The sequence below is a fragment of the Colossoma macropomum genome, unplaced genomic scaffold (assembly GCF_904425465.1).
Source record: "Colossoma macropomum unplaced genomic scaffold, Colossoma_macropomum, whole genome shotgun sequence".
NCBI lineage: Eukaryota > Metazoa > Chordata > Actinopteri > Characiformes > Serrasalmidae > Colossoma > Colossoma macropomum.
In genome coordinates this window covers 16,883,377-16,994,325 of record NW_023494792.1, presented here as the reverse complement: position 1 = coordinate 16,994,325, position 110,949 = coordinate 16,883,377, and the positions used below count along the sequence as shown (strand labels likewise).

The following is a 110,949-nucleotide window of genomic DNA, read 5'->3' as shown; positions in this document are numbered from 1 at the left end:
AAAACCTTATCTGGCTCTTATATGGCAACGTCTTAAATTAGGCTCTCATCCACTTGCTGGATGTTCATCCAAGGAATACTGGTAGACTGGTTAAATGACTGAGCAAATGATTCATGGACAGGCGGACGAAAGAATGAGTGGACAGGCAACAGGCAGACAGATAAGCTAGTTTGATAGCTCAGTTATGCTTGCCAGGATAGCTTTTGCTTGGTCATTAGCTTTCTCATGGTTTCTCTGACTCAAACTAATTTTACTAGACTACTAATCATTCAAAAAAGCAGTTGACAAGTCATTATTACCACATTAAAAAACTGAATGTGTTCTGAACGTCAGTGAAAAGTATTTAATTAGTAGTTTGCTAATAGATGCTGGTTCTAGCAGTAGATGCTTTTAAGATGTGAGATGTGCACTGTATAAGAGTATTTGTTGAATTTCAGTACATTTCAGCCTCAAGCACTCTGCCTACAGAAGTACACAGACTGTCTGATATGAACTGCATGCTGAAATTACTGCAGCTTTCACAGAGAATTTAAACTGGCTCTGGTCTATGCACCATTGTTTATCAAGTTAAATATTAGCAGCAAGCAGTAGCATATACTCACCAACGAGGCCCTTAGAGCAAGCTTTAGGCCTAGTTGCTGAAACATTCACCATATCCCATTTTAAAACTTTACCTAAATTGTGTTTGAAACTGTAGTTAGCACGTATACGAGATATCGTCATGCCAACTGGTATTGGTATTTGTTTTCGTTGCTCATGGTCACTAAACAATCTGTGATTGAATGTTTTGCAAGTCAGTTAAATGACCTTTTACTGTTAAGGTTCTCTAAGCCTACTCAGTTTGACTTACAAGCTTGCAGTGGAATTTGCTTCATTTTGTGTAGTATCCACACTAATAAAGTACCTTGAGCAGTTTTCACCAAGAGGCATCCACAATTCCAAAAGAATTTCAAATTTTGATTCTTCAGACCACAGAACACTTTTCCACTTTGCCGTAGTCCATAGTAATTGAGCTTGGGCCCATAGAAGGCTGCAGCATTTCTGGATCCTGCTTATATGTGGTTTCTTCTTTGCATCATAGCATTTTAACTTGCATTTGTGGATGTAGCGACGAACTGTGTTCACAGACAGTGGTTTTCGGAAGTGTTCCTGAGCCCAAGCAGTGATTTACACTACAGAATCGGGTCTGTCTTTAATGCAATGCCACATGAGGGCCTGAAGATCACAGCCAACCAATATTGGTTTTCAGCCTTGTCCATTACATACAGAGATTTCTCCAGATTTTCTGAATCTGTAATGACATTATGTACTGTAGATGATGAAATCCCCAAGTTCTTTGCTATTTTATGTTGAGAAACATTTTCTCGAATTGCTGCACTATTTGCCTGCGCAGTCTTTCACAGAGTACTGAACCCCTCCTCATCTTTACTTCTAAAAGACTTTTATATCCAATCATGTTACTGCCCTGTAGCCAATTAACCTAATTAGTTGTGAGATGTTCCACCAGATTTTTTTTAGCATTATACAACTTTACCAGTCTTTTGTTCCCCCTTTCCCAACTTTTTTTAAATAAGCAGTTGGCATCAAATTCTAAATGGGCATATATTTTTCAAAAAACAATAACATTTCTTATTTTCAACATCTGATATGTTGTCTTTGTACTATTTTCAAATAAATATAGGGTTTAAATTATTTGCACATCATTGCATTTTGTTTTTATTTACATTTTGTACAGCATCCCAACTTTTTTGGAAATGTGGTTGTAGGGAAAAAAAGTTAGGAACACTGTAGAATAGGGTGTGTAAGCCTATCTGAGAAAGGGAAAGTGTAAGAAAGAGCTGATAACAAGAGCATTGGTTATCACTCTGCAAACAAGCTTAATACATGAACTGGCAATTCAGTTGTTTTGTCAACATTACAGACTAAAGGAACTGCATTCATACTGAAAAGCAGTTCCTATGTGGCTTAAATAGATATAATTCTTGTTTTTTTCTTTTCACCCTTTACTTGTCAGTGCTAGTGTTTACTTTCAGAGCATTTGTTGAATGGGCAAAAGAAAAGGCTAAAAAAGCTTCTTGTTTGCCATTGTCTTGGTCTGAAAGTGCATTGACAGGCAATGGCTTGTTGGAAAAGCAATCTGGATTAGATCCTTTTACAGGATATTTGTGCCTCTCAGGGACAATGACAAAGTAATTAACCTACTACCTATTAATGCTCCCTATTACCTATTAACCTTCATGCACACTGGAGAAACTAGAAGAACTTCCACATATATGCTTGGGTAGTTTCACAGTCATTAACCTCATTGACAGACAATAGGCTGACACCCCTTTGCTTAACAGCCTTGAAAATGATCTTGGCCATGCATTGTCTTTCCCCACATTTCTGAAGTTTTATGTCCTTCAGTATTTTTCATTCCTTGTATTTGCTATTTAGATGTGGAGAAAAGTCCAAATTGCCAATGTGGAATGAACCATGCTTTTAAAAACTGCCTTTCCCTGCCAATCTTTCTAAATCCAATTTAGATTTCTTCCATATGTGTCTGCAACTTAAAGAGGGCTTGACCTGGAAAGAAAAGCTCCAGTAAATGAAGGTTTTCGTCTCTAAATGTGCAGCAAAGTCCCAGGGCTATAATCCTCATACTGTTCTGGTCTGCATGTATATTTGCACTGCATAGACTTTCACCTGGACCAGCAATGTTTATCAGAACAGACAGGAAAGTGGTTCTTTTCCTGTAAAAGGTCCATTTTTATAGTCATAGCTGCATTTGCAGGGCCAGAGGTTTTATCTGAAATGTCAGCAAATCTCCAACCACCTTCATTTCAACATCATGTTGATGTTCTGTTGCTTTTGGCTTCTGTGGATACTTTTCACACACCACATTCTTCTTTCTCAAGCATTCAGAAGACCAAAATGTGGTTTGCATAATAATTCTGAGAGCTGCACAGAATTAGAGCTGATGACATCATGATATACTGAGACTACTATATCTAAACTGTTTCAATAAACCATGACATCACCATTCACATGGTAGCATTAAGGCAGGCCTGTCTGTATATTTCGGGAGGAGCCAGGCAGTGAGAGTAATGGACATACTGAACAAGTCTCTGGCCGGCATGCCTCCTGCTATACCAGCCACGTGAACGTGTCTGCCTTATCAGGTTTCACTGAGAAACAGAGTGGTCTGTGCGGCAGCTGCCTCACTCTCGGTCAATCAGTCCACCATCTTCAAACACAAGGCTGTAGGAGAGCTTGGCTTTGAAAGGTGCTTGGTGCTTTAATGCTGATCTGAGATACCTTGGTACTCCACCCCTCACCATCATGCTAACCTGAGCCACAAAAAAGGGGAAAAGCAAACAATCGACTTCAGATCTGCTGCTGCATGGTTTTACCTGGAAGTGCATGCTAATAATCACCTGTTACAATCTCTTTTTGTTATATCAAGGCTGCATTTTTTCCAGGTTTTTGTTTTTTCACACCTTTTGAAAGTGCCAGCTGTGATTCTACCTTCTGTTAGCATTTCATGATGAATGGATCAATAGAAATTGACCAAAGTTAAATTAATATATATTAAATTTAAGAATGTGTTTTTGTTGATGTTGTTGTTGTTGTCCTCTTAAAACAAATGTGCTAAAATGGTTCTTTCTTTGCACAGTCCCACAGAAGAACCACTTGGTTCCCTAAAAAAAACAACTTTCAATGGACGGTTTCTTAGCGAACCCTTTTTAAATGAGATGTGAGAGTAATGTGAAGGTTTAAAGAACCTATATAAAGTTCTAGGAAGAAACTTTAAATTAGCATACAGCATTTACATTGCCTTTAAAAGGTTGGTTAAACCTGTGAAAGGTTCTTCATATTCATAAGTCTTTTTCCTTAAGGAATCAAAGGTGGTTCTTATATGGCACTGCAAGGAAAACCCTTTATGGCACCTTTTTGAAGATTGTATAGTTGCCTTTTGTTGCATTTTGTTACAACACCACTGAGCAGATGTAGCTTTTCTATTCAGGCTATAGTTTAGACGGGCAGAGATGATGAGATTTGTAATAGGCTGTCACTGAAATTCATCACCTTACTTAAGGAAGAGCTGTGAAAAAGACAGATGATTTCATTTTAGATATTGTACATTTTCCTGTGTTATTCAGACAGTACTGTAATCTTTCATTCTAAGTGCCCTCTTTGCCGCTGAGACAGCTGTCCACTTTTTCTGTTATTACCAGCTGTGAGCTTTTAGCTGCTCTGACTCATGGGGTCTGATGACAGTTCAGTAGGGGGTCCTCCGTTTCACCAGTCCTCTGCAGCGTATCTCAGAAATGGCGTTGTTGGAATGACCTCATCACTACAAACAGCCTTGATCTAAGCCACCCCCCCACTGTCATCAGAGCCCGGATTGGCCAGCCATTAACAATCATCCCCATGCTGAAGACATAATGACCATGTCTGGTTTTCTGCTGGGTTATTTCAAAGGATGGAGGAACTCTCATCATCTTTTTCTTTGTCTCGCTCTCTCTGGCAGTAGGTTAATGTCAACAGGTGACATTTCGCTGTCTGATATCATGGGGGAATTCTAATTAATTACAGTTTTTCCTTTTTTTAATAGTTACTGCCTCATAAAAAGAGTCCTATTGAACACCTCAGGCTTCAATTCTAAACAATTTGTAAATGATTTTTCTGGTAGACACTACAAAATTGTTTGCAAATCATCATTAGTTGCAGTTTGTCTTTCAGGATTAGCCAATTGCAAACCAAAATGTTTAAGGACAGGCTACAAAACCTGGTTTAAATGCTCCATAAAAAAGCTCTGGGAGATTATCCAACATCAACATGCCCATGATGAAATGTTAGAAACTGAATTAAAAGGCATTGTCCCAGATTGAAGTTTGAGAATACAACATCAGCACCAATATCAACAACAGTCATTTTTATGTTGGGCTTACTTAGTTTTTTCTACAAGGTAGAAGTTGACTTTAGACTTATTTCTCCTGCCTGTTTATTGCTATGTTAATATATTGTTAACAGGTTTATGAATAACATATACATTCACAACCCAATATAATTATAATACAGACAGGGTTAGAACAGTGGTCTAAGCCATAGTGATTCTCCTGATGAAGTTTTGGTCAGGGGAGTAGTGGGGAAAGGCAGCATGGAGTAATGCTAGTTAATGCCCTGAAGCCCACTGGCCAGACAACTGCCGTACTATTTATGAACTGCAACAAAAATAGCAAGATAGGGAGTTGGGTGCATTTGGATTAGAAAGGCCAATGAGAGACCAGCGTGAGAGACCCTTACAAACCCCTATGTCACTAGTTTATCCAAGGAGAATACCCCAAGGCCTTTAGCTCAAATAACAAGCCTTTACTAATTGGCACCTTTTACTGAAAAGGGGCCAGTTAAGACAGCAAACCAAGGCTTAGCGAGTAGCCAATTTTTCTGAATACATATTCACAGCCAAAATCAAAAAAGTACACCAGAGCCCAAATGAGTTTACGATCACTACAAGGCAACTGTATGTGCTAAGAGTGAAAGATTTTTGTGACTGAACAGTTTTAAATACATTTATACAACAAACCCAACAAACTGTAGTGTAGAGTACTAATCATTATTAATTTTAGAGCTGATTTTATTTTAGAGCTGATAATAACCCTTTCACTGTTTGTAGTAGTTTAAGGAATGACGACAAACAGATGCAGGTGAAACGCCATCTGACAAAAAACCCCTCATGAATACACATCTATCGTTTCTCATTAGTCAGATGTGAAACACACTCCACCTGAAGGTAAACTGCAAAGCACCTGATGGAATTTAGAGCAACTTGAGAGGTGGGGAGTATAACAAGTTTGCATTGTACACAGGAACATACATACAATGTAAAAAACCAACACGTAGACACTTTAAGTACAGTGTTGTAAAAAAATAAGCAAATGGTGCTTTAATATAAATTTTAAGCTCATACACTGTTAGAAATAAATGTTCTGTGCCTGTACATTTTGGTTCATCAAGGTACAAACAATGAAATGTTCCCTCAAAGGTACAACAGTGGTTTTCAGGTCCAATTGTGTGCATTAAATAAGTTTATCCCAGTGGAAAAGTACATATTTGTACCTTTTCATAACCGAATGTTTTAAAACAAAACAAAAAAATAAAAAGCCTGGAGACGAAACGGGGTGTGTGGAGTCAATACAACCTAGAAAATACCATAATTGTACCATTATGGTACAATTATGTTCCCTGACTAAAGGTACTGAGATGCACCCTTTGAGGGTACCACCCCAGTGACAAGAGGGGTTCAGCGTCAGTTTTGTACCTTTTTTTCTGAGAGTGTAGTTATATTTGAAACTTGATACCATTCATTCATGTAATATTGGTTGGACTGATAATCGGGTCAATTGATGACACACTTTTAACCAAATCTGTGCTTATAGATAAATCGCACATTACTGGCTGTTTTTTTTTTAAGGCAAATTCAAATTCCAACATAACTTCCATATAACAAAGAAACTGCCCATCGATTTTCATTTCTGTACCTGGTACAGCAAAATCTTCCAGCAATCTCTATATAACAGATGTGTTTTTGAGAAAGTCTTGTTCAAATTATGTACTTGGACACTTCTTGGAGTTTTAAGTCAGTTGAACTTGAATCTGTGATGAAATCTGTGGTGACTTAAGTAGTACTTTTCTTTGTATGAGAAGTAGGAATGTGTGGTAGTCTTGTATCTTTAAACCATGCTCTAGTCATAACTGTAGATCTGCACTTTGTCAAGAACTCTAAACATTGCTTGTTTATGGGGACAATTACATATTTAGATACTTGTGGTCCCTTTATAGGTCCTTACATGACGTTTCAAAGGCTATGGAATGAGTGATGAAATCAATATTTACATTTCTATTGTATATGTGCATATACATCAGTAATTCATATATTTGAGGTGTTGAAAGCAGGGTTCAAATTTTGTTCTTTGGAGTAGCTACTGGCCCTCCTCACATGAATCTCTTTGTAGCAGCTTTAATTGTTTCTTTTTCTGCAGGCACTGATATTTGAAGAGTTTACCAAATAGTGCAATATAAAGTCCATAAGTTATGTAAGTCTGTACCCAGGATTATGAACACCATTTACTCAGAAGTTAATTTGGTTTTCCCAACCAAAGGACTAAAACCTCGCCAATGTACAACTTTATGTCATTCAACTTTCAATATTCTAATTAAAGTAGGATGTGTTTCTTGGCTAAACTCAGATCAAGGAATGTGGATGACATATCAGGCATATGATATTAAGATATGATGAAATAGTATGGTGTGGTAATACATAGTGAATCTGTGTCATGACTTGATATTTAGACCAAAATCTGCACAAAATGTCACAGTGTTAAAAAAAATCTAATTAATTGCATAGAGAAGTAACTGAGACTGCTTTTCTGTAAGTTTATTGATTTACGTTAAAATATTTATGAAAAAATCAACATGCAATCATTTTGAGTAAATCATGTTATATGAATTTCTGCTCAGTGTCCATTTTCCTTTCCTTTTCACATTGTCATACCAAAGCTGGAGGAAGCAGGAATCAGTTCAGAGCCCAGCAGTGATTTAATGATGTGATTAGCAAGCTGAGAGGTGTCGGGTATTCCTCAACCTCCCTCTCTCCCTCTCTCTCCCTCTCTCTGTTCCCATGTTCTGTCTCCTGTCTCTGGCCTGCACTGACAGGGTGTCTCTTGACATAGGCCTGAATCCTGTAAAAAACATGACAGTTCTCACAGCCCTGAAGTGATAAACTCGGCTGAGCTGATAAAACCGCTCTGAGTTTAGATGCCTCAGTGCTTTGTGTTTACTGCGTATTCCTCCATTAAAGGCCTGAGAGCTGAGTGTGTGATGTTCTACATTAATGGAGTCCGAATTCAAATCAACTGCCTACATGCTTTAATTGATTTACAACGGAAATCAGACACTGCAATTAAGTTGTATATGAACGGAATTTCCTCAGTTTCCCTACTTGAACTGAAGGAAAGCTGGTAGTTGGTCTTTTATTTTTCACCCTCAATTTTCCACAGCATCTGCAAAAATACAGTGTCGACAACCAGTGTTTGATCACATTATCTATGTGTGTGTGTGTGTGTGTGTGTGTGTGTGAACATCAGACATATGTGATTTAGAGCACAGTGAAATAAAGCCAAGAGAAAAGTTGATATTGTCATTGTTATAGCTGACTTGACTCAGTGTTTCCAAGGACAGCTTCAAAGATGCAGTGTCAGCAAAGCTTATCTGTATTGAATTATGCTTCTGCATAGAAGTAACAATACACAACCATAACTGTAGCTGTGCCAGTGAGAACTTTTTTGGCATGAAAACTACAGCAAAACAGTTTTTTTATTTTATTTTTTTTAAGTAGCATTCCCTCAGTTCCCAATAGAATTACAGCTGAGAACCAGTTTCTTTTCTACACTGAAAATGTGTTTATAAAACAGTGCTTTAGCCAAAAAGATGAACTTTCCACAGTTTTCCCATTATCACAAAGGTAAATTCTTTAGATTTATACTGGAACAACTAATGGAAACATCTAGCAAAGATGTTCCCTTTAAAAGAAACAGCTTAGACCAGCATGAATTCTGTGTCAGTTTAAGTAGTTTGTGTTGATCTGTGCTGGTCTGGTGCTGGTTTAGCTGGTCAACCAGTATGGTCAGGCAGGTTGACCAGCATACCAGCTTTCAAAACATAACATTCGCTGGTTTTGCTGGTGACCAGCTATGCTGGTCTATGCTGGTCTTTCTAGCATGGTTCACAAGTCACTTCACATGAGTCCAAATCAAGTCTCAAATCCGAGTCAAGGGCTGAGTCTGTAGGGTGTTAGTCTGAGTCGAGTGTCAAGCCTTAAGTAGAGTTTTGGTTTAGCCTCATTAGTTGCTGCCAGCATTGCATTGTACAAAGATAATTCCCTATTAAAACCTGTCAGGCTTGACACAAAATAGTGAGGCCTTCATTATATAAAACAGAACTGAAGCACTTCATGTCGTGTTCAAAGGAAAGAGGCAAGACAGCTTGAAATGGTTGATTTGTATGTGGCTTGTATAGCTGACATGCTAACTACTCTGTTGAAAAACAGCATAGACCAGTAGAAATTCCATGCTGGATTATGCTGGTCTAGTGATGTTCTGGTGCTGGTTTAGCTGGTCACCCACTATTGTCATGCTGGTTGACCAACATACCAGCATCTAAACAACAAATGCCAGTTTTGCTGGTGACCAGCCATGCAGGCCTATGCTGTTTTTTTCCAGCAGGGTAGCTAGCGCAATAGCTAATCCAGACGTTTTTGTTAAGTTTTAAAGGTATTTGCTAACTTCAGCTAACCATACTGAAAAAAAACAGCTCAGACCAGCATGAAGCAGCTATACCGGTATATGCTGGTTTATGCAGGTCTGATGCTGATTTAACTGGTCAACCTGCATGACAAACATACCAGCATCCAAATCACAACATATTCTGGTTTTGTTGGTGTTCATCATATCAGCTTCCATTGCTGGTGACCAGCATACCAGCATCCAAAACACAACATATGCTGGTTTTGCTGATGACAAGCCATCTTGGTTTTTCTAGAAGGGAAATTACCTGACAACTTCAGCTAAATTAGTCATTGTGCTAGCTAGCATACTTGTTATACAAACTACAAACTATCCAGCTGTTTCAAGATGTTTTGCTTCTTTCCTTTAAGCAGCACATTTACTCTGTGTAGCACTTTAGTTCTCTGTTCATGCAGACATTTATCTATAGAGACAGGCTCATTACTTACTGCATTAAGGTTGCTGGTCCTAACTTAACTCTTTGTATGGCCAGGGCCTGAAAGCAGGCCTAAAGTTTTATCACACACTTCTGTGATCTAAGAATAGCTCAGACAGTTTGCACTGAAGTCCCCGTAGATATTGCATAATAATCCATAGCAAGTAATAAGCCCGGAATTTTAAGGGGTTAATCAGTGAGACTCAAGTCTGATCGCTAACTCAAGTCCCCATCTCTGGTCAATAGCCACAAGGTTAGCATCATTCAAACTGTATGGCTTGAAGTCCCAGTATAAAATGGCTGAAATGTTAAATGATTACTGAGACCAGATACAGAGGAGCAGAAGTGTTTTCAGTGAACTGGTTTAGTTTATTATCTGCCCTCCTATAAAAAGAGAAACAAAAGGAAGACCAGCATGCCTTCTTCAAGTCTCAGCCTATGCAAATCCAAAGCTTCATAAATCCACAATGACCTGTTAAAAAAAAAGAAGGGGAGATTATCTTCAGTCCAGGTGGTCTTCATTTTCATACTCATCTGGAGGATACGTGCTTCTGCGTGCAACATCCCCCTTTCATTCTCCCCATCATCACTCTTCCCACTTTCCTGTCCTCCTCAGTGTCTCTGTGTCTCTCGCAGCGTCTCAGAGCTCAGCACCTTGGCTTGATTTGCCTATGCACTCCTCACCTGAGCTCCCGGCTCATAAAACCCTGTTGAATCTCTATTACACTGCCTGTAGTCTGGGATGGATTAACAGCCCATCACCAGAGGATTACATAGCCCTACAGCTGGGAATCACTGTCTCCTTCACAGAAAGAAAGAGAGAGAGAGAGAGAGAGAGAGAGAGAGAGTTGGAGGAGCAGTAAAGATTAATGTGGCTGTATTTTCCATGCTGACTTGATCCATAACGGTTATCTGTGAACTTTTACCTCAACGAGTCGAGGCACATCAGTTTGTGTTTGCCTTTGTTTCGCTGACAGCCAATTTTTCATGTTCAAGCGTACGACTTACTCACTGCATGATTTAAATATGATGTGATCCGTCTCATCATAAATATACTCAACCCTCAGCCTGAAGAATGTACCAATCACTTCTCTCCTCTTATTCCTGCATGCTTCCTTTTTAGCTGTTCACTCTGTTCTTTTGTTTTATGACTCCACATGATTTATAAGCTTCTAAATGCATTCGACTTACCAGCAACATTTATTAACCAGTTTCCTAGACACAGATTAAGCCTAAACACAGACTAAAGGATTTTCTGTGATGAATCACGACTGGAATTGCAGTAATCCAAGACTAGGCTTAGTCCATGTCTGGGAAACTCAAAAATATTTGTGAGCACCAAGAACATGAGTTTGCTCATGACACAAAGGACAACTGCACTGAAGTTTCTGCATAGTGGAATATATATAATATAAAATCATTGAGTAGTTTGATGTGAAATGTGCCTTTCTGGAGAAATTTAGCTGTTGTTCACAGTGGTGGTGATAGGAACTGGACATACAAAGCATTTAATGCTTCTAAAAGCTCCCTCACAGACAGCTATTATATGAAATGAATACAAATGCATTTCCTGATGGGTGAGACATTGTGTTATGATAGTTTTATATAGTTTTGAGAAAAGATTTTGGCCTGAAATAGTTTTTTTGTCATGGTAGAGAGATGCATGCAAGGTTGTTGTAAGCAGGGGTGGAAAGAGTACTGAAAATCCCCACTTAAATAAGAGTACTGTTACTGTAGTGATAATATATGTACAAGTAAATGTATTAATACAGGAAATAACTCAAGTAAAAGTAAATGAGTTATGTATTGGAAAACTACTTGAGTAAGTGAGTTTTTTTTTACATATCTGCACTCATACTTTCAGAATATTTCTGATTTACACTTGATCACAATTACACTAGATTTCCTGTATCACAGCATAATACGGCTGGATTCCTCCAAAACTGCAACAAAACCCTATTTTTTGTGGAAAAACCATATGGGTTGATTCCAACATTAACTAAAGTAGCTATAGCTAACAGACATTTGCAGTCAGTTGACGGCTACTCTCTCAGGATGGAGGTAGAATTGTGAAAAGCAGAGATTTTGTCATGTTTCAGGAGGTGTGCTTAGCAGCTGATAATAACATTGTTTTCTTTAGCACATTTGTAAACAATGAAGATGAATAAAGTTTGGATAAAGTATGTTCCTTGTGTATACTGGTAACATCCTCTTCTTTCCTTCTCCACTAAACTACACATCTCTGAACTCATCAGGGCTGCAGTGTTTCTGGGAGCTGCTCTGTTTTGATTGGTTTTCAGAACTGAATGTGTTACATTTACATTACAAATGAACTCAAGTAAAAGTGAAAGTACTATAATTTAATTCTACTCAAAAAAATTCCATCACAGGGAAAAATGTAGGCAAGTACAGTAAAGAGAGAAAATGTGATTTGTTTCTTTCCACCTCTAGTTGTAAAGCAAAATAGTCCCCAAATAAATGTTTTTTTCAAATCCAAATTTCTCTTCAACGCCGCATTACACATCAAACCACTTTGAATGACTTTGTCTATATATCAGTGATTGAATTATGCCAAAATTGTGAAAAATCTGTGGAATCCTCCATGCATACTCACAAACACATGCAAGCAAACACAGACACACACACACACATGCACGCCGCCTTGTGAATATGCTCTGAAACATTAGATTGTATCTGACAAATGTGTAAAAAAACTGGCATCAGAGCTCAGGAAACATTTTTTAGTTTTGAATTTCTTGGGGAAAAAACTTAGCCAAGGTGTCCCACTAAAAAGAGGTTCCGATATGCAGTATACATACAAATGTGAGCAGTAATTTCCTGGAACAAAATGCACTAGGGATTATATTACACTGCAGAACAAAGACCATATTCCAGAAACTTGGTGATGACTTGTGTCATTCTGACAGATACAACCACAGTAGTCTCATTTTATGTCTTTTTCATCTAACTTTAATGGGAAATCATTAGCAGACGTCTTAGAGTCACTTTGGATCAGGAGATTTATATGATCTGTTAGCCGTGTCTTTTGATGTACAGAATATGTAGTTTTAGAATGAGCTTCTGCCAAAAGAGTCTGGTGACAGTCTGGGCAAAGGAGCGATTACTGTTCCTGAAGTTTCAGCATAACACCTTTAACAAATCATGGTGTGGAGGGCAGGCAGCAACATGAACTGAAGAAACGGTAGAGCTTTATTTCTGAAAAACATCATAGCACACAATCACTGCAGGTATCACTCTACACACTATCAAGCATTTAATGATTCAACTTCAGGGAAACACAGCCAGGATGGCATTGTTTTACAGCCAGCTTGTGTAACCTATAGCAGGAAGAGAAGAGTTTCAGAGAGAAGGTGAGGTGCAGATTTACCAAGACAGTTTCCGGGCTAAGGGGAAAAAACACAGGCTAACTCTCAGAGTCTCAGTTACATAGTTTCCGCTGTCTGCCTCTCCGTTAACTCTATACAGATTTATTAGAGTTTGCTGAGGTGGGTTCCTAAGGTTACAGAATACATAATACTGCTGTGTATGTGATAATGGCAGTGGGCTAATGCTAATCCACAAATCCTGACAAAAATCCAAATGTATGTGGTGGCACAGCTTTGAACTCGAAATTGAAATATGGGTTTTTCTCTAATTCTGAAGAAGAGAGCAAAGAACAGCCTGACCGCATGTAATAAGAAACATTTTGCGTAATTATGACTGAGGAAGTGCTTATCCTGACCTGACATTCATGACGGCAACAGCGAAAGACTGTGGGAGCTTAGAAGCTGCCAAACTTGAGTTTGAGAATCTTGAGAACTAAAGTCAAATCCATATGTCCATCCACAGGCGTAAACAGGCGTGGACGCGGCCAGAGAAAAGAGCCACAGGGACTCTCACAGAAACACGTTGGAGATGTGAAGAGTGTGCAGGAAGGCAGTGCGGGGGGTCTTTCTCCACACTCCTCCACAGGTTATTGTTCACACTGACAGCTCCATGAGTTCTGCCTTCAGCTGCAATCAGTCCGTGCAGTTTGACTCCGACACACAGCCGACCACCAACAGCATATTCAGCTCTCAGGCCTATTTACTGACCAGCGGTCTCCCCCCGAGAGGGTCAGGGGGTTTTTGTGTGAGTGTGAGGTTTGAGGCCATATGTGTATATAGAAGCACATGTTGGGGACCGAGTGTGTTTCTGTGTGTACTGGCAATTTAGGATTGCGGTTTAGGATGCCTGTTTTCTGCCATAGCAGAAACATGAAATACACTGTATGTTCAAAAGTATTTAGACACCCCTTCAGTGGATTCAGCTATTTTAAGGTGCACCTATTGCTGACTTAGATTTTCAATTGTGCAAACACAGCTTGCATAATATTCATAGAAAAGTTTGCTAATAGAGTGGGACACTCTGGAGCATCCACACATGAGCCTGAGTGATGGGGGCAGAATGAAACGGCATTGACTAACATCTTGAGTAGCATCACTTATATATATGATATTACTTCAACAATGGTTTTTAATCATGTTCTGCATATATTTCTCTGTAACAGCAGTAATGCTCTTAGTAAACTAGCTCCACTGTATCAGCACAAGCGCTAATCGTCCTTGACACCTCCACAGAGGGACTGAATGAGGCTTGGGGGGCTCATATGTGCCTAAAGAGCACTGCAACTGGGGGGGACTACTAGAGCTCCATGCCCTAAGCCCTCACAGTTTTGCAGATGTACGTCTTTGGCCCACCTGAGAAGGACTTCAAATGTCTGCTTTGAATTATGGCCATGGATGTCAGGGCTCAATGTGGCTTGTATTAGGGGGAGGCATGGTGGAACACTGAGTGATCGGAAATTGATTCAGATAGTGTGCACTGAGCAGGATGACCTAATTACTTCACTATTCCTATATTCCAGAACCACCAACAACTCCATCTTTCCTGACCAAGAATCAACAGTGTTTAATAGAATCCAGCGCATGCTCATCAACAAGTCCATCTTTCCTGACTAAAAACTCAGCGATGATTAGTATACTCCTGTTTATTTTAGAATGTTTCATAGCATGTCCTCTAAAAACACACACAGGACATGTTTAAAGAGACCCTTCAGATGAAACCAGATTCATGCATTTTAAATGAAACCAGATTGAAAAGAAATTTCAATGTATATTTTATTATATAATTTATTGAATTTCTTTCCAAGGTGAAACAGATTCAATTTTATGATCATATGCCAACATATTTCCAAAGTCATAATAGTATTAATGAAAGAGTGGCCTGAAATCAACACAAATCAAGGGTACAATAAGCACAAACTGTACAATCAACTACTATTACTGTGATCACATGTTCCCATATACAAAGCAAATATATTTACATGTAAATTTTTCAAAATGTGTATTAAAGTTTGTAATATATTTACATATATTTTTTACATGTATGTAAATTAAAAAAAATCACCTCAACTCTCAGCATATTTCAATATACTGACATATGTGTAAGATTGGCATATATTAATATTTTCAAAACGGCACACTAAAGAATATTTAGCACATATTGTATATTTTAAAACATTACATATATTACACATACATTGCAATTTTTTATTATATGACCAAATAAATGTACATATATTTTTCTAACATATGGTTTAGAAACAACATGTCCTTTGATCCAAATCATATGATTTGAGGAAAAAAAATATTTTTTCATAGCACATAACTAATGTTATTTAATATAAGCCATCATATATCAGTTTCAATGAAACAAAAACAATCCAAACCCCTCTTCCAGTAACTCCTGCTAATGTGCACCCATTGCTGACACAAGCACACACAGCTTGAATAATCACTGTAGAAAAGCACTGCCAATTGAACAGGGTGCTCTGGAGCAGGCACATATGAGTCTAAGGTCATCATGCCCAAAGCCAAGCTAGAGTTTTAAAGCTGGAATTTTGTTCTCTGGAGTGATTGAGCACCATCCAATACCTCTGGGATGAGATAGAGTGGGGTTTATGATCCAAAACTAGAGCTTGGCAATTTAATAATATTAATTGTTATCATGATAAATGACACCACAGTAGGTCACAGTATGCACTGATAAGTTCTGATCATATCGTCAGTACTTAATAAACACTTCCCAACTGCATGTTTGATTACAAATAGAGAATAATTAGACCTGGCTAATTTGAATTACTTCATAGTTTTTGATAGCCTTTTTAAAATGTGGCACCTCTTTGTATGTTCTAATTATTCATATTCAACAATTATTCAACCTCACTAATGCTCTTGTGACTGAATGCAGTCAAATCCTTAGAGCAATGTTCCAACATATAATGTGAAGTCTTTCTAGAAGAGTAGAGGCTGTTACTGATTTTACATGAAACATTGGATGAGCAGATGATCAGCCTCTGATCTACAAGCTTCTGAGTATAAGGTATATGTGTTTCAGTGGAATCTTTGACGGCCCAAAAATAAACAAAAAAATGGTAACTTTATAGGAGAAGGCAAAACCATTCTTAGCTTTTGACATAAGTCAATGTAAAGAGATTTTTGAAGTATTTTTTCATTTTGGAGCATTTCTATATGCTTTTTTTTGGACGGGACACAATGCCATCTACAAAAAGCAAAGAGGATATTGCTTCCATAAAATCTGCATAAAATTGCTCCATGATGAATGCACAACCACATACATCACATCAATCTTCGAAAGGCTATTACTATTTGAATGAAATCCAATGTAATTAGTGTAATTTGCCGGTTTAATTAGAGTGGGATGAATGTTGAATTTTGTGGTGAACTCAGTGTGGGTCGGAATTCCCCAAACGAGCCTTAATCCTGCTTTATCGGACAAGTTTAATGAAACAATCTAGCACTGTATCCTGTCCCTGAGGAAAGACTTTGTGAAGACGGCCCCCCTCCTTCCCCCCCCCATGCAATGGGTGACCACGATCTTATCTAAATAATAACCCACAGGAAGGAAAAAAGACTAGTCCTGAGACTGGCTTCAACACATATACACACAAATGTGCACACATACACACACTTTTCTCATTCTGTGACTGACAGACCCCCCTTTTGTAGCAAGTCTGCCAATTTTATGACACAGTCAGGGATTTTCTCCTCAGACTTGGACCCTGCTCGCAGGTTTGGAGCTCTCCACATCGTTTGTCCATTTAGCTCAGGTTTCAGACGCTAAGAGCCACTGGCTGGACTGCAGAGCTTCTCTTAAAGCCTTTGCCCAAAGCCACAATACCCCCTCATCCACAGCAGGAACACGTCCCCCAACAGCACCTTCCCTCCTGGGAGCTCTCTCTGACCCCTCAGCCAGCCTCCAGAGCACAGCGGGCCCACCAGCCAGCCTCAGAATGCTGATAAGCTAGCCATTCACCTCCCCCTCTTCTCCCCACTCCTTCCCTTCAGTTCATATTTTCGAGGAGCTCCATTGACTTCCTCCTCTTCTCGGGCCACCTCTAATCCGGGGGGCTCAGTATCCAGGGAGGCTCTCCACAGTGCAGGCTTTTATTCAGCCCTTATTATGCTAGCGCTAGCAGGCTTATCTCCTGCCTGGTGACAGTCTTTTCAAGCCTGCCCTTAATGACTTGGGGAAACTCACATGCTCGACTTCCCAGGGCTACGAGAACCTGATGATGTCAGCAAAGAGAGGAGAAGGAGAGTAGCAGAAAGATGCTATGGGTGAAAGTCTTACAATGTATGTCTGGGTGTGAATGTCAAAGGAGGAAAGTGTTCCACAGTGACATTTGGAGAAGGGTGAAAGAAGCAGGGTGTTACAGACTCTTTAGGTGAAAACAAAGCAGTTTCCAAATCCCCCTTACAATGTCAGTGCAATTGGGGCTGGGTACAGTAGTGGTGGAGTGTCAGCTGAATTGTTGCATAATGTGCTCAAGAAATGACGTACTGTGCAGTGCTTAGCTACTAGGAAGAGATATTCATGGAAGCCGAGACCATGATGGAACAAACCCTAAAAAAAACATCCTTAATTTGTTATTTAAGTCAATGTAACAACATTTTTTCATTTTTTCCATCATTCATGAAATTTAACACAAGGCAAAGAGTAACTGGACTTTTCCAATAATGCAAAAAATGAAAAAACAACAAAAATGGAGACAAAGTTTTTGCACAACATCGGCAATACGTATGTTTTGGTCGTCTCCTTGCCAGTATTTTACACAATTTACACAATCTCAAATATAGTGAGGATATTATGTAGTGATATAATCTGAGTCCAGAGGTGGGTAATCCAGGTCCAGAAAGTTAAAAATCCTCCACAGGATTTTGTTCCAACTGCCTGAACACCTTCGCTGCTGGTTTGAGCAAATTAGAGAAGTCAAGCAGTTGGAACAAAATCCTGGGGAGGGTTTTTACTTTTTGGACCTGGATTACCCACCTCTATCTGAGTCTGAGGTTTGCTTCTTTAGTCTTGCGCTGGGGCTACAGGGCTAATGTAGCTAACTTGCAACGGAAGCTTTTAGCCACCAGGTTAGCATCATGCAAACCGCATACCTGAATCATCACATGCTTTCCTCAAGCCACATTAAATAGTTAAGTAACCACAAATAGACTTATGTATGTGGTTTTAAAGTCATACCATTATCTATCCAAGTGGACAAAAGTACTGACAAAATTCAGGCCTCAAAATAGCTGCTATGAAGTTTTTAGCCATGCAATGTACTTTTATCTATTTTTATAGGTAACAGTATGTCATACAGTGTCAGAAACCACATAAGCAAAGCTTTTTGAGATTACTTAATAACTCAGAATGGTGTGAGGAGAGTGTGTGATGATTTTAAAAAAGTGGTTAGAAAAGTCCATTACTTGTTAGCTACATTAGCTTCATAGCTCCAGTCCAAAACTAAATAAGTAAATAAACAGGACACCGAACATTTCTTAGCTGAACAGCTACATTAAGAGAAAGAGGAAAATTGTGCAATGTTTTACAGAACCTAATTTACCTGTAGTGCAGCCTGTAGCTCTGAAAACCTTGTCTTTTGTAGACAATCACTAGTTACAACAAAGACAACAGCTGATGAGTTTAATCAAGGTCACCTACCATTCTCTCTGCCCTCTGAGCATGATTTCCAGACAGAAACCTAGCTCAGTCCTAAGGAATCCTGGCACTGCACTGTTGAGGCTTTTCCCTGCTCAAACACACCTAATTCAATTCACCAAGTAATTGTACTTTTACAAGCACTTTGAGAGCTAAATCATGGGAAAAGGCAAAAGGGGGCAAGGCTGCCAGAGCTAATACCGGCAAATACTCTTTAGGCTTCAGCCAGATACTCCATTACAGATGATGCAAACTGTTTATTTTAATTTTACTGATGCAGTGCAGTTGTGTTTTTAGCATGTAGGAGGGATTAAAACTATTTACTTTGCTTCATTTTGTGATATTAGTTCAGTGAAACACTGAAACACTGAGCATACAATGAATGCAGAAAATATATTTTTGCACAAAAGCCTAAATCTTAAAGGGGCATTTTGACCTAAAACTAGTATTTAGTATGTTATTTGTCCTCTTATGTTATATTCTGCAGCACAGCATTGCATCTCTCAGCCTCATTGGTTTGGCAGAATTCACTGTATAGTTTTCATGCTTTCATTCATCAATGTTTTCTCATGATAATACCCAGAATACAATGCGCAAATGTTCCAAACATAAATACAAACATTGGGATTTCCCCAGTGTTGATAAAGAAATCCTGACTGCTGGCATGGCCAATGACGTAGAGGCTAATGAATAAAGAGCTTCATTTCAAAATGCTTAGCAATTTTGGATATGATAGGTTTTAGAAAAGATTAATGGCTGACACATTTTTATTTATCTAATAAAGGTTGTATTAACCAAAATATAGCACTGATATTTCTTATATGTGTAAAGCACACTCCTAACATTTTATATCGCAAAAAAAAAAAAAATCTTTAAAGTGGTCTATAATGCGTTTTACATCAAAACCCTTTAAACTGTGTGGTATTCGGATTCCAAGCAGTGAGATTAGCAATCTGGCTTCTTTCTGCTTTAGCCGGCTAGCAACATTTCATTTAGCACACCTCCCTGTATTCACCCCATTGTAGTTTTTCAAATGTTCCTCCCACCTTCAAGATGCATCATCAGAAGGGGGTTTTCCTGGTCTTTAAACAGGAAAATCTCACTAATTTTTTGATTTTGACTGAAATGCCCCTTTATGTCCATATGAAATCACACTCAAAATTCTGCTATGTTGACAGTATTGCACTGTTTGTTGGGAAACACAGATATTAGAGTTCATTGATATTCTCTGTCTTGCCAGACAATCCATTCTAAACCCAAAGACCTTCACCAAACAAGCCTTGTGGCCTTTTTCCCAAACATAGGTTGTTGACACTCCTCATAAAGGAATACATTGAAGGACAAGCACCATTCACACCCATTCACTACACACCCATTCATACCCACCACCCACAAATACACTCAGACACAGACACACACACACACACACACACACACACACACACACACACACATACAAATCCAGCATCCCTAAAGCAAACACGTGTCTGCCACATATAAACCCCAGCAAGTAAACTGCAGTTTGTAATCTTGGGAACTGGCTAGAAGATGGTAGGCATTCAGTCGTGAATCTGCGAGGATCCACTTCAGCCCTGCTCTGTAACGCTTTTAGTAGTTGAACCCTTGGGGGAAGTTAATGAGTCCATGCCTCTGTACGCATGGATGGGTTGCAGGTGGCTGTCTCTCCCTCACATGGCGTCCAGACACTGTCCCTTCAGGATGGGGAGGGAAGTTTATGTCCACGGTTTGCGTCCTCACTACCATAAAGTGCTTTAGAAGCCCAGGAAAACATGGCCAATCCACCCAATTAAGCAAATAATGACTTTAGTGAAGCCAATTACAGCAGGGGAGACTGGAGACATCCACGCCCTAAAGCAGAGGAGCAGAGAGAGGGCCAGAACTCACTGTGTGTGTCTGCACATTAGAACAATGGAGTGTGTGTGTGTGTGTGTGTGTCTGTGCGTGTATGCGCATGTATATTTCCAGGATAAAAATGTCCTGACTTTGTAAGAAAACCAGAAAATGATTAAGGTAAAGTGCTTTTTACATAAGCTACATGTTTTACTGTTTAAACTGGAAGCAGAAAATTATTTCTTTTTTGGTTACTGTAATTAAGGTTTGAATTAAGTTTAGGATTAGTCTTAGACATTTCATAATATTTATACCTTAAGCAAATATATTCAGCACTGTGCAGACAACACTTCAGGAATTTCCAATAAAAAAGTATATATATAGATATATACTTAACATATTCACATGTTAAATATATATGTTGACAACATTACAAAGAAGCCTCAAAAACTAAATATGTAATTTTTTTAGTATTCAGTGTGTTCATGTTTTGCCTTTATTTATTCAACACCTCCAAAGTTCAGTCTCAGATGTTGGTTGCATTTACTGCTTCTCACAATACAAATAAACCCAAACACATTCAGTGATGTTATGGTCTGGACTTTGAGGTGGTCAGTCCACTGTTCTGGGAACGCCAACAGTTTCTTTGTTTGATTTGCAGATGTTTCCTTTTCTCAGTAACAGCTTCTTGACAGCTACACATCCTTTCAGACTCACAGTGTTGAGTTGTTCTTCTCACAGTGGAAGGATTGACAGAAACACCTGTGGATGTTTTCAGATCTGAAGGAAGAGTGAAGCTTGATTTTCTCCTCTCTCTCAGAGATGAAAGCTTTAAGTTCTGTTAATATGATGGTCAGTTTTGTTGGTGTACCAGGACTTGCATGGTTGTTAGGAGTCTCATCTTCTCTTTATCCTCTAATAATTTTTTGAATTCCAGTTTTGAAAAATGGATTCAATATCTAATCTCCTCAGAAAATATCTCCTGAAAAATGAACAATTTTTTGACTGGAAAAGAGTGGTCTCTGACTTTTGCACAATACTGTATACAGTTACATACATATAATACATACGAGGCTTATGTATGACCCCACATCCTGATACAGTATAAAAACAGGTGTAGGTGTATGTGTGCGCATGCATGTTGAAAGTGCAGCTAAACCCAACTAACCTCCTGTGCTTTCTCTATTCTGAGAGAAAATGGTGCTTCTTAGTAGATGTAAGTGGACATATTCACTGTTGCACGGGAAGTATGATGAAATATTAAAGGTCTGTGTTTGATTATGAGGCTCAGTCAGTCTTTGATCAGGGTTGATGATGGGGAGAGTATCTGGACCATCTGATTGCCAACACCTACTTTAATAAAAACTCTCTAGTAAATGACAACTCTTAATATTAATTCCAAGAAACAATTAAAGCAAACAATACATCAGGCTCTTCAACACGTTTAATCATACCAAGAGAGAATAACCAAGCTTGAAGCATCTGTGATGCCTTTTTCTTCAGATTCTCTCACTCACCTAACTTCCTTAGAAGGTAGAAAAGCTTTGAAACAAGTTGCATAATAAACACAACACCCTTAATTTGTACATAAAGAAATATTTGTGGGGGAAAAAATCTATTCCACCGAAATTTCGCCTTTGGACCATTGGAAAACTTTCATTGCTGGTTATCTATGTTAGCCTTGTAGGCCCTGTGGAAAAATAAGTAAGCAAACCTCAGACTCCAAACATTTGGAGTAAGGGAAAAACTGTAAACTGGATTTTTCAAACTAATCTTGTAAGTTTTTGCTTGTCCTTTTGTCCAAAGTCAAATCATAGTTTAATCATCCTACTACCCCGCTGATGCTTTGTGCACATTCTTCACTACGCTGTAAAAGAAAAAGAAGAAGCAATGGAAAAAGGGAACTAAATATTCAAAGCAGTCCAGTCCTTGGGTCCAGGAGCTCACTGTGGTTCTCCAGAGAATGAACTATTCTAAACAGGGGCCCGGAGTGCAGAGAACAGTCCACACACCTCCCCCTCCTCTCCACCACTTTCATTCTTCAGCCTTACTGCGCTGAAAGGACTGGGGGATTATGGCAAGGTACTAATTGGACATCAAATTTGCTGGGAGTCCATTGATAGAGAGCTTTAGAGCCTTTGTCAAACTGCACAAACTATCTCACTCTTTCTAGGATGTGTAAGTGCCACATTTTAGGGTTGTTAGGCCAGTTATCTGCATCAGTGCTTTCATTTACTCTGGGTTAAGGATAAATAGAGGCAGACAGCAAATGAGCTTTGGGATTTTTTCCCATAATCTAGTCTACACAGTGCCATAATGTAAGGAAATAAACTACAATAATACACTTCAGTTTCATTCAAACTAATCTGAAAAACAGGCTACAAATAAAGCATCTCTGCTGATCATAGAGTCGCTTTGTTCTTTAGTTAAAACATGTCAGTGTGTATAACAGTTACAAGACACTGTGCTCAGTACGTCTCACGCAGCTGATGAAGTTGAATCTTTGACAGCAAAAATGTGTGTTTGTGGAGGAAAAAACATTTCAATAGCTTCCATGTTTACACAGACTGTTAAAAAGGTTTACAAGTCTTAGAGAGAAACTGTATTACTGCTGTTGTGAGTTTTGACAAGACGGATATACAGAAACAAATCTGCAGCACATGTTTACAGTATTTATTCAATCAAAGGAGAAAGATTACAAATAGAGAGTGAGAGAGAGAGAGAAGTAGAAACTGTTTTCACATCATGGGAAATATAATTATTGGATTTAGATAAGGGGGAATTCCATCTACGCTGGAAATAAAAAAGAAAGGATGGAAAAAAGGTAGAAAGAAAAAGACAAAGACGCAGGGACATTCCCCTCTGTAGAATAACGGTTTAAATTACATCATTTATTCTACTAAAAAACAGAAAAAACACATTAAAAACTTTAATGATCTTGTTCTGTTTGCAGAACAATAAAAAGAAAATCTGGAAGCGTGTGCATCAAAGGAGCCCATATGATTAGTGTTCTCGGGGTGGATATGGCTCAGTGGCCGGGAGAAATGTCTTCCGGTTCTACAAAGCTGCATCCCAGCCTGGCTGTGCTTAACACTTGATGAAGATGAGACACCGGACTAACCCTTTTCCATATGAACACTATTAATGTCAGCAGGGAATTTAGAACGAGACAGAAATAAGATGTTTTGAATAAACTAATATTTTATAATAAAAAAGGAGGGAGGGGTTAGATGAAAGCACATTCACTTCCTAGAGCTCATCAGTGTTTCCTTTGTGGTTTCGCTGAACACAAGCTTTGCAGTGTTGCACAGAATGAAAGCCACCCATATGACAAATGCCATAGTTATATGTGGTACTATGTGTATTTTACTGAGGCATGATGCCTTGTGATGTTACAGTGGATCTACAGTCTGTCATCAAGTGGATTCAGAAACATTATATGTCCTTTGTGGCCTTTAAGACATAAAATGCTCTGCTGTAATTCAGAATGCAAACATCAGCATTCAGCATTCAGGACTGTCAACCAGAAATGCTTGTGCTAGCTCAGCTATGTCTTCAGTTGGAAGGTAGAAAGACAAGATCACAGCTGACCTTAAAAATCTAAAGGCCATACAGTACATCTGAAGGATCGTTTGCCTGATTAATACCCTACATTGTGTCTTAGGTCTCCTGTTTCTGGCAGCAGCTTGTCAAAACTTTGACATAGTATCTCACAATAAGTTATTTTCTCAAATTTTTAATTTAGCATTTCAAAATAATGACTTATTTTCTCAAAATGTTGACTTCATATCCCACAATAATGTATGATGAAATAATGACTTATTAAATTTTAAGAAAGTCAGTAATTATCGGCCAATTGTAAGTCGAACTTTTGAGAAGATAAGCCATGGTATCAACATAGTAACTAAGGGTGTAAATCACAAGTTTCATTACAATCCGATCCTGCATTGATTCTTTTAGCCAAAGATCAGATGATTTTCGATACCTCAAAATTCGCTATGATGCGATTTGGTTCAATATTAGGGTCTGGAGTCGATATGAAATGATATTGTAGCATCATAGCACACCTGAGTTAATTCAGTTAGTTATTTTGCTCAGTAGCAGTTATTTAGACTTTTGTTGTGAGGACTCTTATTTTGATGGGCAGGGCTGCGTGCTGAGATATGCAGTGTGAGCCTAGCAGTAAACAGTGCTAGCCTAGCTAACAGTGGGGTTTGTTACCAATGGGAGAGTGTAAAAAGTGTTTGCTACTGTTTGTATGACTGGTAGATTTATGCATCGATACAGATCAATGGATTGTTACATCCCTATTAGTAACACTAGTCTATTACCTAGTGACTGGCACAGTTTAGGTAGATTTGGGCATTTGTGTTCAGAGGGCAGACTATATGTATATGACACCTTCAACTGTTGAACCATTTTTTACAGTGTATCATAATATGATAAAAAAGGTTTTCCTTTGAATTAAAATCACAAGTGTGAAATTTGGTTGCTTTGCAGCTACATAAACACTAAATGTGTTCATATACAGAACGGTGTTTGACTGAGAATGAGTGATTAGAGTGGACTTTACTCTGGTATGCTGGAGTCTAAATGTGTCTCTGTTGTTGTCTAGTCAACACAGAGAGAACAAAGACTAGTTTGACCTCTGACTTTTCCCTGTGAGGTTAAGAGAGGTCGTGGAGTAATGACACCTTTTAGAACATCAGTAGAAATGACCCTTTTACCTAAAGCATGCATGAATGCTTTTACACATGCACACAGATGTAACCTTTTAAACTCTTATAAACTGTTTTACATGGTCAATTCTCAATTAAATTCAAAGTAGCTAGAACTTTCTCTTATTAACTGCCCAAATCCAATAAAATAGTTTGTAACTGCTTTTGTGGAATTATAATCAATTTCCAGGTCCTAATTGAAGATTATAAAGTATTGAGTTGAGGACTACTTGGGTAGGATACATTATCTGGACAGTAATGTCACCATAAGACGTCTGTAATAACACATTTTATACATAGATATAGCACATGATATTGTATAACAGTTATTGCAACAAATATTGACCAATTGGTACAGAATAAGCGATTTATGTATAAATTACAGTGACAGGAGTCAACTCAGTTCTCACTGCCATCACACCAAAAAATTCCATGAATAATACCTGGCTTCAGCTGCACACAACTAAAACATGTTTATCCCCATATTCATCATAGTTTCTCTTATTCTAACAATCTGTCTGGCCCGCTGTCTTTAGTGAATGCAATGTGTCAGTAGCACTGTTAATCAGTAGGGAGTTTACAGAACAACATCGCAACTCAAAATCAAACTACAGGGGTTGTTCTTTTCTGTAGCTAGTATTTCAGGCTTTAATGTTCGGAGCTGTACATTTGATAGAGATCAACACTTAACTTGATTTGGACTACAGAGGATGCAAGTAAATACTTTTAAATGCTTGTAGTGCTTCCACACTTAAGGAAATCAGTGAAGACTCCTTTCTCACATTATGGAATATTTACCAACACGTCAGTTATTAACCTGGGCTTATTTCTATGGTTCATTTTATATTAGATAAAAGTCTCTGCAATCTTTACAGACGGACAGTCTAAAAAGTTACTGACGTAGCAGAATCAGACAGGTCTAAACTCACAGAGATACTGTGGTAATAAATGCATCATCTCACCTTCCCATGTTAAGCTGCCTGAATAGCACTTTGTAAAAGAAAGCATGACGTGTTCGATTTACGAGTCAAGCCCTTATTTACACGAGCTCAGGTAGTACTCAGGTCACGAGCAAGGGCCTCAGACACCCCTTCCTGTCTGTTTCCTGATTTGCTGATCACCATTAGGCCATTTGTCTAATGGCCAGGGGAGACAACCGTGCGACAGACAGCAAATAAGCCCCCCCGAGGCCTGCCACCACCGCACCAGACCGATAACATCTCCATACTCCTGCAGGACCAATGAGAGGCCAGGCCTCAGCCTTAGGGCCACAGCCATAGAGAGGTCATCTGTTGGAGAACTGCTTTATCTGCTTCCTGATAAAAATGGCTGGTCTTCCTCTTCATGTCTGTGTTGGCTTTGGGAGATCTGGGAGAACCTGCCTGCGCATTTTCTCTTTCGAAGCCACCCTTCAGGCGCTTTGGTAAATTGTCTGCTCCAGCTAACGAGGACTAGGACAAAGTGGAGCAATAAAGTTTACTAGCTACCAGCTTCATCTGTCCAAAGCAGGTTGTTTGGAAAGCTCCACCTCTAACAAATCCATAAATTATGAGTTTTGAGTTTCGCTTGCAGTTGAAGTCTCAATGGTTGTATCTCGATGTTAGACATACTGATTCTGGCAAAACTACTGAACTTGTTCAAACAGTTAGCTTTACCACATTAAGCAATCAGCTTACTAGATGCCTTATTGAAACTGTGGTACACAGTCTCTCCTCTAACTGTGTGTACACTACCAAAAACGTTTTCAATAATATAAAACAAAAGGTTTTCAGTAATATAAAACCAATTTGGTAGCAGAGAAGTGTATGAAATGATTGTTATTTACTCATCCTGCACAACTTCACAACAGGCATTAAAAATCTGTAAATTACCATGTAGAAGTGTTAGATATGCCCAGAATGATGAATGAAGTCATAGAAGATTCTAAAATAATAAATGTGTAACATTAAACACAGTAACTTCTTGTTAATAGAATTCCATATAAAAATGATTTGATATACCTTATTTTACACCCACCCGCACACACACACACACACAGATAGATAGATAGATAGATAGATAGATAGATAGATAGATAGATCATTTGCCGATTTTGACTTATTAAGGGGAAAAATTAATCCTAAAGTGTGGCCTATGATATAGCACATTTTATATTATATAGTATAAAAGTTATGGGAACAGTACAGTCTTAAAAATAAAGGTGCCAAAAAGGAGAAACATCATAACATTTAAAGAACATCCACATTATGTAAAGGTTCTAGAAATAACTCTTTAGGAAACTGAAAAAAATTGTTCTTCCACAGCATCACTCAGAGCACCCGTTGTGGCACTTTTAGGAGTGTAGTATGTATCGGGTAATAGATAACTGCCTGCAACAATTCACTGATGCTAGGTTTACAGTGCGCTGGAAAGTAGTATCTATTTCAAAAGTATTTAGCAACTCATATTTTCCACGCGAGATGACTGGTGTTGCTGATGCGCCTAGATTATTAGGCTGAATACTTTTAACTTCAAAAGCCCCGTGTTTGGAACAGGAAGTTTGCTGCGCTTAGTAATTGAAGAGTAGATCAAAAGGAACTTCTGCCCTGGACCCAGAACCGGTGTTGGTGCGGCACTCCTAAAAAGGGCCTCAAGAAGTCTCTACAGATCACTGGGACATTTGACAAGGCCTTGAACACATTGTCTTCTACATTATTTGTAGGCTAATCAGTCAGAGGCACTTTAACCATTTAAAGGAGCTAGTCTTGTGGAATAAGCTTTAAGTGGTGGTGTACTATACTAGGTGGGGGGGGTTTGAGAACCTATCCCACCCAACTTCAGTCTCCAGTGTTAGTGGATGTATGGTATGGAGATCGTCTATGTAGGCCATGTTTATCCCCATTCACAGCGGGGAGGCTGCTCACATCACTGCCCTTAGCTTTCCGCTCCGTTTTCTCCACTTCCTAAAAGAATTTCCTGCTAAACAGATTTAGACAAATTCAAACAGGACGGACTGTCATATTTTGGTGACTCAGTGATCAAAGTTCTCAAAATATTCCCAAACTGTATGTGCCCCAAATGGCATGAAGCAATTCTGGTGAATCCAACACAGATTTACTTGCCTCACCTATAAGGGGTCTCATTCCATTTACATACGTAAGTGACATGAAGCATTAACGACCTCCCACGAGGTGACTGCTTATCTGGGGGATCAGGAGGAGGCAGTGGAGAACAGTGGATGGAGGGTGAAGTGCTGGGTCGTACTGTGAAGCAAACACAGAGGGGATTTGAGAACCACACACTGAGCAAGGCCCCTTAGGTCTCTCAGAGGTGGGCAGCAGACATATACTGCAGAATTAGAGCCAGTCAATCACGGTGAAACGATTTAAAGCTGGGCTAAGAATAGCAATGTAGGATCATGGCACTTTCTTTGGGCATTTTGCCAGGAATTTCCCCAATTATGTTACTTGAATCACAAGCAAAATCGTTAGAAATAAGGATGAAGAAAGCGGAAAGGGGGAATCATCTCATTCATTTTAGTTAATTTAAGCCTTTTAGATGTAATAAACTGAGATAATGCTTTAAACTGATGATGCAAAAAGGATAATGTATAATAAGCATTGCATCTCTTGCACAGTTTATGCTCCTTAAGCAGCACTATGTAATATTTTTTGTCAAAACTGAAAGAAGTAGCATTACTGACCATGGAGAAAAAAGAACCCACTAAAATGTAGTGTATGTGAGCTGCTGTGAGTTGACCTGTAAAGCCTGAAATAATTATTTAAAAGTCAGAGGTGCTGGGATGGATTTGGTGGGAGTTTTTTGACATCATACATTCTTTTGTATTACCTTCACACACACAGGATGAAAAAGAATGCCTGACTCAATGTTTAGGTCTCAAGTCCAAAATCAACATTATCTTAATAACCTGAAGACATGATGACAATAGTAGATAAGTTACTCACATCCTCAGCAGACACACATCCTTCACCAGGTTTTGACTGAGTTCTCTTTGAATACTTTTTCAATAAACTCAGTCATCAGATTCATCTGCTTGTGAGGGCGTGAAGCACAATTGACATGACTTCTTCCACGCAGTGTGTGCAATTATTACCACCAGAGACGTCTCAAAATCCCTAAAGCTTACACAGTGTAGCTTTAAAAATCTGTTTCTAAATGAATTTTGACTCAGATGTAGTTAGTAATAAGAAAAAGCCAGTGCAGGCCCACCATATAGTAAGCCCACCCCCAAATCCAATGACAGAACAAACATGTTTTTTACACTATATGTAACTTATTTATTTCCTTTTAAAATTATATTTTGAAGTTTCTATTAACAAAATTTAGTGTAATGTTATAAAATATGTTTTAAATCCCTTTGAAACCTACACATTCTTTGTTTCTGTATTGTATGTTTTTTTGGCCCTCAGTCAACCAAAGGCAGTGCAAAAAAAAGTTTAGGTAGTCCTGGTATAGAACATTTACATTATGTGAGTGTTCTCTAAACTTTACAAGATTCTTCAAGAACGTTCAGTTGAAAGTGGTTCTCTTTAAGGAAGAAAAACTGGGTGGTCTATGGCATAGCTCATAACAACCCTTTTTGGCGCGTTTATTTTTTAACTGTGTAGTTTTGTACATAAATCTGACAGGAAACGTAAAATAAATGTAATAAATAAATGTTTGGACTGTTGCAGACTTCGAACTGAGGCTGCAGAATTCACCCTCCATCTTACAGAATGCCTGAAACACCTTTACATTGAATGTGAAAATTTTGCTTTTGGCTCTGGTAGGTTGTTTTTCTCCCTATCAGCTTTCAGTGAGAGTTCAAAGACAGTAATGTATGAATGCAGAATTATGTATACAGTACAATACAACTGAGCTCTATCCATTTACAGTACAAGTCCACACTGGTTGATGACAGGAAGCAGAGGGAACAGGCAGCCTGAGTTTGTGGTATTGTTTAAAGAATGAAATCCCTATCCTCTTACTTTTGTCACTAGACATTTGTCGTGTCTTTACATTATGCTTTGAAGTCATTCGAAAAGCTTGGAGGCAGCACAAATGTAACCAGTGCAATGGCCGTTGGGTTATTTATTTAGCTGGAGAAAAGCTACAAGCGTATCTTCTCCCTTTTCAGCTGCCAGGCTTGTTGTGACAGTGGCAAATTAAACTCCACAAAGGGGAAAGTAATGAAGAGGACACAGCTGACAAAAGAGGAGAATCAATAATACAGCCAAGAAAGTGGGATGGAATCTCTAGTAGCACTACACTCGACACTCTTGCTGGCTTCTCTGATGTGCGGCTCAACTTAATTTTGGATTACAAGAGAAACATGTCTTTCTTCTCTTTTCAAAAGCTTGACACACTTCATAACACTGTCTGCTCTCTCTCTCTCTCTCTCTCTCTCTCTCTCTCTCTCTCTCTCTTTTTGTGTCAAATACATCACAGAAACAGTCTCAGGCTGCTAAACACACATCACAAACAGGTCCTGAAATTATTACTGTTGCTTTGTGGAATCACACTAACACATCCTGTTGTTAATCCTTAAGTTGTATTTGCAGACCATCGAGGCTAAGAAGCGCAATCAGTAGATGCCTCACCTCTGCCCCTCTGCCCTTAGTAACCACATTCTATATAGAACCATGAACACTCAAAGAATCAGTTGCATGCTTAAATGGTTCTTTGCATCGTGAAATGGTTCTTCAGTTTGATAGAGAATGTGTTGTATATAGTTCTATACAGCACCAAAAAGGGTTCTTCTATTGTTACAAGCTTGACACTGTAACAATAAAAGTATCCTTTAAAAAAGATCTTTGTAGAACCATATACAACACATTCAAACTGAAGAACGATTTCACGATGCAAAGAACCATTTAAGCATGCAACTGGTTTCTTGAGTGTTCATGGTTCTATATAAACCACTGTCTTTACTAAAGAACTCTTCAAGCACCATGTCCCTTAATATGATAATGTAAAATATTTTTTCCTGTGACTCTGTTATCAGATTAACTTGGACACTATTGACTCTGAAAATTGAAGGACCTCCAAAATAGGTGGAAATTGCATTTTAAGACTGCCATGAAAAGAATTAGATTAGGATTAAACTTCAAAAAATCTGCCAAGCAATCAATAAGCAACAAAATTGTTAGGAATTATGAGCAAATCTGAGTTTTGTGGAATCTCAATCAGTGGCAAAATTTGGGGTTATATTCTGCATCAAACTCCATGTAGGCTAAACAGGCTCAGCCATCCACAAGTAACACTTTTCATAAATTTTTTCTACTTTTCCTTCATCTCAGTTCAAGTAACGAGAGAAGACAACAAGACTTTATTAGTTTATGTAAAAAGGAGAGTACACTGTTATGAAATGTTATTAGAGCTCCCATTCTCATGCATGGATTAGTAGTGAGGAACACTGGATTACAGGGTCCCTGCTGGTATGTCAAAGAGCCTGGCTGGCCCCCTCCACGTCCAGTTTAAAGCAGTAGTTGCCATTTTGTGCTGCTCTAAAATCAACGTCCCCAAATCCTAACTTACACCTCATGAATGGAACTGCAATGCTGATCTTAGATCAAGGTTAAAGGGCAACTTCTGTCAATTACAGGTACCCCATCCACTGCCCCCATTCTAAATATGCTCTTGTATAGGTTAAGTCTCCATCAATGATTCACTAAAGCTAATGAAGGAGCTTATCCACTAATCAAAGGTCACAGCTGAGCTGTAACTGCCCCCTCATTCCCAGGGATTTGACTCAAGGCTATATCCTGTCAGAATCTGAACAATAGGACGGAAGATACCAAGAGGAGCCTTTCTAGAATCTGAAGGATTATCCCTTTGTGCTAATATAAGGCTTTCCTTTGCTAGGTGGAGGGCGGAATGAGGATAGAAGGTGGCCCTAAATCAACGCAAAGGGAGGACTTCTATTTGGAGGAGTCTGGTTCTTAGCCTGCCAAACACTAATCCTTTAGGTGAAAGTAAGGGTCAAAGTCAAAGAAGCTAAAGGAAGGGGGTTAAGTACCAAGCTGGTGCTAGATAGCATTTAGGTAACAGACAACATCTTTAGTACCCTATACTATTCCATGATTCACATCTTTCAGTGCACAAAGACAGCTTGGAACTTGTGGTACGCCTGAAATTCAATAGCAAAGCTGTGTGTTTAAAAAGCTTGGGTAAAGTTTAGATTTGCTCAGTCTAGCTTGTTTTTTATGGACAACCAACCGCAATAATCGCTTCCATCAAACAGCCTTCCATGTCAAACACAGTGTTTGAGCATGCCACTACTGCCCCCTATGTGTCAGAAAAGGAGAAATGTCATTAAAGTAGAAAAACAACACTCTTAAAATACAGATTTGTAAATGGTTCTTGGTTTGGAAAAAAATCAGTTGCTGTAGAATCTTTACATTACGTAGAGGTTCTTTAAACTTCCAAGAAGGTTCTTCATACTAACACGTCTCATTTACAGAATGTTTTTTTTAAGAATCGTCTAGTGAAAAATTCCATGGGGAACTAAAACTGGTTCTTTTATAGTTCCCAATTGAACTCTTTATTATTAAAAGGATACTACTTGATTGATTACAGAGAGTGAAATGATTTAACATATCGCCATTGTCCAAAGAAAAACATGTTTCTCCAAAGTATTAACTTTGCAGGAGAAGGCAAAAACACTCTTTTTAAATGTAAGTTAATGTAACAATTTTAAATGTAAGTTAATGTAAAGAGATTTTATTCCAAGTGATTTAGGAGCGTTTCTAATTCACTCAATATAAAGGACAGCTGCCATGTTTAGATGGTGTAGAACAATAGAAATCAACAAAAATTGTGATTTTTTTTCTTCAAGAAGCTTGTTATTGAGTTAATTATGGTAAAGGTTATTAACCCCTTACTGACGAGCCGTGGGGGGCCCAAAGAAAAGCTCCATTAGTTTGTATTGAAGTCCCTGTAGTTAATGAATAATAAGCCTTAGTATGTACTAAGCCTGGAATGTTAAGGGGCTAAGAAACTACTATGAATTATCTAGTAACTATTATGAAACTATGTAAGTGAAGTAAACTTAGGGTTTAAGGGTTAAGAGTGGGTGGTGACTACAACGCGTATTCAAACAAGCTAAACTTACACACACACACACACACACACACACACACACACACACACATATGGTATCATATTAACCATGCACTAATGATTACCTTGTTTTGACTGTTTCTCTGTTCAAATGTTGATAAAGGATCAGGTCCTACAAACTACTCTGCAGATTCAGTACAATACAAAAGTCAGAGGCCAGCCTTTCATTTAATTTCCAGTCAAAACAGCCATTAAGTACAAGTTATTCCCTTTTCAGCATCAGGAAGATAAGCAGAGGATATGAGGAGTCCCATGTTCTCTGTATCTTTTAATCATTTTTGAGCTGCAGTTCTAGGAGACTTTGCCCATTCCTCAAGTGGATTATCTCCTCAGAAAGATCTCCTGAAGTATAAAGCAGTGTGTTGTTTTTTTATCCTGGGAAGAGCTGCATAGTAAGTGCACCTGCAATCTGAAAACACTCCTCATTGTGAAAATGTAATGAAAAAAACAACTTTGTAGGATCCATGCTAAGTAAAATGATTGACTTGTGGTTGCATTACAAGATGAAACAGAAAGAAAAATAAAGAAGAGAGATTTTATAACATATCCGTTGTTTTTCCCAGACAATAGTGAGATCAGACATAAAGAGAAAGGAGACTTGCTTAATTGTCCTGCTGCTCAGATATTTCTCCTGAAAAAGAACCCAGTAATCTCACAACTCCTCTTGTGTAAGATTAGAGATCCCAATAAAGTCATACATTGTGCTCTGATTTGCCAAGATACTGACACTCATCTTCATTTGAAACTACACTCTCATCTCCGCTTTATCTCCTCTGTATCTCATGTCTAATGCTATTTCTCTGAATTAATTTAGAAGAATCACCATTAGGTCTCCTGAGCAATGAAAGAGCAACATTGGAGCAATCATTTATTCCTCAGGGAGTTCACTGAAGTCTTTCAGCTCTTCAGCAAAAATTATGTCCCTTCGGGGAAAGAAAAGCATATTGCTAAATGAGAACGGATTAATTTTCTGATTGTTAAACGCTCATTGTAAAATGTCAGGGCCAGTCCAAATAGGTCAACAACTGTGGCGCAGTCCTTTCTCCTGTCTTCATAGCAGTGCTTCCCCCTCATGAATGCAGAAGCATGGTGAATCTTCAGTTCCTTTGACACACAGATTTGGAGAGGATCTACAGATATTGAGTAGAGGGAGAATGGAGAGATGGAGAGAATAGCCCCCCATGGCTCACCCTGTCTATCAGAGCGAGAGGGGGAGGAAGCTGGCAAGAGTCTTCCAGAAAGACAAATAATGCCTGTAGACTCCAGGCTTCTCCCAGAGCTTTCATTCCACTGCTTTCTCTCAATCGCACCCCCGCATTCTCTCCTCCTTTCATGTTTTTTGGGTTGCTCTCATCCGTTTCAGCTACAAGATGTAGCTGTAACTCAACAGCGCGAGACAACTGAAATTGAAAGCTGCCCAGCAAGATGCCCCTCTAAGACACCAAGGTTTATGACGCTTCTGTTCTTGGTCACAATGTCTAATGATCAGAAAGAGCAAAAGGAGGATGACCTTGGATCCCTGTACAGAAGTGTGTGCATGTACATATTTACATGTTCAAAAATGTATATGAAATATGTCCTTTCATGTGGCAGAAAAATGTCTACATATGTTTCCCTATATCCAACATGTATGTGCAATATATCATCACTATCATAAAACTATCACTACCAATATTCAGCCCCCCCACCCCACCCTTTGCACTGATGCAGTACTCTTTCATGTAGCTTTATAAAAGTCACCTGAGATGTTTTGCAACAGGACTGAGGAAGATACACATACAGTCAGATCTTGCTGTTGCTGATTTTAGGGATAGATGGGGGGCTTTTTGGAGGGGCTTCATGTTTTTTTCATTTAACCTTTTTGCTTTGGAAATAACTTTGTATGTAGGCATCATTTGCATTTAAGCGCAGACCTTTAGATCAAAATGTCTTTTAGACTGCTAAAAATGCCCATTCATTCAGGTGTCTCCAAACTTTTGGCTGCTAGTGAATAAAAAGTTTTTTCTTTTAAGCTATAAGATTGGTAAGAGATTTTGTTACGTTATTTTTAGGAGATTTTATGTTGACAGTGACAGTAAGTAATACATGTGTGGCCTACTGATTCAGAAGAAGAATAGAAGTACATGTATTTACTCATATCCAAAATATAACTGCAGTGTATGCTTATATACAGTGTGTGACAGCACTGAAATTCCATCTGCTGCACTGAAACTCTGCAGCAGATGCAGTGAATGTACAGCAGGACACTCTTACACCATAAGACGTGAGAGTGTGTACTGTGGACTCACCCTGCTGTTGCTGTGGTTACTGCTCTACAGCCCAGTGCACCACACCTCTGTTTAGTCGTAACTGGGGTCCTGCTGACATCACATGACCAGCTCTGACCAATTTCTTGTGCGGAGTGTTTTTCCTCTGGTGGTGATTTAACCTGTTCTGGCATCTCTTCGCCGGATCTCTTATTTTCTAGCAACAGGAGGGCTTCCTCACCCCCTCCTCCCTCCCCTCTCTCTCTCAGTCTGATCTCAATTACTGGTTGTAACACTTGCTAAATAAATCAGATCTCTTTCATGCTCCATGTTCTCTTTATGCTGTCTTTCTGGTTAATTCTGTTTTTTTGTGTCAAAGACATTTTGTTTTAGTAAGTAATTGAAAGGCTGAGGACATATGCAGAAAAGGGAATGTTGTTATTCCTCTGTTTGGGGCATTTATACCCAAAAGTTCTGTATTTGAACACAAGCAATGAAGCACTCCTAAATGAAGGCTAAGGAGATGCACACTTGATGAACGGCTATGGTGCAGTAGTGTTATCAGCACTCACAGTCATGTACTGCCCTCTACTGGTAATGAACAATGAACACATATGCATGACTCAAAATAAAATCTTAAATACGTTTTGCAAAGCTATATTGTTCTCTGTGAAATGGGACACTATTCTTCCAAAATATATTCCCTCAATGGGTGTTTTGATGATGGTGGTGGACAGTCCTTTCCAACATTTGCTCAGATGAGGTCATAGCGTATGATGTACATTATTTTCATCAAACCACCCCTCGTGCCCTGTGGATGGGGACATTGTCATCCTAGAAGAGAAATGTTTTAACATAGATTAAATGTTATCAGTCAGAATATCTTTGTACTGATTTGCAGTGACTCTTCTCTCTACGGGGACAAGTGAACACAAACCATGCCAGCAAAATGCTGCCCACAGCATAACACAGCCACCAGATTCACCACTTCCACAGGGGTCAAGCACTCAGGCCTGTACTGTTCTCCTGATGTACGCCACACAAGCACTCACACACTTGTGGAGAATAAAGTGAATATACTGATCATTTCACTTTTCTCCACACTCTCTCAAATGTGCATTCATCTTTGTAATGAGGGGTTTATATACTGCGGCTCTTCTATAATATCCCTCTCTGTGTAGTTGTAGATAGACTGCTCTTGCAGACATATCCTGCACTAACATTAACAGTTACCTGAGGAACAAAATGCTCTTCTGTTTTTCCTTACACATCGCACTAATAAACGAGCATCACACTCACTGAATGTGTGCTTTCCACCACAATTTCCAACCCATATTGCAGACGTCTTTCCCACAGATCTAAATGCAGCACTTTAGTAGCAGGTACTATTGAAACACCAGCCAGTGCTTCAGAGAAGCTGAAGCTCCTGCCATCCATGCCCCAATAATGAACCCTCATTTAAAGTCACTTAGATCTTTTCATTTTGCCTTCTAGATCCAAAATCAAGGTCAGCTGGGCCTGCTCAGCATTTTTATACATGCCTCAGCGAATGGTAGGATGTTAATTGGTTAACTATATTATACAGTACACCTGTCTGGAAGCATCTGCACTTCTTACGTTTCTCCGCTCATTTATTTAGGTTTTTCTTTTAGGTTGTCAGATGTCTATATGTGCCTTATATTCTGGCCCAAACAAGGGTGTGGTGGAGCTGGACACTTCCTGTTTCAGTTCCAAACTCTGGGCAAATCAGACAGCCTGATACTGAAAGTGACATTTCTTTGTAGTAGAGCAAAAGGGCCCTAAACATAATATCCCATGCAAATATAAAGTAGGCATAAGGTTATGGTTAATACTGTGGTAGGGCTTTGTCCTAAACCTGGAAAGGCCAACACATTGGTATACATTCTGTGTTCACAATAGTACAAAAATGCAAACTGTTCCAATACAACACAAGAGCCAAGTCTTTAATACTTTCCATCCACAGTTACTGCCGTCTCTGTCTCATTCTGACCACCCAAAACTAGCATGTGGAAGAAATCACACACACAGCTCCCTTTAGGCTGAACATATCAAGCATGCCTTACAAAATGAAAAATTTACCATTACCATTCCTCCATAACAATTGCCAAGCACTTATCAGTTGTCACAAAATGAATCAATCTCTCTCTCTCTCTCTCTCCCTCTCTCTCTCTCTCAGCTACAACTACAACCTACATGGAGTTATACGCCTGAATTTAATTATCATTTTATTGGTTACTTTGGTTTTAGAACAGAGGTGTAAACTGGGTTTTTTTCCGACCACAGCAACCTGCAGAGATTAGTGTTTTCCTTCTTTTAAAGCTTTATGTTCTGAACGGCTCTGAAGGCTTTGCTAATTAGCTGAATCAGTTGAATCAGGTGTGTTTAACTGCAGAGCTGTTGCCAGGAAGGAACTCAGTTTGGCCCCCCTGTTTTAGAGTGAAGAAACATATATGGCCTGGCCTAAAGTCACAGTTGTTTGTGGTTTTGCCTAAGGGCACAGTAACGCTAACATGCTGAACTGTGGGACCAACACTGAGGGGATATCTGGTCTATGGATATAAGGATATATGGATGCGGTGGTTCGTGTTTGTAATGTGGGCAGTGTGTGCTGCTTGCTAAACAGAGCTAATCTAATCAGTGTTGTTTGCTCTGAGACCTCCACTGTGATTGGTCTTTATGGTGTCACATGGTTGCCAGCGTCACTGCACTGCATGTGTGTGGTGGTAGTTGGATTTCGTTTAGTTCTTTCATTTGAAGTATGCTGCCAGCTTTAGCCCAACACCATTTGGGAAAGCGTGCATTTAGTGTGTTTAGTGGGCTTGTTTTTTGCATGTTTGACAAATGGGACTCTCGACAGAAAGAACATGACGATACACACAAGTAGAAACAAATACATTTTGAGTAGCACTGAACTGGCTCATTATAGCTTTGAAATTTTCATTACATTTTATTTTTTATTTAGTTTTTCATGTTAGTTTTTGATTTCAGTTTAGTTTCAGTTATTCTTAAGGACACATTGATACTTTAGTTTTGTTGTTATTTTCTGTGATATTTTAGTTCAGTTTTATTTAGTTTCAGTTTTAGTTTTAGTTTGTAGTATGATGATAAGCACTGTGACAGTAGGTATTTGATAAGGGCAGAATCAAAATCCAAACTTTATACATGTAAGTATTTTATACAAATACTTATACATGTGCTGACATATACTATCAAAACTATTATATACAGAATATTACAGAATGTTATGAATATTTGCAGAAGTTAAAGTCTTTAGAGTTGTGCAAATAAGCATTTTGTTACAGAGGAGTTACTGTAACACGGTAAGGAGGTTTGATGGTTTAGTTTAGGTTTAAAGTGTGAGGCGTCCACTGTGGTTAATGAGTGATACAGTGCTGGGGTAAAAAATCTTAGCAACAACAATAGACTGAGCTCTGCCTGGATCCAGCTTTCCTTAAAGACAGCCAAACACAGAAGTGATCCTTCACACACACACAAAAAAAAGTTAAACTAAAGTTTTTTTTTCCTCAGTAATTCAGTTTTAGTTTTGTTTACTTTTGTTTTTGTTTTTGTTAGTTTTGCAGTGGTTATAGTTTGGTTATAGTTTTGATTTAGTTTCCGTGTGTTTGAAAACTGTCATTTTTATTTTTATTACAGTTGGCAAGCGGATTTTTTTGTTTTAGTCATAGTTTTAGTGAACCAGTGCAAGCTGTACAGCGGAGGTCACCAACCACAAACCTGGACATCTGCCTTCCTGAGGAATCCACAGCCTGCTACACCCGCCTCTTCAGAAGGCCTTTACTGAATGACAGAATGGATGGACTTGTTTACTGCTGTGGAGAAGAAAAGAAAAAACTAGAGTTGTTCTCATGTGTGTTTTCTGCTCACACCTACTCCTTCACGATTACTCACCATTCTATCACACTGACTTACTTTAAAGTACATACACTTAGTATGTAGTCATTCCAGTCTAAAGCAGGATATATATGCTGGATATAGTGCAGTTCTGTGACCTGAGAAGTACAATGATCTGTTACAAACTACCACCACTGGAGGGCGGAATGGAGCTCCATCCTAACACCATCGATATCTGCCTCCCACTGCTCACTATGTCAAACTCATTATCACTGTGTTGAGACTTCTCTCGGCTGAACAGACACGCTTGTGTTATGCTTCACAAATAGAGATATACAGTTTTTAACTATGTCTGTCTCACATACAGTATGAATGTATGAGGAGGGGCTCGTTTCCGCGTGAAGGGGCGATGTAGGTTAGCTAAAAGGGAAATGACTTCAAACTGAGGAAGTTTCACAATATCGCAAAGGCCTTAGAGTATGCGGGCCAGATGTGTTCGCTCTTACTCTCAGAGTTAATGTCATAGTGTTTTACCTGGGTTCTGGATCGGGTCAGTATGAGCAGCGCTGTGACGGCAGACACCTTCATCAGAAAGCTGAGTCAGTCCACCCTGAGGAAGCTCTCAGACTTTCTGGACCCGCAGGACGCGTGGAAAACTGTTCTGGTGGACATCCAGAAACCCACAGGGGAGCCGAGGTACTCTCAGTTCCACCTCAGGTAAGACAGGAGCTTTAGAGAACGTGTGTTATTATAAGGACGCCTCGTCGCTGCCCTGCTTCACCTGAGCTCTGTGCTTCAGTAATGATGCAGTAAGAAGGCAGCGACAGCCTCACTGTTAGCCAGAACCTGGATATTATGGTGTTGGAACATCGCTGTGAGGATTTGATTGCATTCAGATGATTAGTTCTGGATCATAAAGGCCACTCCAGCTCATCCCAAAGGTACTGGATGGAGCTCCCATGACTCCAGACAACACAGTTCCACTGCTCTGCAGACCAATGCTTTATATCCCCCCAGCTGAGTGTTTCTGACCCAGGTCCTGGAGGCCCACTGCTCTGCACTTTTGACTGCTTTTCCTGCCTTAACTCACCCACTTGAACTCAGTAAGGTGCTGTTAACAAGCTGATTAGTTGGATCAGGTGTATTGGAGGGAGGGAAAGCACTAAAATGTGCAGGGAAATGGGCCTCCATGACCAGGGCTGAGAAACACTGCTCTGACGGCTGATTCAGAGTGTCCCATTCTACTAGCCATGCCTTTCTGTATACATTATACAAACTGAGTGTGTGCAGTTGAACATCTGTGTTAGCAGCGGGTGCACTTCAAAGTAGCTAAATTCACTATCTGTCTGTCTGTCTATCTATCTATCTATCTATCTATCAGACATGGTTCAGTACAACTTTTTCTTTTCTGGTACCGATAACAATATTAAAACCTATAAAATGAGTATCGGCTGATACTGATCTGATATATCTGATAGCTGATACAGCAAACCCATTGATATGCCATCTCTATTCTATCTGTCTATCCATCCGTCCATCCATTCCACCATCTATCTACCTCTATCTATGGGTAATCACACATTTCTTAGGCACCAGTCAGCTTATTGCTACCGCTTGACTGTCCTTCACCTGTGAGACTAACACCCGCATAGCGCCCTGCTGACTGTTTGCCACTGCTGGTCCGCCCTCAGACCATCCAGGTTGTTGTCCTGCATACAAGCTCTAACTAGTTTTTAATCTCCTCAAACAGATTTTAAATTCATGCAGCCTTTTATTTTAGAAAATAAACTAAGACAAATATTACAAACAACTGAGAGAAAAATAATGACTAGGCCTGATATATATGATATAAATGATATAAATGATTTTATAGAATATGATGTTGCTGACACTGTGCTAGATTAAATGTATTCTCTAAACTAATTTACAAAGTACAACTAAAGAAAGGAAGGAGGGAAAAATAAGGAAATAGGACTGCGAGTGGAAAGTGATTATAAGTAGAGTTTTGTCTAATACTCTGTGTAACCACTGGTAGACCACCTGGAAAATGCTGAGCAAAATGCCCATCGTCCACCAGCTTTGTCGTCAGCTGGCCAACAGTGGCCCACTATCGTCTTGGTATCAGGGCAGACTTTGCAGACTTGACAATATTTTCATAAACAAAGTTTTTTTTCTTTTCACAGGAGATTTGAAAGATTGGTGGCCCAAGGTAAAAGTCCGACAGTAGAGCTGTTGTATGACTGGGGGACCACAAACAGCACAGTGGGAGAACTGGTTGAAATTCTTGTCAGACACAAGTTATTAGCTCCTGCTAGAGTCCTTCTGCCAGGTAACACAATCTTTCAAATAAACAGCATCAGCCTGTTAACAGTAACAGTACTGATGGCTATATTGCAAAATACTAGGACTGTTTCACTTAGGGCTATAAATATGTTTTCAGTTATAGAAGTAGAAAACTACTGTTACAGTAATGTCAAAAGTGTGATTTTGTAAAAATAGTTAATATGTGCTTCTGAAAACAGATGTAGCTGCACCACCTGCTGCCACAAACAGCAGAAGAGAAGCAAAAGAGGATCCTCCTACTCTTTACCAAGAAGAGACTCAACTTTGTGCGGGGATACTGACTAAATCACCAGCAGTAGAAGAAACACCTTACATACCACCTGACAGCACCACAGAACCAGAGGAAAATCAGGAACCTAACGATGAAGGTATGACTGTAATCGTACATTTATACTGACCAGTGGCAGCATAACTTTGCTTCTGCAATAACAGAAATATGTGACCTAAAGCCACTGTCTGATTTCAGTCCAGAGGAGGCCAGTACTGTGAACAGAAGTTCAGTCTTAGTTCAAAAGCAAACTTGAGAGGAACATTTTCAGATGGTCTGCAAACCCTTCCCACTAATCAGATGACGAATCCTTTAAGTCCTACAGTGATTTTGATTGTCAGCCTTTCTGTTTACTCCTATTAACTCCGTAAACATTTTATGTAACTCTTTATAACATTATTCATATCAAATAATCTACTTTGATTACCATTCAGTAACTTTCAAGCACACCATGTCTGATGATACAAATGTCTCCACTTTGTGTCTGATCAGCGGTTTATCTGTGTTCCCCAGCACAAACTTTGAGCCTAAACCATATTATCATGCCAATAGATACATGTTATCTACGGTACTTGAAATTTTAATCAAAGAAAACAAAAGCAAAAACTTTACTTGAATGTTGCTCTTTGTAATCCTTCATTAATAATTACAGCAACATGTTATTTTAATAATATGGTAGATGCTTTGTAGATGCACACTTTTAAAGTACAATGATTATAACTGTTTTTATAATGCATGATTTGAAATAATCGCTTTCTAAACCTTCTTGAATTCAGGATTCTATACTTTCACATATGAAGAGCTGACGCAGATCACAGGGAGCTGGGATGACAGGCCAGTTTCAGACGGGGGCAGGAAGCTGGGGGAGGGTGGGTTCGGAACTGTGTTCAAAGGCCTCCTCTACAGCACAGCTGTAGCAGTAAAGAAACTCAATTTGGTAAGTATTTGGTTGATGAATATACAGTCATGCTTTGTTTATGAAAATTAACAAAAAAGTTTGAATAAACAAATAACATATATTTCAATTCGAATGCAAGATTTTTTTTTAATGTGCCGCTTATGTCATTTTTTACTCATTCATATTTTTAAAAAGAATTAAAATCCATAATAGTACAAAATTAGTACCTCTGAAGATCTGTTTTGCTTAATGGAATTACATCTACAATAAAAATGTAAGATAACAATAAGCTTAATAAACTTCTTCACGTTCTGATCCATTATATATAAAAACAGAACATATGTAAAATCCCTTTGTTGACCCTGGAAAAAGTGACAAACCTGACATAGAAATTAGAATGTATGTAGACCTGATGATATGTTGATAGTGAAGTGTAAGATGTCCTTATGTTGAAAATGTATAGTATCTTAATTTACATTACAGAACTGTAGCTCTGTATGTCAGAGGCCTCATCAGGCCCATGTCTGATTGTAAATAATTGGCAGGAGTCTTCTGCGTTGTACTAATTGTAATAATTGTGTTCTACATGGCACTGTATAGACAATATAAATATGCATGATGTGACCAACAACATATATAGGGTGTTACAGTGAGGTCATCGCTTCTGCTCCACTGCTTAAAATCTAAGATTCTGCCTCTGCTCTCCGCTAACAGGAAGATGACTTGTCTCCAGAAGAACTGAAGACTCAGTTCAAACAAGAGATACAGACACTGAAGAGGTGATGATAGCAGTAAACTTTGTCTCCCCTTTTTTGGCCATGACTGATCTTGTTGCAGTGATGTTATTATGATTTCTTGTGTTTTTTCAGCTTGAAACATGTGAATCTAGTGAATATGGTTGGTTACTCCAGTGATGGCCAGCACCCATGTTTAGTCTATGCTTATATGTCTAATGGTTCGTTATTGGATCGTCTAGCATGTTTGGTAAGTAAAGTCTCTAAATGTTGTGAACAGCAACTGATTATACACTACAGAAAGGATTGACAGGTCTCTGATATTTGGTCTTATTTCTTTGGGATAGTTTTGAAAAAGCAACTGTGTACTTATAACTCCGCAGTTTTCACCGTGTACCTATAACTATGTAGGTTTGACTTTGAGGTAGTTTACTACTATGTTATTGCTGTAGATCACGCCAATCCAGATATTCCCAAAGGATGTTTTATATGTTACTGCAGGGCTGGCATCATTCTTCCACCTGTAAATAACCCTTTCATTATGTTTATTAGGCACAAAGATATTTTATTTTATACAAAGACATAATAAACAGAGGCTATCTAAAGGTTTAATAAGGGCACATTCATAGATGAACTCTTTATGCAGGCAGGAAGCTCTCCTCTCTCTTGGCGAGTGAGGTGTGCAATAGCACTGGGAACAGCCAGAGGACTGGAGTACCTTCACCAACACAACCACATCCATCGAGATGTAAAAAGGTATTAAACTATTTCACTGAACTCAGTCCATCTTTTGCATATGAAGGGGGCAACATTATGTGCTTTGTTAGGGTTTAGCAGATTGTTCTCATTGATGTGTATGTTTACAGCTTGACGGGAAATGAACAGATAGAAGACTTGTTTCTCTAAAATGGTAACTTTACAGGAGAAAAGAAACATTCCTCATTTTTAATGTGTGATAAAGGTCATTTTAGTCCATTTCTGTTGGCCAGTCTGTAATATAATGTTTACACAATGTAGAGAGCAGTTGGCATTCACACATAATGTACAAAAATGTTGAGGTATTGATATGGAAGTGACAATATATTACATGTCTTTGGAACTGTTTCAGCATTTTGCATTAAAAATCCCTGCTATGTCTCACACACATCATCTCCAGTAGTGACATTTGAACTAAAATAATCTTAACTAATGTTTCCCCTAATTGTTCTTTTTGGTTTCATGCAACAGTGGAAATATTTTATTGGATGAATCATTCGTCCCGAAGATTTCAGATTTTGGGTTAACCCGTGCCTCGGCTAAGCGCTCATGCACAACGGTGATAACAGAGAGAATTGTGGGTACGACGGCCTACATGGCACCAGAGGCACTGCGAGGAGAGATCACCCCCAAATCAGATGTGTTCAGCTTTGGAGTGGTATGTTCTCATGCATGTAGGGAGATACAGATATATAGCAGAGAGAATATATCAGAAACATCAGAAAATGTCCTCAACCAAAGGAAAGCAGTGAGAAACTCCCTAGCCACTGTAACTTGCCGCATCACATTGTAGCATTTTGAACAGTTTTAGTATGACAGCTTCAGACCATGAGGCAGAAGTGAGTCACACTGCCAACAGTTTGGTCTCAAGGCCACTACAGCGGAAAAAGCCACAGCCAGCATTTTACTAGCCACTTAGGTATTTAATGAATAGAGCATATGTTTAGTTCACTGAGAATAAGTTAAACCTGGCTGACTTTTGCAGGTGCTGCTGGAAATAGTGTCTGGACTTCCTCCAGTTGAGGAAAACCGGGACCCAAAGCTTCTGGTGAGTTCTGATTTTCCTAATACTTTCCACACACAATCAGTCTCAGTCATTAATGTATGATACTTTTTAAAATAAAGGATTCTAAAAGAACTCTTTAATTCCCTAAAGAACACATTCTGTTTTAAAGAGCCATGGTCCAAATAATTTGCGTCCTGTATGTCTTTGTAACGTGTCTCCTGTATGTTTCTGTATTGTGATGTTTAATGTCTTTCTCAGTTGGAGATGAAGGATGAGATAGAGGATGAGGAGATTACACTGGAGGAGTTTGTAGATAAGAGAATGGAAGACTGGGATATGGAGTCTGTGGAGAAGATGTTTACTGTGGCTAGCCAGTGTCTGAAAGAAGGGAAGAACAGGAGGCCTCAGCTGAAGGAGGTGTGTATTTTTGTGTCGTTTTAACACAGCATCTTCTGTCTTTATATCTCTCTATAGCTACTGTATCTAGTGCACACAAATTCCCGGCTTAAAAGAAAGTACATAAAAGAAAGTGTAAGGATTTTTACACTCAAGTTACTGGAAGGAATGAATTCTCTGATCTCTCCTGTTCCTGTTGGGCGCCTGAGGTAGCTGCCGATTAGGGGTGGGAAGTAGGGCTCGGCGGTATCAGACATTTTCTCAATGCACGTTATGCATCACATTTTTCTGAGGTTTGATAAGTTGGAACAGACACAAAGAACCAGCTCAAAAATACCAAACCACTAAACCCCCTGGCCCTCAGGAGCAGTTCATTGTTATAAACTCAAAAAAACCTTCTGTAACACAGAATTTAAACCTATAAATACAGCACATACTCTATTCTTCCTTCAGGGCCTCAGTGTAATGTGTCACTGGATCCTGTGCAAATGTGCCAAATGTCAATTGCAGTGTGAAAATAAACAAAAATTGCTTTAGGATAAAACACAGCATTAACGTGTGCTATAAATACATTAATTTTACATAACTGGCACAAGGATTTTAAATACATCAACGTCACTCCAGCATCACAACATGCTTCATTGGATTTACTTATACTTTTTTTGTCTTTTCATCTGTAGGTGGCTGCTGAGCTGGAGGATCTTACTCACTTAAAGCAGAACTGAGACTGAAAACACCTCTCATATTATGTTAGATGTAAAATTCTTGATTTTAGGTTTAATTTTTTTTGAAAAATGTAAATATTTGTATGTATGTTAGAACAGAGCTTTTATAATACTAATTCTCAGCAGGCTTATTAAAGAATCTTCAAACCAGTGGTGAGTGATTTGGTCTGATATTATGTAATAAAGAAGTAATTATTAGTGATTTAAATATTTTATTTTTCTTTTAAAAAACATTGTACAGAGAAAAGCATTCTCACGACCACCAGACATGAGACAAAGACACTATATAGGTCCATTTACATGGGAAAGGCATTGCCTTATTGTAAAGATAACAGTTGATTAACAGTGGATTGCCTCGCATTTTCAGTAGATGCAGGTGCCCATGGTGGCTTGTATTTTGTCACACTATTATTTTTCCTGACACCTTGTGCTACGGTGTGCAGAGCACACAGCAGTGCTTTATAAAAAGCAGCAGTAGCTATTGCAGTTTTTCAGTGATGAGCAACTCAGGGACCTTTAATGGACATCAGAGTTGGGGTTCTTTCATTTTACTCATTTTAAGTAAACTAATGTAAAACCATCCATTTCTATTCACACTTTTTACACACTGAATACAAGTTCTGGAGCCAATTTTTCTCCCTATCACTGGGCTGCCCAAACTTCTGTTGCATTATCTAGTGCAATATAAACCAATTTCACTGCACAGGTTGCATTTCTTATCATTGTGTCAAAATGTTTGGACACATCAGGGTTAACTGGATTTATTTCACTGAAACTGACCCCAACCCTGGCTGTGACTTCCAATATAACCCATGCCATGGCTACATAGACAATCAAAACATGACAAAAATCAGATAACAAATAACAGAGCATTGACTGACTCAGTATATACATCACTTGCATAGGAAAATATGTTTCTTGGCAAATGGGAACATCAAAGTGACAGTCGTATCAAAAATGGGACTTTTTATTATGTTATAAAAAGCAATGCTGAATGTTAAAATATTGGTGTCCAAACACAGTCCATAATAAGTGACATCTTACAGCTGTGTTTGTTGTAAGACATCTAGAACTTAGGCCTCGTGTGTAAAAATACAAAAATATGACAGACATTAAAGCTGGAATGGAAAAATAAAGGAACGGGGTTTGGTGGAGGTCTCTTTGTTCTTGTTCACATTTATGAACTTACACTTTCATGCTAAAACAGTAACCATCCAATAATGTAACAATTCATACTGCACTTACTGACCTTTGCACAATGTAAATTCATGATTTTTTTTATGACTTATTGTCAAAGTGGTATAATCCATCTGAGTAAATAGCGCATGTCTAAAATGGACAATGTTCCACCAGTGCTGTTCATGCTGTTTTTACCAAATTTAAGCATGAATCTTTAAATGTGACACATATATTTTATGAATCTGCACTTGGAGAAATGTTTGATTCCTGACTTAATCCTAACGATGAGCGAACACTCTTGCTCACATAATAATACTTTTCTAACAAATACCATGAGTGAGGCTACAGAGGTCAAACCACCATGTCAGTGTGTTCCATTGTGTGCATAGTTCATCATGAGGTGGCTGTCTTTGTGGCCTTGTGTTGAATTGGGGGAAACATATATATTTTATAAAGGTAGAGAGCTTTGTGTGAAACAGGCTTGGCTTCCATCGTCTGGAATGTTCCACTGAAGCGCGGAGAGAGGGGAGTTTGGCCAAGTGTGCATTTAATCATCAGCATCCTCCCCATCCCCACGCTGCCGAGTGATCCTGCGATCCCCTCTCCTTCCAGCAGGACCTTTGGGCTTGGCAAAGGCCTGCTTGTGAGCATGCTGTTTGGGGTGGACCTCCTCATACAGGAAGTCAGCGGTCAACTCATCACCATTATCAATTTCCATCTATAAGCGAGAGAGGCATAGAAATGAAAGATGTTTACAACCCACAGCAATAATTAAAAGGCAACAAGATATATTCCTTTTGCAACCAGTATTATCGACAAAGCAAAATAATCAAAAAGCCTCATCTGTTCAAGATCTCATACCTTTTTTTCTATCTCCATCTGCAGTTTGCTCTCCACCATGTCTATGAGAGGACTCTTACAGCTGGAGTAAAGCATTCTTTCTTTAATGCTGCAGCTGTAGCCAGGCATTGAGTAGATAAACACTGCAGCAGACAAAAAATGTTGTTATTACAAGAAAAATGCACGATAAACAAGCTTCGCATTCACAAAGCAAAATCAGAAAAGATTTTAAAGGCCTCAGCAATAACGATACCAAAATGTTGGAATCACTTTCCTTCAGGGTGGCCACACTGCACCCACAGTTTCACTCAAAAAACTTAGCCAAAGCATCCTTCTAAACCCCTGCCACTGAACCCACCAAAAATTTGTCAGGAAACTGTCCAATCTGGCAACACTGCCCTCCTTACCTATAATCTTCCACCAATATCATGAGCAAAGATATTCACCTATAGATTCCAGGTGGTCTCCCTCGTGTGAATGCTTGTAGAGGAAGAAGTGGTAACGCGCAGCATCTTTAGGAATCCTCTTGGGTAAATCTCTCACTTCTGTCCGGTCAGTGTTTGACAACATGATGAGCTCCTTGTCAAAATCTATTTTCTGTTGATGAATAACAGATACATTTTTATTTACATTAGAATGAAAATCTGCCTATTACGATTTCTTTTCTCTATTTGAGCACTATTAAAAACTCACTTCACTACTGATCCAAGATCACTAATGAGCTTCATTACTGACCAGTGTTTCAGCATTATTTTCTACACCCAGCTGGGGACCTCATGTACCGCCCTTTTTATATTTTTGCTAACTAACTCAGGTGTAATAGAACAGGAAAAACACAGCTGAAGGGAAGAGTGTACTCCTACAATCAGTTTTTGTCTTACCAAATATGGTTACCTACTGCAGAAAGGGGAATCTGAAACCAAATCAAGCGTCTAACTCTTACTGAGATGCTTGCCACAAAGTGCAGTGCTGACCCGCTCCTTTCTAAACTTCAATACCTGCACAGCAAAGCTTTTTGAAAAATTTCTAGAAAACACCTCTGAGATTCCTTAGTGAAATGGTGGGAGGGGCAGATATAACTGCCTTACCAGCTGAACGTAGTTAAACGTCTTGTCCCTAAACTTCTGCAGTGCTTCCATTGCGTCTCCGTGCAAAGGGAAAGCAACACCCTGCAGGGTCTGCTGCTTGGTGTCCACACTGATGTCAGTTTGCACCTGCAGAAAAAACAGTCAGGTTCAGCACATAAATCAGTGTACTTGAAATGAAGCAGAAACCCAAAACAAGCAAACTACTACAATTAATACAACTACTACCTGTTTCTTTAACAATTTAACAAGTGATCTGTGCATAGATTAAAGAAATGTCAATCAATTTACTGTGTCATGACTGTGTTTTTACAGGAGTGACCAGTCTGACTACAATTTTAGGACACAATCTTCAGCATATTTAGACAATTTTCAGTCATAACTTTTTTGTTCTTCTTTGAAATAACCTGCACAGCAGCAACTGCATAAAAAATACATACTATCCTTTTTTACAAAAGAAAACGAGCTTTGTCAGATATAAATGAAGAACTGCAGTGTTTTGTGCCATGTAATGCAACTAGTCTAGCATTATATGTTCTCTGTTGGCTGTGACAGAAAAGGCAGTCTGACTTCCTTTTTACATTTTCTCCCTCTCTGATTGGCTAACTTCCGGGAAGAGAGGAGGCGTGGCTCTTTCAGCACATTTCCTTATATGGTGTGAGTTCGCCACACACTATTCCCATTCAAAACTAGGAACTCAGCAATTACAAGGGCAAGAGGCTAAAACAAACTGCTCTTTGCAAGTGCCTGGGGTATTGTGCTGTGGAGGCATACAGCAACTGGTCAATAAGATGAGCAATGTAAACACATTAGACAATAGGAAAATACATAGAAATGTAGAAGTCTGATGTATTATTAGAGCAACATTCTACTTCAGATACGTTAGATACATATTTTATTTTGATAAACACTTTTCCTGGAGCTGCAGTAACAGCAGTCAAATCACTTCAGTGAATGATTTTATCAATTTCCAAAAGTGTTGCTCATTTTAAAGCTATATTCAGATTTCACAGTCAAGGTTACAGACTTCAGTGATGGTGAGAGATATGTGTGTGTGTGTGTGTACCTCACTGAGCTTAATCTGTCGCAGTTCCTCTTCGGCAGCAGTGAGGGGAAGAGGAGCAGACTGTGAAGTGATGTGCCTCTTGTATCCGTTAAGAGAAACATCATCCTGAAGAAGAACAATTTAAAAAGGGGGGAGGGGCACTGTTTACACCAACTTATCGTTATGAATCTTTATGCCATAAGGATTTGGAAAACTTCAAGCTCAAAGAAATTCAAAGGTGAAACTGTAGGTTTTCAATTCCTGAAAATGGCTTCATCTGAATTGGTTGTTCTAAAATGATATTACAATATTAAAGGCCAACGCTGTTTAAAACAATTAAGATCATTTAATGGCCCATTCTGTGATGTTTGTAAAAATGTTCTTTCCATCATCTCTTTGGGCCAGGCCCCCATGTTTGTTCCCTTTACCTGCCCCTAATGAGGCAGTATTTAAGGGGCCTTGAACCCATTCTTTATAAACAATGAGACAAAAATTGTAGCTGTAGACACTTTTGTTTCCTTTGTTTTATTATTATGAGAGGGGTCACATGCTTCTCCTTCCTTCAGCTTTATAAGAAACCAGAGTCGCCATTGTTTTAGAATCACAATAGTCTAACCATGTCTGTACCACAAGTAATGAAGCTGCTGACTGTCCTCTGCCTTATCATTAATCAAGAGCTCACTGTGTACTTATCACAGAGTGTTTCTTATTCTAATGTACTCTACTCACCTTTACAGTGCCAAAAATCTCATCTTTAATATGGCCACCTCCAAACTCTTTCTTCACCGTAGCTCTGGTAGCAGCATAAAGCATTTTATGCCGCACCTATTGAGAAAAACAACTGAGAAAGTTCAAAACTACAACAAATGGCATTATATGTTTTTTCTTATATAGGAAGGTGACTTGCTTGGACAGTTTAGCTCAGGGGCGTCCAATCTTATCCACAAAGGGCTGGTGTGGCTGCAGGTTTTCATTCCAACAAAGCAAGAGATCACATGATCAAATGTTTGAGGAACTGATTAAACTAGTGGAATCAGATGTGCTTCAGCTTGTTTGGAGAGAAGACCTGCAGCCACACCAGCCCTTTGTGGATAAGACTGGACACCACTGGTTTAGCTACTAGGTCATTCTCACCTCTTTAAAACATGTCCATAAATATTTGAGTGTCATTAGCACAACACAGATAAAAAAAGATTAATTTAATTTAGTAAATTGTGTTATTGTTTGCTATCCGGTGTTGATCAGAGAAGGATGGGTTCCCCTTTTGAGTCTTGGTTCCTCTCAAGGTTTCTTCCACTTGCTCTTAGCGAGATTTTTCTTGCCACTGTCGCCACTCGCTTGCTCATGAGGGCTTGGACCTGGATTTTTCTGTAAAGCTGCTTTGTAACAATGCCTTTTGTAAAAAGCGCTATATAAATAAACTTTGCCATGACTAAACCAAGCTCTATATAGAACAAGAAAATGTCTGAGGAGTTCACTGTTCTGCTGTCATATTTTACTGTCATTCTCATTATCGCAATTTTTCCACACATTTCCTTGTAAACTCACAACTCTGTTTCATATTAACTGCAGAGTTTTCATTTTTATAATCCTTATAGTGAAGAGAGCTGTTAGAGCTGCAGTGTTATTTTCCCTCTACATTGAAAACAGCAATATAATCTGCTAGTGAAACAATGAGTCCCTAGTCAAACAAAACCTATAAGACAACATAAATCTGGCTGAAAAAGAACTGAAACTGCAGTATTTCTCAGCAGAATTTGCAGACCTACAACAAACTGTGAAAACAGTCATTAATACAGAGGGGCTACATCTAGGTTCCTTTATTTTCTGTGTAGAGTTACCTGATGACACAACACTTCACAACACAAAGACAAGGTAATGGCATTTTTGTGCTCTTCATATGCAGAGTTCTGAGATACCACTCAGTGTGGAGTCTCATGTAAACTGACACCACTGGGTATAAACGCTAATGCAATAAATGAAGCCATGTCTGGTTTCTCTGCAGATGCTATAAAATGTAAGAAATCTAGAACCAGCTTCCCTTCCGTGTCTTACTCATTCTGAAGACAGAGAGCACTTATCACAGATTAACATTTCTATTTAAGGCCTGAAGTGAACAAACCTTTTAAACGGGTGCAAGAATAACTGCAAAACTGAACTCAGATGTGTGGACAACTTCCACAAATATCTATCGCCTCATACACTCCCGGAATTGTGCTGACAGGTCTAAACCTGTTACAGCTACACTGTGGGTAAGAATGTTTAGCCTTGGCTCCTCTCCATTCTTATTGGCTAAAGCATTTTGCTTTGGGCGGCAGATTCCCTTGCTGAGCCAATCACTACCGGTGTGGATCATAGTGGCACTTTTCCTGTTTCTCTTCATAAAAAAGAAAGTCTTCTATGGCAGGACAACTGCATTCTAACATACACTTATCCTCTGTAACAATCACATACTAATATACCTCTGAAGCCAAGCATTACTGGATCCCCTGAATTATGAGATCTTATGCTACATACATGCTACGAGCTAACTAACACTCTTGCACACTGAAATGACACAGCATGAAATTAAGTCTATTATTAAACCTTAACACTATTATATATCAACACCAGCTACTCAAAACTGTAGCCTAAAACTGCAGATGCCTCTAAACTACCAACACTTGCCAAAGCTTGCTAATTTGTGTGGGGTATTTTAGTGTTTACCAGGCTAATGATGTAAATTCAGCATGCAGCAGTGTTAGCTTGCTCATGGCAACAGTCATATTTCGGCTTCTGAATGACCTCATAACTCCAAAGATCTGGCACTGTTCAGAAGACAACTGTATGTATGGCAACATTTGTTTACCACAGGGCATGATTTCTGAAAATGCCACTCATTTTTCACATAGGGAACACCAGCTTAGACCTAGAGTTCCTGACAGGGTCACAACGCGGACTAGATACTGACAACACCACATCAGAGCTCAAATCATACAATAATAGTCAGCAAACATGATCCAAGAGAACAACTAGTTGCAATCATTCTTTAAAAAGCAGATACATGAATAACCTCAACCTAAAGTCAACTAACTCCACCCAAAAAACATTTTTACCACCCATTTAACTCATCACAATCTCTCCAAAACAAAACAAAAACATCTTACCGGAGAGTGGTCTGGCGACCAGGCGATAAACACCCACTCATGTCCAAAGCTATTGGTGGAGTCCAGCCTATACAAGATGTAGCATGGCAAGTCGTTCTCCAGCAGAGGAAGGACAAGAGTGTTATAGTCTTCCTCCCAACCCCGAGATGCCCGCTTGGTGTCACCAAGTACTAGCTTTTCTATAAAACAGAAAAAAATGATAAGCTTTTGATGTTGTGATGCTTTCAAGCCAACCAAATTAGGCACTGCATATGTCTGCATGTTCAACAAGGCATTTCAGAAGTGCAGACAGCAGACAAGGAAGTTTTGATCTTATGACTCATTGCTATGTGAGTGTTTCGCACTGTAGGCCAGAGCGCAGTGTTGGGATGTCACTATACATAGCATGTGCCCCTGAGGTGTCCTTACCGTCTTCAATCACGATCTTCAGAACTCTGTAGTCTCCATTTCTGGCACTGGCAAATATGTCCTTCACCTCCCCAGCAGCTTAAAGACAAGAAGGTACAGAATTGGACGATTAGTATAAGTTTGAACACTGACAACTGAACATATTTCTCCTGTTTTTGGATTTTTCCTCTACAGCATGTGCTGTGTCAGCTCTTTGCCGAATTCCACATCTGTATAAAATGAAGGCAGGAGCAGAGTCTGGAATAACAACAGATAGCCAGCCAAGCCTGCCCCACTTACTATGTTTCTAATGCAGTAAAATGGAAGCAGGTCAGTCAACAGACTTTTACTTGTTTGAAAAGTTTAGTTACTACTTTGATTTCTACATAACTGCATATTTAGGCTAGTAACAACAAACTGCCACAGTCACTCAATGAATCATTAAGACAGAAAAGATAAAACAAGAAACCACAACTTCCCTAGTAAAGAGCACAGTGATAGCAGTACACAAACTAAGTGCATATTTATAGACAGTGCTCTATATAAGCTTTTGGTATGATATACTGATTGCCTAAGTCACCATGTCAGGAAATGATTCTAGAGGTGGGACAGACTGATAGCCTGAATCATCCTTTCACAAAATGCTATGAGCAATGAAATGTACAGGCAGGATATTTTGACAGAAATATAGAAATTTTGAAATAAATCTCATTATCAGAAAATGTTACCATCGTTAAAAGAATAATTACTATATTTTCATGGCCTAAATCACCCCATCAGGGCGTTAAGCTGCAATATTAAGCCTGCATTGCAATATTGAGTCTGCACTGCATTAACATTAAAAACGCAATGAAACATTTAAAACACTAAAGCCACTATGCTACATTAGCGATGTGCGCATGCTCAGTAGGAGCACTCGACGGGTAGGACAAACTGTTAGAACACCTGGTTTACAGTCTGTCTTCATTTAATCACACTCTGCTGTTACTAAGCTAAAGGTATCACTGCCGTTAATTTTTCAGTAAGTGCAGCTTATTCAGACCCGAGCGGCTGCCTGGCTCGTCAGCGGCTGTGTGTCAGAGCCCCTGGCTGCGTCCTGAGCTATGCGGCTCTGTGTGGAAATGGAGCAGCTGGAGGAGTGAAGGCGTTGCCCGCTTCTACATCTCAAAATCACCGCGCACGAAACACGAACTCTCCGCTTTCAGACACGAGACCTCGGGAGGAGCGAGGCGAGTGGAGCAGGCCAGCCCACCTCAGACCCAGCTACCACCCAGAGGCGGTGTGGAGGGCGGCTGGCTGGTGTAGAGTTATAAAGGAGAGCAGGTTGTTACTACAGGCGGCGGCTCTTTCTGCTCGTACTGAGCGGAGCCTGCAGCCCCCAGACAGCGACCACCCTCCGCACAGACCAGCCTCACAACCGCAAGGCGCTCCTCGCCGGAGGGACAGTATGACACATGAGGGCGTGCAGGGTGCTGAAATAAAAGAAGGCTTACCTTGAATCCCCGTCTGGTGAGACATTTTCGGGTCGGAGCGGTTCGTCTGAGACGGCGAGCAGAGTCAGGAAGAAGGAAGCGGAGAGCAGCGACGCCACTGGCTCCGGCCTGTTACGTCACCAGCCTGGTCCAGCGACGCCTTCCAACAATTGCGCATGCGCAATGGGAAACAGGTTTCGGCGGAAACGTGCTGCGATGTAGAAGAAAATCCCGCTGGACTTGTCGATAACGTTTACAATACGGATTAGTTTTTCGGCTGAAATGCTGTTTGAAGTTTTTACTGAGATAAAAAGAGAGAAAGAAACAGTACAACAGTAGAACAACAGTAGAAAACAATTCTACATACTAAGTATTATTTTCTTAAATTGTACATTAATAAATGGATCATTACAGCATTTCTCTGCAACTTTGACATTCACATGAATAAAACAGTTTACAAATACAGCATAACAGACACATATTCTATGTCTGCTTGTTTTGCCAATATTTTTTTTTTTTCCCAAATGTTACAAATATTTTCAAAATGGAACTGCCCGGGGCTTCGTAAATGTGAAAAAAGAAATCACACATTTTTGTCTTTAATTTAACTACATTGATAAAATATGCAAGCTTATGTTTTACATGTAAATTTTAAAATCATATTCAGAGGCATAAATTGTGCAAAAGTATTACATTTTAATAACATTCTGCTCTCAATTTACCATCAACCCTGTTATGAGAAGGAGGAAAGACTGCAGGAAGTTGTTTTCTCTTGCCTTGAGTCACATATTTCTGAGGAAGTGATCTCATTTCATTACAAAGCAGAACAGCATGCAAAGAGTTCTTTTTCTATCACCTTTTTAAATGTTTTGTACATTTGATACATGGGGACAAACAGAGCTCATCAACTCTGCAGCAATTTGTGCAGAAAACAAAATATTTTTGCAATTCAAATATGTAGAAAAATGGTACAATTTCATATGAGTGATCGTGATGCTGTGCCATGTGCTTCAACATAAGATTTGCTATTGCATATCTAGTGTGTCAACCCATGTTCCCTTTGTTTACATTTAAGTTCAGTTTTATGGCATGGCACCTGTTAGAGTGGCAGAGATACAGGGAATAGATACAGCAATATTTCAATTTATAGGAGAAGTGTAAGACAGCAGTAGTTCATATCACTGTACAGTACTGCTGTCTCTCTACCTGCCAGTATTCACATTTTATCCCTCTGGTCATCAATGTGTGCCATATTCACTAAATTGCTGCGTAGAATATCATCCTGGGGGTTAAGTTTTGGTGCTACTGGTATGTCCAATAGGAGGTACTGTTACTGGTTAAGAGAAAATTGAAACAGGCCAGTATTATATTTTTTATGGTAGCAAACAGATATTTCCCTCAGTGCTTGACCTAAAGGGGAACTCCACCGATTTGTCAAATTTTCTACATAATTAAATGGTTAAGATGTAAACAAAGTCATTCAGAGTGGTTTAGTGTGAAATGCTTCATTCCAGAGAAACTTACAGAGTCCAAATTGTTCACAGTGGTGAGGATAGGAACCAGACATCTAAAGTGTTTAATGCCTCTAAATGTTCCCTCACAGAAAGCTATTATATGAAATGGTTATGAACACTCAGGCTGATGTCTGAGACATTGACAGTAGTTTTGTGTACAAATTTTGGTCTAAAATGTATTTTAATCTATTCATTATTCTTCTTCTAAGGCAAAACAGTCCCCAGAGAAAACATTTTTTTTTTTCAGATTTACCACTATTTTATCATCATCAACATTACATATCGCTGCTGTCGGGACAAAACCTCCTATCTCCATTTTTGCTATTTTTCAGTTCTTGACATAATTTGAAAATGTCTGTTACCCTTTACTTTGTCTATAAATTTCATGATGAATACGTCTCATTCCTTTGACTTACACTGAAAATAAAGAAGGTTTTTTTCCTTCTCCTGTAAAGTTATCATTTGGGAGATACGAGGTTTTGGTATGAACTCAAAATACACGTGTAGGTTCAGTGGTGGTTTTGGATGGTTGCTATATTTGCCTCGTAGACATTGTGACTCCTGGTTCCTATCACAACCACTGTAACAGAGTCTGTAAGTTTCTCTATAAATGAACCATTTCACACCAAAACACTCTGAATGACATTGTTTACATCTCAACCCCTGAATCAACCACTGAAGAAATTTTGCAAAATCGGTGGAATTCCCCTTTGAGCCAGCATCCGGCATTAGCCTGGTAAAGCAAACACATCTGCCATGTCCTCTCAGGCTTAGTTCATGATCCCGCCCTGTGTATTGGCTGTAACGTTATGTAAATGTGTCCCCTGAGAGAGGCGGCTCCCTCTGCTTCTGATAATCTCTGTCCGTGTGAGTGAGTGTGAGGTGTTATTGTTCCAGCCCGCTGAGTTGATGGTATGAGGCTGTTGCTGCTGTTAGCTTTTAGCTCCGCTGCTACATCCAGAAGCAGCGCCTCCTCCTCCTCCTCGCCGCCGCGAACCAAAACAAAGAGGATGATGAGGGAACGCGTCTGTCTGTCTGTCTTAGCAACAGCAGGTTCAGCTCACAGTCCTCCTCCCCTCAGCTCTCCATGAAGCCGAGCAGAGGCTGAACACGGGACAGTCTGAGGGGACATCTCACCAGCCTGGAGCAGGTACACCACTGTGTCTCCGTCTGGGGGGGTGTGTGTCCGTTTAAGGGGGGCGGTTGGTGTGAGAGGTGAGGGGCGGGCTCAGCGTCTATCTGTCTCTCTCTCCACGTTCATGTGTACATCACAGTCTCCGTAGTGAAAACGGAATTAATTCGCGTGTTTGCCGACTGCTCGACATTAGGTGTCCCAGCTCTGTGAGTGTGTGTGTGGGGGACTTTGCTGTGTGGAGCGGCGGCGGTGGTGGTCTGTGAGCGGAGCCGGGTGAAGAGAGCGGCGTGCGGGCAGGGGGGAGCTAAGCTAACCTACCCTTCTTCCCCGCTGTGGCGATGTGATGGGCTCGGACATGCTGCACGACTGCCTTCGTAAGAGCATGAGCTGTTCTTCAAGCTCTTTTGCCTCTTCACAGAAAACACTGCTCTAGACTAGAATGAATGAGTAGAGTGAGAAAGTGGGTTTGCTTTATCACAGTAGTCTGTGTACAGGACTGAAGCAGATAAGCAGCAGAAAGTGCTGGAATGAATGAATGAAGCTGGTTTGCTTTTCCAGAAGGACCCACAGTTCGTGTGCTCTTACAGAGTTGGAGCAGCTCTTGAGATCAGTATCACTTATTAATGCTCAGTATGGATGCAGTGGTGACACTAAGTTCTGTGTTCTGCTTGTTTTCTTGGGTGAAATGTGCGTATGTGGTTGTGTGGCTGGAGCTGTAGGCGAGACAGTAGCGGTTCTGTTGTGGTCCTGCTGTAAACACCACCTTTGGCTGCGTTACACACATGCAAGCAAAATGCCACAACAGTGCCCAGCATTTCCCAGCAGCAGCCCAGCGCTATTCCCAGCCTCTTACATCACCTCCCGTCTCCGCGCTGGGTATTTTGAGAAGCTGCTGGAGCAGGGGGTGTGTTGGGCATGCTGGTGGTCTCTCAGGGGGCCAGCCAGCCTGGATTTAACAAGACATGTTCAACTCCAGCTTGGACTTGCTAAAGCTGTTTTGTGTGAGCCAGCTGTTTTCTGGCCTTATTTTCATGAATATCTCAGTGTTTAAAGCTCTTAAATGGAGGAGTGTTCTGCTCTGCCTCTGCTAGTGTTGTTCTGTTCTGAAACTGAGTATTTCTGAGTTTCTTCCGGCTCATGATGTTAAAGAATTATATTATCATAAGAATTATAAGATATGCTTTTCTGAGCATATTGTGATATTGTCAGTACTTAACAAACTGACCAATACCAAAACAATTAGTTCTACTTTTTAAGTGTGGTGTTACTAGTGATTTTGAATCTGTTACAGCTTATTAAACCTCACAAAAAACATGATATTGTGGTGTCAGTAGTGAAGAAGAGCCAGAGGATCCCATTATTTCTGCTCAAGGAAATGCTCTTTCACAGAAAAACTGTCGGAATAGCAGGGAACATTCTCTATATGGTAGACATGCAGATACACACTAACTAACCCAAAGCCCAACACAATAAAGCACAGTCAACACATAAACGCATCTCAAACCAACAGTAACAACAACAACAAAAAATGTCCTTTAACCGAGGGCGACGCACATGGCACAGCTTTGCATACCCCACCCCTAAAGCCCGTTCTGAAGCACAGAGCAAGTGGCAGACTCCACAGTATATATATTGTTATTCAAATAATGTCGTGAAGTATTGTGATGTTATATTTTTACTGTATCGCCACCTCTGAGGACATCATTTGCTTGGAGCACGTGAGTGGTCCTAACTGAGTGCCTAGCCTGTATTTAGTTAAGGTTTGTTTAGGACATTTAAGTAATTACTCATCTGTACAGCATTTGCTCACCAGTCTCAGCCATGACATTGTCTGGGATAATATGTCTGATGATAGATTGTAATCTCAATCTGGATGCACCCCTGCCATGTGTTTCACTCTGCTGCCAAAATGTATGACTGTTGTGTTGTTGTGTAATCTCAATCTGGAAAATCTGCTCCTGTCTCTAATTATTGATAATCTCTGTCCCAAAGTGGCAAGTAAGATTTGAATACTCACTGCTCCTGCTCTCTCTCTCTTTCTCTGTCAGGTGGCCGGTGGAAGGCGAGGCTTGGCAGAATGGAGATAGATGCCCGCTTCCGTTACTACTTTCAGCACCCATGGTCCCGACTGGTTGTGGCCTACCTAGTGACCTTCTTCAACTTCCTCATCTTTGCTGAGGACCCTGTGTCCCACAGTCAGACGGAGGCACACATGATAGTGGTGGGGAACTGCTTCTCCTTCATAGTGAATAAATACCCAGGCGGAGGATGGAACGTCCTGAAGGTTTTGATGTGGATTCTGGCGATCTTCACAGGGCTCGTTGCTGGGAAGTTTTTCTTCCATCGAAGGCTGTTTGGTGTGTATGCTGCTCCAGCTTTAAATTCACTATTGGATGTGTAATGTTGCTGTTTTACCGTTTGTCAGCGGTTCCTTTCCATGTTCAATGAAGAATGTGATGGGATAGTATTACTATACATGCATTCACACTGTTTTGGTGTTCTGGTGTTTGTGTGCATGTTAGTGTTAGAATGTAGGAGGCAACTATTCTGAGAATGAGCTGAAACAGCTGTTATAACTGAAACCCGAAGCTCTATGTCAACGCATGATGCCCTTGTGTGATAGTATAGTCTATATTGGTAAACGTACATAAGCGCATAGAAAAGCTCAAACAATAACTCATAGCCTATCTCTTATAGTCTCTGGTGCTTCAGAATCATTTAAGTGTGACGCAGTAAAAATGACATATTTAGGTCACAGTAAGCCAAGTCTAGCCTCCCCCCAACCCAAATTCACTGTGCAGTCTCACCCCTTCTGCTGCCTTTTACAAACCCTTCACACCTACCCTCTTCTCCAAACAATCCTCCGGCTGCCACTGTCATTTCTAACCTTTCAAGTCTTTCACTTCCATCACATCTAAGGAAAACAACATAACTGCTTGGTTCAGTTCAGTCCTTCTCGGTTTTCATTTCATGGCCACTCTCTTTTTCACACTGCCTGGTTCTTCTGACTGGTCAGAGAAATCACTTTCAAAATGGACTGAAACACACTATTGAAGCATAGAAACATAGAAAGGGTCATCTGTGGTCATTTTGTCTTTGAGTTCTGCTCACTGAATTTGCTGCTGTGCTTTCTTGACCTCTCAGCCTGGTGTTTTTGTTTTAGTCCAGTTTCCACAGCCCAACATCCTGTATGCCAGACCCCTCCCATCCATATAAATGGAATGACTATTCCAGTAATTCTGGAAGAGATCTTACAGCCTATAATAAATCAGGTGACTGTGAGAGATCTTTGCAGTGTCTCAGTGGATTTTAATTAGAGGAGATGATGAGGCCTTGCACTTTGTCCTGTTAATTAGAACTTTTTCACCAAAGAGAGAGAGAGAGAGAGAGAGAGAGAAAGAGAAAGAGACAGATATACTGAAGAACACTTGCTATTCAGACTATCCTTGTATGTTAAGGCTACATCATGGAAAACTGATTTTTGAATTTAAGTTTGATGTGGTATGTAAACATTGTTAAAGTTTTTGAAACATCATTCATTCCTCAGTCCGTGCAGTATATATGGAAACTAAGCTAAAAAAAACAGCCTGTTTTAAATTAATTGTTTTTATGATGTCATGAAATCAGTGCATTTACATATATCCACCTATTCAGACTATAGCAGTTTAGCCCCATTCATACACAGTGAAGTAATAAGGAGTGTTTAAGCCTGGACTGCTTTTGACTGAGTGCATAATACAGTTTAACCAGTCAGAATGGAGCTTATTTAACTATCAGTCTTTAAGGTGCAGTAACAAAAACAGATTCTAAAAGCTAAAGAGAGATTGCAAAGTGAAATTGTAAAAGTAAATTACAACCCTTTTTTGGGACATAAGCTCACACAAATGTCATAAGCGGACCTCGGGAAAAGAAGAATATACAACAAATGTACTGATTTCATCATGATTTGCAAGGAAATGTTCTAGTACCTGTTATTCCTTCTTATCTATTATTTATACTGAGTTCAGAGATTGTAGAGCAGCTCTTTACTGCCTTTAGATGAGCAAACCTAAAGCCTTTAACAGGCTGAATCTGGTGTGTTGGAGCAGCACTATTTCAAAGTGCTATTTTAACACTTTAGTCCCAATTCTGTTTTGTTACAGCAACAAATCCAACAAATTTAGATCCCATCATCAGCCACCACGAGAAAGAGGCAGACGGAGTGAGATCTGAGTGTAGCCAAGCAACTTTAATGCAGAGATCTGGGGTACCAGATGGTGTGTGTGTGTGAGAGAGAGAGAGAAAGAGAGAGTGAGAGTGAGTGATGGGAGTTGGGCTGGACAAATTATTGCAAAAAAACATACAGACACAGATAGATGGACACGAAGGAGATGAGCAGAGTTTTGTAAAACGTTTGTGTTGCGTAATCTTAAACCACTGAGAGAGTGCTGGCTCGTCTGGGCTGAGAGTCGCAGCAGAGAAACGTCATCTATAATACATCATTACTTCACACACGCTCACACACTCACTCACACACACTCTCACACACACACACACACTCACACACATTCACACACACACTCACTCACTCACACACACTCTCACACTCACTCACTCACACACTCACTCACACTCACACACATTTACACACACACTCACATACACACACACTCTCACACTCACACACACACTAACTCACACACACACTCACTTACACACACTCTCACACTCACTCACTCACACACTCACTCACACTCACACACATTTACACACACACTCACACACACACACACACTCACACACACACACACACACACTAACTCACACAGACACTCACTTACACACACTCTCACACTCACTCACACCACACACACACATAGGCATAGACCCACAACTACCCTCTCTTTCTCTTTCTCTTTCTTTCTCATTCTCTTTCTCTTTCTCTCTGTCTTTCTGTCTTTTTCTCTGATTCTCTGTTTCACTCTCTTTCTGTTTCGCTCTCTCTTTCTTTCTGTTTCTCTCTTTTTCCATCTGTCTCTTTCTGTCTCTGTTTTTCTATCTCCCACTCTCTCTCTCTCTCTCTCTCTCTCTCTCATCTGTCACCTCTACGTTTATGTAACACTTCAGTTATCCAAAGTAAATAAATCAGAGTCTCCTGCAGCAGATGTCTCAGAAATGCCTGGCTAAATACCTGCTGAGGAGCTGACTCTGTTTCTGAGTGAGAAGTTGGTGAATTTGGTGTTATTTCTCACATTAGTGATGTCTTTCTGTAACACCCTCTGAGCAAATTGTGGAAATTAGTTCTAGACACATTAACTCCATCATTCATGATAACCCAGTCTTTCTACAAAAGGCTGGTCTGTCTGGTTTTCCTTCCACTCAAACAGGAGCACACCAGGGGTCTGTCTCACACAGCAGGATTTCTTGCTTAGCCAAGTAACTTTAATCTTAGTTCAGTCTAACCCTGTTTTGTCTGCCTCACGACAGTAGGCCCTTTTTGGTGCTATGTAGAACCATTTTTAAAAAAGACTCTATATAGAACCATATACAACACATTCTCCATCAATCTGAAGAACCATTTCACCATGCAAAGAACCATACATTCAGGCATGCAAATGGTTCTTTGAGTGTTCGTGGTTCTATGTGGAACCATTGTCAGTCTCTCATTCTTTTTGTTTCTTTGTTTCTTTCTTTCTTTGATTTTCTCTCTCTGTCTCTCTCTTCTGTCTCTCTCTTCTGCTTATTTTCTTTCTCTTTCTTTTCTTTCTCTCTCCCTTCTTCTCTCCCTTCTTCTCTCCGTTTCTTTCTTTCTTTCTTTCTTTCTTTCTTTCTTTCTTTTTCTCTCTCCCCACCTATCTCTGTTTCTCCTTCCTCTGTTTCTTTCTCCCCGTCTCTCTTTCTTTTGCTCACTTTCTCTCTCTAGTTCTTTGTCTTTCTCGCTCTGCTCTGTTTCTCTCTCTCTCTCCATTAGGGCTGGGCGATAAAACGGTAACGATAATTATCGCGATATAATTTTTCCTCAATAGAGCGATACGACATGTTCGATAAATGTTCGATATAATACACCACTCTCACACCTCCACATTCAGCGAAAGCCTTGGTGGCGTTTTCTACTGCAAGGAAAGCGACACTACTCTGCTGTCGCCAGGAGAGGGCGCACGTCCGAGTTTTTCTACATGATTAGAGAGGGAGGGGGCCACGAGTAAGAGGAGTCTTTAGCAACGGCTGAAACACAGAGTTATACATTCCCTGTTTGAGTGGAGCAACCGGCGATCTGTTCTCCTGTGACCGAGTGTGAGTGACGAGGTCAGTGGTGTAACTATACTGTCCTACAGCGAACTCACCTCTTTCTGTTACATTACATCCTAACAAGCTTTAGCAGCGATAAATCACAATCCTCACAACTACAGCGCTGTTACAGCGCTTGGACAGTCATATTTAGTATGAGTGCATTCCCAAGCAATGAAAGTGAAAGAAAAAAGCGGGTTCATGTAAATTACAGCCCTGATTTAAACGAAAGTAATCTGAGGAAGCTGTGAGGCATTGGAGAGCGGGAGAGCGCTATCTTTCCAGGCTAGCTGTTTTTAGCTGCTGGCTAACTTGAAGCAGCGCTCCGTCACTCCACAACACGGAGAATTGATGATACTGTAGATCAGACAAGACACAAAAGAACTGCTTTCAGTTTAAACGTACCTAAAAGGAGGACTCTGTTTGTCTGGTGTTGATATTTTGCGGTTCACCACTTAAACTACTACGATAGTATAGAGAAATCCAGTCCTCGCTCTCTGGTGTCTGAATACTGTGATGTCATTTGTAGCGGGGTAGCCGAGCGCTCGTCACCAGCAAAAATAATCTGTTTTCTTTCTTAAATTATGACTATTACAAAACAGCCATGCTTTTCCAGCTGGTAAAAACGGCTCACCAGACACTTTCTCCCACTCTCCCATGACAGATCTGTGAAATGTTCCACTGGTTGGTGAGTGTTTGTTGTGTTCCGACCATAAAGGATAGTTTAAAACAGCAGTTAACCCCCAGGACCAAAAATCAGCCTTCAGACTTGAAAGAAATAATGATGACATTTATCGCGGTATGTATCGATATCGAACAATATGAATTTTGTTTATCGTGATAACATTTTTGGCCATATCGCCCAGCTCTACTCTCCATCTTTCTCTCATAGGTTTATTGGCATTACTGTCTCAATTTGACAGGGCTAAAGCATATAAACCTATGAATTCTCTCTCTCTCTGTGTCCTTCTTTTCTTGACTCTTGTTTTGTCTCTGTCTTCTTTCTTTCTCCTTCTCCTCTTTTTCCCTTCTCGCACTTAAACTAGCCATTGGGTGTGGCATGTCATCTCTTCTGATCCTGGAGCACTAGTCGCCAAGGACACTGCACTCAGTCCACCCCTCTGCCTTCAGGGGTCATTCTCACAAAGCGTCTAGTGCCTCGGACCACAAGCACACAGTGACTAATATCACTCAGTAAGTAAAGAAGAAAATGTGATCTGATCTTAGATTAGACCGTAGGCCCAAATCAAATAGCCTGACATGGCAGGTCACTTCAAAGTCGGCCTCTGTTCCTGCTGAGGATCAGTGGGAGGAAACAATGTGCTTTCTGATCAGAGCAATGAAATGACTTTCAGAGAACTGATGGAGACAATACAATTCTGGCTTTCTTCTGTTCACAGAGGCTCCCACTGCTTGACCAAAAATGCCCAGACAGTGGATGTGATGGCTTTATTGTTTGGAATCTGAAGGTTCAGTGAGAACTGAGAAACATTGTGCCGTATCATTGTACTGTGTTAATGCCCTTCAAGCCTTAGAACCTTTATCCTGCTTTTTCATTTATCATTAAGAGTAATAATTGTCCTTTGACTCTCCACCCTATTGTTTATGTGACCACTATGTTTTAAAATTATGCCTGAAATGTCCTCTTGGGGAACGGAAGTGTCATTCACAGTGTGTCATTTTTGGCTAAGGAAAAGAAGAGTTTGGTCACATAAAGTTATCCGGTTATCGTTTTATGTCTCGTTACACTTTTGCTATGACCGAGTGAAGATGAAATATGGCAAGAAAGTGCAGTGCGTCACAAGACAGTGTGGCCTTAACAAAAAGTGTTCTATATAGTACAAAAAAGGGTTCTTTGGCATGTAATTATAGTGCAACCCTTTTTTGGTGCCATATAGAACCCTTTTTAAAAAGGTTCTATATAGAACCATCTACAGCACAGTCTCCATGAATCTGAAGAATCCATTGACGATGCTAAGAACCCTTTAATCATGAAAAGCGTTCTTTGAGTGTTCATGGTTCTATATAGAACCATTTTCTTTACTAAGGAACCTTCGAAGAAGCATCTTTTTTAAGAGTGCAGTTGTTATCATTGACATCTTTGATCATAAAATTCAACCATGCGACAAATTGGTAATTGAACCTCACTGATTGCTGCTAACAGACTCTCTTTAACTGATCTACACTTTATATTTTCTGTAACTGGATATATTCTGCCCTCACTAAAGTAGACTGAGCAGGTCAACAGAAAGCGAACTGTCTAACAGGCTGATGCTACAGTCATAAAAGACAGACTTTGAGTACAAGCCTTTAAAGTAGGAGTTAATGCAGTACTGTGACATAGAAAGTAAAGAATATGCTTTCATGCCCGTTATGAGCTTAAAATGTCTGTTTAAAGTAGAGCTGGCATCACAAGTAACAGCGCCAAGCTTAGCCCCCTAGTTGTCACTAGCAGAATTAGCATTCATCATAGGGCTTGATAATAGTGTAACAATGCATAGTAACAATGTGAAATAACAGTGCAAACAACTATCTCCTGCTCCCCGGCTCTCGTGTCTTTCGTTAGTAGGCTCTGCAACAACATCATTATAGTCATCATTTCTCTTTATTGGAAATATCATGAGAATCGTGAATCTAGTAGCATGAATCAAATAAAATTGTGGAGTGTATCATTGAACCCATATTATTTATATGTAATTACATCATTAGTTACAAAGATTCGTAATGGGTTACATTTACATTCGATTTCTATTCTGTAGTGATTGATGTCTGCTCTGCTCAAATATGCAAAGGATGCTTTTGTTCCATCAAACAAGACATGCAGCAATACCTTTTCATCAAATTCATTGCATGAATTCATTGTATCATTCCTTGTAAACATCAGTGTAGTATGGATTTAAAGATTAGAATTATACTTTGGAGAGAATTTCTGCTTGTTTCAATAAGCAGTGAGTAATAAAACAAAACGTTCAGGTGTTTCTGTCGTGGAGGATCTAGAAGAGTTCAGAAGGTAAAATCATAGCCAACTGATCTGTTTAACAAAATAAAGTAGTATAATCACATCCTTCTATCTGTTATTTTAACCTGTGTGTTTCAGGCATTTCAGAATGATCTGCAGTAGAATTTTTACAGTCACATTCATTTTGTTACAAAAATCATAACATGATTCCTGGATCAAGAATATTACTGCAAGTCCCAAATTTACTTCTAGGTGGTGGGATCTGGGATGATATACATGTACAAGACATTCAGGTTTTACTCAGTATAGAACTGCTCCATAGCTAAATAAGTGCTAGAAACTTGATATCAATTGGGTCATGTGTGATTGGACTTGCAATGCAGTGTAGAACTAGGGCATGTTAATTAGTGACATGTCTTTATTTAGGTTAATAACATGATTTCCACTAAAAAAGCCCTTCTGAAGACCTCCAAAGTTGTTTTTTTTCTTGATAAAAAATCCTGTAATCCTGTGCTGTAAATGGGATGATAGATTTTTATGCTGTCAATTAAGTGTTTTTTGATATTGCTGCATGACTGAACTGTTAAAGCCCAATCAGATCATATCCCACTCAGTTTCAGAGTGAGTCTACACAAGAAGCTCAGCGGAGCTGAAAAGGAACTGTCACTTGACAGATATCCTGCATACTGTAGATAACTGATTCAGTTAAAGCACCAGCAGCTGTCATACATCCATCAGGTTGTTTTAATGGCGTGTTCCACTTAGTCAGCCAGTTCTCTTCTTGATCCGCCTGAGGAAACCCATCTGTTTTTTGTCACATGGCATTACTGTACAACTGTATGGGAAAGCTGGAGTCTTTTAATGGCTTATGTTGTGTGTAGTTTCTGTGTCTCAGCGCAGCACTAACTGACTGTTACATGCTGAATAATCTGAAATATGAAATATTAAAGGTGAAATATTTTATGAATCACTATGACTGCTGGGATACAGCTGAGATTAGAGTATTGCACAACGCAATTACCCTGTGCAATTAGGGTAATATTATAGCTAGCTAGCTCTAGGGTAAAAACAGTCACGTGCAAAAGTGTGTGCACCCCTGGTAATATTAATAATAATAGTAATAAGTTTATATTGCGCCTTTCACAAACCTAAGGATGCTGCACTTTGAAAAGCAAAACAACGACTTGGAGAAAAAGACTAGTGTGCTTGTGACAAGTTGAGCTTTAAGGGAAGAGAAAGTAGAGCTTGTTTTTAGGGCTGTCACCATCTTGAACTTTAAGATGTTGATTAATTGTTGTGTAAATAAGTGTGATTAATGATTTAGTTGTCTTTTAATTGTCGATGAATCATTTAATTTTGTTAAGTCTAAGGTGTCCAAATGAGCTGATTAGCTACCTCACTCTCTAGCTATGTTTACTCAGTAGCTAACACTGGCTGTACTGTTAAATCAATACTGCACACACAAATGATCAGTTACACAGAATCATGTGTAGAGTCAAGCAAAGCTACATGTTCTTCATGAGAGTGAAAATAAGCATAAAAGCAAAAAAAAAAACACTAAATCTGCCAGATTACATACCAAAAAATATCTACAAAGCTAACATATAAACATGCTAGACATGTTAGAGCACCAGGTTAGAGGTTAGAGTGTTTTTGTTTTCATAAACCTCATGATGTCTTAATGAATGCATTTACTCCTTTCTTTTATTTACATTTATTTTCTTCAATACAACATACCCAGTTCACAAATTCACAGTTTGTCTGTTGCAGTGTAACATGACTGTGAAATAATGACTGTGGATGATTGCAGTCAAATAATTTCAATCATCTCAAGTACTTATAGCGATTAGGCGCTAATGTAGTAATTGTAACAGACCCACTTGTACGTGGGACTGCAAGTCCTGTGCCAGAAGGGAGTCTGCAGGAGTGAGAGGGACAGTATGGATGAGACAGGTCAGTGAGGTTTGTGTGAGTGAGAGCATGAAGGGCTGTGAAAGTTAGCAGGAGAAGTTTGTCTTAGATACAGGAAGATATTGATACTAATGAAGCTGATGGAGGATGAGGTGCTGTGTGCAGTTTGGTAAAAGTAAGGACTCAAGCTGCTGAGCTTTCAATGAATTGAAGCCAGATAAGCAGTTTAACAGGAAGAGCATTAAAGAGGAAGCTGCAAAAATCAATGCAGGATGAAGGCATTTACTAGCATTTTGAATCAACACTGTTATGAGGATGATGATGTGCAGTATTACACAGATGATGAAATACAGTCTTAGTGACTTAATATGGGGCTCATATGTAAGTGATGAATTCAAGATGATCATTTTTTAATAACTTAAGCTGATATAACCGGGACACCTTCAAATGACAGTGAAAATAAGTACACATCCTGTTTTTTTGGCCTGTGCAAAAGACACATATATATGTTTAACATTAAAAATGTGTATATATATTGTTATATATTCCAACACACACACACACACACACACACACACATATTCCAAAAAAAAAAAAACAATATTACAACTGTTCTCTGTAGAGGATGTGTTGATTTGTTTTCACTTAGAAAATCACTGTGCACAGCAGGTTTAACTCACGTTTTCATTTGATTCTGGGTGAGCATTTTGAGGTGAAAAATATTTCGAGAAAGTCTCAGTCTCTGCTTACATAATAGCATTTACTGTTGAATCACCCTTCTCCAGTTTTCACTTTGCTACTTTAAACACATTGACCTTGGTAGTTTTCAGATGACCATCGGACAGTGCTTTAAGGAATAATTTTCAGCAGGCTTTGAAAAGCTTGCTTTTTATTAATTACCACTGTTGTAAGGTCTCAGCAGCTTTATGAACAGTTATGCTGACCTTTTCTCTGCTCTTTTCCTCAGTTGATCACTAGGTGGTAGTATTTGCGTCCATGTAAGCACTCCCTCATTTGTACCCCTGTTGAAGCACAGACCCTGTTTAACATTTTGTATTACATAATTTTTCTTTTCTTTTCTTTTCTTTCTTTCTTTTTTTTTTTGAAGTATCTTATCACACTACTAACACAGTTTGCTTTCTTTAATGAACTCTTGACACATTTTTTATGCAATGTAGGTCTTAGTTCAAAGCACTGGTCACCTCCGGTGTGTGGCAATCATTGGTTTGCTTTGTGTGGTTCTTTTGAAGCAGTTTATCTGTCTGTTTGAACAGCCGAAACAGAACAGGCACTGAACAGAAGAGTTGCTACGAGCTGTGTTTGTGAACACCTGCTGTGTTCTCACTGGCTGCTTCAGTGCTGCTCTGCAGTAGCGACAGTTGGGCTGAAATGATACACATACTTACCGGTTCAATAAGATTTTTGATTCTGAGGCCAGAATTCAATCCAATTTTATGTGATAAAAGTGTTGTGATCTACAGAGCTCTACAGATTGGTTTTGCTCAAAAGAACCTTTTTTGAACACTTACTGCACCGCCCTCTAACAGAACAGGACCCAATTAGCTCAGTCCTTTGAAGTGGCTACTAAAAAGAAGCCAAGTCATTTAGGCATGGGTGTGTCCATAGCATAAGCCCCCTGCTGCCCATTTTACTCTGATTGGATGCACTCAGATACCTAGTTCTTAATATTGGCAAACCAAAGTCCTTCAGAAGAGACAGAGGGCCATATTGGCGATACAGTATTAAGTTTCAATACACTGTTTCTCTCATTATCTCATTTACCAACATTTTGAAACGAGTTTCTTGCCAATCTTGCAGAAGAATTGAACTATCAGATTGTAGTGTTCCTCTTCATCAGCAGAACTTGAAAGCTGAATTCATGCAATTGTTTATTCCAGAAGACATAATTTACCAGGACTTTATAGCTAATGAAATGATAGTTTTAGTATGTGGAGGTTGTTTTACAAACAGTGAACCTTTTTTTTTCTTCTGCGTTGTTAGACATGTGCAGCGAACAGGTGTTTCTCACATCCAAAGAGAAAAGCTAACAAATGGTAGGGAATTGCCAAAATGAAAGGATTTATTAATGTATATATCATAAATAGTTCAGCAAAGAGTGCTACTGCAGAGCAAGTGTGCACATGCACAGAATGGGATATACATATTCTGTCTGTGTTTAAATACCAGTATCCTCTAGCGGGGACTAGACAGCGGTATATCCGTCTCAGATTAATCGATGTGACCAGTGTTTCCATGGTAACCATCTCCCATGGGTCAGCTATGGTGTGTTGGCTCCGTGCTCCATCCCTGCCCTTGTAGAACATGATAAATGGAGACTCTCTGGCCGAGTCCACAGAGAGCTGGGCAGAAGTGGTTAGGACTGGGGTTCAGCCTGCTTGGATTCGCCCTGTAGAGTTAGAAGCCTCAGGAGGAGGAGAATGGGCTGTGTGCCATTTTTAAATCTTAACTGCACAGATATGGTCTTTGTTAGGGCTTTCACAGAGCAATAAAGAGATATCAAAACTTATTAAATACACTGTCCGTTAGCTGACTTTTTGCAGCAGTTTACATTTCATTTGTTAAAAATGAAAGACTCCAGTAGTTTTCATTAAAATGTGCTTTACTGACTAAAATAACTGTCAGGTGTCAAATATGACTATGCCAGTCCACAGTCGTCAAAATTTTTAAACTGAAAGCAAAATCTTATATAAATATAAAACAGACCTTCAGAATGTTGAACTCTGAAACAAGTATACATTTTCTGCCCTACTTTGCCAACTCAAATAAACACCTGCTGTCTTGATGGCATGTGGGGCTTATATGTCTTCATGTGGCAATGGCAATGCTTCATATTCACCAAGCATATTATTAAGGCCACCGCAGTATGTCTGGTTGTTGTTCAAAATTTTGCTTGCTTATGTAACATTTAACGAGTCATCATCTGTGCTTTATCAGGGGGACTTCTGCCAGTGCCCATAAATATGTGGAATCTTAATATTAGCCAATATTGGCCAAACTATATGTCAGCCAGGACTGTTTAATGACCCTAGTCTTACCGGATATCTTGATATCCAGTTTCTTAAAACATATGGTGACAGGCAGTTTTGACTTTTGAACTGAATAGAGTGGATTTGACTTGGGCCAATGGTTCCTATCAGGTCCAATCAGATTGCACTCTAAAGAAGTCCTGTACGAGTCTTCTACTCCACTCTGAACAAGGCTTACATGAGAGATGGAGAGAAAAAGACACAGTCCCTCATACAAGCCCTCATAGTGACTGGCATTAGCTTTAACTAAAATGGATAATAAAGAGGATGAGTTTGAATTGTCATTTCAGAAATGTGCAGGATTCGTTCAATTGACTCACTGAAAGAGATCTCTCTTGCTTATATTTAATGATTCACAAACAGGATGTACTTGCATTTTTACATTTGAATTCCTGCCTTTTCAACACACCCATTGTGGTTGTGATTTGTAAGACAAATCCCTTAAAAAGAAATGGAGATTGCTCAGCAGTGGCTTCATGAATCCATTGCTCTTGGTTCACTGCTAAATTATTCTTTACAGAGTTAAAGAAGGTTGCTGCTGTTCTTGTTCCCTCTCACACTGTGTCCTGAACCCCAACTCTCCTGCTAGCTCTGAGGCACAGTCGTCCCGTGCCACTCCTAAGACTCTTCCAGCTTCTCTGGAAGCGCTTACTGGCCAGAATGTAGAGCAAGGGGTCCAGGCAGCTGCTCACACTGCACATGGCCTCAAAGAACTCATTGGCCATGTAGAGTGTATTTATGTTCTCAGCTGTTAACTGTCCAGTGAATTGCATGAACACCAAAGTCACAATCATAATATGGTAGGGCATGTAAGACACTATGAAGACCACCAGAGCTGCTGTGATGAGAACTAGAGGCTTTCCAGCTCTCCAGGCAGCACCACTCTGTCTTGCCAGCCTCCCTGGCATGGTCTTCAGCACCCTCATCATATGGGCATAGAAGCCACCCATCACCCCCAGTGGCAGAAGGAATCCCACCAGCGTCCGCAATAATGAGATGACCGTCACATAAGTGAATGGGCCGTAGAAGTGGTCCATGCAGAAGGTAGTGTTGTCAGGGCGACGGACAGCAAAGGTCGTGAAGAAATCAGGAATGGATCCCACCAGGAGCAGAAGCCAGGTGAAAACACAGCAGATGCAGGCCTTCCTACTGTTCCACCAACGCATGGAGCTGATTGGGTGCACTGTCCCAGCGTAACGATCAAAACTTATCAGAGCCAAGAAGAAGATGCTACCATAGACATTAATATTGAAGAAGGTCTTCTTTAGTTGGCAAAAGACATAAAAGCTGGCAAAATGGGGGTGTTGTATGGTGAAGTAAAGAGTAAAGGGCAGCAAAAGGAGCCAGGCAAAGTCACACACTGCCAGATTTAGCAAGAACACTGTCCCTGTAGTCCATGAGCGTCGACAGCAAGTGTAGTTCAAAATGGCAGCCATATTCCCCAGCACACCCACTGGTAGACCAATGACAAACAAGACCAGCAAGGTGGAACAATACCATGGATGATCCCTGAACTGACTGCAGAATGGAGTGGTCCGGTTCAGGTAGTCCAGTAAAAGTCCCTCACGGTGACCTGTGTGGAGACCTTGAATCACATAGTCACATTGTAAGAATGAGTCTTAAAGCAGGGGTTCCCAATCCAAGTCTTGGTGAGCCCACACTATGCACATTAACTCACTAACTACTTAACATTGGATTGGAAAACCTTACTATAAAGTAATAATTAATAAATGATTCTTGGCTTTAGACTGCTGTAACAGTATATATGGTGAATAGTTATTTATATTCCAAACATCTCAACATCTTTTTAACCTCCCATTAAAGAAATAGTTGTTATTATTATTATTATTATTATTATTATGCATTTTGTCCCTTTCCCCAAGCCAAGACAAGTTTACTGCCTGAAGTTTGCTTCTTTAGTTTTACATTAGAGCTATGAGGGTAATGTAGCCAACCAATACATACACACACACACACTCACACACACACACACACACACACACACACACACTCACACACACACACACACATCCTCTAAACCGCTTATCCTTCTGGGTCGCGGTGGGGTGCTGGAGCCTATCCCAGCTGTCGTTAGGCAGAAGGCAGGATACACCCTGGACAGGTCGCCAGTCTATCGCAGGGCAGCCAACCAATAATGAAAGCTTATATTGCAACTGTTATCATCATGCAAACTGTATGTTTCAATAATTACAGACTTGCCTTAAATGGGGTCAAATCATGAAATAATCTTAAACAGACTTGCGTATGTTTTTTCTGATATTGTATCATATACTGTTAGCAATAAAAATGGACAAAAATACAGTCTTCAAGATGGCTCTGCTGCTGTTTTTAATGCCATTTATTAGTAGGTAACATGTCTTACCTGACCAGATACATTTGAGGGGAAAATTGTGTAAATTGTTGTCACTAAACTTTCCTTACTTTCAGCTAACTGTGAAAATGTTTTCAGGAGGTAAAACTTTGATTATTTTGAATCAACATGCTGCTTCCTGTAGCTCACATAGTTGTTAAACTTTTGATTACCATGAAATGGATTTTGCTTGTTTGTTTACAGTGGCCGTTCTTATTTGCTCTCAAAATGAACATTCACACCTTGACTAATTGACATTCTAGGATTTGGAAAATTCTTTTTATTTTTCTGTTGATAAAATTATCTTCATCTTTTTTGTAAAACCAAAAATACCATTTAAGCCTTGTTTGAGCAAGAAAAATCAGCCCACTGCATCTATGCTATAGGCAAAAACTAAACAGAAACAAAAAGGCAGTGGAGTGGAATTTGTATGACACCCACTCATCTAAAAGTAGGTATCAGGGTGAGTATGTGTTAAAGGTTCTATGTATATGTAAAGGTAATGTAAATATTGCATGCATTACATTATACGCCCCCCTTTTGTATACATCATGCCCTCTGTGTGTGTTTATATGAAATGGGTTCTTACCATGCTTATAGGAGTTATTGATGAGAAGAGGAATCATGCTGGCACACCGCTGCTCTCTGCTCGCTCTCTGTCTACAAGCTCCATCTGCCTCATCAATCAGCACAGAGCTGTGTGTGTGTGTGTGTGTTTGAGGAAGTTGCTGGTTGATGTAAATGCAGGTAAAGAGAGCCGGGGTGTGTGTGTTTTGCAGTGCCATCTGTGCTAAACTCTCATCACCATAATCTGTTTTAGCTTTTTCATTGGTGCAAGTAAACCCCCTTATCGTCATTATGTGTCACTCACTATTGTAGATTTTTACTGCATGCTGAGCTTATCTGAGCTGATGGTCAGCAGAAGGCGTTTTCCGGGAGGATTTTGGGGATTTTGATTTTGGGTAGAAAACCGTATGATGTTCAGTAGCGTGTGTATTGAGCTTGCAGGTTGTAACCACTAGATGGAAGTGTCTGCAAATAGGTGAGCCTTTACCAAAGTCTTGCAGCCATACTGTGTATTGCATCTATTATTGATAGTTGTCTAGTAATATAAACAATGCTACTTCAGACATAAACCTTTTAGATGTGACAACATTATGTATCCAGAGCCTTTATTTTAAAAACATGTGTCTTTCACATTTTTATCTCTGTATGTATGTATATATACATACCTACAAAACTCAGTGTTGAGCTCATCACAATGACGTATGTTCCTGAAATCCTGTGGTGTGAATGTATAAGTGAAACTGTACCTAAGGCAGATTTTTCTTTTCGCCTAACTGCTGATCTCTCTTTCTTGTCCTCCTTCTCTCTTTCTTCTGTGTCCTGACTTCAGAAGTGATATCGGTTCTTATCCTCCAGGTGGAGGTGCTGCACAAAGGCCAAAATGACAAGAAGCAGACGGCTGATTAATCTACAATCAGCTGGGTGGTCTTAATTACATTTAGAACCTTAGCACACACACACATGCTGTTTTCATCTTCCTAGCTTTTCTTCCTGTTGCTTTGTCCTTTTCTCTTGCTCTCCTTTTTTGTCTTCCCCTCTCTCTTTCCCAGACACACACAAACACACACTCGCACAAGTAATCAGTCAGATCTATGGTTCTGACACCGTTCACCTCCACCAGAGCCAAGACTTTGAACACCCAAAGCAATTAAGTTCATTCATGCAAATCAATCCAATTATGCAACTGAGACAAACCCCAAAATTACCCAAACTGGGCTTAGCACAGATGAAATGCTCAGGGAGAAGTCTAGCTGTAAGGGTTTTATGGGGACATAATCAGTACACATCAACAAGAGATTTGCAGAGATTGAGCTTATTGGGACACAGGATGAAATTGGTAAACATAATGACAAAATTTAAAATAAAAGGTTTTACTGTCACTGGGCGGTACAGCGAGGCATGGTACGGTTACTAATCCGAACACGGAACTGTTCGTACCAGAGTTGAAGACCCCTGGGGTTGCCAAATTCATGACAGGTATGCATTTATGGTGCCGTTTATAAAGGTGGTTCTTTAAGGGTTCTTTAACAAAGACAGTGGTTCTATACAAAACCATGAACCCTTAAAGAACCCTTTGCATGATTAAAGGGTTCTTTGCATCATGAAAGTGTTCTTCAGATTGATAAGGAATGTGCTGTATATGGTTCTATATAGAACTTTTTTTAAAGGGTTCTATATAGCACCCAAAAGGGTTCTTTTGTTGTTACAAGCTTGACATTGCAACTATAGAAGAACCCTTTTGGGTGCTATATAGAACCATATACAGCACATTCTCCATCAATCTATAGAACCGTTTCACCCTGCAACGAACCCCTTAATCATGCGAAGGGTTCTTTGAGTGTTCATGGTTCTATATATTTTCTTCACTAAAGAACCCTTGAAGAACCATGTTTTTTAAAGAGTGAATGGTTTATTTAGCAATAGAATTAACAACCAAATATGTGATTACAGGTTTGTACCACACTTTGATTACTGTGAAATGGATTTTGCTTCAACATGTCCTGCGGTTTTCATGGGTTTGCAACCATTCTGTGCCGTACAGTTGGTGGAAAGTAAAACATTGTGCTTTTCTGTGTAAATGATGTCTTCTTGCTATCTAAGATTTAAACAGTTCAGTAGGTTAGACTTTTACAAGGTCTAACAGTGTTTGTATTCAATACTTATGGTACTGAGGATGCTTGAGTGTGTGTTGTAGAGGATGGGCCCCTGTACTTTTCAGACTGGCTATGTCAGAATCGGGTCAGGGTGGACTTACAGAAGTTGAATGTCCTCAGCTGGCACTAGAACAACTTTTGCTCAGCCTCCTTGACAACAGAAGAAATTTTACTTTCCTGCGCTGGGTACTGCTGAAGGGAAAGGCAGGCAGGTGGCAGTCTGTGGAAGCCCATCTTCATTTAAACTGTTTGAGCACACGGCATTACACATGATGGACCGTAGTGTAATCAGCACATTTAAGCAGCTTGATCAGTGCATTATTGGAGAAGCACATGTTAATGTACATTGAGAATGGCTGGCTGTGTCAAAATCAGAAACATTTTATTGCCAAGTGAGACAATCACAGCATGATGCATGACTATTAGCGTGCAAGAGCATACACAACATATGCATCCAACATTCCAAGGTTTAAATAGAAAATATTTTGTCGCTCATGCTTCAGAAGAAAAGATAAGCTGCTGGGCAAACTTCCATTCGTACAAACAGGAAGATGCTGAACACACAAGACAGTGTGAAGTACAGTGCAAGGGCACTAAAATAATTGACACATAAAAGAGCACAAGATTATTTAATAAATACAGATGCATGCTACTGAAAATACAGGCCAATGGTTGTGCAGTTTAGGTTATAGTTTAACTGCTGTGTGGTGACAGTGTACAAGAACTGGCACAGGAAGCCTAATGGTATTAAGCCAGATAACAGAGTTATAAAAGTATCAGTGTGTAATTGAATAGATGGTCTAACAGTTGTAATACAAGCTACAAGCTGTAGTATAGTTTAGAAAGCATCAAGAGAAGTATAGAAAGAAAGGTGTGAGTTCGAGGTAGTCCTTCAGAAGATTGTTTCAGGGAGGAGACCATGGATGTGGAGTGTTTTACAGGCGACGATAGCCTTCTGTGGGTGGCTGTTTTGTGAAGAGGTGATTGCTGTGTTGGTTTGGGAGTGGTGTACATGTAAATCCTCTCAGGTGTCTTCCTTAGTCTGGACAAGTACATAAGGAGAGAATGGAAACAGACAGAAACTAGGCCTGAGCCGACTGATGATAGTATCAGAAATCGCTGATGGATTGCATCTATTTGGGTCATTGTCAAGTTGGCCCTTTTAAATGTTAGAAAACGCACCATCCGCAGCTATATGATGTACAAAAGGACATATGTCATGTAATCTGTGTTTAGTCCTATATCTGTACATTCTGATATCCGATACATTGTTTAGCTTTAAAACATTCTGTTACAGCACGAGGCAGAACTTCTATCTATTTTTTTATTAGCCATGCTGCAGCCTTCCGTGCATGGAAATTCCTTTCTCACAAAACCTAAACGTTGGCTTAACTTCTCATTCCCATGGGACAGTCATTACTAACACAGGTGGAAACCAGCTATCTACAGGACTGTGGGTGGGAGCGGGACAAAACGTTTACCTTAGCATGATTCTGACCAGAAACATGAGCATGTTTTTTTTTCTCCAGTTGAAGCAGTTTTTTCTGTGGCATTACTGCATTACTTGCCGTGCTGAAACTGGTTACTGGACAACAGTGCTGCAATTCTCCACTGAGAGGCTCCTCTCTCTGTTGGTAAACAGCAGCCAATATTTCAGGCAGTATTTTTCCTTTTTTTTTGGCTCTTACTTGCCTGCCACCATGGTGCCTCCCAATGATTCTGTGTTGGATCTATCAATGGTATATTGCACACAATCTCACAAGCTTAACAGGAACCAGAGAGTGATGGAGGTAGTGAGGGCACTTGAGAGTAGAAATGGGTCAGGGTGGACTTAGAGAAGTTCAGTGTCCTCAGCTGGCACTAGAACAACCTTTGCTCAGCCTCCTTGACAACAGAGGAAATTTTACTTTCCTGCGCTGGGCACTGCTTAAAGGAAAGGCAGGCAGGTGGCGTGCCTTCAGCAGCTTGACCAATGCGTCATTGGAGAAGCGCACGGTAATGTACACTGAGAATGGAACTGGAGTATCTTTAATTGTTCATCCTCATTTCCTTTCCTTGCATCCTTGCGTCTTAGCTCCTCCTTCTGACCGTGCAAGGATAAGATGTGAGAACAGAGGAATTGACACCAAATGAGACTTTCTTTACCTGTTACTAGGCTTAAAGGATCTGCCCGTAATAAGCACTTATATCCTATTAACAACTGACTTTTCACATAAGCAATGCTTTATTGAAATTCAGAAACATCTGGTGTTTGATAAACTTTCACTAAACTGTCCAATAAAAACCGCAGAAGGAAGGCAGAGAATATTGTACCACAGACCTGTGTCACATGCTACAATAAAAAAGACTTGCGTGTGGGATTGAGACTTCTGTGTTGAAATTTGCTTGTACAGTAAAGGATGCAGGAGGGGGTCCTTGACAGATTTGAATAGGTCAGTGCCAAACTGGCCATTCTGAGCCTGAGGGACCCAGTGTAATGGGCAAATAAATGGGTTGATCATGCCCGAGTGATGGCCAGACAGCCGTGTCCAGTGAAGAGGCATACGCAGGTCATAACTCAGCCACACAGCAGCCTTTAGGCTCATGAAGCTAATGCACGGATAAAAGCATTCCACAAGTGCAATTTGTAGGTCAGAAAAGGACAAATGTATCTATGTACAGCTACACAACTCAACCTCACAGGTAGATTGCATCTTTCTTAGGGTTTAGACAGACTCTTAGGACATTTTCAGTTTGTTCGGGGCAGTATCAGTCCATACGGGCGTCATGAATAATCTATTACTCTTGACCATGGACACTATAAGATGCTGGCACAGGCACATGGGAACTATGCATCTGCATGTGATGTACTTGTAAAGCATTAATGCATAATTAACCTTTAATAGTCAGTTCTTTTTTTAATTTAAATGTTATGCTTCACACATTTGACATATTTGCAGAGTGTTGCGACTAACCTACAGACTGTGGATCCTCTTAGCTAATGTCTCCAGCTCCTTTCTCCAGTAACCTGTTTCAGTACAGCAGGTAATGTGGTAACTCCACAGAGAAGCTTCATTTTTCTGCTCAGTGAATAATTTGTTCTTGATCGCAGTTTGGTTGTTAATGATATGATTTGGGTTTCTTTTGCTGTAGAATTAATAAATCAGCTATTAACAGCTAAAAAATAGCTTCTTGTTAAAAATAATACAACAGCTACAGCTTACTGTATGAAGTCAGCCTCTAGGCTACTGTTATTGTTGCTCTCCTTTACTGTTACTGTAGCTTAGTATTATTATTAGGCTATTAATAATAATGGACTCTGTCTTATCTGTTTTTATCAATTTTGAGGTAAACAAAATATTAAAGTTGATCGGCAATCAATTCATGATACTATCGTGAGTCGGCTCAAGCCTAATGTAGACATTGAGGAGAATGAATGAACTGTTCTTCTTTTATAAAGTGGTGAAAGAAGTAAAGTTCAGAGGAAGAGAAATAATCGTTGTTCAGAAATTAAATGTGAAAGAGTGCAATAAGGTGTTAACCTACATATTGCTTGAAAAGGAAACTGAGTGACTGTACACTACGGAGTTCGTGGGGTCGGGGGGTTGTTCCTCCACTGAGGGGCAAGGATATTAAAGCAGTAAAACCTAGTGTTATGGGTATGTTTAGATTTTAAGGAAGGATATGTCAAGGGCCTAAAAGTCAAATTCTTAAGCTGGTGTGCAGAAATGTAGTTCTGGACCATGGTGCAGAGAGATAGTGAGGAGCTGAGCCCTTTGAGGCCTTGTATGTGCGAACCAGAGCTTTATATCTGATTATTGCTTCCACAGGAGCCAGTGGAGTGATCTCAGCAGAGGTATCACATGGGAGAACTTCAGGAGGTTATGGACCAGATGAGTCACAGCACTCTGAATGCTCTGTAGAGAGGAAATGGAATATGATGGAAGGCCTGCATGGAGGGCCTTGCAGTAGTCAAGTCTGGAGATGGCTAGAGCTTGATCAAAAACTTGAGCAGGTTCTGCAGTCAGGAAGCATCATATTCTCCTGATGTTGTGAAGTAGGAATCTTCAGGATCTCGTGGCAGATATTTGTGGTAGGAGAAATCAAGTCGATCGAGGTTTTAAAGCCCTGTCTAATGGATGGATTGTGTCGGAGTAGTGATAGAGAGATCCAGTGTTAATGTGTGCTTTGCAGGTAGGTTAATGAGTTCTGTCTTGTCCAGTTTACATTTTAGGTGATGGGTTTCCATCCACAAAGAGACATTAGAAGGACAGTCCAGTGTTAGTGAGAACTGAGTTGGTTGATGGAAAGGAGAAGTACCACGGGGTGTCATCTTTGTAGACATATGAGTTTGTCACTGATCCCAGTGACTTAGTGTACAAGGAGAACAGAGGTGGACCAAGAACTGACCCCTGGGGAACTCTAGTAACACTGCTGAAGAAGGTAACGGTTGAGCACCGAGGCAGCAACGTCCATAGAAAAGGGGATGTGCTTGTGGACTAGGGGGTGTCCAGAAATGAAAGGAAAGGACAGGAAAGAACAGTGCTGGAAGACAGCATTGGCTTTGTTTATCCATCGTAGTTGTGTTTTTATTCTGTGCTATGCATAACATTTGCAAAATTATTAGGAAATTAAGAATTTTGAGAAATATTTTGCTCAATAATTGTTGTGCCTAGCTATAAGCAAGGTCCCACACAATGGTACAACTTTACGTGAACAGTAAATTTCCATGAAACATCAAGTCAGAGGACAAACAGGACATTATTATGCATTCAGAGCAGCTGCATTGCTATCTGAATCAATCTCCCCCTCTCTGAGCGAGAGAGAGCGAGAGCATTATCCTGAAATGATTTGATTTTTTGCGATCATTTGATTCTTCAGGGAAGAGAAAAGAAAAAGCTTTACAGGTTGTGCGTGTCAGAACAATCTCTGTGATCATATAAAGTCATCACAAATCCCAAACAGGAGATCACCAAGCGCATTATGAGGTGACGGATCTGATTGAAAAAATGCCCTGCAGAGCGCTGAAGAGTTTATATAGTCCAAAACCCATTACTGCTAGACGAGTCATCATTAAAGTAAACTCAAAGTGATAAACTTGATCTGAATACACAATAAAACTCTTAAACACGAGTACTTATTTTCACTGCTGTCTTATTCATAAGTGCTATTACCTCTTCATCAATGTAACCCACAATGATGAACTCGTATGTAACCCATACTGATGAGCATTTTCATTGAGAAATGCTGCTGAAGACTGTTCGCATGAGTGCTGAGAATATTGTCCAGGTGTGCCGTGGGCTTTGTGCTTATAGTGGACCCCTCTGTCTGTGTGCACTAGGCCGGTACCTGCGTCTGAAGATGTTCCGCGAGGACCATGGCTCCTGGATGACAATGTTCTTCAGCACTATCCTCTTCCTCTTCATCTTCTCTCACATCTACAACCTCTTGCTCCTCATGACTGGAGGCATGGGGTAAGACTTCATATGTTTTGTGTACACACTTCTGTGTTCCGATATTCTGTGTTCCGTATGTGTGTGCTTGATAACGAATGATAGAACCACAGCCATCATCAAATTATTGATAATTAAATAGAAACGAATAGAAACTGTAAATACTGAACTTTGTCAAGAAGAGCTCTGGAAATAGTTAAGCTAATTCACTGACACACATCAAATCAGTGTTTTGTTTATTTAAATGTATTCTAATGTTAGTTTTTTTCTTTATTTAGTAAATGTTTCCTGACCAGAGACAGAGCTTTACATATCTCAGATGGCCTAAGATGTTTGCACAGTACTGTATGTCACAGTCATTGTTTTTTTTCAGCACTAGCATGGCTGTGACTAGTGTGTGGATGAATTACCTTAAGTTTTCTCTTAAATGTAGGCACTCATGCCTTAAAGATTGTAGCAGTCATTTTGGCTCCATCATGTAAGAAGATGGATGCCCCACTGAGGGCCCATATCTCTTTACTTCAGTCGCTGTTTCACGCTAATGTCTCCGGTTTCTGACTCGACTCACAGCTGAAGAAGGACGTTTCATTTCTCTCTCAGATTGAGTGTGTTTGTGTGAGTGTTATGACCACGATACATCTCTCCAAGGTTACTCTCAGTTGACAGAAGACACACCAGTCATTTATGTGCATAAGGCCTGATGGCTGTCCTTTTTTTGTCTCTCACCATAAAGCACTTTCAGACGCTTGATGACACAGATTTTAGAATGTTTTTAGTTAGGATTATTTGTTGGTGCTCTATCAGTTTTGTACATGTGATCACATTTGTTAAAAAAGCCACATTTGTTATACATGTTGTAAGGCCTTTACACACCAAGCGCTGTTTATTCGGACAGCAGTACATTCATTAGAGCATGTGTAAAACAGATGGTATCTTGCACACTAAATGCAGTTTTTCAGACTGGGAAAATGCAACATTATTTTATTCTTGAACTCATTTTATAACATGAACTCAATAACCAATCACGTCGTCTCTGGTGTTGGCATGGCATCAACCAAGATGATGGATCAACTGTGCCCCAACAACTAGAAATTTTTCATACTTTTATACTAGAATCTCCAAAAGCAGCTCAAACAGGACTCAAACTGATGTACAGACATAGCTGTTAAATGCGGAAGCACTTAAACTTTCAGCTTCTGAATGAAGCGATGAAGCTCTCTACGCTACTACGCTAAGGGCAGTTTGAACTAATCAAACCTGTTCTTTGTGTTTAAATTATTTGACTAAATAAAAAGAAGCAGAAAGAAATACTAACAGATGACAGTTATTTATTATTAATAGAATAGAATAGAATAGAATAGAATAGAATAGAATATATTTTTTCTGGACAGGCAACTCAAATCCAGGGAAATCCTGGGTGAGTGGCAACCCTATATGCTGCTTGTTTGTTTTTGGTTTTTTTTGTTTGTTTTTTTGTTTGTTTTTCATGTTTAAATGGTTAAGATGTAAACAAAGTTGTTCAGAGTAAGTCTGGGCAATATGATGATATTTATCGTTATCATGATAAATTATGTCACAATGTATTTTATAAAGTATTTTATGGATATTGTGCTTAAAGAACACTGAACAACTGCATGTTTCATCACCAATAGAACATAATTAGTCCTGTTTTTAACGTTGAATAAAAATCATTGCGCTTATTTTTTCAAATGTACTGTGGTCTTATTATTATCAACATTACATATAAAAACATATCAATTATATATGAATGTAATAAATGTAATGGGTTCACTGAGCATTTTTGATAGTAAATAAAATGGCTATATTTGTGTTGTAGATATCACAACCCCTGGTTCCTATCACTACCACTGGAGTCTGTATGTTTCTCCACAGTTTAATTATTTCACATCAAACCACTCTGAATGACGTTGTTTGTGTTGCAACGATTGAATTGTGCAAAAAATTTCAAATATTTTATTGAATTTCCCTTTAACACTGATCTTATTGAAATCAGTTGTGTGTAAATGTATGTTTTAATGACTTTCATGTTGTTTTGTTTTTTAGAATGAAAACCGATCCGAGCCCATTTGTTGTTTTCCTCATAAATTTTGTAGCTTGTTTGTCCACTCTGGCCTGGAAATGCTGGTGTTGTGATGTGTGCTTTGGGTCATTTAGTATGGATTGTCGAGGGCATGTTTCTATGGTGAGCTCGTTTCTCACACACTCTAAGCCTTGACAGAGACATCTATCATAGCCACTTGCTCCGACAAGGGGAGAGACAGGAAACACATCACTGAGTATCATTAGTCAATGAAGAATTGATCTATAAATGCAGAGTGATACGTAAGAGTAAATTGCATTATCTTACAAAGCCTTTGCCAGTATTCTGATTTACTAACAAACATGCAGAAGGAAGTGCACTCCTCTAATTGCAACTTGTGTTGCTTTGTTGTGGTTTTATAACAGCTTAATTAAATTTGGCCCAACAACCATTATAGTCTTTATTTAATCTGCCACCCCCCTCACCTCCCCCCCAGGAAGCCTAAAACACAGTTAAATCATTTGCTGCACATCAGTGCCAATAGGTGGCGCTGTGACACAGCATGTGAGTCCATCAGCTTACAGTCAGAGTCTCCTCCACCGTACCTCTCTTTCTGATCTGGACTGCTCCTGCCTTCTCTCTCCTTCTCTCTCCCTCTTTTCCCCTTTTCTCCTGCCCATCCTGTCAGGGTCTCAGTGAGGACTTTTTACTCTGTCTTGAGAAATTAGTGTTTACACCTGTGTAGACAGCAGACACGTAGGGGGCTCAGCGTGTTTACTGCAGGAGACCTGCTACAAACAGAGCACCACACAAAGGGGGGGGGGAGAGAGAGAGAGAGACTTCAATTTAAAATATTGAATATTAAAATATTTAAAATCTCATATCCAAAACTACACATATTAGAGATGTAAATTTGTTTTCTATTCTTTTGATTAGCATGTTTAGGGATAAACAATAGTTCATTTTTAAATGCGTCAGGATTCTCTCCTGAAAGACTAGGATTTTATATAGGCTTTGCGTTTTCCACTGTAAAATAAACACACACAGCCGGAGACATTGTGAAATGGGGTATTTGTCACCACTTGGAAGAGGGAAGAGGAAAAATGAAGCATATTTTCATGTATGTGTGTATATAAATATGAATGAAATAAAAGTCCTAAAACCATAGCAAACACTACTTGTTAATGACATAAAAAGTCATAATATAGACTATAGAAAACTAAAGTCAGGGTGCATTAAAAAACGTTTTATTATTGCATCTTGATGCCCTGAATCAGAATCGAATCCTGAGGTGCCTAGAGATTCTCACCCCAAATAATCATGCTTCTTAAGTATAGGCTGTCTCTCAACACCTCTCCAAACCCCCGAAGAGAAAGAGAGAACTACAGAAAGAAAGTTGGCTTAGAACAAAAGTACGAGAGGAAGAAATGAGATTCTGGGCTTGTGAAAAAAACAACCGAGCGCGATAGAGAGAGGGAAGAGTTCCGGTTCTAATGATGCAAGGGAATGTTTTAGATGTGTGTCCAAGTATTTTCCCAGGTTGTTTCAGTCTTTTCTGTTTCCAGTATATGGTGCTGTTGACTCAACTGAGTAAAATCATCAGGATCGAGTTTATTCAGTGTCCAGTTGAGTTGCGGTTTGTTTATTTCATGATATAGCAGTAGCTTTAGTTGCCGCCTGAAAGGCAGTACAGTGTCACACAGCGAGTTTGTGTTCATTTGCATAACTTTTGTCTCGTGCTGTCTGTCTGGTGTTTCTGTAGGTGTGTTTTTCTTTGTTAAGGTGAACTTCTTTTGTCTGCCTGATTGCTCTTCCTCATTGTGTAGCATACGTGTGGGGCTTTGTTTCATTTCCACTCTATACATTTGCACATCTGTGTGTCTGGGCTTTTGGATGCTCCTCCTTTTCTAGCTCTCTAGGTGTGTGTTTGCGTGCGTGTGTGTTTCTGTCTTCCTGCTGCACCTCTCTCATGTGTGAGGCCTAGAGCTGTCTGTCTCACCTGCTGTCTTTCTGCTCAGACAGCATCTGTTGCCTCTCATCTCATCTCATTGATATTCTTTTATTCTCCGTGACCTTCCTGCCTGCAGGGGGCCTATTCACCCAACACCCCTCCACCACTCGCACAGAAATCACATTTAGGCAACAGAAGTGTGCATTCGTCCTTGCAGTTTCTCTCTATTAAATAAGTCATATTAGCATTGCACATTGGATTAGATTTTAAAGGTGTGTCGGGTTGGATTTTTTTGTAGTTGAATGTCTTTAAGAGACAAGAAATTGGTTGCTACCCTTAAATGGCAGTCACATTCATTTAGAGCTGGGTGATATTGTTAAAACAGCAGTTTTTCTTCTTTTAAATTACACTAAATTATAAATGTTAACCAGACACAGTTCAGAATTCCAGAAAGGATTTTTTAGTTTTTTTTTTTAATTCTTATTTCAAAAAACGTGAAGCTCCCAATAAATGACAGTACAGCACAGTTAATTATCAGGCCCCAGATACCATGTGTAAAGTGCAAAAACAGAATAAAGACACCCCTCATTTCTTTAATTTTCAGTCAAAGTGGTCTTTAAGTACAAGTGATAAATTTTTCAGCATCAAGAAATAAAGAAATAAAGCAGAAAACACATTTTTAACAGACAGTTACACGAAAACCTCATCAAACTAAATATAACACATTTTTGCTTTAGTGTGTCCACACTTTGCATTTATTACAGCTTCCGTTCATTTGAGAGACTTGCTTTCAGTGTTTCAAAGAAATCTACAGAGATGTTTTTCCCAAAGTTCAGTCTTATAAGTTGGTTGCATTTTCTGCTTTTCATGATCCATGTAATCCCAAACACATTCAGTCTCGTTGAGATCTGTTTTTACATCTATTTTCCTATGACTTTCCCTGTTCCTCATGCAAGTGTATTACCTTTTTATATATTTTATATATTTTTCTTCAGTGTTTTCTTCAGAAATATCTCCTGAGCCATGAATAACTGGAACTTAATGGCTATTTTGACTGGAAATTAATTAAATGGAGGATGGTCTCTGACTTTTGTATGGTAATGCATAATGCTCCTTATCTGTTAAATGCATCAGCAAAAATACAGTAAAACTGAAAGGCAATGCAGTTTGCCAGTATCACGGTATACCATTATAGACGATTTATCACCCTGCCCTGCATTTACCTCAGTAGTTCTACCTCTCTCTAAAGCAACATCTTAAAAAAAAAGTCCCACCTTTGGACTGTAAACCTCCACTCTAATAGAGCTCAATAGAACACCTGGATTGGCTGTAGATAGCCTAAATAATGCATTTCTGATAGATGCTGGAATTACTGTAATTCTGCTGAACAGGGAGTGATGATTTTTAAGAAAAAGAATGACTGCCACTGAAATAATGTCTATTCGCTGCAAGGGTGAAGTCTTACTCCCCTGCACATTCAAGATAATGCTGGGGGTCTTTAGTGTCTAGCCTGACTAACGGCTGAATGACTGATGTAGCGTGTCTAGCCGTGCCAGGGCTGTCGCACAGCAGCACAGAGCGACTCATTCTGATTCAAGGCAGAACATCATCACGGGACGGTAACCTGCACTTGTTGGCTGGTTCCATCTCCGTCCCATTTGCTCGCTCGCTCAGACTGTCAGATCAGAGGCCCAAGCACAATGAGGGGAAGAGAGGAAGTGAGTGAGTGAGTGAGAGGGAGGAGCAGACCCTCTTCTTTTTTCCTCATCATGACATCTTAAGGCATCCATTATGGGCATAAATCATTTGCTAATTAAGCGGTGTTATTTAATTAAGAACGCCCGGTGCATGGAGATGTCATTAATCACGCCCGATTTAGAGCCATGCAGTGTCTGCGCCTGGCGGAGGGAGGGATCTGCAGGGACCCTGTGACACATCTGCAGAGAGGGGGGAGAGAGCGAGCTGGAGAGATAGAGAGAGGAGGATAAGAGGATAAAAAGAAGGTGGGAGAGGGAGGGGAGTGAGAGAGGAAGCTTGATTGAGAAGGGTGTGAATGATGGAGAGAAGGAGATGATAAGGAGGGGGATGATTAAAAAAATGGTGGAGGAAAAAGAGCGAGAGAGCGAGCGACAAAAAGGGGGGGGGCGGAGAGGGAGGAAGGGAGGAGAGAGACAGAGGGTGTACAGCTAATTTTGCCCCCACTGTTCTGAACTGGAGAACGGAGGGCGAAGCAAGGTAACTCACTGGAACTGCACAATATGTCGTCTGTTAGTCTCTGTGCTGATGTTGGCCTTTGCAACACTGATATCGCTAAATGCTTCAGTATGCAAATGAGCGCTTGAACCATTCACAGCTTAGTTTCCCAGAGGCATCTCAGCACAAAGAAGATTCTTAAATGGTAGAGCGACCATCACACTGAACACTCTCTCTACCAGTCAAGAGAATCTTAATTCTACAATGCTTTTGGGAAACTCAGCCCAGAACGCAGCCCACTGTGTACTGTGAGAATCTTGACCAATCACAGTCACAAATGAGTGTTTCTGTGGGTGTTTTGCTGAATATAGATAAGTAAGTGAGTAAGTACATTTTACTCATAAAGCACACTTAAAGCAAAGGTGACTAAAGTGCTGGACATAAATAGAAAAAAATGAAATGTTGGGTGCAGTGGTGATGGGAACCACACATCTGAAGATGTTAATGCCTCTAACAGTTCCCTCACAAAACACTATTACATGAGATGGCTATGAATACACTGCCTGAGATTTTATTTTCCAAAAGTTTTGAGAAGATTTTGTTCTAAAACGTATTTTACAATCTGTTAATGGGAGGAGAGGTACATGCATAGTCCCTAAAGTATTTTATTTATCATTATTTTACCCCTGCTTCCCATCAACACTACTGTAAAGAAATCTGAGTCAGCAAGTTTCTCTGCAATTAACCATTTCACACAAAACCACTCTCAATGACTTGGTTTATATCGCAAACCAATAATTTATGCTGAATTGTTGAAAAATCAATAGAATTCCCTTTCAAGCTTCTATGGAAACTGTGGAATTGTCAGAAGTAGATGATCTAAAGGCCTCATAGACCTAGGAACAAAGAGTAGGTCTGTAATGTAGGAAGGGGCAAGCCCATTAATAGCCCATTTGAAAGCAAGTATAAACATCTTAAAATGGATGGACAGGAAGCCCATGAAGAGCGGCTAAAACAGGGGTAATGTGGTCCTGTAAGCAGCCTCGTGGCCACATGCTGTATTAATTGAAAGCCTTCTTAAGTCCTATATACAGAAAACTGCAATAATCTAGACATATTAATGTAAACCAGAAAAGTTCATTAATTTGGTCAAACTAATGCAGGCCAGTCCTTAACCATGTCACAGTGTTGATTCAACAGTTTGTTTTTAATACATTGCAAAGTGTATCACTAGAAGTGGATAACATAGCAAAATATATCATAATACATAGTCATCATATTTAGTTTTTCTGAGGTTTGATACACTGGAACCAACAGAATACACCAGTAATGCCACATTTAAACAGAATGCACATAGTGCCACATTTAAAAAAATGCTCATTTTTTTCCATTCAGTGTCTCACATACTGTATAATACTATATCCAGTTAAGCAGGTCTAATTGTCCTGTCTTGGACTCCCGGCATTGTTGACGCAACAGTTGACTCAAACCTTGCACAACTACACCACCTCAGGAGCCTCCTCTGAAGCTCTTTTTAATGATACATGTAGTTGGTCAGCATTGTAGAAGTAATAACAACCTAAAATACTCAAAATAGCTTATTATGCTGTAATTTATCCTAAAAACAGTATCATATTGAAATGTCACCCAACTCTACGCAGTGCTACCGCAACGTATAGCACCATAACGGCAGTACTAGTGTTTTGTTCACATTGTGCAGCTGTAATTGGTAGTGATAACAGGGTTTCTTCTGTCCTGTCTGTTTCTCTAAACCTCTGTCTTAAAGGACTTGTTAGTGGCTGCTGCAGCAGCGCTGTTCGTAAGGAGGGAGTGCAGTATGGCTGGGAGTTTCAAGGCGACCTCCTGCAGTTCAGAATCTGCCTGTGATTTTCTTTCCACACCTTATAAACACAGTTATAACATCGCTGTGCCTTTCTCTCTGACACGCAGATGCATGAACGCACAAACGCACACACACATGCTCTGTCTGGGTCTCTAGATAAATGTCAAACTGATGGCAGCAAGGGTGAGGAGAGTGACATCCATACGCTGTGGTGTTGGAACCTCACCACAGGATCAATACAGAGTGAGAGAGAGAGATAGATAGAAAAAGAGAGAGAGAATAAACCATGTTTTGTCTGCAGTTTATCTCATCCTGTGAGGGGGCCAGGGGGGCAGAGCAGGGCAGATTTAACAAGGTCACTGGCGCCCTGAACTGCTGAGCTAGAGGCATCTTGACCTTAGCCTGCAAAATTGAAGACCTCAGTCGATGATGGATGTGTTGTTTCTGCTGCGACTCCCAGTGAGCTGAAGTTAGAGACAATTATCGCAGGCAATAACGAGTGTGGTGTATTTCGATATTAATTATTTCTCACTTGTTGAAATAAGCAGAGGAATTCTGTCAGATTCTGAGCTTTCAAGCAACATCACATTTGTGTTTGTGAGTAGTAGGGCGTGACCGATATGAACATGTTGTGGTTGATGTTGATGTTTTTTTCAGCAGCTAAAAATTCCAATAAGTGAAAAATATAAACTGACGTTTGTATATTTTTATTACATTTGAATTTTATACTCCAGTTATTGTTAAACAGTGTTTTGCCACAAATAAAATTGTCATGCTTCTTAAACCTAAATAAGGAACTCACATTCTTAAATAATCTAATTATTGTAGTGTTGGGGGTGGAGCTACCCATATTATGGTTTTGGTTTCAATCAATTACCCTTTTACTTTTACTGTTTTTTTTTCTCTTTATAAAAGTGTTTTTTACACTAACGCTTGTTATTCTTGTGCTGAAGATTAGGTTTGGATACATTTTACATGTTATTATTCTATCCATGATAGTGTTTTGTGTTCAGATTGACCAGTTCATACTGTGTTGCTGTCATACAGTTAAACAGAAGATGAGTCATTTTGGGTTTTGCCCTGTTTTTGGGAGATTGGAGTTTGAATCCCAGCGAAAGTCGTCAGTTACCAGTGATATTTTTTGCCGATACCAATAAAGCCATGAGTCTTCAATATTGGCCGATATTATCAGCCAACCAGTATATTGGTTGGACTCTAATAAGTAAAAGAGGAGTTTTTTTCAGGATTATAATTTCATCCAAAGTTATTACATACAGCTGTATATACATTATTATTATTTATTACATACAGTTGTATTTTGTGGAAAGAAAACAATCTTCTGCATTTTTGTGATGCTTTTGTCATTTCTTGACATTGAAACAAACAGAAAAAGTCTGAAGTGCAGACTCAAACCTGTCGATACAACATGTAAACTAAATGTAAGTTTAATTGGTTGTGCTACCATAATTAAATATTTTATTGCGTAAATATGCTTGAATCGCATTGCAGAACAACAGTAACTCTTTTGCTGAGGGTTAACTTGAGTTTCAAACCTGGTATAAAACTATGTGCGTTTAAAAAAACTGTTGTAAGAAATAAAGCAAAGGTGCATGATAATTATGCAAACAAGCTGTGCCACTCATCTTACTTTTCTGGTACAGCAGCATGCTTAAGTTTGACTTTTCTCATAGTTTTCTTTGTGTTCTCCTAGTCTGATTGAACTGGGACCTAGATTTACTCCTTCCAGCTCCTTCTTCCCACAAAAACACTACCGCTGAGGCTAAGTAGGCCAGGGGGAGGGGGCTGTGCTGAGAGGTGTGGCTGCTGTGCTCTCACAGGTCAAGCCAACAGGAGGAGTGCCTGTTCTGTTGTTACTGAGACAAGCGGAGGGGGTCCACTGGGAATAGCAGATGCACATATAGCTAGAGCTATACATCAAGAGCAACATATTGTGTGGGGGTGAGAGAGAAAGTCTGTGCGTATGTGTGTGTCGTGCTTGTATGTGTGCCAGAGAGAGAGAGAGAGAGCGAGAGAGAGAGAGAGAGAGAGAGAGCGAGATAGTACGTACCTCAGGCCACAGGATCCTGAATTACAACTCAATATTCCTATCATATTGAGTGTGGCTTTACAAGCAGGAGATATCATAAATTAAACTGTTCCAGCTCTGTTAGCTGTCAGCTTAGCATTCAATATTTCCCATAAAACCCAGCTTGACATTTCTAAATATTGCACTCCATCCAAGCCCCCCTGAGGGAGAGTAAGGAAAAAATCTCTGTGTTCATTTACATTTGGTTTGAGTGTGATTATTTACTGCCTAATTGCTTATCATAAACAGTGCTAAACACATCTCCGTGTGCTGGCTGATTGGAATTGTAAATAGAGGGGACGCCTGCGATAATGAGATATTGATATTCGCACTAGCTTCATTCGGATTTGTTCAACTCAGACTTATTAGTTTATATTACATGCATTTTTCAGTGAATGCATTTCATGCTTAGTTGCTCTGCTTCTCGAAAAACTAAAGGGCTGATGAGGGCTTTGGAGACTTCCAGAGCCAGTGTGGTGTCACTGTGATTGAAAACAATAAAACTGGTTGATAGTGCAGTGGCTGTAACAGTGCTGCATGGACCTGCCTTCTAGTGAAGCATAGAAGAGCACTGAGACACCTCGCCAGAGAACTGCTTTAAAGGTTTTTATTTTGCAAAAAAATCTCATTTTGCTGTAAACGTCGTTGATCAGCCAAGACATATTTTAGTGTCTGTGATTTATTTTGTTTTGCACTGGAGCTACATGCTATTTCGGTAAAAATAGCATTGTATAGCTAAAACAGTAGTAGCAGTCATCTCAAAGCCTGAATCTAATCCATGCTTTCTCCATTTATAGACAACAGCAGGCCTATACACAGACATTTTGGGTGGCAGAGACTCAAGGGAAAAAAGGACAACCTGAACATGAAAAAATGCAATTTATTTCTCAGCATATGGCAGACATTATCCATAGAGACAGTATTTTAGAGGAAGACAAATGTAGTGTTAGGAATCTTATGTCAAGCCTAAAATTATCCTTCTGTTAGAGCAGCGACTGAACAGCAGTGTTCTGCATATGGGGTGAGGATGTTATCCACTACAGTATATAACCAGTACAAATCAGTAACTTGTGACTTTATTTAACCATATGCTCTCTCTAACAGGTCCACAGTGAATCATGTGGACCTGTTTCTTTTCCATAAATACTTGTTTCAGTAGGTCAGCACCTCCAGCGTTGCATGTACACCACCAGAGGGCGCGCCCAAGAGCAATGAATTTCACAGAACCTGAGCTGACCCACTAGCTCTATTCACTGTGTAATGAAACTAATTGATGCTTTTGTTGTGAGATTGTAAAACTGTAAATGTTGAAAGTGGACGTTAAAACGGTAGATGCCTTATAGACATTTTAGCCTAGCAATGTGGTATTTAATTCAGCAATGGGAATTACAAGGTAAATGTACCTAATAAACGGGTAGCTCAGTGCCATCTCACTCAGTGAAGTCTGCTGTGTATTATTTTACTTTGTTAACATTACTTGGAAACACAAGTGCCCTAACGTGCCACACACACGACTCAGAAGTCTTAAGTAACTTAGTGTGGCTAAACTAATCTTGATCGCTTAACTTAGAAAAGATATTTCTCTGCTCTCAATTTTACATTGACAAGCCAGCATGTTTCCACATCATTCATTGAGCAGGAAAGAACTGACCTCGTGTAGAATAAGATGACTGCCTTACGACGACTGTTAACTCCAACATTAGCTAGCTCATGTACTGATTTAACCCACAGTGCCAAGAAAATTTCCTTTTGCTTTCAAATGAGAAGGCAGTTTGCTTAATAAAAAAAACATGTTTATGATTTATTTTACAGCATATGTAATACAGCATATGTAAAATATGTGCTCTTTGATCTGCTTCCTTTGTGCTACTGAACTTATAGTTTAGCCATGTTGTAAAAGACGACTGACAAGCTGATGTGACAGCAGTTCTCAGGCTAAAAAGTGATTCTCAGTGGTCGCCATTCAGACTGTAAACAGTACCTAAAGAAGGTAATTGAGTGGCTAGTTTTTTGGTTCCATTGTCAGCCAGCTAAATCCTTTCCATCCTGTGGCGTCTTCCTTTCCAGTCTAAACACAGCATGTTTCGCCGCCTCGCTGCATGGGCGAGTGTCAGCTTTCTGTGTGAGCTTAGTCATATGTACACTGCGCATGCACATACTTCTGTGCTTGTCAGTATTAGCTAAATGTGTTAACTTTGGACATCATCAACTCTTCGTTACACCAGGGCCAATCGGCACTGAAACAGCTTTTGATCAGTAAAGGGGGCAATATAAAATACAGTTGCTACACTGGCTGACCCATAGAGCACTGGTACACTCTGAGGGCGAAAGGGCAGGGGCACAAGCCTGGACAACAGTGTCATACAGTGACAGAAACCACATAAACAGGATTTATGAGCTGGACTGGTATTGCCCCCTTGGGATTCAATGAGAGCTGTTTGCATTGAAGGACCATGTTGTGGTGCAGATAGACAGAAAAATGAGTATTTAAAAATCACAAGTGCTGTCAAATATCTGGAAGCCTTCGGTCATCGAGGCTGGTTGTTGTCTTTAGCAGGAGAAAAGGCTTTATGAGTGAGAGCTAAGCAGCCAAGCACCAGGTTGATGGAGACTGAAGAGGTGGCACATGCATATTAATGTGCATGGCTGGTGCCCTCCAGGCCTCGTGGGCTTACGGTGCAACTGGTAACCGCTGTGGTTGGACATGCCTTCTGAGCTCACACTCATATTCATTTAGAATCTTGTCACGGCCATTGTCGACTCTAGAGGAAAGAGGGCTCCTCAAAGCGCTTCAGCTCCTTCCTCAAACAAGAAAAAAAAAGCGCTAGCGGGAATGACTATGCAATTTTGCAATTTCTCACGTTCTTGATTCGGAGCAACAAGCAGAACATCTGTGACCTCTTTTCTGCAGATTCCCAGCACAGGGTCTGATTTTAACAAGCCTGACCACTGGAGGTTATAATTAACAGAAGGGGACACTGGAGCAGCTCAGTGGCAAATAGGAGCCTTAGGCAAAGTGGTGCTTTTGTATATGCGACTGGCATTTTCCCAAAGGGCTGCTGTATAGTTTTACAGTGGATAATCACAGCACTATGGTAATTTCTCCTTCTGTGTGTTCACTGGTGCCTCACTTCAGTGGGATTCATGTGTAATGGGGGGCCTCTAGCCTGCTCTTTCTAGCGTAATGAGAGAAGCGGCACTATGACTTGGAAAGCATGCTGATTTTGGGATAGAGCTATCTAAGTGTTCTTAGCAGATTGCTGTATGTCGGTTTTAAAAGATTTCTCTCTCCTTTGTGTGCATGTGTGTCTTTATTTTTGCATGGGTGGTCGTGAGTGTGTGTGTGGGCAGGTGGTTTTTGGGGGAGCCGATTCCTGCTGGAAGCGTTGCGTGGATGTTTCAGCACGCAATACCCTTCCTCATTAGGTCACTCGCCTCGCACCGCATTAAAATTTCAGCCCTCATGAATAAGTCAGAGCCCCCAGCCTTTAATCACGGGGGGTATGGGGAAAAGAGAGGGTGAGAAAAATTTAGAGAGAGCGGAGTGAAATAGTGAAAGTGCAGAAGAAATGTGGGGAAATAAGAAGGGAGGGGAATTTAGGGCTGAGGTAAAGACCGGCCCACATAAAAAAACCTCCTTTCTGCATTTTGTTGCAGGATAGAAAAGGAGGAACATTGTTATTTTCAGAAAAATGGAAAAAAGTGACACCTGCAGCACTGAAAGGAAGGTTCTCTGCTTGCTGTTCTGTTTTAGCGTGCCACCGGAGCCTGACAGAGTGCTCCAGATTTATCGATCAGAATTGCGGCCTGCGTGAAGGACTCCCCGTGGGATCGTTATGGCGACTGGCATCGTTCCAGAACTGGAAGGTGTTCTAAAGTGACTAAACATCGTGACAAATTTGCATTCTAATCACACAAGGCCTCACTCCTGTTCACCCCCTCTCTCCTTCGCTCTAATGAGGGCCTCTCCTACAGGCTTAAAGGATGGAATGTAGATGCAGTGAGATAAATCACACGTGCCGTAATGGAGGGCTTTTGGTGGCAGTTTGGAGGCGGTTTGATGCAATATGGTGTTTGCACAGCTAGACACATGAATGAATGAGGAGGAAGGGAATGTGATGCAAGGATGTGTGGGTTTTTCCTTTCTTGAATAATAATAATCACACTCCTGGCTCTTGGTTTGATGGGTGAGCGTATGTAATGCTGTGCTGTTGGGAGGAAATGTCAGCTAATGGCAAGAGGAAGGGAGAGATAATTGGCATTCATTAAGTTGAGAGCCTGTTAAACCTGTCTGTGCTCGTTAATAGGATAATGAGATTACGGTTTAGGAGGGAGGCGGGAGGCGGGAGAGGTGCAGGTGGCAGGATTCAGCTGCTCCGGGCTGATCCGTGTTCGTTCCATCAGCTGCAAATACGAAATGCTGTCGGCCACAGCCACAACAACTCTCTAACGCCAGCCCTTTTTCAGTTTACCTTCATTAAGCCTTTGATTTTTGGTGAATGCGATTAAACTGAGTCTGTGTGGAGTGAAGCTTCATTGTCAAATTAAAGTTTCTGGAAGAGCTTTTGTGTTCGGTTTGCAGTCATTTCTGAAAGCGCAGCTACTGATGTGAAAAAGGTTTGAGGTCTCCAGGAGAATCTGCAGCTTTATCTTTAATTATTAGGAGCTTGTACCTGCAACAGCTTTTATCACAAAGAGCTACTGTGACACTTGCACAATGCAATCGGAGCTGATTTTCTACTCTGTGATTGCGAAGTCAACTAAAAGTCCATAGAGGCTCTGCCTGATTCAGCAGGTAAAATGTTTGTGCCTTTGTGCTTGTGGAGGCAGATGGAAATTGATTGAGTGCGACAGCTAACATCATGACACTTTGCAGTAGTGACCGTTTTTTTCTCTGTTTTCCCCACTCTCTCTCTCTCTCTCTCTCTCACTCACTCTGTCTCTTCCTGCAGTCCTCACATGGTCACAGAGTACATGGGCATAAGGAATGAGAGCTTTATGAAGATGGCTGCTGTTGGTACGTGGATGGGAGACTTTGTGACTGCATGGATGGTAAGGTGGTTTTAAACTACGCCTGCTTTTAATCCGTGCTATCTTTTTTCTTTGCCCCAAACACCTAATGGAAATTCCCTAAATTCTAAATCCTTTGAGCACATGAAACATTGCAGCATGCTTTGGCTCTTCTGAACTGATGTGTTGCTTTTCCCAGCATTCCTCTGCTGCAACAACAGAGGGAGGGAAAGATAAGAGGAGTTTGTTGAGCTCAGGAGTTGATTAAATGAGACTGCAGTGTAACAGGCCCTTAAAGCAGTGCTTCTGAGGTTGCAGAGCAGAGGTGAAACCCACCACTGAAACATGATCTGCATCAGGGTTCTCCCTTGTGATGTGCAAGAACAGACAACACACAATGAAACCTTTATTGCAGGGTCTGCAGGTATAAGCATGCGTTCCAAAGCCCCCATATTTCAGATATTTCATATTTCACACATTTAAACTGATAAGCACCCCTCCCTTATATCTCCCGTATGTTGTAGGGGGCTCCCCTTGAGCCACTCTCAGGCCCCCTTTTCTCAATGAACAGAATGCATATCATACAGCTGAACTAAATAGAATGATACATATTCTAGAACTGTACTGCAAAATAATTTTATATAATAGGATACATTACAGTCACACTAAATGGCCAAAAGTATGTGGACACCATCACACCTATATGATCTTGTTGGACATCTCATTTCAAAATTATGAACTTTAATATGGAATTGCTCAGTCTTTGCAGCTATAGCAGCCTCCACTCTTCTGGGAAGGCTTTCCACAAGATTGTGAGTGTGTCTGTGGGAGTTTGTGCCCTTTCAGTCAAAAGAGCATTTGCGAGGTCAGGCATTGATGTTGGATGAGAAGGCCTGGCTCGCAGTTGACAGGTCCTAACCTACTGTTAATGAAGCTGCACCATGCATGCATTTCTAACCTAATTACTATCACTGTCTGATGTTCTGCTCAGTGGAAGTAGCAAAAATGTCAGAAGAATTACCAAAATTTATGATTTTCATTGTTGTATTAATGTAACAGCTTAAAATGAATTCAAAAAGAAGGAGGAAAAAAATGTAACCCTTTAAAATCCCAGGTGTATTACATCCTTAAGAGTAGTAGTCAGTGACTACATTGACTACAGTGCAAATTGACTTATTCTTATGTCAAGTGTTTGTGCCTTTGGACCTGTTGGCAGGTCCTGGTCATTTAAGGGGTTAACTGGTTTATCTCAGTGAACGAAACAATTTCTGTTTTATAACAAGGAAATCAGAATAACTCAGCACACTTATTATCTCCATAAATTGCAAGGGCCTGTTTCTGGGTCCAGCCTGCAGTTCCTCACTCTTGTAACAGTATAACTTACATATTAGTAGTTACTTACTTACTTTATAACACTTAATAAGTAATAATATTTCTCCAGAATAACTGAAAGAAATGCCTAGACTAGACTACAAGGTTAAAGTTCATGCATGAAGTGAAGGGCATTCTGAGGTCACAGTGACATGGCGCTGTCAGCTGTGCTGTCTCCAGTCTCAGCTCAGCTACACTGTCCACCCACACTGCTGTGGGACGAGGATCCTCTGGGACTGAAGTGTCTATAGAGGATGAGCAGCTCTGCCACTTTCAACTGTATACATGTGTGTTATTGTGTGGGGGTGTGTATGCAAAAGTGTGTGTGTGGATAGGAGCAGCTTTGACAACCCTCTGCTGCCTGCCTTACATTAGTATGCCTGACAGGGAGAAAAAATAGAGAGAGGAAGAGTGAGAGAGATGCAGAGAGAGAGAGAGGGAGGCTCTAAAAGTGCTGAATCGAGACATTACTTTAGGCTTTTTTACATTCCATTAACTCAACAAGGCTCTTTCTCAGTGACCTCCTCTTCTCCTCTATGAAGCTGTGCAATTTTTTTTTTCTGGAAAACGTGTCATGGTCTGAGGAGGCAAAACACACCCGCATGCACACACACACATGCACGCAGACAGTTTGAGACCGCTGGCCTGAACAGGGAGATTTGATGCCAGGTCTGTCCCGCTGGGGGGACGCGCTGTGTGTGCTCTTGCCTCAGGGTGCGCTAATCTATTGACACGCTAACCTTGGACAAAATGTGTCATCCTGAAAAGGCCAGATTTGCATAGAAACAGAGAGAAGGAGAGCAAGACGGGGCAGAGAGGGATAGAGAGGCGGCTGAGTTTAATTACTTTTACTGATTGCTCAAGGGTGATATTTTTCTCCCAAACAGCAGTAAACTTTGACAGGAAGAGCGTGCTCTGACTGTGAAATCCGTCTGCACTAAGCTCAATTGTCCACTCGTCAGCTTTATAGAAAGAGCCGGAGGAGTAAGATTAGATCTAAAAATGTTTGGCAGTATTTGCGAACATTTAATAGGGATGCACCAGTTTAACACTGTGTGACCTGCTGCATCATCAGTGTTAGCAGTATTGAAATCAGTTTTATTTAAAAATAAGCACTGAAATTATAGAATGTGTTAATATATTTTTTATACAGTTTTGTTTAAAAGTTTGGAATCAGTGTTTCTAGTGATATAAAGTCGTTTTTATTGCAAATAAATGCACAATACTAACATGCCTGTGCAGTTTCACAAGTTTCAAATAATTAGTAGGAAGCTGTGAAAATAAAGAAATTTTAAATGTGTCCAAGATAATGCACAGAGCTATAGATGATCAATAATGCTGTTCTAATAAAACTGAATGAAATGAATATCCAGAATGCCTCACATTTTGAAAAATATTGATCAAATCTTGAAGCACTTTATTTAAAAAAGTATCATTGGGCTTCTGAGTGGCCCAAATGAATAAATGTAAATATAGAGTAATTGTTAATAGTTCGTAATTTTTAGCCCCAGTTTTAGTCATGACCAATTCTCATCCATTAGCTAGGCCTGCTCCTCTGTGCTACCAAGATAGGAGGGTGAAGGCTTGCGTGTGCTTCCTCTGAGACATGTGACACACAACCACATCTTATCAAACTGCCACTAATGTAGCGTCAGCTCAACTGCCAGTTCTTTGGCTAAAAGACAGCAATGTTTGCTAGCAGTGTACTGAGTAAAGGGTGGAGAAAGAGGGATATCCTACCAACCCACAGAGAGCAAGGCAAGTTATGCCCTCTTGGACTCTTGGCCACGGATGGCTGTGGTATCGTCAGGGATCTAACTCGCGATCTCCTAGTGATAGAGCCAGCACATAGTTTGTTCTCAGAAGCCCTTTTGGTATTTTTTTTAATCTTCATATAAAATAACAAAAAGTATTATTATGGCAAAGTGTATATGGTAATTTATGTGTATACTGTATGTGGTAACGGTGTATGGGCCTCTATCTGTATTTTATTCTGAAACAGATAAAAGTCAGCAAGTTGTCACTGCATGAACTATGAATAGTGCCCTCAATTTGTACAGATTTACTGACACCCGCTCATCTTCTCTGTCAGGTGACGGACATGATGCTGCAAGACACACTATACCCAGACTGGGGACAAACCGCCCGACGCTTCTGGAAACAGGGCAACAACAGAATTGTGCTTTTCTGGTGAGCTACAGGGTGAAATGCTTGCTCAGATGTTGATTTGTGAAGGAAAAAGGAACATGACAGCTGTGTCAAATCAACAGGGAGCAGCTTGTGAGATGTTGTTTCTGTATACCAGTCAGAGTGTTTCACAGAGTAGAGCTATAAGAGATGTTTGTTTGTTTGTGTGTGTGCATGTGTCTATATAGACCTTTAATTAATTAAAGTCATTCAGCCTCAGATGGTCATCACACTACAACTTCAACAGCACAGTCTCACTGAACACTGTAAGTCTCTGAGCTTTAATTGGTTGATTTAGTACAGCTTTGACACGGTCAGACCTGTGCTCCACTTTAAAGGGCCCATATGATCTTTTTTGAAGATTGTAAACACCGTTAAAGTTTCAAAGCATACATGATTCCACAGATAGGGTGTCATCTGTGTTGCACCGATACTACATTTACAAATATGTATGATAAGGTGAAAGACATTTAAACACAGGTAAAGTGTCCTGTGAGGTAAATGTGCAGATGAATCTTAAAAAGATAAATAACTTTAAACATTAATAAAACATGTCTGCAGTGCATAGACAACAGTGTTTTGGCTGTCCTTGCTTGCTATAACTACACTTTACCTTGAAAAATAATCTTTAAAATACTTACCACAGAAATCTTGTGACTTTTGCTTTGATGTGTGAATCCATCTGATTGGATTGACATCTCATGCTTGAAACAGCCTTTTTCATGAGTCATTCAATTTCTGATGTACATTTAATTGTGTCCCTCAACCGTCACTCATCCCTGGTCCATGAACACTTTCACCCGTAAAAATATTTATAATATTCCACAAGTCGCATGTTCAACAAGTTGCATCATCCAATTTTTGAAAAATATCTCTTATTTTTTCCCTTCATTTTAAATGACTTTGTGATAATGACTTGTGGTCACTTTGAAAGTACATCCCTATTATCTAAATTATAGACTGAAAGAAAACTATTTAAAAAAAAAAGTAAATCATTAGAATGTCCTCATGCTTTAGCATAGACGCTAGTTCATTCTGTATATTTGCTAAGTTAGTGCTGAAAACCCTGTTAGGCACATTTTTACGTATGTTTTCGTAGATTCAGTGTTGAAAAATTATAAAAATAAAGTGTCATTTTTAAGAGTCACAAGGGCTAAATGGCACCCCAATTGTGGAATCAATCATACCTTTCAATCCAGAGTTCATTCAGCCCATATATAAAAAACTAAGGCCCATTTTTATATATATGAAAAACATCATTTTCTGAGATGCGCAGTACTGTGTATCTACCAATTTAGTCTACAGCAGTTGAGTCCCACCCATTTACATGGAAGTTATAAAGAGTGTTTCAGCCTCAACTGCCTTACCATACAGACAGCCAATCAGAACAGAGGTCATTTAAATACACAGTAACAAAAACAGCCTATGTAGTGCTAAGTGTGGCATTGAAGTCTTTGAAAGGTAAGGCATTCAGCCCCACATGCTTCTCCATTGCTTGAGTTGGTCCTCAAACCATTGCAGTGAATGCAGAGAGACTCATGTTCAATGTATCAATGGTGATAAGTCTCTCTAAATATTGATAGGGGATTGTTACATTCAAGTGTAACAAAAAAGTGATTAACTGATGTGGGTGGAAACTTTATCAGAGCCAGGTCTCAGTGTAGTGGGTTCTGTCCCTGGTCACATGAATGTGCCATAGGAAGGAAATCGCAACATATGCTTCCCCCCATGTGTATAAAGCAGTGGTCTCCAACCTCTAACCCTCCCACAGAGCTTAGTTCCAAACACAATTTGCCACACCTGCTCTAGCTAATCAAACTCTTTCCAAGACCCTGATTGGCTGGATCAGGTGTATGAGAGTTGAGTATGGGGCGGGGCTGCTTATTGGATACAGGTTAGGACTAAACTCTGCAGGAAGGCAGCTCTCCATGACCAGGTTTAGAGACCACTGGTATAAAGCATGCTTATACATTTCCAGCATTTCCAGACAACTAGTTGGGAAGCATCTTGGAGCAATTCAATATAATATGAGATGGAAAATGAAGTGCCTACTATAGAGCACACATCAGCTCTACTACTAAGTGATTCTTGAGAACAGCACAAAACATAACCCCCATAGACTTTTACAGGACAGAACTGCATTCAGTTTCTCAGTTAATTATGAGTGAGTTTTGTAACATCTTCACCTAATATTTTTAAACTTTAAAACTGTTTTAGTTATTAACTAATACTGTTAACTAGTGCGCTTTATTTAAGTGTGTTCACGCACCTTAGCGCAAGGAAAATGTAAAACAGTAACATACAGAAACACATCTCTGCCTATAGCATTCACAGAAGCCTAGTGCAGCAAAACAGTCTCAGGCGAGTTATAAGATTACAGGCAGTCTTACCATGAGATGGAAATAATGGCATAACTGTTGAGAATATTGCATCCATGCATTAGTGGTATATTAAAGTTTCAAAAAGCAATTTTGTTGTCTCATTATATGCCCTGTGGAACCCCATGGGAGGCAATAGTTGCACCTTTTCTTACTTTAGCAGCACACATTTCACAAAAACGATGCTAAAATCATTTTATATCCTGGAAAAGGATGTTTTTGAGGAAAAACCTGGATCTGCTTCTTTTCTGTTGTTTTCATTTCTGTTGCACTAGCTTTTGATTTGCAATAACTGTTGCAAAATTAATGCTAAATTAATTTAAGTTTCTTATTAATGAACAGCAGAAACAGGAAAATCACAGACCACATTAGCTTTTCTCAGAAAGGGTTTTGTATGATAACAAGAAACCTAACACCAAGTGTTTATGAAGGTTTATCAGCAGTAACTCTTGGCATAGTTTGAGTTCTCTTTTTCTTGCTCTCTCTCAGGACAGTGCTGATCTCTCTGACGTCTGTGGTGGTACTGGTCATTAGTACAGATTGGATTAGTTGGGATAATCTGAATCGTGGGTTTCTACCGAGTGACGAAGTCTCCAGAGCTTTTCTCGCCTCCTTCATTCTCGTCTTCGACCTCCTCATTGTCATGCAGGTACAGCGCTGCCCTCCCCAATGACTAATTAAAGTAACGCTCTCTCTCCGCTTTCTCTTATGTTCTCTCTCTCTCTCTCTCTCTCTCTCTGTTTTTTCTTCTGTTTGCTATTTCTCTCTCTCCCATTTGCTCTCTGCCACACGCACACACATTGAGGCACTGCGACACACTCTGAGATGTTATTTGAGCTGTGTTTACTTGTGTTTTGCAGGCTTTGTGCCTATGTGTGATGTCAGTTGTTGTGTATCTGTATATGAATTACTGGATGTGCATGTTTTTCATGTGTTTACTTTAACTGATTTATCATTACTGTCCTCCACTTTTCCTAAGGGGGCACATCACTATAGCATGTCACTGTCTCATACATATGCTAATTTCATGTTCTACTTTGAGTGTACTCAACGGTTTCTCAAGTGGGAGTGTATGTAACCTAAAACAGTGAGAAGAGGTCCAAGAACCCGTCCTCTAAAGTAACACTGCTGGGATTTGTACAATAAATATTAGGGTACTTCGTTGATAAGGGTCTGTATTTGTTTTAAATGAATGTAATTTCTAAACATATATACAGCTTTGTGCAAATGTCTGTTTAATTTAATTACTGAGCCCTGAGAACGTCCATAGATGCTTTATCAGCATGTTTTGGGTCATTGTTCCGCTGCAAGGTAAAGCACCATCCACCGAGTTTCCTGATCTTTGTTTGGATCTGAGTAGTTACGATGCTTCTCTACTATTCACTGTTCATCCTGCATCTTCATTTGCTATTGCAAGGCTCACCACTGCCTTCTGCTTTTTAACAATGCAGCCAGCAGTTGAAGTCTCTGATGATTTTTATTCAGATTTGTCAGCCTGTTTTATTGGTTTTGACACTTTTTTTGGTCCTAATGTTGAGAGACAACAACAGTCCCTACATGCTAGAATTAAAAAGAATTATCGCTGCCTAATTACCTACAGCCTGCACTGTAGATATTAGCCTTGAGTTATTGTATTCCCCATCATGTCACCTCTCTTTGCTTTCGAGCAGAGTACAGTCCGCCCACACAGGACCTTGAGTTCTGCTCAATATGCTACTCTCATTCTACCAGATTCATTCAGGATTGCTGTCTTCATTTGCTGCTTTGTGTACCTGCAAACATGTTTATTAGCCTTATTTATGATTTCAATTGGCCCTTTACAGCTGGAACGTAGCTCTCCTCGATCTGTTCTTTGTCTCACCAACGCAGTCACTACAACACTAGCCCTCAGAGACTGAGATATTTCGCTTCACCTTTGTCTGTGTTCGCTGTGTGTGACGGTTAATCTCCACACTCTGCGTGACGCCACATAATTTTTTTATATATTTTTTTTGTTCAGAGACTAATTAACGTTCCCTCAATGTTGACAGCGGTCATGCCAAAGCCTCCTCAGTCCATCACTCCTGCTGGATTTACAAGGCCTTTGCATTTGATGCTCCTCTGTTGGTTTTATTTCTTACATTTATTGGTCTTTTTTAAGTGTGATGGTTATCATTAACTGAAATGAGCTGAAACTGAGGCACAGAGAGAGAGAGTGGGAGAGAGAGTGGGAGAGCGAGAAAGTGGGAGAGAGAGAGAGAGAGAGGGAGGAGGAGGAGGCTGCAGTCATGTATTGGCTTAACTCAGAAATCAAAGGCATTCAATTTTGTAAACACAATGCTTAAGCGGTAGGATGCAAAGTGTATTTTCAAGGGAGTAAAGCCAGTTTTGCTTTAATTGGAAGTTTATCCTGCGCTTTTCAAGTTCAAGGCGTATTATGTAATCCCTCTCTTTCATTTTCCTTTCCTTTCTCAAATACCCCATCTCCAGCCCCAAAGATGTGTTGTAATCCAGACTAATGTTTGAAAGCTTTCACTACCTAGCGAGAGCCTACATCATCCACATGCTCTTTGAAGGTTTGATTGAGTTTCTGCTCTCCTGTGTTGCGGGCAGCTTCCAAGGGCACCACAGGCAGATAACGGATAAGTCTGACATCTGCCCATCTGATGGAACTCAGCGTACTCTACAGCTGAAACTTTCACAGGAATCTGTGATCTGGGATAAAAGTCAACCAGAAAACTATAACAGAATTCACAAAATCTTAGCTTTTCTGAGCACATGATGTCAGAGATCACCTTTAACTTATTTATTTTCCAGTCAAAACGGCCATTAAATGCAAGTTACTCATTTTCAGTATCAGGATAAAAAAACAGAGACATATATTTAACAGAAAATTACACAAAGCCTCCAACACCAAGTATACTATCAAATCTATCAGTATTTAATTTGTCTCTTTTTTGTGCATGTACTGTCACTTTAACTCCATCCTTCCAGTCTTAAAACCAATGCATTACATTCTCCCAACAAATACTGTTCCCAATACTCTCTTCAAACAGACAGGAACGTTCACACAAGCCACTACCCAAACACACCTCAGCTGCCCTGCACATTTCTTTCTCATAAGCATAAATGACCAAAGTAGATATTTGTGAGGAGATTATATATAAGATAATCCGCTTGCAAAAGGAAAGTGAAGAAAAAAAACTCTACAGAAACAAGACTTTTTTACCAAACTGCCATTGGCTGCACAGCATTTGTCGCACAAATGTGAACATCATTTCAACAGCAGGGAGGCAATCATGCTTATAGGTCCTAAAGATATAACAGCTGTATAAGAGATATAAAACGTACACTTTCATGTACTTAAACGATTCAACGGTTGAGATACAGCCAGTAGCTTTATAGCCACAAACACATTCATGCCATAGTGTATCCTTGCACCCCTTCATCTAACTTAATACAGTAATATGTGTCAGCCTGCAGAAACCCTTCACGCTCTAAAATTTTGACTTTTTGGAATGTGGATGTTTATTTAAAAAAACAAATGTTACTTTTTGAATTTTTACAGTACCTCAATCAGAGACCAAACTAAGACGTTTTAATGTCCACCATCTCTAAAAAGCCAAAGCTGAGATCACATTTAAAGATTCTCTTCTACTGCCTTCCATCAAGGTTCTGATTAAGTTTGACATGGACCTTTTCTTCTTTTGTCCTGTGAAATAATGGAGTAAGAAAAGTGTTTGAACAGAGTGACTCAAATCAAACAGTGCCTCTTCTAGAACTCATAACAATCTGGTAGACCACCAAAACTGTCACGGTCAGATAAACAGAACTTAAAGGACTTATCTCTGAGAGAGAGGAGAAAATCAAGCTCCACTCTTACTTCAGATCTGAAAACATGTGTTTCTGTTCATCCTTCCACTGTGAGAAGAACAACTCAACACTACGAATCTGGAAGGATATGTAGCTGTCAAGAAGCCCTTACTGAGAAAAGAAAATAGACTTTGCACTAGAACACTGAAACTGGACATCTGAGATGGAGAGTAAGATTTTATGGACTGATGAGTCTAAATCTGTGATTATTTGGATTGTGAGAAGCAGAAAATACAACCAACGTCTAAGACTGAACTTTGGAGGTGTGGAAAAATATCCCTGCAGATTTCTTTGAATAACTGAAATTGTCTTTCTTGTCTCCTGATAAGAATGAAAGCTCTAATAAAAGCAAAGTGTGGACACATTAGTGTTGAAACATTTAGTATTGTATTAATTTGTTAATGCTTGTGTGTGCATTTATGGTAAATATGTTTTCTGCTTATTTTCTGATGCTGAAAAATAAATAACTTGCTCTTGACTGGAAACAAATGAAAGGGTGGTCTCTGAGTTTTGCACACACATTTATCATATGATATGTATATCTTATATTTTCACCTATCTTGTTCATTCATGCATAGAGTCTAGAAAACCTTACTTCAGCAGCCTCACATTACTGTGCTGACTCTTCTGTCCTCAGGATTGGGAGTTTCCACACTTCATGGGTGATTTGGACATGAATCTGCCTGGCCTGTCCACGACCCAGCTAAAATTTAAACTACCAGTCTGCAAACGGATCTTTAAGGAGGAGTATCACATTCACATCACAGGTGCACCTGAGTTCCCCAGCAGTCTATGCATTTCCATCCCATTTAAAGAATCATTCAGCTGTAACTGCAGCAGTATAATCATCTTGTAGCAAGGTTCTCGGGTATCATTTAAGAATATTAAGAAGCTACCAGAATATTTTGCTTCATAATAACACGTTGGGGATGGCTTTGAACTGATCATTAATTTCTTTGTACTTCATGTCATTTGCTTCAATAAAACCTTGCATTTGTACAGTGGGACCTTGTATGCAAGAGCTAATTGACTGGCCCTCTTTAAATCCAATACAACATCTTTGACTCACTCTGGTCTTTGCCGTGACAGCTATTGTGGGAATAGTCTATAGTTCCCGCATGGGTAGCATGCTGAACAATTTGCGATTGACTGTTAACCTTAATGTGCTGCACAGCAATTTAGCATTATGAGAATAGTCTCGTGTGACTAAATTAAAAAAGAAAGGCTATTAAAAAGTAGACTCCTAGAGAAGAATAGGCTCATTTCAAATCTTTCCCAGAGCAGGGAGCCATCTGTTTTATAATCAGAACCTTCAGGCTTTCTTTTACTGCTTTAGACTGTGAGAATATTTTGAAGGCTTGTGTGAACAAAGTTCTCCCTGAAAGTATGTTGTATTTGTTTACTGTACAAGGTTACGATGTCGGTGCGTGAAGAGTGATAAATGTTTTATTTATTCATGTACAGGTTATGGGTTAGATTAGAAATATGTGAAATCACTCCATGGTGCTTCACAACTTTTAATGTCTTTAATGATGACTCCCCATTCTTGTTTATTGCAGGTAAATGGTTCAACTATGGTATCATCTTCTTGGTTCTCATTCTGGACCTCAACATGTGGAAGAACCAGATTTTCTATAAGCCCTATGAATACGGTCAGTATGTCGGCCCAGGAGAGAAGATCTACACAGTAGAAGAGCCGGACACTCTTAGCCACTTCAACCGTAGCACACTCACCTGGGAGTGGCGCTCCACTAACATCAACCCACGCACCAACCTCACCTACATCCACAGAGACATGTTCCTCCACAGCCGCTACATCGGCGCCAGCCTGGACGTGAAGTGCTTGGCCTTCATTCCAAGCCTGGCTGCCTTCGTTCTCTTCGGCTTCTTTATCTGGCTTTTCGGACGCTTCCAGGACAGCGAGACGTTTCCGGAGAGCCAGGACAAAACATACGAGCGCATCAAACGCAAATCACCTTCAGATCTGGGCGTCACGCCAGAGGAAGTTCACGTGTCCATGAGCGAGACTCTGAAAAGAAGTGGGACTCCCATGCTGCTGCTGGTGGACGCCCACCACTTTGGTTCCTCTGCTAACTCCATATCACCCTGTTCTAATGAGACCCAGGAGACACAGCCTAGCATCTCTGTGGATAAAGCAGCATGTCCAGAAGCTGCAGATGTCGACAAACTGTCCCCATGATCTTATAACCCTTACAAAAGCTAATACAGACTAATGAAGGTGAGGGATATTTCTGCTGACCTCTTTCAACTCCGTCTTTGCCTTTGTGGTTAATCAATGAAGACCGAACATGTGTCCAACTTGGGGCCTCCAAAGAGAACCTTGCGAGCTGGCTCCTGGAACTTTAAATGGACTTACTTTAAAACCGTAAGAGAGGAGAACATGAGAAATCGCATAACCCAGTGTGGTGGTCTTTTCTACATTTTAATAAAAAGCTTTTCCATTTGTGGCACCAAACGTTTGAAACTCCAAGCAGTTCAACATTCTTTTCATCAGAGATGAGGTATTGTTTATGGTCCAATGGTGCTTAACATTTTATTTTCTCTACTGTCTTTTTTATTGAGCTATTTTGGTGCCTACATGGAAAACCTATTTATATACAAAATGCATGGCAAAATGGTCATGATGATTATTCTCCAGAGAAAGCTGTGCCTTTAATAAGTTATGTCCATTAATGGACACAAAATTCAAAAGCGTTTGGTCACATCATACACTATGTTCGGCTTTTACACCATTTGTTTTTTTAATATTTTGTTATCTGATACTAATTTGAAAGCT

General features: G+C 39.8%; 3 protein-coding genes across 6 annotated transcripts; 2 read left to right on the top strand and 1 right to left on the bottom strand.

Annotated features, from left to right (window-relative positions):
• Positions 1-39,858: 39,858 nt before the first annotated feature.
• On the top strand, positions 39,859-46,870 carry irak4 (interleukin-1 receptor-associated kinase 4). Its single transcript, XM_036576294.1, has 11 exons — positions 39,859-40,321; positions 41,788-41,933; positions 42,127-42,315; positions 42,992-43,152; positions 43,828-43,892; positions 43,983-44,097; positions 44,494-44,603; positions 45,075-45,261; positions 45,589-45,651; positions 45,868-46,026; positions 46,686-46,870. The coding sequence occupies exons 1-11, from the start codon at positions 40,161-40,163 to the stop codon at positions 46,728-46,730; spliced, it is 1,401 nt and encodes a 466-aa protein (XP_036432187.1). The 5' UTR covers positions 39,859-40,160; the 3' UTR covers positions 46,731-46,870.
• On the bottom strand, positions 46,787-56,006 carry twf1a (twinfilin actin-binding protein 1a). The gene is made up of 9 exons (XM_036576295.1): positions 55,906-56,006; positions 54,434-54,511; positions 54,026-54,204; positions 51,609-51,704; positions 50,901-51,005; positions 49,838-49,963; positions 49,196-49,346; positions 48,771-48,892; positions 46,787-48,627 (listed from the first exon to the last, which is right to left on the bottom strand). The coding sequence occupies exons 1-9, from the start codon at positions 55,928-55,930 to the stop codon at positions 48,457-48,459; spliced, it is 1,053 nt and encodes a 350-aa protein (XP_036432188.1). The 5' UTR covers positions 55,931-56,006; the 3' UTR covers positions 46,787-48,456.
• Positions 56,007-58,403: 2,397 nt separating this feature from the next.
• On the top strand, positions 58,404-110,590 carry tmem117 (transmembrane protein 117). 4 transcript variants are annotated; one of them, XM_036576291.1, is made up of 8 exons: positions 58,404-58,548; positions 60,582-60,890; positions 83,129-83,261; positions 98,307-98,406; positions 101,828-101,925; positions 104,790-104,949; positions 108,790-108,919; positions 109,712-110,590. In XM_036576291.1, exons 2-8 carry the CDS (start codon positions 60,611-60,613, stop codon positions 110,350-110,352), a joined length of 1,542 nt encoding a protein of 513 aa, XP_036432184.1. In that variant the 5' UTR covers positions 58,404-58,548; positions 60,582-60,610; the 3' UTR covers positions 110,353-110,590. The 4 variants fall into 4 exon arrangements, with proteins under 4 accessions (XP_036432184.1, XP_036432183.1, XP_036432185.1 ...); XM_036576290.1 differs by lacking the exon at positions 58,404-58,548 and adding an exon at positions 58,800-58,907; XM_036576292.1 differs by lacking the exon at positions 58,404-58,548 and adding an exon at positions 59,447-59,534.
• The last annotated feature ends 359 nt before the right edge of the window (positions 110,591-110,949 follow it).

Coding starts and splice junctions, on each gene's coding strand:
- twf1a (XM_036576295.1), bottom strand. CDS start 55,930: ATGTCTCACCAGACGGGGATTCAAG. Junction 51,006..51,608: donor AGATTTTTGGCACTGTAAAG/GTGAGTAGAGTA, acceptor GTTCTTCTTCAG/GATGATGTTTCTCTTAACGG. Junction 48,628..48,770: donor AGATGGAGATAGAAAAAAAG/GTATGAGATCTT, acceptor TCTCGCTTATAG/ATGGAAATTGATAATGGTGA.
- irak4 (XM_036576294.1), top strand. CDS start 40,161: ATGAGCAGCGCTGTGACGGCAGACACCTTCATCAGAAAGCTGAGTCAG. Junction 43,153..43,827: donor CAGTAAAGAAACTCAATTTG/GTAAGTATTTGG, acceptor CTCCGCTAACAG/GAAGATGACTTGTCTCCAGA. Junction 43,893..43,982: donor GAGATACAGACACTGAAGAG/GTGATGATAGCA, acceptor GTGTTTTTTCAG/CTTGAAACATGTGAATCTAG.
- tmem117 (XM_036576290.1), top strand. CDS start 58,877: ATGGGCTCGGACATGCTGCACGACTGCCTTC. Junction 83,262..98,306: donor CTCATGACTGGAGGCATGGG/GTAAGACTTCAT, acceptor CTCTTCCTGCAG/TCCTCACATGGTCACAGAGT. Junction 104,950..108,789: donor ACCTCCTCATTGTCATGCAG/GTACAGCGCTGC, acceptor TTCTGTCCTCAG/GATTGGGAGTTTCCACACTT.